This window comes from Vipera ursinii (genome assembly GCF_947247035.1).
Source record: "Vipera ursinii genome assembly, chromosome: 6".
NCBI classification, from domain to species: Eukaryota; Metazoa; Chordata; class Lepidosauria; order Squamata; family Viperidae; genus Vipera; species Vipera ursinii.
In genome coordinates this window covers 22,048,651-22,192,829 of record NC_139515.1, presented here as the reverse complement: position 1 = coordinate 22,192,829, position 144,179 = coordinate 22,048,651, and the positions used below count along the sequence as shown (strand labels likewise).

The following is a 144,179-nucleotide window of genomic DNA, read 5'->3' as shown; positions in this document are numbered from 1 at the left end:
GGCAATAAACAGCTGATTGAGTTGAAGCCTGCTGTCCTCTTTTCTATACCGGGAACCCTTCACAAACACAACACTTCCAGAGTTATTGAATTTCAGTTGCCATAATTCCCAGTATATAAAGTAATATCTAATCTGTGTTGAGATAGTATGAGAACACTAACATTGTTCTGCAGGGAAAGGCTTGAAGCTATGAAAATTGGGTTCACATCCCATTTGTTTCTTAACTTTTTTGAGCCCTCATGGGGTTGTTCTTGCCTTGACTACTCATCCATACCTCCAAAAAATACTTTTATTTAGGGGAGGTTAAGAGAATTTATACTGTATTCTAGGTAAGATTCACAGATTAAAAAAAAGTAGGAAATATTTCAGTGTTGGTCTATTCATTTAAAGTTTATTCACTTCTGGCCTTAATTTAAGTAAATTCAGTCAATGTGCACAATGTCAGTTTATTAAGGTGGTTTCCTCAACTTTCCAAGCTAGTTTCTTCTTATGAGTCAGACACACTTCACCTGGCAATCATACCTTGCAGAATCAGCTTTGTTTCAGACATCAAACTTTGGATCATCCCGCCAGTTAATCTAGATTGTTTTAATTGTGCTGTAAATGTGCAGCCTCACTGACCCTGATGCTGATTGCTCTTTGCCAACCATGTCAGCTGATGTAATTTCCTCTCATATTGATGAACTTATCATGTTCTCTATACTTGGGGAAGAAAAAGTACAGCAGTACATACCACAACGGGAAGGGGGGGAGTTAATTAATCCTATTAATTGCTATTTCAACCAGGGTAACTATTTGCTTGCACTGCAGTACTTTATAATGTTCAAGACAGGTCAAAGGTTGATAAAATTAATAGCTTAATCCGGTTAACTTTTAAGGATAAATCCAAGCATTGCATAATACACAAATAACTATCCACTTAGATGTCACTGAATCTTCATGTCAAGCTGTATTTTATTTTTCTGAATATCTTTTTGTTTGGAGTTACACTTTTACAGATAAGCAATCTCTGAAAGCTCATGAATCCTTTATAGAATCAACTTCTTTTGGTGATGGGATTAAAAGTTTATCCTCTTGGGGATCTGTCTGAATTTGGCAGCTTAGGCCTCCTAACCAAAGTATTTGGCTCATTCTACAGATTCTAGCCACATGATCACATATAACTTCTTGGCAATAGCATCTCAACTGTGGGATTTCTAGTCAGCTAATAATATGTTCTAAGATGGCGGTGCCTAGAATGGCTGCGGCTGCATTGGCTCTTGAAGGTGAATAGTTTTGGGAGGGATAGTAAGGGCTATAGGCCACATGATCAGGAAGATTTTAACGTGTTTGAGCAACATGGTGGAACTAAGCAGCAAGATCTGACTGCTGGCCCAGTGATGGATTCTACTGCAAATCAGGGCTGTTTCCAGAGGAGGCAGAGGAGGAGAGGACCTGGAGTTTATGGAGTGAAGGAACTGGATGAGGCTGTTGGCAGGCCCAGAGGAAGAGAGAGAGGCTTTTGGAGGAGTTGGTGGCGGCGGCAGCAGCGTGCTCCAGGGGCAAAAAGAAGCAAGGCCTCTTTAAGGAAAGGGTGGAAGAGTCAGGATCAGAAAAAGGAAAGAAGGCGAGTGTCAGGACCCATCTCAATCCACATCTTAGGAAATAAGAACTCTTGTATGCAAGTTTAGTCCAAAAAGAAAATGTTTACTAGGATGGAATCGATTGTGGCAATACAAGACGGAATCTAACAAAGTTACATTTCAATCCTATATAAAGCATTCCCATTTCAGCCCCTCCCCTCATCCATTTGGTCAGATGTCAGGCCCTTCCATGGGAAAGGGAACTCTCCTTGGTTTTATGGTTATTGCTTCCTTTTTTGTTCAAATGTTCCCTGTTGTTTGAAGATGCCTAAAGTCTGACCTCTCCCCCCCCCCCTTCGGAGAGATGGCAGAATCCCCAGAATAAGCACATTGTTCTACCTATACATTTATGAAATGTGATATAAATGGATTCTGACAGCGAGGTTGTCAGAATACAAGCGAATTTGAGGGCTAATCCACATGGAGCCCCATTTCCATCTGTCCTGTTTGCCATCGTTCACTCCCTAGAGACTAAAATGGACAATGTGAAATTTGAGCGGGCCCCGAACAAGGAGTATATATCGGAGGTGGTGACCCTTTGAGAGCTGTATGCAACGAAATTTCATTTTGATGTATGCCAATTGGTGTACATTCAAAGTGACAATAAAGTTATCATCATCAATATCCTGGTAAGATAAATTGCTCACTGAAACTCCCAGAAATAGCCAATAGCCATTGTTGGAAAGGGGTGCACCGATGTATTGCTATCACAAAGCAGTAGCAGCTTGGCTGCAAAGGCCCAGACAGGTACCATGACTCTTCATTTTAAGAGTTTGTCAGTTCTTTTGTTGGCTCATCATTCTTTTCCTGGCACTCACCCTCAAGGGTTCAATGGGTTCTTTGTTTTGTTATGTTGTCTTCTTGTGTTGTCTTCTAATTAATGCACGAGTTGCTTCAGGCTTTCATATCAAGACCTTATTATAGCCATTAGGTCAGAGAGCATCCTGCTATTACAGTGGAACTTTCCTACAATTTCATCCAGGATTCTGGATCCTGACTTAAAGAGAAAGCTCGGTTTGTTATTATGAGTATGATTTGTAGTAAGTTTTAAAAACCTGGATATTACCTTTCCTTTTCTCTCCTTCTATTCAGAGAGATGAGATGAAACTTGTCCTCTTGGGGATCTATCTGAATTTGGCAGTTTAGGGGTCCCAAGCAGGATCAAGTTGTGGTTTAGAATTCAGATGTACTGTAAAGGCAGTCTGGGACAATAGCTTGAACACAGCCAAACTTCAAAATAGTTTGTAAAAATTATCACAAGTATTTTTTTGGCTACTAGAAATAACACATAAACATTCACATTAAATAAACCCATTCCTTACAAGATTATGGGATGATTTCTAAAATTAGATTCCTGTTACTCTGATGATATGAAAAATCTAATACTCTGTCTCTATCAATTTAAGTTATTGCCAAAATAAATTGGCAATGAAAGAAAAAGATCTTCCTTATATCTTTTGAGACCTGAGATAAAGATATCCATGCTTTTTCTCCTCCCTTCTCAATAGAGTTATTTTAGTAGCTGTCTCAGTGAATGAACTCAGCAATTTATTACATAACAAGTCTCTCCACCTAATTTGGATTTAACAGTATTCATTTGGGCTGTCAAAATGTAAAGGAAAATGAATGGATTCCTTTTCATTATGTCTTCCTTCTCTGAGACACAGAGAGGACTCTTTGTTATAAGATTATAATTTGTGCTGATGGAATATAAAAATATAGCATATGGTGGGGAAATGTTAAGCAAGATTCTTAGCAATTGTTTCTTAAAATAAAGAAATATAGTAAAATTAGAATTTGTGACTAATTTCTAATCAACAATATATTGAGCACCAATTATATAATCTTGATAATTCCTCTGTCCACTTATAGATATTATATTTATATATCACTTATTTTTAGTCTCCTTTTTTGCCTCTTTGCCTCTTTTTCTAGAAAAAAGAATAATAAGTAGTTTTTAAAAATCAAAGGAAAAAACTATTCTGTCATCATGGAAAGGGTGACAACCTTTAGGGAAAACTAGAAGTACAGAAAGGAACCACTTATTCTTTGCAAATAAAAGTGCCTCTGTATATATGATAAGGATGCCTGGAGTTTGCTTGATGCAGTATAATAATTACACGGCTTGCATATAGATAATTCTCTGCCAACAAAGTAGATTAACACATCCAGAATGATGTAATTAAAAAAACTGTATATTAAATATTTTTCTACTAATTAACACCATCTATGCTCAACTTCAAACCATTTTGTGACTATTTGCCTCAGCAATAGTAGTAGCATTATTTCACACCTGACAAACCACTCTTCAAAAGTGCTCAGTTTTGCCCAAAAATTATATTTACTACATTTTCTCACAGTGAAATGTTACAGACTTGCTTGGTAAAATCACCACAGTTCATTTGCATCATGATAAGAATGAATAATAGCTACTAATAATGGAGCAGAGGTTAACCTTCAGCATAGGAGATGCTGTTTCAACATATTTGCTCATGATATTCACTCAGATAAAGCCTTTAATCATGGGGGAAAAAACCTGGGTGGCCACTACATTTAATAAACAAGCAAACAATGTATTAAATAAATAAATAAATAAATAAATAAATAAATAAATAAATAAATAAATAAATAAATAAATAAATATGTTTCAACCTATCAATAAATCTATTAATATGGGGTCCGTGGTGCTCTCTAAGCTTGATTGGTTTTTTGCAGATGTTTAATTACCTAACTAGATAACACCATCAGTGCTAGAAGGGAATGGGATTTGCTGTCTGTTTATATAGGGTAGCTTGCTCTGTCAGTATTGGAGTGTTCTTGCGGTTAATTAAGTCATTGTTAACCATTTGATTGTTTGAGATGGTGGTTCCTTGATACAGGTATTAATCTTGGTCTTGGTGTCATTTGGGCGATGGTTGATGGCAAGGAATGTTGTGGTCTTTTAGCTTTTTGACTGTCTCTTTTGAATGGTATGTAGATGTTGATAGCTGATTTGACTTGAGTGCTAGGCTTCCAGGAATTCTCTAGCATTTTTGGACTTGGCTTGGTCAGTGATGCTCACATGGTTAAATATGATTAAGTCTGTCCATGTGTTGTGGAATTAAAGAATTTTCATCATATATTCTGACTGCTAGTTGGTACTCATGAAACTGCTCTGCTAGTCTTCTGACTGTTTTTCCTACATAGTGGCTGTTACAGTCCTTACATTGTATGTTGTGTTTATACTGTATGCGATTTCTTTTGGAGTACCTGGACCACAAAACCTCCTTGCCAATAATCAACAGATAAGCAGAGATTTATAATTTCTCTGAATAAAGTACTCAACATTTTGATGACATCATTTTGCCAAACTTAAGCATACGATCTGACTGCCTTGCAAAGAGAAAACCTATTTTTTTTTTCCGAATGGATGGTTTTTGAAACCACACCATGGCATTGTTTATATGCATGAAAGCCAGGTGGGTAACTCTCAGCCCAACTTACTTCTCAGGGTTGTTGTGGAAAAAAGGAGCATTAGATATGTTTTCTGCCCTGAATTATTTATGAAAATAATAAAGGTGGGATTTTAAAAAAATGATTGGTTTATATTTCTTTGAGTTTTTGTTTTTGAGCTGCTGTTATTGTTCTCTCCATTTCTTTTTAAAATATTCCAGATTTCAGTTACAACCATGTCAGATTTTGATCTGCTATTCCTTCACTATCAAGCATATAGTATGCTGGCCATGGATTGGTTTGCTTTTCCAGCAAATCTTGAATTTTAATCAGTGCTTTTTTTGTTAAAAAAAAAAGGTGCCAGAACTCACACACATCATACAACGCGCCTTGCCTACCCTACAAGGTTCCATCCAAAAAAGGTGCCAGAACTCCGTTCTGGGTGTTCTATGACAAAAAAACCCTGATTTTAATTATGCCTTTCTTGAATTCTGATTGGTTTTTGCTTTCTTCAGGAGCCTTTTTTTAATCTATACTTCCATAAGTATAGCTTGCATATTTTTTGTGAAATAATCATTCAGTCTGTTCAGACAAATTTTATTTCCCATTGTTCTCTGTTGGTAGCATTTCCAAATATATATAATATGTGAAGGATGTGATGTATGATCATTCATTTTCTTGCTTTCTAATCAAGTTTTCCAAGTCTGCCTGGATCCAGCCAGTCATATTGTAGTAGATCTAATTACTGCCCAAGTATTTATTGACTTAACTATATTTCCAACATTTAGTTTAGATTTTAATTTTTAGGACAGCTTCATATACATTTATCTAGTAGCCATTATAACTTGATTGATCAATAATCAGAAACTTCCATTAATTCTAAGCTTTTGCATCGTACTTCAGATGCCAGGTGTCTCACAGCATTTCCATTCATTAGGTGTAGGTCATCTTCTTTTATACTCATGCCACTTTCAAATGCCAAACTAGGACATTTATCCAGTCTGAATTTCATTCCTATGTCTTCACTAAGTATATGGAGAATGTCGAACAGAGATTTCCCTGCCAGCTTTTGATTTACTGTGTAGTTTTAGGTAATCCATGTAAAGAAATAGTTCATTTTGGGACTGTGTTTTGTACCTTGGTATACACAATCATTGCCCATATGAGTTTCTTTGAGATATACATTGTTTTATTTTTATTTTTACTAAGTCTCCCTCCTTTACCATAATGTTTGTTTCCTATGAAGAAATTAACATTTCCAGGAATCTTCTAATATTCTGCTTATTCTAAAAATTTCCAGATGTTTTCAAAACCAAGGATCTAGAGACATACGGAGTGAGTCAAACACCTTTTTATAGACTATCCAAAATAAAGGGTTGACCAGCCATATGCTAAATAAATAAATAAAGGGTTGTTTTTCTTTCTTTTTAAGGATACTTTTGTGAATCAGTAGCTAGCCTTTCATGCCACATGAGTCTTTGCAAATCTCTTTTTGGTCCACTAAGAAAATTGTAAGGTAAAGGTAGGTAAAGGTTCCCCCACACATGGATGCTAGTCGTTTCCAACTCTAGGGGCCAGTGCTCATCTCCATTTCAAAGCCAAAGAGCCAGCTCTTGTCTGAGGATGACTCCATGGTCATGTGGCCAGCATGACTAGACACCAAAGGCGCACGGAACGCTGTTACCCTCCCACCATAGTGGTCCCTATTTTTCTACTTGCATTTTTACGTGCTTTCGAACTGCTAGGTTGGCAGAAGCTGGGACGAGTAACAGGCACTCTCTCTGTTACATGGCACTCGGGATTCGACCCGCCAAACTGCCGACCTTCTGATCAACAAGCTCAGCATCCTAACCCACTGAGCCACCGCGTCCTTTAAGAAAATTGAACTTGGGTTCAAAGAAGCAGACCATAGATTTGCTGTGATTCTAGTAAATAGTTTGAATGTTATAGCCAGGCAAGTTATAACCCTTTAGTTTTCAGGTATCAGTTCCTCTCCTGTGGTTTTCTCTACTACAACTCTTCTTCCAAATGCCATCTACTGTTCATTGTTGTTTGCAAAAGGCCATTCAAGTATGTTGATAGTCTGCAGTGTAGGCTTCTCAGATGTTTAACCCACAAGCCATGTAGATAATCTTTTTCTGAGTTATTTCTCAATCTTTCTGACCCGCATTTCTGTGTTTATCACATCTCCCATTTTCTTTCGTTATCCCCCCTCCCCTTTGTGAATGATTGTGCTTTTTTTCTTGTGTTTTCCCTTGAAATGCTCTAATATTTGTCTCGTTTTCCTTATCAGGATTTGAAGGTCCTTTGAATATTTTACGATCATCTCCTAAATATTAACAGAACAAATGTTGGTTAATTCCATGATGTTTTGCTTGATTTTTTTTCATATCATTGAATTTTCTGTGGTATTACCACAACTTATTAATTCACATATTCTGAGATTTCTACAATGGATTGGTAGCATAGATGGAATAGATAGTATATCATTTTATAAGGTTAAGCTCATGCTTTTCATTTTTGACAGAGGCTTGCTTTATATTCTTCAGATTGCTGAAATATGTCCTTTTTAAAAACTTTTGGTTTCAAATGAATTTTTCACTCTGACTTTCCCTTAATAAATGCCTTTGGCTTCCTTATATTCCTTATTCTGTTGTTTCATGAACAGTGGTGTATATTAATTGTTTTTTTTTCTTTAATAGATTCTTTTTGGAATTGCTTGGAGTGCCATATTGATATGCAGAAGTCAACCCAAGCCTTTTGTTTGTATGCATTTTAGTTGTAGTAATTGTATTCTTTCTGCTTCTTTCATTTGATTTTTTTTTGTTTTCTCACTCAGTTCTATTTGCTGATTAGTTAACTGTAAAGTTTCTATTTCCCAACCTGTCAGCTGTTCTTGTAGATCCAAATTACATTCTTCTACATTTCTGCAATGCCATTTAAAATTATCTATAATTTTTGCTTGTTCAGAGAGCAGAAATTATTAATTGCTTTCTGCTCAATTACTTCCAACTCAGTGTCAGAGAAAATCTTGCTTTCCAAAATCCGTTACGAATTCTAATTCATTAACATTTTATGGTAAAGGTTGAATCTGAGAATTTCTGTTTCCAAATTTATAACATTTACTTTTGAAATCCCCTGTTTTGGTAGTCAATATTGATAGTAACATTCAATGAACTATTATTATTTTTTTCAGTTTTGTCATTTTTTTTCATGTCTGTTTATCTTGCAGTTGTTTTGCAATTTGTTGTCCAGCACAGAGACAATGCAAGGACACAAATGTTCACTCTTGCCACTACTATAAATAAGCTTACAGCATGAATTTTCTTTCACTTCTGTTTTAGTCATGGCATATTTGTTAAATGTGATATCATTTACAGAAACTTACACCAATAATTTAAAAGAATCCATTAGTTTCTATATCAACTGTTCTTTTATAGTCTAATCCAGGATTCTCCAAAGTGGTGAGTATTAACCTCCAAGCATCAATGGGACTATCCTTTATTATTTTAATTTGTTATTCATAGTACTATTAGTTAAAGTGGTATTTATTATTTCTGTATAAAAAGGGAATTGATTACCAATCTGAAACTTCATAAAGGGATTAGTGAGTTGAAAAGTTTGGGGACCCCGGTCTAATTTAAGTTTATATCAGGTTCCAAAAACCAAAAAGGACATGGTATGATTCTTCCAGGTTGTTTATTTATTGTTACACACCTATAGACAGAATCTTGCCAAACGGAAGCAGATTATTCCCTACATTAAACATATATTCTGGAAACCATTAGGGAGGAGCTGTCTCCACCCTCTTTCTGTCTTACAAACTATGTGAACTGAGTTGCTTCTTACTGCTCTGGAAAACAGCTCCTTCCTCCTGGGAATAAAGACTGCATTCCATCATATCTTACTTTTGCACAGTGTTTGCAGAGTGAAAGATTTCTTACCCATTTTCATCAGAATTCCACTCTTTCTCTCGTCATTTGTGATCAAACAAATTTAAAAGGACAAACAACTCACATATTGGTCGATTCAGATGTAGAATGGGGCAAAAGGGGAGATAGACAGGAAAGAATGCAGTATATCTTTAATCAGGACCAGGTTCGGGAAACTGTACTTGCTTGAACGTGTATGTTTGATAGAATAGTTTCCAGTCCTTCATCCCACCTGAGGACAGGACAAGAAGCAACGGATGGAAACTAATCAAGGAGAGAAGCAACCTAGAACTGAGAAGAAATTTCCTGATGGTTAAAACAATTAACCAGTGGAACAGCCTGCCTCCGTAAGTTGTGAATGCTCCAACACTGGAAGTTTTTAAGAAGAGATTGGACAACCATTTGTCTGAAATGGTATAGGTCAGACATGTCAAACACAAGGCCCGGGGGCCGGATCCGGCCCGCAAAGTGGTTTCATGCGGCCCGCGAAACCATCCTGGAAACAGTGAGGGACCGGCCCCCACTGCCTTGGCCCTGGCCCAGAGACCCTCTTTCTGCCAGAGACCCTCAGATCTGTCCCACACCTGCCCAGGCCCCCATAGGCACCCTTGATGCGAACGATGTAGAGCTGGCCACGCCCACCCAGTAGGCCATACACACTCTAGCCACGCCCACTCAGTAGGCCACACCCACCCTGGCCATACCCACCTGGCCCCCTGAGGGCAACCGCAATGCTGATGCGGCCCTCAATGAAATTGAGTTTGACACCCCTGGTATAGGTTTTCTGCCTGAGCAGGGGGTTGGACTAGATGACCTCCAAGGTCCCTTCCAACTTTATGTTATGTTATGTTATGTTATGTTATGTTATGTTATGTTATGTTATGTTATGTTATGTTATGTTATGTTATGTTATGTTATGTATGTTATGTTATGTTATGTTATGTTATGTTATGTTATGTTATGTTATGTTATGTTATGTTATGTTATGTTATGTTATGTTATGTTATGTTATGTTATGTTATGTTATGTTATGTTATTGGTTTCACTCAGATACCAAGCTATATTCTCTTCAAGTACTAGACAATTGGGAAGGTAGCAGCCAACTTGGTGAGGAAGATCAATGATCTCCAGAGCTCAGTATTCTGTCCACTGACAATGATCAGGCAAATGTTAGTAGTAAATGAACACGCATGTCATGAGGGCAATATATAATCAGTATTTGGAAATACAAATGTATTAAGCTATTATCTTCAACCTTACAGATTGCATAACTGGTTACTTTGGCTAGATGCCCATGCTGGCTACTCCCTTCATGATTTCAGTAATCTTTCTTCAAAGAAGTTAATTATTGAAGTTAATTATTATCACATTATTCATTTGCAGTCAGGTTAATTATGAGTTTCAGAGAGCTAGAGTTTCTCCTGGGAGTAGGAGTAGCCATTCCAAAAGTAGATCTTATGGATGGAGAAGCATGGCTTTCCATGCTCCAAATCCCCTTATATTATTGAAATAAAAGCTCGGTGCACATTCCCCTAAATTAGGCCTTCCATTTCTGGTTTGCCAAAAAAGTAAAATAAAAATCAGATGGTCACTAACGGCAACAAAGAAGTACTTTTAACTACCTCTTGCTGCTATCTAGTGGTTATTTGGAATTTTGCAGCCCATGTCTATAGCCCTAATATGAATACACACAGGGTCTTCTGGTTGCAAATTTTATAGGAGGGCTTCCTTACCACTTGGTGGAAGACACATGCATTCAGCAAATACATTCAGGATTGTGCTAAACTAACAGGGGATATTTCTAAACTACTATAGTGACTTGAATAGAAGACTAGTTTTTATCCCCTTGGTTTACCTTTATAGTGGAAAGGTTGTCTTAGATTTGTTGAGAATATAATAATGTAGGCAGATGATTTTCACTGGAAGTTTTCAAGAGGGGACTGAACAGCTATTTGTTTGGAGTGGTACAGAGTGTCCTACCATGGGCAGGGTGATTCACTTTATTTAGTGATCCAATAAGTAGGAACTTAAATAACTTTATGTCTTTAGAGGGCAAACTAACTTTTTTTTTAAAAAATAAGTAGTATAAGTAGGATAGATGTCACCTCTAAACATGATATAACTTTGTTTTTGTTTGCTAAAGAGAAACTGGAAAATGGATTAGCATAAATCAGATAGAAGCACAGATTTATATTTACAGATCTACTTAAAATAAATATTTCTGTGTTCAGCATGGGGCTTGTTCTCATATAAGTGAATAAAGAACTGTAAAACTGTTTCTTACATTCATTTCTACATTAGTGAATACTGAGACTTGAAATGCCTGGTTAAACCAGATGCAAGTAGCAGAAGCTGGGTAAAATTCCATTTTCCTGCTTTTATAGATGTTATGTCATGAGTTTGCATAATAAGTTACCTACGTACCGGTCTTTAGGCCTATTTGGTTATCATGCTTTTTTCCCCCCAACAATTGGAGACATCAGTTTATTAACAGATGGCAAAGACTGAAGCAAAAGCAGTAATTTGTGGTAAGAAAGAAGAAAAGAAAGAAAGAAAGAAAGAAAGAAAGAAAGAAAGAAAGAAAGAAAGAAAGAAAGAAAGAAAGAGAAAAAGTGACTAAATAGTTGAAAGTAACTGTGATATAAAGGTTTCTATCAAGCCTCAGGCAAAAAATGATTGACTAACTCTAGGAAGGGTAATAGGTAGTCCTCACTTAATGACTGCCCAGTTTAATGTCTATTTGAAGTTATGATGACACTGAAAAAGTAATGTTACAATCTGTCCTTGCACTTACAATTGTTTCAGCATTCCCACCCCCATTAGACTACAGCACTTTGTAACCAGCAGGAATTTGCGACTGTCATATTGTCCTGTGATCATGCATTCGCCATTTGTATGTTTTACAGCCAGATTACAACAAACAGAGTTAATGGAGAAGCCAGCAATAAAATTGCAAGTCATAGTCACATGATGTCTCACTTAACAACCATGGCAGAAGTGAAGCTGTAAGCCTGTCACAATCATGTGATGTCCTGCTTAATGATCATGTTGCTTAGCAATGGACTTGCCTATCCCAATTGTGGTTGTTAAGTGCAGACTACCTACATTATGGGTTCTTTCAGTCAAGGGACCAGATTTAGTATTACAAGTTCTGTTCTAGAGGTCCCTTTCCAAATCAGTCACCCTCTGCTTGAGATAGGTTTCAACTATTCTAATTCCCAGCCCAATTGCAAATTGCCAATTGCCATGCTAGACTGTCAGGCACCATATGTCAGAAGAACAAACCTGTTTCATCTCCAAATTCTGCCATTTTTTGTCAATCAAAATAGAGGAAAAAATAATTCCTTCAGACAGAAAGCTTAGTGTTTCTTCTGAGACTTTTTTTATAGGAAAGATATGGTTCCAGAAAGCTGTTTGATTTAAAACAGACATGAATGCTGACAAAGAAGTAAATTATAAAAAATCACTTAAGATTTTTAAAAGCAGATACTTTTAGCAAGTAAATGTAAAATGTAATGAAGGCAGAAAGAAAGACTTAGGAGAATAATACAATTTAGAGAAATCGTAATTAAGCAGTTAACAATCTGAAATATCTTCAACAACCAATCATTTTAGATTAAAAAAAAAAAAGATCAGCCCATGGGCGCAATTATTTGTTTGTTTGTTTGCCACCCATCTTACCAAGGAATTTTTTTTACTTTGAGCAATACTTTTTCTTATAATCTTATTACTATTGCTGTAGTATTTTAAACAATATTTCACTTTACTTATCTGAACGTATATAATACATATCTACTTAAAAAAAATAGTTTCAACTTCTCACAAATTCAAAAAAGAAGCTGTTTTATTAGCAATGAGTGTCCTTAAGGCTTAAAGAAAAGGGCAAGTCAGATCATGTTCAAACATGTCATGGACAACTTAACAGCAAGCATGTCCTAATGACAATACTTTTTAGATTTTTGCCAGAATTACAGTGTACTAAACCATTCCTCAATACATGTAGAAACTAGGTGGAGATTTTTACTAATCTGGATCACATGCTAGGCTTAACTCATGGTTTGTTTAACTGAACAGATCACAATTGGGCAGCCAACCTTTCCTTAGTAAGAAGCTGAATTTATTAGGTTGGAGAGTAAGGGTTGAAAGCTGGACTAGATAGCAGTGCAGTGTGGACGTCTAGGGCCATTTCAAACATATGGATGGGGTTAGGGGTTGCTTATCTTGGGCTTGAGAGGGTATTTTTGGTGTTTTTGCCTGACCATAAGCCATGCTTTACAAACCACTGTGGTTTATAAAATACACCTATTAAAATAAAATCACACAAAACCCTCGGAAAACCCCGCAAAACTCCACACCTATTAAAATGAAATCAGTCCTTAATTTATAACCATAATTTGGACAAGAATCTCAGTCTTTGATTGAAGCGGTTGTTAAGTGAGACATCCCTATGACCGGTTTGTTCAACAACCACAATCCCAGCATTTTGGGTTGCAGTCATTCAACATCTCCCGGGTCATTAAGCAGATAGAGTGAAAGAACTGCTTGCTGAGTTCAATTCCCCTCTAAGGGAATTCCTCCAAAGGGCTGCAGGAATTGACCTCAGTTCTTCAGGATCCAACTTCTGTTTCTGCAGCCTGCCAGAGGTGTTCCCCTCCTTTTGGCAGGCAGTCTGTTTCCTCTCAAAGAGCCTCCTGAGGGAGGATTGACTCAGAGCTGAGGTTCCTTCCCAGCAACACCCATTTTGCTCTCAAAGAGCTGCCCTCCAGGAGGGAACGGTAGCTCTGTGGCATGTGGGAGCAGTTTCCAACTTTCTCTGCCAGCTTCCCCCATTGACTTTCTGGAGGGGGAGTGTTTCCTAGTGGGGAAATGATGTACAAACCCTTTATGCTCCTTGCTAAGGAATTAAGAAAATCATGTCTGGGCTAATCTTAACAAATACCTCAGTTTATTTGTAAACCTGTTCTAAACCAATCAGTTTCAGATTTTTTAGGAATATTTAAATTTAAAAAAATCCAGAAAGCTTTCATTGAAAATTGATTCCTTGATTTTGTCCCAGAAATAAAGTTATATTCAGGGCCTTTCTCCTCAGCAGTTTTCCCAGATTTGCTGTTCAATTACAGTCTTATTCAGTGGACTTTATTATTTTGCGTGTTTAGTCAGGCCTCTACACAATCTTACATATTTACCAAATTGTTCACTCCACTTGGAAATTATAACTGGATTTATTTTTATTTATTTTTATAACTCAGAACACTTTAAACCAGCGTTTCCCAACCTTTAGGAACTTGAAGATGCGTGGACTTCAACTCCCAGCTATGCTGGCTGGGGAATTCTGGGAGTTGAAGTCCACGCATCTTCAAGTTCCTAAAGGTTGGGAAACGCTGCTTTAAACTACAGATGATGAAATAATGGCCTCCATATTTAATAATGGCCTCTCATATTTACAGAAACCAAAGCTAGTGTGGTCACTGGTGAGGGGCCTTGTGAGTTAGGAAGCATGGGACTTGTCCTTCTGTAGCCCTCTGCAAGACCTCAGTTTTAATACAAAAGAAATTTTGAGATGAAAATAAAAGGAACCATTCACTAACCTCCACACTTTTGCAGAATGGAACAATTGAAAGCAATTAAGTATGTAGTATCTAGATTTTTCAAACATTAAGGATATTGCTACTTTCTGCTAGAAACTTTAGGAGAAAGATTATGCATTTTGTACACTGCTAAGAGGAGGGTTAAGTATGGATGAGTTTCTTTATAAATTATATATTGATTCCTCAGCCTTGCTTTTCATCAGATGTCCTCAGGCTATCTGTCCTTAAGTTCTCACAGTAATAGATTTGAGTTATTAGTGTTGAAAAAGGAGCAGCAAATGTATCAGAAGAATTGTTATCCAACTTGGAGGCATTTTTAAGGGTTAAGGCTTTAAGGTTTAATGAAACTTTCAGTTTGCACTCTTTATAAAAAAATCTAACATCAACAAAATAAGACTGCAATTAAATAATTAGTACAGACAAATGGAGTTTGAATCCATGTAATTTCTTGGATCTTGGCAGCAAAAAAAAAAGAATAGATGGCTTTCATTTTCTTGGTATTTCCTCATAATCCAAACAATAGCCACTAGCCAACTTTTGTGAGGTCAGCTTCCATGCACTGGATGCTATATTTAAATTGTGCTCTATTTAATTATCTAGAAATAGCTAGTGAACTCAATTATAATTCACTTTTGACTAACCTACACAGGACCAAACATCTGTTGTAGATTTCACCCATTTCATAGTTTTGAACTTCTAATTCAAATTTCATCATTTAAAAAGTAGTGCATTCTATATGTAATAATTATACATTTTTGTAACTTTTTGTTACAAAATTTGTCATATTTTGACTCCCGGCAACTGCCTGGACAGGTCTCTACACTTTTCTTGGCAAGATTTCATAAATGGTTCACCATTGCTTGCTTCGTAGGGCTGTGGGAAAATAACTGTCCCAAAGTCAGTCAGCTAACTTCACACCTAAGGTAGAACTAGAACTCACCATCTCCCATTTCTAACCAGATGTCTTAAGCACTATATCAAACTACATTAAACAGATTAATTCATACAAAATGCTAAATCCCAATGTAATTTTCATGGTTTCAGCTACACATTTGTATGAATCTGATCTCATATTTTTTATACATCATGATCCATGGCTTAGCATTAATTTATGAACAAACTACAGCTTGTTCAATAAAGCAGGTTAAAGTATAATTTAACCATTGGCACAATATATGAAACCAACCAAAGGCATATCTGTATTTCATCTTTAAGCTACTTCTGCCTTGGCTTGACTCTATAGCTGGTTCCATATCCTCCTATTGGACAGTTCCCTTGTTCTCTGCCCTCTCATTTTTCTCTTCCAGGAAAGCACCTGCCAATCACTTTCCTTCTTATGGGTAGTAGGTCTTCCTGGACACATAAAGTTGTGCATAAACATTTACATGCACACAAACACACACATTCTAAATTGAATTAATATGTAACAGGCTTAAGCATCAAAATGCAGATATGGTACATGAAGAAACAACAAACCAACTTTAAAATAAAAATTCCTTCCTTACTAACCTGTTGATTGCTACTGTTTTTCAGAGCTTTTTTTTTACCATGAATACACTAATATAATAATGGCTATGGAATTTGCTTCATAAATAAAAGATTGGTGATTCAAAATCTGGCAGAGACATTTTTCTAATATATTACTCTTTTTCTTTGCCTACTCTTTTTTCTGTGCTTTTCTTTTTTTCTTTTTTAAAAATAAGTCCAGTGGTATAACATTTCATCATTTTCCAGTTACTTGAGGCAGAAGTGACTCAGCTCCTAGATAGCCAGGATATTATTTTGCTTCAGCACAAGTGCTGTTCCAGAAACTTCCTGGGAGTAATTCCATCCATATTTTCACTGTTGATAAAGTTAAATTTTAATTTTTCCTGCCCTTCAGGCCATTATCATATGTCTTCCATTGTTATGGGGACATGAAGAGTTTAACTAAATAGAGATGGATAGTCTTTGGCTGATAAGTTTATGTTCCCCCTCATTTGATAAGAAAATATTAGGATGCAGTAAAACAGGGGTGTTCAACCTTGGCAACTTTAAGACTTGTGAACTTCAACTCCCAGAATTCCCCAGCCAGCCATCATTGTGAATAGGCCGTGATTGTGAACTTTTTTTTTCTGATGTTTTGTTTACCCATGAATATGAGGGGTTTCGTTTTTTCCTTTGCTTGCTTGTTTTTCTCAATTGAGTTAGGGCTTCTAAAAATCTCAACATTATTGTTTTTCCCAATATTGGCCTGTTTTGGATGATGGATTGCCTCAATTTACTGCTTACTAATAGATTTCTTAACAGAATTTAACAGAATAACAAACTTGGAAAGACCTTGGAGGTCTTCTAGTCCAACCCCCTGTTCAAACAGGAGACCCAGCCAGGGGTAGGCAACCTTGGCTCTTTTACGACTCGTGGACTTCAACTACCAGAATTCCTGAGCCAGCCATGCTGGCTCAGGAATTCTGCGAGTCGAAGTCCACGAGTCATAAAAGAGCCAAGGTTGCCTACCCATACCATTTCAGACAAATGACTGTCCAGTCTCTTTTTAAAAGCCTTTAGTGATGGAGCACCCACAGCTTCTGAAGATAAGCCATTCCACTGTTTTATTGTTCACACTAAATCCTTATTTTGGTTATCTGAAAAATTCAAAAATACAAATTTATTTCAAGTGAGGGTTCCTGTGTAGTCAGCTGCATTCTAGCCTCTGCACACTTTATTGTTTCCTGTTTTGTTTTGCAATTGGCAACTTTTCACTAAACTTTTAAACAGAAAGTGATAATTTGTCTTTCATACTCAGCCTATTTAGCTGATTCTTGCTGTCTACTAACCCTCAGAATCCTCCTATTTATAGATATAATGAAATACAGCAGTCTGAAGCTATGCAGACCAAACATATATTTTTGTTTGTTTCTCCCCAGATTCTAATTCTCAAGGCAGCAGCAGCAGAAGCTAACAATATTAGATCTGCTCTACGTAGATATGCCAATGCATATTTCATAGCTGTATTGCAGGATGTTTGGAATGCAGATGGAAGAATTTACTTAAAAAAACAAATCTTCTCAAACCTGGCTTGATTAAAGATTCCACAAGGCCCAAAATACTAGTTTATAATCACCATGATCTAGTCTACCCCGCCAGCATTACTATCAAAATAAAATATTTAAATCTATAATGATTAAGGGTGGAAGAAAGGAAGAGTCTTGTGTTGCAGGACCTGCAGAGATATTTGATTTCCTCCTCTTTGAGCAATGTCATTAAATCATTCTGATATTCAGTGGATTTCCCTCTATTCTCTAACCCAGCATTTCTCAACCTTGGCAAGTTTAAAATATGTGGACTTCAACTCCCAGAAGTCTCCAGGTAGTATGCTGGTTGGGGAAATCTGGGAGTTGAAGCCCACATATCTTAAAAATTTTCAAGGTTGAGAAACATTGCTCTAATGGAAAATCGATTTCACTGAAAAATAGAATAAGCTATTGCTATCTACAGGACTCTTGAATTTAAACATACCTGACTTTCCGACTTTCCAATAGCTCATTCTGAGATAGGAACTTAATCCATTTTGCTGAATCCTAAGAAAGCTCCTGGGCATGATGATATAATTTGCAGGAACTAAAAGTATGTGGGTTGCTATAGATATTTATTCTGGCAGCCTCAAACTTTAAATAAAAATTAATAGAACAAGCTATTTACCTATGACTTAGTTTCAAGCTGCTATTACCTATATCTAAGGTGAGGAAGTCAGCTCCGTCAATTATAGGTCTATTAGCTTGTTTTCAATAATTGCTAGCTAGTTGAGTAGGAATCTATAATTTGGAGAAGGGCTTACCAGATGCTAGATTATAGGTGACCTTTAGGGAGGATAGAGCCACACTAGAATACTGTACTGAGCCACCTAACTGAGCAATATCCTAGCATCTGGTAACAGCCTTTCTGCCTTTGATTCTGTTCCCAGGACAGGTTTGTGGGAGAAGTTGAACAATGTTCTATGGACAAGAGACAGTTGTATTAATTACTGATTGTTTGCAATAGTGGTGAATATCTGTAGCTCAGGTGTAGGATGAGGTTTGTTCTCCGGGTTGGTTTCCGAACATTTCGTTACTAGGCTAGGTAGCATCTTCAGTGGAATATAATAATACAGCTGATTATTGTATTCATTGTAGAGGTAATTTGAGCAATCCTTTATTTTCAAATCCATCCTTGCTCCAAGTCTATTTCAACTTTATCTTAATGACTGCAGTGTGGAAGTTTTGATTTTCAAACTATCTGGCATTGGTTCAATGAATGATTGACACATTTTTAAAATATATGTTTGGCAGTTTAGAAACTGAAAAAATGTCTTCTACTCTTCCTTTTCTTGGAGGAAGGGTAGATTTCATTTCAAAAGAATAATCCTCTTTGGTATAAATAGAAGGGGACAGTTTAATATTTGCAATCTTTTGTGTGTTCAAAGCTGAAGTTTTGCGGTAACTCATCAGTTTTGGTTTTTCTGAAGGGCTTCAGAGTTTTAGTTCTCCAATGGAAAAACTTGTTTCTTTTTTTTTTCAATACTCCACATCTGGAGCACATAATTGTATGTCATCAATTATTTTGCATTTCAATTTATTTTGCAATGTTTGTAGAATGTACAGCAGGGGTGTCAAACTGTCAGCCCCCGGTCTGGATACATCATAGCGAAAGCGCGCTCACCCCACCCCCTTGCCCACCCCATTGCAATGGCAAAAAAATTGCCATACGTCACAATACGTCACATGACGTTGCGAGTTTGACACCCCTGATGAAGAGCAACACCTTTTCCTTTTAATTATTAGTTAATGTAATCTACAACAGTTTGGTTTCTAGCTTTATATATTGTATTTGTCAGGATTGTTTTGTTAGCTCTTGATATATTTTTAGTGAAAAAACAACTATTAGTTAAAAACTTATCTTGGGCAAAGAAGAAAATAGTCAAATAATAAACACTGAATATTCACACTGAGTACAGTAATAAATATTCAATTACCCTGGCACTTATACTTTCCAGGTTCCCTTAGACTGTCATTAACTACAGGTAAGGAAGGGTATGCTAGAAAGACAGATTACTTGATTATTCTCAAACTTTTGTAAGGCTAGAATCAATGCCTTTCTATTGGTCTAACTAGGCAGACACGTCATTTAAGTATCCCTTAAAATAAGTATTTTCATGTGCAGAGAAGTTGCTGCTGAATCTTCGATTTGTGAATGCCATTTTAGAATTATATTTGATTTTTACCTTGGGCCTTGGTTATTGGCTCTATATTGTTAAATTTACCTGTCTTGATTAACTTGGGCCTGTGAACTCAAGTTACAGATCCTCTTATATTAGATTCATTGTCAGAATGCAAAAATCAGTTATGCAGATATTCTCAGATCCTCATTTACACACCTATCAGCGTGCCAGCACCAGAGAGAATGTCTTACTCTATTTTATCATTTTCTCTGCTTGTGTATTTATTTTTGCTTCACTCCAGTACACATTCTGTCTCAAGCCCAACTGAGAGAAATCCAGCTGAACAAGATAATATAACTAAAGCCAAAGAAAGTGTGGGAGAAGTCTTCTCCTGTCTGGACAATCCTGCCAAATAGGTTACATTTCTCTCAAATATTACATCTGTCATGACGTCCTCTGTGAAGAAATACAAGCACTCCAAAGGTACGGGTGACCAGGTTTATTGCTCACATAGATCAAACCGTGGTAAAGTCAGCGTTGAGGCTTCCAGCCTCAGCGCTCCATTACATCACGCTGCTCCACCCTAACCCTACCCCTTCAGTGCAAATCGGCATCCGCCCACCTCCCCATAAAGCCTCCACCCATCATCCTGCACGCCCGCCACCCACCACATGTGTTGCTGCGGCCCGCCGAGCCCATCCCTAGGTATGGCTTGCCCTTCTGTCTCCATGTGCCTCCCTGTTCGGCCTGCTGTTGCCACCTCCCTGTTCATGGCTGCCTGTGGCTGGTTGGTTTCCCTGGCCGCCCCCCCCCCAACGTCCATTGTTGGACCCGGCTCCGGCTGCTCTCGTGGCCCAGCAGGGCGCTGGCGTCGCTCCCAGGACCCGGGCGCGGGCGCAGCCTGTGGCTCTGGGCCCAGCCGCCGGGGCGCCGGGGGTCGGCCAGTGCAGGTGTGCCCACCAGCTGACCAATGGGTGTCCGGAGCCGTCTCTGTCGGTGGGGCGAGGGCGTGCCCGGCCAGCCGGGTGTGATTGTGCTGGCCAGCTGCAAGGCGGGAGACCAACGCCACGTCTCCAGGCCGGGCGGGGCTGTGCCTACCAGCTGGTCGGCGGGAGCCCGACGCCACGTCTCCAGGCCGGGCGAGTCTGCGCCTACCAGCTGGTCGGTAGGAGCTCGATGCCGCATCTCCGGGCAGTTGCGGCTGGCAGCTTCGGCCGGCGGCTTCGTCGTGTGGCCAACGGGACCCAACGCGGCCAGCATGGTCGGCTGGTGGCCGGTGGCAAAATGGTGAGGTCCGGGAGCGCAGGTAGGTGCTGGAGACGGCGGTCTTCCAGAGGAGGGAGGGGCCACTCCCCTGCGCCGGCGGGGATGGTGTTGCAGCTCGGCTGCTTGGCAAGCTGGCGGGGCTTGACAGTCGGCTTCCCCTACCACATGCCCACCTGCGAAGGAAGAACGACAAGATGGACATCTACGGACCCAGGCCACCGAGTCCCCGGTTCCACCCCCTGGTTTGGACGGGTGCGTGCGATGGAAGGCTGCGACCAGACGAGCTGCCCAAACGTACCCTTTCCCCACCCACGAGGCTTCCGCTAGTGGGTATCCTTTCCACAAAACAAGGTACTGCACCTACCCCCCCGTACCCGTGAGTCGAGGATTGCCTGTATTTCGTATTGGTCCCCATGCACAGGGCCCGGTCCACTCCCACCTGCTTTCCCCGTCGGGCCCCTGGCGGGCCTCAGTAGGCTGCTGTGGAAGACTGGATGTACCTTCCCTAAGAACCGTGGCAACCGTAAACGTACAGTCACGGGGTTGATCACTCCGACTACCTGAAAAGGGCCAAGGTACTTGGGGCCTACTTTTCTGCTTGGTACCCGCAACGGCAAGTACTTGGTCGACAGGTATACCCACTCCCCGACCTTGGGGGTCTCAAAAGGTTCCCGCTTCTTGTCTGCCTGCTCCTTCACCCGTGCTTGGGCTTTCGCCATCACCTCCCTAGTGGTCTTCCAAGCACCACCTAAATGGTGTATCCATTGCCCGGGCCCGGTGGGCGTTGTCAGTCCCTGTCCACACTCAGGGACAGGGATGAAGTCATACCGTGCCACCACCTGGAATGGTGTCAAACCCGTGCTGCTGTGCACGGTGTTGTTGTGGGCGACTTCAGCAAATACCAGGAGGTCTACCCAGTCTGTTTGCTGGTATGACACGTAACTCCTGAGAAGTCTTTCTACCGTGGCATTGGCCCTCTCAGCGGCTCCGTTAGTGCTCGGGTGGTAGCCGGAGCTGAGACCCTGGGTGGACCCGATGTGCCGCAGGAACTCCTGCCAGAACCGTGCTGTAAACTGGACCCCACGATCCGAAATAATCCGTCGGGGGACCCCGTGTAGCCGATAGATATGTGTCAGAAATAGCCGTGCCAACCGTTTGGCAGATGGCAGCCCCTTGCAGGGGATGAAGTGCGCCTGTCTGGAGAAGAGGTTGATGACCGTCCAGATCACTGTGTAGCCCTGTTGTGACTCAGGGCCAGCCTGTGGGTCCGACAGCCGGGTCCGATGTATCGGAGGACTCAGATGTGGGGGAGGAGGGAAACGAACCGGCTGATGATGATTTGGAGGCTTTGCAGAGTCCTCAGCCGGGGACCTCTTCTCAGCTGTGTGAGCCCGAGAGTGCGGAGGATGATGACCCACAGCTGGCCCTGTTCAAGGACGCCCGACGCAGAAGGCAGACGAGCAGGGACAAACAAAGAAAGGCTATGGGACTCCTCGGGAGGAGGCACAGGGAGACCACGCCCTGAGCTCTCTATAAAAGAAGTGTTTGGGGAGGGGCTGGTTGCTGAAAGCAACTTTTCCGCTTGAGAAGACAAGCTCTTGTGTTTTTGTTAACTGCGTAATTAAATCTTGGCAGAAGCCTTTTAGCCTTGGACGCTTTCCAGACTCTTCTTTTGATTAGGGGTGCGAGAAGAGGGCTGGTTCAGAACAGTTTGCTTTCAGCCACCCACCCCTTAATACTACGGTGGAGCAGCTTCTTGCCGAGAATGCCCAGCTCAACCAGCAACTCACCTTGCTGGCCACTCAGGTGGCACAACTGCAGGCTCAGGTACATGCTGCCCCCCCACCCAGGAGGAAATGTCAGATAGCTATGCCGGATAAATTTGCTGGTAAACCAGAACTGTTTCCTGCCTTCCTGGGACAATGCCAGCTTTATATCAGCGTGAGAGCAGCTGATTTCCCCACTGACCGAGATAAGGTGGGATTCGTGTTGAGCCTTCTGTCGGGAGATGCAGCTCGTTGGGGCACGCCTCTGTTGGCACAGCCTAGCCCTTTGTTGGATAACTTTGGGGGGTTTTGTGACCATATGCGCCTCATGTACGAGGACCCGATTAAGGCGCAGACTGCCACCCGACGCCTGAAAGCTTTGAGGCAGGGTCAGCGCCCTCTACAGGCCTATATCAGCGATTTCCGGCTGCTTAGCCAGGATTCCGCCTGGAATGAGGCTGCTCGTGGATGCCTTTCAGGATGGCTTGTCAGAGGAGATGTTGGATGAGCTGGCCCGCGTGGACATTCCCTCAGACCTGAATGGGCTGATCCATCTTTGTCTGCGGATCGATGCCCGGCTGCAGCAGCGTAAGAGTCGCCGTGCCACCCCACAGACCCCTGCCGCCCCTGTTGTGCGTGAGCCCCCAGTCCAGAGGGAGGAGCCAATGGAGCTGGGTGCCGCCAGGTCCCGTCTATCGGTGACGGAAATGGACAGACGACGATCGGAGGGGTTGTGTTTTTACTGTGGGGACCCTGGACATTTGGCTGCTTCTTGCCCGAAGAAGCGTCAGCGGGCGTCAGTGACCAAGCCTGCCCCGAGAAAGTCCCCTGCTTTGCTATCGGGAAACGGCCCGAGCCCGATCTAGACGGTGTGAAAGATCGGGCGACCCACAACGATCACGCCGAGCGACGCCGTTCCGACAGTGCCTGTGAACCTCCACGGCATTTGATTTTGGAGGCACGACTGATCCTCCCTGGCAAGCCAGAGGGGATTCCGGTCCATGCCTTAATTGACTCTGGGGCTACCACTAACTTTATGGATTCGGCCTTTGTGGCCAAATGGGCTGTTCCCCAGTGTCCAGTGGATCCGCCCATGCTTGTGGAGACCATCGATGGTCGAGTGCTCCTGTCCGGGCCTATCACGGCCGCCACGCAACCCGTGTGTATGGCCATCAGTACCCATGTGGAGGCCATTCAGTTCTACGTCACTTCGAATCTGCACTTCCCCGTGGTCTTGGGACTGGCGTGGCTCCGGGCGCATGATCCACAGATCTATTGGTCTCAGAACTTGGTCACCTTCCCAAGTTTGCAGTGCGTGGACCACACCCGCCATATCTGTGCCGGCCAGGTGGAGGGTTCCCCAGGGGTTTCCTTGCCTCCCGAACCGTCCGACTTTGCTGACGTGTTCAGCGAGTCAGAGGCGGACCAATTACCCCCGCACAGGCCCTACGACTGCTCCATTGACCTAGTCCCTGATGCGCCTCTCCCAGTGGGGCGTTTGTACTCCATGTCGGAGCCCGAGTTGGCTGCATTGCGGGACTTCCTGACAAAGAACTTGGCTCGTGGTTTCATCCGGCCCTCGTCCTCGCCAGTGTCTGCGCCCGTGCTCTTCGTCAAAAAGAAGTCGGGCGAGTTACGGCTTTGCTGTGACTACCGGAAACTCAACGCTATCACGGTGCGTAACCGCTACCCGCTGCCCCTCATCCCCGAGCTCTTGGACCGACTCCGGGAGGCTAAGATCTTCACGAAACTGGACCTGCGTGGAGCTTACAACCTCGTCAGGGTTCGGCCGGGTGATGAGTGGAAGACGGCGTTTGGTACTCGCTATGGACATTTCGAGTACACGGTGATGCCGTTTGGCCTGACCAACGCCCCCGCTGTGTTTCAGCATTTTATGAATGACATCTTTCGGGATCTGTTGGACCAGTTTGTTGTGATTTACATGGACGACATCCTGATTTACTCCCCGTCGCGTGAAGCGCATCATCAGCATCTCCGTCAGGTCCTGCAGCGCCTCCGGAAACATCGGCTGTTTGCCAAGTTGGAGAAGTGCCAGTTCTACCAGGTGACCATTGATTTCTTGGGTCACCGCATTTCTCCTGAGGGCATCGCCATGGAACCGAGTAAAGTTGAGTCGTTGCAGAGTTGGCAACCCCCGCGTCGCGTGAAGGATATTCAGCGACTTCTTGGATTTGCCAACTACTATCGGACATTCATCCCTGGCTTTGCTGCCTTGACAGCCCCCCTCACCCGGCTCCTGCAGAAGAAGACTCGGTTCCAGTGGAACGCCCCCGAACAACAGGCGTTCCAAGCTTTGAAGGACGCCTTCATGAAGGAGCCCATCTTGAAGCATCCTGACCCGCAACGGCCGTTTGTCGTGGAGGCGGACGCCTCCGACATTGCCATTGGGGCCGTGTTACTTCAGGCAGCGACGCCCAACGGTACCCTTTTCCCTTGCGCGTATCACTCACGGAAATTGAATCCCTCGGAGCGCAACTATACCATCTGGGAGAAGGAGCTGCTGGCCATCAAGGCGGCGTTCGAGGCTTGGAGGCATCATCTGGAGGGGGCGCGGCATCAAATCGAGGTCCGGACGGACCACAAGAATCTGGAAAGCCTGCAGACCGCTCGGAATTTGAACCAACGCCAGATCCGGTGGTCCCTCTTCTTTGCGAGGTTTGACTTCCGGGTGCGGTACATACCAAGCGGGCACAACCAGAGATCGGATGCTCTGTCCAGGAAGCCCGAGTACACCCGAGTGGAAGACAAGCTTCTGCCCAGGACCGTGATCCCCGTCGAGTCTTTTGCTGCGGTGCGGGAGCCGGTGGATATACGGGCTCGGATCCGGGAGGCGCAGCAGCAGGAGGCGTGGGTGGCTCAGCGGAAGGAAGAGGTGGGGCCAGATTCGCCTTGGTCGGTCACGGATGGACTCCTGTATTATCGTGACCGGCTCTATGTTCCAGGAGGGCCACTCAGGGGACTCGTCCTCAGCCAATGTCATGATAACCCGGCTGCGGGGCATTTTGGCCTGTTCAAGACTCTGAACCTGGTCTCCCGTACATTCTGGTGGCCCCGAGTCCGACACGATGTCCAGTCTTATGTCACCTCCTGCGTCCCATGCAGGCAGGCCAAGTCAGCGACAGGGGCCCCGCCTGGTTTACTGCAGCCTTTGCCTACGCCCAAGAGACCCTGGGGGGCTGTGTCCATGGACTTTCTGACGGATCTACCCCCATCCTCCGGCTTCACGACAGTGTTTGTGGTGGTGGACATGTTGACCAAGATGGCGCACTTCATCCCCTGTCGCGGCTTACCGTCAGCTCGCGCCACTAGTCGCATGTTCATCCAACAGGTGTTCCGGCTGCACGGCCTTCCCGATAGAGTTGTCTCCGATAGGGGGGCCCAGTTTACAGCCCGCTTCTGGCAGGAGTTGATGCGGGCGTTGGACATTAAGGTTTGCCTCTCGTCCGCGCATCATCCTCAGACCGACGGGGGTACCGAGAAGGTCATCGGCATCTTAGAGCAGTATCTGCGCTGCTACGTTAACCTGCAGCAGGACAATTGGGTGGACTATTTGGCCATAGCCGAGTTTGCCTTTAACAACTCGCAGCACACCTCCACGCAGATGACACCGTTCTTGGCCAATGTGGGTTATCACCCTCGGTTTTTCCCCCTTTCTCCCGTGGACTCACCGGAGCCGGCAGCGAACGAATTCATGGCGGAGTTACAGGCGATCCATCGGTTGGTGCGACGGCAGCTGGAGAAGGCCAAGGCCGACTACAAGAGGTTCGCCGATCGGTCGAGAAGGGATACGCCTCCATTATCGGTGGGGGATCGGGTCTGGCTGTCCACCAGGAACCTACCATCCACTCGGCCGGCGAGGAAGCTGGACCACCGTTACCTTGGACCGTTCCCAGTCGAGGCCGTCATCAACCCGGTCGCCTATCGTTTAACTCTGCCACGTTCCCTGTGCGTGCACCCCGTCTTCCATCGGTCCTTGTTGGTCCCCGAACAACCGGCTTGTCCACTTCGCCAAGCGGAACCTCCCCCATAAGGACCTCGTGATGGCGACAGCACCCCCGAGTACGAGGTCGCCAGCATCAGGGATTCCCGCTGGCTGAAAGGTCGCTTCCAGTACCTGATTGAGTGGAAAGGGTACGGGCCGGAGGACTTCACATGGGAAGACGCGACCGCCGTTCATGCCCCTGCGTTGGTGACTGCTTTTCACGAACAGTTCCCATCCCGACCGCATCCGGATCGGCAGACCCGGGGAAAGGGCCCTGCGGTGCGGGATAGTGTTGTGACTCAGGGCCAGCCTGTGGGTCCGACAGCCGGGTCCGATGTATCGGAGGACTCAGATGTGGGGGAGGAGGGAAACGAACCGGCTGATGATGATTTGGAGGCTTTGCAGAGTCCTCAGCCGGGGACCTCTTCTCAGCTGTGTGAGCCCGAGAGTGCGGAGGATGATGACCCACAGCTGGCCCTGTTCAAGGACGCCCGACGCAGGAGGCAGATGAGCAGGGACAAACAAAGAAAGGCTATGGGACTCCTCGGGAGGAGGCACAGGGAGACCACGCCCTGAGCTCTCTATAAAAGAAGTGTTTGGGGAGGGGCTGGTTGCTGAAAGCAACTTTTCCGCTTGAGAAGACAAGCTCTTGTGTTTTTGTTAACTGCGTAATTAAATCTTGGCAGAAGCCTTTTAGCCTTGGACGCTTTCCAGACTCTTCTTTTGATTAGGGGTGCGAGAAGAGGGCTGGTTCAGAACAAGCCCCTGCTTTCCGGCAACCCAACAATAAAGTCCATGGCAATGTCTTGCCATGGTCGTTCGGGGTCCGAAACTGTCTGTAGCAGTCCTAACGGCTTCCCGACACGGGGTTTTACTATGGCACACACGTGGCAGCCCCGGATGTGTTGTTCCACGTCCGCCTTCATGCATGGCCACCAGAATTGGCGACGTGCCAAGTGTAAAGTCTTAAGGAAGCCAAAGTGGCCGGCTTGTTTGGCGTCGTGACACCGGTGCAAGATGGCGGGGCACAGTGCCTGAGGCACATACAGCCTATCCCCGTGCCAGGCCAAGCCGTTGCGCATGGTGAGAAGGCTGGGGTGCTCCTTCAGCCAGGTGTCTGTAGCCAAGGCATCGCCCATGGCACAGGACAGATCATCTCCCACGCTACAGACCACCTGGTCCACGACCGGGGATGCGCCAGGCGGGAAGAGCTCTTGCACCACTGCTTCCCATTTAGTGTTGTATTGCGGCAGCCATGAGAGCGCGTCGGCAAGAAAGTTTCGTCCCCCCGGCACGTACTTCAGAACGAAGTTAAACCGTCGGAAAAAGAGAGCCCATCTGACATACTTGGGTGCCAGCTTTCTCGGTGACTGCAGGACCTCCAAGTTTTTGTGGTCCGTCCAGACCTCGAAGGGATGGGCAGCCCCCTCCAATAGATGACGCCATGTCTCCAAGGCTGTGCACACGGCGAACGCTTCCTTTTCCCAAATCGCCCATGCGCGCTCTGCGGATGACAGCTTTTTGGATGAGTAGGCACACGGTTGCAGCACGCCCTCCATGTTCCGTTGCAACAGCACAGCCCCTACCGCGACGTCGCTGGTGTCGACTTGGACCACGTATGGTCGGTCTGGATCGGGGTGTGCCAACACCGGCTCCTTAGCGAATAGGGCTTTCAGGGTCTCAAACGCCTGTTGGCATGTGGTGGTCCATGCCAACTTCAGCCCTGGATGTGGCTTCTCCCCAGACTGCCGCGTCCGCAGCAAGTCCGTCAGCGGCAGGGCTGTCGCCGCGAAGCCCGGGATGAACTGGCGATAAAAGTTCGCAAACCCCAGGAAACTCTGTAGCTGTCGTCGCATCTGCGGCGCTTGCCACTGCTGCACGGCTTCCACTTTACAAGGGTCCATCTCTATGCCACTTGCGGAAACTCGATACCCCAGGTAATCCAACCTCGTCTTGTGGAACTCGCACTTGGTGAGCTTCACGTAGAGATGGGCAGCCAGCAGCTTCCATAGTACCTGGCGCACAAGGGCGACGTGCTCCTCCATGGTCTTAGAATAAATCAGGATGTCATCCAGGTACACGAGCACTCCTCGATACAGGTGCTTGTGGAGCACCTGATTTATCAGCTGCATAAAAATGGCTGGGGCCCCCTGGAGTCCGAACGGCATAACCCGGAACTGGAAACTGCCCAATGGACAGTTGAATGCCGTCTTCCACTCATCCCCGGCTCTGATCCGCACCCGATAATATGCCTCCCGTAAATCCAACCTCGTAAAGATGCAACCCGTCGACAGGTGTGCCAGGAGGTCCTTCATGAGGGGCAGCGGATACAGGTGTTCGACGCAGACTGCGTTGACTCCACGAAAGTCGACACACAGTCGAAGCGTGCCATCCTTCTTTTCTCAGAATAGTATCGGCGCTGCTATCTTGGACCGGGCAGGTTGAATGAACCCCCTCGCGAGGTTTTTATCGATATAACGCCGCAGTTCCTGTGGTGTCAGGGCGTACATGCGCGGTTTTGGCAGCTTAACGCCCGGCTCGAGCTCAATGGCGCAGTCCGTTGCTCGGTGGGGAGGCAGAGCATCACACTCCCTCTCGTCAAATACCTCTGCCAGGTCAGCGTACGCCTGTGGAAAGCAGACTTCCCCCACCCCCTCTGCCCCTTGGGCTTGCTCGCTCCCTGGCTGACCGGAGGGACCCACATATGCGTGTGGTGGTGGTTGTGGCCCTGTCCCCAACCACAGATGTCGACAGCCCCCTTCCCACCATATCATGGGACCCCACTTGTCGAGCCATGTCAGCCCCAGGATCACTCCCTCCGTCATAGACGGAACGACAAGGAACCGCAGCGTCTCCCAATGGGTTCCCATCTCCAAACGGACAGGGCTCGTCACCCGGGTGACCGCCCCCCAGAAGGGACCCATCCACCTGCTGGAAACGGAAAGGAGTTGGCAGGCGCCGCACCTCCAGTCCCAGCCAGGCAACCACCATCTGGCTGAGCAGGCACCGGGTACTGCTTGAGTCAATCAGTGCCGGGTAGGCCTCCCTACAACCCGTTCGCTGGTTGATGAGCACGACTGGAACTGTGAAGGGTACCACCGGGTCACTCACCATGGGTTCCTCCTCCTCCTCCTGGCTCTCATAGGGTTCTTAGTCATTGGCCCCGGGTGTTTCCGCACCCGTTGCTGGTGTCATCATGAGGGTCACCAGCTGGTGAGCAGCTCTTGAACGCTCCACTGACTTCCGTGCTGTGGGCCCCTTGCCAGAGGGAGTGGCTGCGGCCGCACGGGGTGCCGGCAAAGGGCAATCAGCCACACGGTGTCCCGGCTGATCACACCGTAAACATTTTATGGTTGGCCTTGGGAGCAGCACAGGTGGGTTTGCCGCTGGTGCCACGGTCTTCCGGTCCTCCACCTTCGGCTTCTCAGGGGGTCTGCGGGGCCCGACCTCTGACTTTCCCCTACACTCACGCAGCCGAACGTCGAGTTCAACAGCGACCCGATACCACTCCAGCAGTCGCTTGGGCACACCACACACCATTCACGCCCTACGTAGCGCGCCATCCAACCCTGCCTGGAAGTGGTGCACCAGCAGGCGTTCCGGCCAGGAGAGGAGCTTGCGAGCCACCCGGCGAAACTCACCAACATACTCCGCCGCGGGCCTGCCTTGTTGTCGCAGCCCCACCACCTCCGCCTATGGGTGCGGGCCACGTCCTCGAACTGCATCCGCAGCGATTCCAGGAACAGTCCAACATCAGCCAGCTCCCGGGCATGCTCCCCATACAGGTCAGCCGCTCAGGCCACAGCCTCTCCCTGCAGGCTTGCAGTGATGGCCACCACCATGGCCCATTGGGAGGCATAGGCTGCACCGTACTGGTCCAGATGATGGATAGTGTGGCTCAGGAACATGGCGAGCCAGTCAGGGTGACCATCATACGTCACTGGCAGAGGCGGAGGGCCCTAGAAGAACCCTGGACCCCAGGACCCCCCCTGGGACCTGGGGCCCCTCATACCTGGCGCCTGGTGCCACCCGCTCCATGGCCTGGTGGACGCCCCGGCCGTCGTTGTCCACCTGGCGGGCTCTGCCTGGTCCGACGCCTTGGGGGGTGGTCGTTTGGCTCGAACAGTTCCTGCTACCATCGGCTGTGATGGCGGGCCCCGGAACCTTGGGCTCGCCAGGCAGAAACCGGGCTGGCCCAACTGGCCAGGCATCAGCCTCTGTAGCGACCATCGCCGTGTCTCCCGGCCCGGCCCTGAAGGCGACCAAGGCGTGGGGCCCTGATACCCAAACTCCCCAAAACGGTCCCGCAACACATCCATTGTGTAGGCCTTCCTCCTCCGTCAGCCTCCGCTCTCTCCAGGCCATCGCCGAGGCCCCTGAATGATCCTCCCCACGGTCCAGGTCCAGGTGTTCCAATGCAGGACTGTACCACCACTCCCCGCTACGAGCCAGAGGCCCTTCCTCCCTGCCTTCGCTGGCCGCGGCCTTGGCCATAACTCCCTTGGTCTTCGGCCGCACCACCGGCCCTTCTGCCACATCTGAGTCAAGTGGTGCTGCAGCTGCAGCCCCTACGGCCCCATCCTCATCGGCTGCCAGAGCAAGCCCCTGTGGATCCTCTGCCATGCCCAAAGCGTGGGTAACAGCAGAAGGAATCATGGAATAATGCTGACTTACTGTCACGACATCCTCTGCGAAGAAATACAAGCATTCCAAATGTACGGGTGACCAGGTTTATTGCTCACACAGATCAAACCGCGGTAAAGTCAGCGTTGAGGCTTCCAGCCTCAGCAGTCCTTTTCATCACGCTGCTCCACCCTAACCCCACCCCTTCAGTGCAAACCGGCATCTGCCCACCTCCCCATAAAGCCTCCACCCATCATCCTGCACGCCCGCCACCCACCACATGTGTTGCTGTGGCCCGCCGAGCCCGTCCCTAGGTATGGCTTGCCCTTCCGTCTCCATGTGCCTCCCTGTTCGGTCTGCTGTTGCCAACTCCCCGTTCATGGCTGCCTGTGGCTGGTTGGTTTCCCTGGCCGCCCCCCCAACGTCCATTGTTGGACCCGGCTCCGGCTGCTCTCGTGGCCCAGCAAGGCGCTGGCATCGCTCCCAGGACCTGGGCACGGGCGCAGCCTGTGGCTCTGGGCCCAGCCGCCGGGCCGCTGGGGATCGGCTGGTGCAGGTGTGCCCACCGGCTGACCGATGGGTGTCCGGAGCCGTCTCTTTCGGTGGGGCGAGGTCGTGCCCTGCCGGCCGGGTGTGATTGCACCGGCCAGCTGCAAGGCGGGAGCCTGATGCCGCGTCTCCAGGCCGGGCAGACTGCACCTACCAGCTGGTTGGTAGGAGCTCAACGGCGCGTCTCCGAGGCGGTTGCGGCTGGCAGCTTCGGCCGGCGGCTTCGTCATGTGGCTACCGGGACCCAACGCAGCCGACATGGTCGGCTGGTGGCCGGTGGCGAAGCGGTGAGGTCCGGGAGCGCGGGTAGGTGCTGGAGACGGCAGTCTTCCAGAGGAGGGAGGGGCCGCTCCCCTGCGCCGGCGGGGACGGTGTTGCAGCTCGGCTTCTTGGCAAGCCGGCGGGGCTTGACAACATTATTGTGTCTAAGCTCAATGGGTGTTACAAGGAAATTGTCAAAGGTATAATATATGTCTTTTCTTTTTCAGATTGTTATTTGCTAAGTACTCAAAAATCTCTTATGTGTGTTTTAATTGAGCCAAACAGTTTCTGCTCACACTTGAGAGGTTTTTTTTTAAGAAGAGCACTGTCAAAGACATTTTTCTGCAGGTTTTTTAATGAACACTATTTCTTTTAAAAAATCATTCACTAAGATAAACACTCTTTTAATAAATTGCACAATTTAAAACTGATAAAATTGTTGCAAAATGTCCTCATATTTAGTACAGTATCCACTTCATCAAGTAAACCATTAAGTATTTGTGCACTAATCCCTATCAAATATTACAGGTATATCAAATCTTTTTATGCCTTCCTATCCATAAGCAGGGGTTTAGCCAATCAATTTAGGCAGCTGAAGAGTATTCAGCATGAGCTTCCCTTTTATTTCCTTCTCAATTTATATTTAGTTAAGAGTTCACGTCTCATAATTAGGAGAGAGTTATAAACACACAACCAGTGAGTTCCAGATACCATAGTCCAGTGCTTTCTTTTGTAAAAAAAAAAAAAAAAAAAAAAGTGCCAGAACTCACACATGCCATACAACCCACCTTGCCTACCCTACAAGGTTCCATCCAAAAAAGGTGCCGGAACTCTGTTCTGGGCGTTCTATGGCAAAAGAAAATCCCTGCCATAGTCTGAGATAAAATAATAATTGTCACTTGCTTTTCTTCTTATTAGATGCTCAACCCCCCTTCTCTAATTTATTTTTTTCACTTCATTGGCCTTTGTGATCATTTTTTTTTGTGTGGACATTTTCTAGATTTAACACGCTAATATTCCAATCTAAATTAAATTGTGCAGTTGGTGCTTCCTTTGTCATGTGATAACTTTATAAATCCTCTGCCCTTTGTAGAAAATAAGGCATTAAATGTTTTAGTTTGCAAGTATGTTTCGACTAGTAAAATATGATTTTGAAAATAAATTTTTTTAGTAGAACATAGAATAACAGAGTTGGAAGGGACCTTGGAGGTTTTCCAATGCTAACCCCTGCTCAAGTAGGAGGCCTTATACCATTTCAGATAAATGTCCAGTCTCTTTTTGAAAGCCTTAAGTGATTTCTCATCTTGATTTTTGGTGCTCTGGAAAATAATTTGATCCCTTAAGAAAATTTGTGGAACCACAGGTAAGTTTGAAACCTTCTACAATCATCTCCTGTACACTAGTTACTTGTGCCTTGTGGACCTTGCTTCTGTGCATTCTCCTGCTGATCATACTCCTATCCCTGTCTTTTCTCTTCTCTTGAGGAATCCATCTAACTTGTTTCTGGCACCATCATGAGAAAAAGCAGTGACATCATAATTCAGTAGATCTGAATCAAGCCTGGGCCTTTGCTAATTAAGTGACAGAAAGAGGACTATTGGAGAAGTCTTGTGTTTCTATCAAAGGAAGATATGATGGAGGCAATAAAGTTTCCTCACACCAAGATAATTGACAGGGACCAGTTGGGTTTGAATTTCCATAATTTGCATTTATCATGACTGCTATGCTCCATGGGACTAATAAAAACTATAATCTACACATAGATTATAAATACTGTTAAAGCCTGAGATAAATCAGCTTACACCTCCTGAAATAATAATTTGTTTTGCATTGTACCTCTCTTTAGTCTTCTGGGATAGAAAGTCTCACTTAAGAAAAGTTTGTCATTAGATATGATTTAATGTGTCACTTAATATATAATATTTTCTGACATTTTCTTTAAATAATTAAATTCAGCTTAGGGCAAGATTCCTCTGCCTGGAATAATAATATAGCTTTAACTGATATGACTTTTCACATTATAGATTTGCTCTGATGCACGGGTGTCAAACTTGCCATGTCACATGACTTGTCGCGACATATCACAACTTTTTTTGCATTGCCAGAGCTGGGGTGGATGCAGCCTCCATATGATGCAACCAAAAGATTGACACCCCTGCTCTGATGGATTATTTCAAGCTCCTTTGGTGATATTTGTTGCTGAATATGACAGATCAACATCATCTCCACTTCTGCAATCTACTTATAGCAATAGTATTCATGTAACTGAAAACCAAATTATTTTTCTGAATCATCTATCATCTTAGGATGTTACAGACATCACCTGTGATTATAACTCACTTGGATTTTGACAGATAATCTTAACTTCAAGAAAACAGAACTAAGCACTGTTGTGGCCTTTTGATATTTTGCGATTGAGATTTTAATGAATATTTTCCATAATTGGACCCTTTCCCCCCTCTTTAAAGGAGCATGATAATTATTTACAAAGTGTCCCTGAAATCCCAAGAGGAGAATAAAGAAAATATGTAATATTTTTTAACAGCAGACAGCTTGATCTTTTTTTTAAAAAAATCATTTAATAGGGCATAAATTAACACTTTTTCCCCAAAAGCCCTCAAAACAGATTTTGGAAAGTGATGTAGGTAGTAATGTAAATTAAAAGGTTAATTTCTGTAGAATTTAGTTAGAAGAACAGCATTTAATTTTAATGCATTCAAGTGGCAACACCAGCAGCACCATGGTTTCAGGCTTGCATTGAAGCCTAAAAAAATTAAGCTCCTTTTATTAACAGAGGATCCATATTCATGTAAGACCTGAAGCACATCAGACAGGTCATTTTCACAACATATATTAAAAGAGGAGAAAATACTCTCCTCATTCTCCTTAGCAGAAAAAAACACACCTTCCTATGCTAAAGATGAGTTGCTTATTTATCAATGATTATTGACAAAGAGCTGTCCTTTCTGGTTTAAAGATCACAGGATCTTTTGATCCTCCTTGACATCTGCTGTCTTGAGTTATCCAAAAGAAAAGTATAGTGTAATTTAAGAGAAAAAAATGAATAAATGAATAAATGTCAATGGTATACCACGAGTGATCTTCTACAAATATACTTTTTCTGATTTAGAGCAATAAAAACTAGCTTAAAGGTAAAGTTTCCCCTTCACATGCGTGCTAGTCCGAGGACGTCTCCGTGGTTATCTGGGCGGCATGACTAGATGCCAAAGGCGCACGGAACGCTGTTATCTTCCCACTGTAGTGGTCCCTATTTTTCTACTTGCATTTTTACATGCTTTAGAACTGCTAGGTTGGCAGAAGCTGGGACAAGTAACAGGTGCTCACTCTGCTACGCGGCACTCGGGATTCAACCCGCCAAACTGCCGACCTTCTGATGGACAAGCTCAGCGTCCTAACCCACTGAGCCACCGCATCCCTAAAAAACTAGCTTATGTATGTCCTAGTTCAATCAGAAAACACTAAAAAAACCTAGTGAAAAGAAGTGGTGCCACCTCATACATCACCATCGAGGAAAATCTTTGTTGGTCTACTAGTAATCTTCCCCCAAGTATTGTTTTATGTGCCGTGTGCCAGATGTCAGATGGGGACAATTTTACAAAGCTAACTGTCTTGCACAGAGCGGACGAGAGATACTATTATGGTGAAGATAGCTTGGATGGATAGAAAAGCCACAATAGGAGAAGATGAGAAACTTTGGATATTTACAGATACTCATCTATACAAATGTTGATGTCATATAATGTCAACAAAACTTTAACCAATAGGCCATCAGAAAACTACTGTTAACTTCATTGACTCCTATATCTGTGTATATCTTCTTTTATATCATACCTCACATTTTTCTTTTAAAGGAGAATATGTTCCTGTATCTGCTGTTTCCATTAGATCAACACATTCTTATGAAACATTGTTTAGCACTAGTGCCTTCTCTTATAAAAAGAAGTGGCTGTTAAGAAACATATTTCTTGAGGAAAGGCTGTGCTCCCTTGAGCAGTTCAGCCTTCTAAAGAAAGTTGCAATATAACTGGTGGTCATCAGAATGTGGCAGCAGAGAATATAATTTTATGGTTTGCCAACACAACTGTTCCCCTGAAATTAATGAGATTATTCCAAAGTAAACTGCGCCATGATAATTTCATCAAACAAGAGGAACCACATGAGGAAAAATATAAATCGTGATGCCTCCATTTGAACTAACTTTGAACTTAGCCTAAAGAGATTGTAAGTTGCAATCTTCACTTGTCTATCAGATGCCATGGTATTTCTTTGATCCATGATTGAGAATATTCTGTGGGATTTCAAAAGCAATGCCAAAGAAGAAAATGCCCTTTGTAAATAGTATCCACCCAGCTTTCCAAATTAGAAATACCAAACATGAAATGCAGCCATTTCCTCTTTAGGAAGTATTAAGGATATAAGACAAAATTTCACTATCACTCACAAACCTACTTTGTTCTTACTCCACTCAGATTACTTTTCTCCAGAATTAGATGAAAATTTTTTAAAGAAATCAAGGGAAAGGTCATCCTTTCTCTAGAATAAGCATATTCTTCATGCTCAGGCTGAAAGGGTACTGATAAAAGTTTATACTTCCCAGAGAGATTTCACAGAAGATATTGAATACATTTATATTAAACAGATGCACTGTCCTTATATTAGCTGAAGCCAGCACTTTTCTTGCTTCCCATGTTGCCAATTACAATTATTTTGTAGAAAGTATATAAAGAAAACCCAACTATCTTATAAAACTAATAAAAGACTAAGACCAAGAAAGTTATTGAAAACCAGATTGTTAAAGCTACTTGGGAGAGAAAAAATGTTCAAGAACATACCAGCAACTGGAAAAGAGTAGGTCCAATTTACAATAGGTCAGAAAACAGTGTTCAATCAGATCTCCCAGCAAATGAGCAGGAAAACCCAGATGGGAGCCGAATTTATTATGGGAACAGCTTCAGCTAATAGTAGATCAAAGGACAGGTATTCCAGTTTCGTCAGTCTTTAAGGTAATGATCCATCACGTAGGAAGAGAAATTAAAGGAAGAGATACTCCTAGATGTGTATATTGAGAGGCGTGGCAATGACGAAAGAGGTAAGAGGAAACCACCCCTTATTAAGATCTCTCTTCTTTCCTGCTTCAGAATCCCCAGTTCTCCAAACAAGGAACTCTTCAACCCTTGCTTCAAATTTCATAACAAATACTTCTCAATGTAGTCTGGCCATTGTAAACCATATTGTTTGGTCTAGGTTTGAAAACAAATTTTAATGTTTTGTTAAGATCTTAAGGAGTAATTTGATCATAAAGGTCCCTCAGTGATAAAGTTACTTAGACACTCTGGTCTTTCTGAACAAAGCCTCAACAATTCCAACATGTCAGTGCAGGCCAGCATTAACCAAGACCCGTTGTCTAACATGGAGCTTTTTTTTTCCTCAGCTGGAGCCAGCACTTTCCATTGCACTGTTCAGCAACCAATTGCTGCCTTTATCTAGCTCTCTCACTTCCTGAACCATCTGAAATAGATTAAATGCTAGTAAGAGCTGTTGAAACTCCAACTCTATAATGGCCAGACTAAATTAGGTTCATTTCATTGGATTGTATAATCTCTATGATGGCTCCCATGTAGCTAAGTTATCTATGTAAAATATTGGCCATTTTTAGATGAATCTAAGTGAATGTTTTTTCTGAAATAAATCCCAATAAATCATTTCCTTTAACCTACATATGTCATCATATGTAGACATATGATCACTGTGTATCTCACGGGTGTCAAACTGCCAGTCCGTGGGATGGTTTCATCATACCAAAGCAGCACCCACCCCATTGTCAGCAATGCAAAAAGATTCACGATACATCACAACATGTCACATGACATGGCGAGTTTGACACCTGTGGTGTATCTAGTCACAAATAAATGTCACATATTCAGGAAATCAGGTTAAAGAAACTACTGTAGTACTTCACTATTACAATGAAAACTATTTGAAACCTTTCCCTCCGTTTCATCTTCTACCAATAATTCCTTCTTTTTTCTTATATCCTGTTGAACACTCATTGGTTCTTTGGTTACTGTTATTCAAGGCATTACATCTATTACTCTTTAGTATTTAAATGGTGACCCTTCTTCTACTTTAGTTTAATAGTACTTATCTCTTAAGTTACTTCAGCTGTTTTGAATCTTTCACAATCCTCTTAATGTCTAATACCTTCCACTCCTTATTTATTTACTTACTTACTTATTTATTTACTTATAAACTACTTTATGCGTTTATTTTTTTATAGGATAAGTATAAGATTTAAAACAATAATTGTTCAGACATTGGTTCTAGTAGTATTGACCAATTATGTAAGATATACGTAAATGTATTGCAATGTATTTTGTAAGTTGAGAAGAACCAGGCAAGAACAGGAAATGCTAGTGGCATTCTACATGGAATAGATAACATAGTCTCTGGAAAATCTAGTGTTCAATGGCAGAATTGCCCAGTTGTATCATCACTGTCTGAGCATTTTCCTTTCTTCCCATTCCCTATTATCTTATCATACCCAAGAAACACTGGACGTAACTGTGTCTTGACAAAAGGTGAATAGTGATAATAAGGGCTGAAGTACAAACTTTATTTCTTTACTTTTGATATCATAAATTTATTGACCTTTCCATTTCTGAGTTCAGTCTTAGTACAACATGTCCTAATCAAGATAACCTATAAAGCCCTAAATGGCTTGGGTCCGGGATATCTGAGGGAACACCTGCTGCCGGCATCAAGCTCCCTTTGTCCTGTGCGCTCCCACAGGGAGGGTCTTCTCAGGGTACCGCCGGTAAAAGATTGCCGGCGGACAATACCCAGGGGGAGGGCCTTCTCTGTGGGTGCGCCTGCCCTTTGGAATCAGCTGCCTGTAGAGCTTAGGACTGCCCCTAACCTTCGCTCATTCCGCCGGGACCTGAAGAACTGGCTCTTTGAGCTCTCTGGCCTGGTCTGAGCATATTAATTGGGATTTTAACTGTATTTTAACTGGGGTTTTATTGCAAGGTCTATATAATTTTTTTAATTGATTTTAAGTTTTGTAATTGTTGTATTGTTTTTAAAAAACCTTGTGAACCGCCCTGAGTCCTACGGGAGAAGGGCGGTATATAAATTAAATAAATAAATAAATAAATAAATAAATAAATAAATAAATAAATAAATATGCTTTGTAATAGACATCTGGGAGGCACAGCTGGAATCTACTGCATCATATAAAGTCCGTTGCTTTTATACCAAACTTTGTAAGATATAGAAACTAAACAATCTGTTTTTTAAAAAAATAAGTAAACCCTACCCACACCTTAAAGAGTACTGAGGCGGCAAGTAGCACACATTCACACAATAATTATTCCTCCTCCTCCTAGATTATGTTACATTATTTTACATTATGTTAAACATAATAAAAAATAATGCAAAAGTCTTCTTTAAGTGTTTGAGATAATAAACATTTTTTTTCTTTTTTGTTGCTAGTGTTGAATGTATACTTTTGTTTCATTTTGGTTGGTTGTTTTTTTCTGTTTTCTATTTTATTTTTATAATAAAACAATAAATAATATTAAAGAAAAACATCAGGTTCCAGGAGTTAAAGATTCAGCTCTGCTTAATCTATATTTCTCTGACTTTGTTTCCCATTGTATTAAAAACCTAGAGATTCAATTACATTTTAGGGTTTGTGTTTGTTTTTCTTAAGTAATGCAATGATTTTTCATAGAACGATGCTTTCAGTTTTCAACAATTTTAAGCTTTTTCTATGGTTGCAATTTTTCCCCTTATTTGTTTCCTGAAATTTATTTATCTCCTGGCATTCTTGAGTTCCTAAGATTTCTTTTTATTGTTCACAGTAGCTTTTCCATTTTATTTATACAGCTTGCATGTCCCAGGTTTTCTTGATCAAAAACATTTTTTCTGTATTTATGTTATACAACAGGTGATCACAGAATAAATTCATAGTGCTCTTTCATTCTTCTATAATATTAAACATTTACAATTTAAGAATGTTAGAAGAGGCATTGAGAGACATATCCAAACTCGGTACAGAAGGAGATACATGAAGCCACAGTGGATTTTTTGATGTTGTATATTACCAGTTGTGAGGACACACACAGACATAGAATTAAAAGTCACTTTGAAAAATTATATCTTTATATGTGCTTATTTGGGAATTAGCTCATTGAATGCAGTAAAAATAATGCTAAGTAAACTTTTTATATATCATTGATTGCGATGGGAGATTTAAAGTGTTCCATGGATTCTATTGATATTTATTCTAAAAGGGTCTGGATTCCGTCTCGTCCTAAAATCCAAGGATCAAAGAGTTTTATCCAACTGATTGCTCAGATTAGCTCAAATTGTGCATGGGGCTACTACCATATTTTGGGGTATCCAAGTGCAAGTTGAGTTCTGAATATTTAATCCTGCAAATAAGTAAAGGCATCTAACTCCATTTCTTGCATAGAAGATGAAAGAGGAAAATTTCATGGCTAAGTTATTTCAGCAATGGTATAACTGCCTCCCTATTCAGACTGGGGACGAAACCATATGCTTCGTTGAGATTATTCCTTAAAACAGACGGAGAGGTCAATACTTGTTCTTTAATTTTCCAGGTGCCCCTTTTTATTACAACTTTTCTTTGCTCAAAATGTATCTCAAAGGTCAGGGGAAGGAGATTCCAATGAATCAGTTAGACCAGAAGAATGTTATTTGAGTGCCACCTGCTGATGGAAAGGAAGAGGGTGCCTTTAAAAATCCCCATACCCGAAGAGTCTTTTCCTTCTCATTTACTGCTTGTCTGTCAAAAAAGTGTAGGTGAGGGATGATACTGTTTACAGTTGGCAAAGTCTTTTTGGGATAATCTGATAGATAGAACTCTGGAATAAAATGAAGGGACAAAGAGACGGTGAACAATGTTACAAAGAGAATATTTATGCTACATATTAACTAATAATGGAAATGGAATTAACATCGTAAATCTATTTATTCGTTAATGGGCTGCCCCAACTTTCAAATGTCATCTCACAATATGGATTCTCCATCCAATTCCCAGTCCAATCAGATCTAAAGGCCAAAAAAAAAATCCTTTAGACAAAGAGTGTGCCCAAGATGACATTGCAGCAGTTACATATGTTAAGACTTTGAAGTGGCTGGCTCAAGATTGGGCTCCCAGTCAGAAAAAAAAAATATTTTAACAATTTATATGGTTCAAAATCTCAAGAATTTTTTCTAGAGCTAATTTCAAACAACTAGACTCTATAGGAAGTTTCATGAAGTTCCATTTGAAAGGAGACAGTGTTATTTGTGGAGCACCAGACATTGAAGGCATTGAACTATTCTTTTTGACTGCAAACTGTACTCTGCAAAAAAAGAGCTGTTTATTTATATTCTTATTTAAAAACTAGGAAAGGGAGCACTGGAGAAAAACTCTTATCTTTTTCATGGAACAAACCTGCATATCACTAGGAAGACTGCACTTTTCAGAGGCCATTTCCAAAAGGATTTAGATCACTGGAGGAGTGACAACTTACTCTGAACATGTCATAATAATAATAATAATAATAATAATAATAATAATAATAATAATAATAATAATAATAATAATAATAATAATAATAATAATTATTATTATTATTATTATTATTATTATTATTATTATTATTATTATTATTATTATTATTATTATTATTTGGAAGGGACCTTGGAGGTCATCTAGTCCAACCCCCTGCTAAGGCAGGAAACCCTATACCATTTCAGGCAAATGGCTGTCCAGTCTCTTCTTAAAAACTTCCAGTGTTGGAGCATTCACCACTTCTTGGAGGCAGGTTGTTCCACTGGTTAGTTGTTCTAACTGTCAGGAAGTTTCTCCTTAGTTCTAGGTTGCTTCTCTCCTTGACTAGTTTCCATCCATTGCTTCTTGTCCTGCTTTCAGGTGCTTTGGAGAATAGCTTGGCTCCCTCTTCTTTGTGGCAGCCCCTGAGATATTGGAACACTGCTATCATGTCACCCCTCACCCTTCTCTTCATTAAACTACACATACCCAATTCCAGCAACCATTCCCTATATGTTTTAGCCTCCAGTCTCCCAATCATCTTTGTTGCTCTTCTCTGTACTCTTTCTAGAGTCTCGACATCTTTTTTACATTGTGGTGACCAAAACTGGATGCAGTATTCCAGGTGTGGCCTTACCAAGGCATTGTAAAGTGGTATTAGTACTTCACGTGATCTTGATTCTATCCCTCTGTTAATGCAGCCTAGCACTGTGTTGGCTTTTTTGGCAGCTGCAGCACACTGCTGGCTCATATTTAAGTGATTGTCCAGTAGGACTCCGAAATCTCTCTCACAGTTACTGCTATCGAGCAAGGTACCACCTATACTATACCTGTGCATTTGATTTTTCCTGCCTAAATGTAGAACCTTACTTTTTTCACAATTGAGTTTCATTTTGTTAGATAGTGCCCAGTGTTCGAGTCTGTCCAGATCCTCCTGTATCTTAAGCCTATCTTCTGGAGTATTGGCTATTCCTGCCAGCTTGGTGTCATCTGCAAATTTGATGAGTTCCCCATCTATCCCCTCATACAAATCGTTGATGAAGATGTTGAAGAGCACTGGGCCCAGAACAGAGCCCTGGGGCACCCCACTACACACTTCCTTCCATGTAGATGCAGTTCCATTGAGGACCACATGTTGAGTACGGCCTGTCAGCCAGCTACGAATCCATCTGGTGGTGATTCTATCTAACCCACATTTTTCTATCTTATCAAGTAGTAGGTTGTGATCTACTTTATCAAATGCCTTACTGAAGTCCAAGTAAATTATATCTACAGCATTCCTCTGGTCCACTAGTTTTGTCATTTGGTCAAAGAATGCAATAAGGTTTGTCTGGCATGATCTGTTTTTGACAAACCCATGTTGGCTTTTAGTGATAACTTTGTTCGCATCAAGGTGTTCGCTGATTTGTTGTTTGATTATCTTTTCCAGAATCTTCCCAGGTATTGAGGTCAGGCTGATAGGTCTGTAGTTTCCTGGATCTATTTTTTCCCCTTTTTTGAAAATGGGAACTACATCAGCTCTCTTCCAGTCCTCTGGTGGTTCCCCAGTGCTCCAGGATCTTTGAAAAATATAGTTCAGTGGTTCTGAAATCAAGTCTGCCAGTTCCTTGAGAACCTTGGGGTGTAATCCATCTGGTCCAGGTGATTTGAACTCGTCTAGGCTGGACAGGTGCTCACTTACCATTTTCTTGCCTATCTTAACTTGCGTTTCTGTTCTGTTTTTTATGGCACTGGTTTTGGTAGGTTGGACTGTTTTTTTCCCTTTGTGTAAAGACAGATGCAAAAAACGAGTTAAATAGTTCTGCTTTCTCCCTGTTGCTTGTCACCTTCTTGCCACTTTCCCCCACTAATGGACCAATCATTTCCTTAACTTTTTTCTTGTTTCTTATATGTTGAAAGAATCTTTTTTTGTTATTTTTGACTTTGGTCGTGAGCCTTAGTTCATTTTGAGCCTTAGCTTCCCTCACTTCATCTTTGCAGGCACGGACTGTTTGCTGATATTCTGCCTTAGTTATGTGCCCCTCTTTCCACTTCTTATACTTGTCCTTTTTATCTTTCAGTTTATCAGAGAGTTCTTTATGCAGCCATGCTGGTTTCTTTTGAAAGCTGTTATTTTTCTTCTTTGTTGGTATTGTGCTAGACTGGGCCTTTATTATCTCACTTTTCAAAATTTCCCAAGCTTCTTGAGTTGTTTTCCCCTTTAGGATTCTCATCCATGGAATTCTTCCCAAGGTCTCTCTAAGTTTATTAAAATTAGCTCTTTTAAAGTCCAAGACTCTAGTTTGGCTGTGTTCTATTGCTTGTGCTTCCATAATGTTGAATTCCAATATTGCATGATCACTTCCCCCCAAGGTTCCTGTGGCTTCGACACATTTCATCTCTGTTAGTGAGAATTAAATCCAATATGGCTAATCCCCTAGTTCCCTGCTCTACTTTTTGGGAGAGAAAGTTGTCTGCTAGGTTTGTCAGGAATCTGTTAGATCTTCCACTTGGTGCAGAATTTGTCTCCCAGTTGATATCAGGGTAATTAAAGTCCCCCATTACTATTGTGATGTGCTTCCTACATACCTTAGTTAGCTGACTAGCAAAAAGTTCATCTATTTCCTCTGCTTGGTTGGGCAGCCTATAGTATACACCTATGGCAATGTCATGTTTTCCCCTTTTATATTGACCCAAATACATTCAGGTTTACAGTTTTCATCATTGTTGTGCTCTATTTCTGTAGAGATTGTTTTCTTTAGATCTACTTGTATAGTTGTATTAGTTTTATACTTTTGATATGGTCAAATGACTAATTCAATGAAGTCTTTATTCTATTTTTTAATGATGTTACAGATGCATATTGTAACCAAAAAAGAGAGAGAAAGAAATGACAAATAATTTGTCCACAGCTCGTAAACTCTAGGAAGGTTACCTGGTTTCCTAGCTAGCCAAATCCCTTAATTGGCCATTTCTTATGTGCTTCCTTCGATGCTAGCTGAACATTTCCCTATTGATTTTTCTGTGGCTTCTGTCTGGGGAAGAGAAAATCTTGCGAAATGCTGGAATGCCTGCTTTTTGTTCAGACAGTTTCTTGTATTTTTTTAAAAAAAGTTGTATAAGTCTTAAGGCTCATTTGCTTCCCACTTTGAAACTTACAAAGAAATGAGCTAGATCTTTAATGAGTAGGCCATATTTTTCCATCTTCTTTTTATTTTGCCCTGTCCAAGTTGGTCTGGCAGGAAAGACTTACGTGGGAGAGACGTAATTAACAGGCCAGGTGAAATATGCAGAAGTGAACCTGCCCATCCCTGCTTAAACATAGTTTCACTCAGTCTGTTTCTGGAACTATGAGCCAGATATTTAGGGAAGGATAACCTACAGTATCTTCTTCACATTACCAAGCTCAACAGCTACAATTGTTTAAGCTATCATACCATAAACATTGTGCTTCAGCTATGTATGATCTCTGTATACAATGGCATAATCAGAAATAAAACAAATAAAACAAGACAAACTTTATTAAATTAGTATGCTAAGCCATTATATTACATGCACAAGTCAATGATGCCTATACATTTTCTCCAAACTAAAACATAATGACATGACATACAGTCCAGGATCCAATAACAAGATAAGATTGTCAATAATGCTTGTCTACTCCCTCAAACTCTTCAAGGATTCTTAGGGAATAGAAGATGAAAAACAGAGACAACATTGATTATATTTCTTGTGGCAGCATTTTTAATGAACTGGTAATTGGTCCTAAATACCCAAATCTCTTATTATTAAGCATTACTAGATTATACTATTATATAATAATCATACTACTTATTCAGTAACTTTCTGCTTACCTATGTTGGTGTCAGTACTTCCAAAATTCTAGTAAAATGCAACAATGCTTTACCCTTTGTCTCATTTACATTCAACTGTTAGTTATTCTGAATATCTTTTGTTATATATTACCTCCTGTAACAGCAAGTGTGCAATGTATGTTGATCAAAAGCTATTTTGACCCTGGTTGCTGAGTAAGGATTTTCTTTTTTCTCAGTATTTTTTTCAGATGTCTGTGGATTCTGCTTTGTAAGCAAACTTGTATTGTTTGACCCATATAATCCAGTAGTTTTACCTATCCCTGCTGCCCCTTGGAGTCCTCTCCAAGGCTGACATTATCCCATAGAAGGGGAGCTAGGGATAATAGACAAATTACAAGAAAATATTTATTGTTACTTCACCACAGAAGGAGTGAACTGAGTTTAAGCTTCAGGAAGAGGAAGCCAAGGGTAGACTTCACTTCATTCATTCACTTCATTCTGATATTGAAATTGCTTGTTTGCTTGCTTTCCTATAGGTTGAGATAGCTCTTGGTTTTGTGGGTTTCCACTGAAATATCTGACCTCTGCTTGGAGCCATCTTACCATTCCTTCTTCTGTTTGCTTATTCTCTATTTTAAAGATATTTTTAATGTAATTTTTATAAATAATTCAGAATGGTGACATAATTCCTTGCTCCTCCTATTTTTTCCACCAGAAAAAGTTGGGCTGAGAGTTAGTGACTGGCCTAAGGTCAGTTTTCATGCCTAAGGCAGGACTAGAACTCAGAGTTTCCTGGTTTCTAGCCTGGTACCTTAGGCACCAGACCAAATTTGCCCTACTTTTAGTTCATCCTCTAATACAATTACCTTAGAGAAAGTTTCACCTACAGTAGAATTCCTGTTTTAGGGAAACCTACAAATGACAACAAAGAAGGGTTTATCATAGATAAGTGGGATATTGACACCTGGGATCCTCTTTGAAAACCTGAGACACCAACATGTCCTAGTGTTGATTATGCATAGCCCAATGTGATTGTTTCTTCTCATAACTGTTGGAGGTTAAGCATTCTATGTGGGAGTTCCCAAAAATTGGAATTGTCCTGAACAATGATTTGTAAAGTAGGTTTTATAATAAGAGTTTAAGAACACTTATTTACAGTGAATGAATGATAGGTATATGTAAAGCTACTGTCTAGTAACTACATCTTGCTAGGAAGAACATCTAAGGGCATGTGCTCATGGTGTGTGGGAAGCAGTGCTTTTTTGTAAAAGAAAAAGGTGCTGGAACTCACACATGTCATACAACCCGCCTTGCCTATCCTACAAGGTTCCATCCAAAAAAGGTGCCGGAACTCCGTTTTGAGCATCCTATGACAAAAAAAGCCCTGGTGGGAAGAATGGCAAAAGGAATGTGACTTCGGGTAAGTATAAGATTGTAATGGAATGTGGAATGATCTTGGGAGTCAGAAAGAAGAGCCGCAGACTAGGCAACAATCACATAAAAGGTGTCTCAGCCCACAGAAGGAAAAGGGGTATGCAGTGTCTCAGAAAGGACCCTTTGTAGTTTTCTGGAAAATAAAAGTAAGATTTTTTTTCAGACTTGCAAGATTCTGTTGCTGTAACCTTACAATAGTGTTAGTACTCATAGTTTGTGCTTCTAACTAACAAAGACAAAAAGCAGGCAGAATGATAGACAGCTCCTTATGTTGACTTTATGTTGACTCTTGTGGTCAGATGGTCACAATAGTTATGTATTAGGTTATGTCATTGATTTGTACCATTAACACTCTGAGAGGATGGTCTCTTTATGACAACTTTCAATTTTGTTCTCTTATTGGGAAGAAATTGCCAGTGTCTTATTAGCAGAGCCAGAGGCTGCCACGTTAATTTCTGAGATATGCTATCTCCTGTGTCCCTTTCAGTTTACTCTGTAAAAATTACGAACATATTGCTCTGCTTCAAAACATTGCTTGAAGGGCTTCTACCCAGGAAGTAAATAGTTACCACAGTGTCAAAGTAGATTATAATTTTTCTGTAAAATAAAATAGGATGTTGGCTGCGAAAATGTGTCAGTATGCCTAACTAATAAAGTAATCCAATGGACCTTTAATTGTAAATTAATATATGGCATGGAATATTAATTGACAGTGGATAAGTAAAGAACAAAGGGACATGGTGGCTCAGTGGGTTAGGATGCTGAGCTTGTCGATCAGAAGGTTGGCAGTTTGGTGGGTCAAATCCCGAGTGCCGCATAACAGAGTGAGCTCCTGTTATTCATCCCAGCTTCTGCCAACCTAGCAGTTCGAAAGCACGTAAAAATGCAAGTAGAAAATTAGGGACCACTACGGTGGGAAGGTAACAGCATTCCGTGCGCCTTCGGTGTCTAGTCATGCCGGCCACATGACCACGGAGACGTCTCGGACAAGCGCTGGCTCTTCGGCTTTGAAACAGAGATGAGCACCAGCCCCTAGAGTTGGAAACGACTAGCATGCATGTGCGGGGGAACCTTTACCTTTACCTTTACCTTAAGTAAAGAACACAAGGCTATGTTGTGATTCAGGGTCAGCCTGTGGGTTCGGCAGTTGGGTCGGACGACTCAGAGGAGGAGGAGGGGGGGTGTTGAAGACCTTGCTGAGGGGGTTGAAGATCTTGCTGATGAGAGCCCTCAGCCAGGCCCCTCCCACTTGGTCACCATGGAGACCCAGCTGTGTGAGCCTGACAGCGTGGATGAAGATGACCCACAGCTGGCCCTGTTCAAGGACGCCCGACGCAGGAGGCAGTCAATTAGGAGTAAACAGAGGAAGGCAATGGGGCTTCTCGGAAGGAGGCAGAGAGAAGCCACGCCCTGAACTCTATATAAGGGGAATGTGTGGGGAGGGCTGGTTTGCTGAAGGCAACCGCTTGGATAGTTCGTGTTTCTTAAAGCTCCTGTTTCTTGGTTCGTGTCTTGTTTGTTTTTGTAGCTATAAATTTGGCAGGCGTAATTCCAGCCTCTTGCCGTTTGTAAAGGGGTTGTCCCTGCCTTTTCTGCAGGGCCGGTAGCAGGCTGGTACAGAACAGGCTATTCATGTATATCTTCATGTATATGAAGAAATTGTGTGAATTGTTCAGTGAAACTAGGACATGGCCTGGTATGTCTAAGCATCTTTCAAGCTGAAATTGCCTGCTTATTAGTAAGAGGTGCATAAAACAAGTGTTGGGAAGGACTTTAAATGTCATCTTGGTCAACTCATTGCTCACTGCTAAAACATTTTGGATAGATGGTCATCTAACCTCCAGTGAAGGGGAATGCATCATTTTATGAAGCAATCTACTCCATTGGTTGACTGCTCTTACTGCAGCTTTCATTCATTAAGCTTATTTTTTTAGATTTTTTTAAATCTCTTTTATTATTTTTATAAATAACTCATGGTAGTAAACATATTAACACTTTTCTTCCATTTTCCCCCACAAAAACAACCCTGTGAGATGAGTTAGGCTGACACAAGATAACTTACCAAAGTCATCCAACCAGCTTTCATGCCTAAAGTGGGACTAGAAGTCACTACTGTCCTTTATTAATGTCCTTATTCTGACCATTCATTAATGACGTTTTTCTGGAATCCTGAAAAAAATTCTGAAACAGTAACGTTTTGATTTTTTTTGCTTCCCACTCCAAATATCCTGCTCTTTTGAGTTTATCTTAACATTATAACATTCTTTTAAATTATTGTGACATTCTCTTTTGGCTATTTCTTGAAGGAATAAGAAAAAGAATGGATGAAAAATTAAAGTAAAATTGAAATGCAAGCCTAAAAGCTTGAGCATGTTGAAAAATATGATCCTGTACCTTTCTGAAAAGAACTAATATATCTGGGCTGCAAAATCTGGTCAATCAATAGACGGCAATAAGGGAAGTTTTCTTTCAACTGCCATCTAGTAGTCATCATTTTAAACCCCATTCATATTAGCCTTACATCTGAATAAAAAATAGGAAATGAAAAAAAATTGTTAAATGACAGTTGCTCAATTATCCTCATTTTTTCCCCAGCAATACTAAATGTGCAGTTTTGGTATGACTATGCCTCAAATTGATTCGATTATTTGGGCTGCAAAACACTCCAATAAGATGATTAGAAAAAATAACCCTAGAATCTGCAATTAGAAATACATTTGCATAACAGAAACCCAGTATTTTTTTAAAAAAAGAAATTAATAGCATTTCCTCTGATCACAACATTAGGCATGAATGTTATATTTAAGAAGATATAAGAAAGTATATTTTTAAATACATATCCTACTTTTCTGCTAAAATGTGTTTAGGATAAATTTTTAATCTCAATGTACATTTTCTTAATGATCTTACTTAAATAATTTCTTAAATACCTGCATAATAGGTTTTTAAGATTTCATTTATAAAGCTGAAACTAGAGATTGATTTCTTTAATAATTGGTAACAACTGTGAATAATGTCATATTTGCCTCAGAATTTTTATTTAGGTAATTATTAAGGGGAGAATAAAGGCTGGCAGAAGTATTACTGTACAGTCTCCTATATTAAAAACCCCACTTTTTCAAAGCAATTCATATTTTTAATTCTTTGCATAAAGCTGCAATCTTCCAAACTACAATTTCATAGTTACTCTGTTTGAGGGACTGAAAGAGCTGGACCTTTTGGATCATCAAATCTACTGTTGGTGGTAAGATTCATGATCATGTGGATTCCAGAAGTAAGGATCAATAATAAGATTAGGGAGGTGACCAGACCCATCCAAATTGCAGGTGTAAAAAATGATGTGCAGTCACTCGCATAGGAAAACATGTTGTTTTCAATATTGAAAGCTTGGATCTGCAAAAAGAAAAAGATAAAAAGAGCCATCCAAATATTGGGTTCAACATGTTGCACTTCTATTTAATGGAGATCTCAAAGCAACTGAAAAAAAAATACAAATTGAAATACAGAACTGGAAGTTTTTAAAAGTGAAAGATTAAAATGAATTAGTACTTAGAAGATGGTGTTTTTGCTGTCCTTCCAAATGCAACCTGAACAGCTTTCTTCCACATGTAAGAGTCTTTGATATTAGGAAATTATCAAAAGGGCCATTTCTACAAATCTTTATTTACAACTAGACTCATAGCAGGGGAGAGAACCCCTCTCTTGGACTCTAAGTTCTTTAGGCTTTTCAGGGATAGCACCAACACATTTAATTGTATTTAGTAAATATGTAACCAGCACAGCTCTGTCCTTCCTTGTATCTTGCACTGGTTAACAACCTACGATAACCCCATAATGATGGCATGCTGCCATTAAATGACTGGATCTCTGGTGCAAGAACATGTCATAGCAATTCCCAACATAAAACACTTTTCATTAGTCAAGATGTAATATAACTAATTGAAACATGTCCAGATAATCAGTATCGTGCAGATGCATCTGAAGTCAGTCATGTTTCCCAGAAATGGAATTTTTGAGATTGGGTTATAAATGCACATAGTTTCTAGCTCAAGGGAAGGTTGCTTTAGTACAGGTCATTTAGGCAGTGATTGTGTATGGGTGTGTACAGTATGTGTGAAGGAGGCTCTGATCACTTTTTTTTAACCATGAAGACATTTTAATGAGAACTGAGTAAATGAATGGTAGTCCTAATTTTGCTTGTCTACATCATGATATACAAGCTGAAAAGCATAATCATAATGCTTATTTGATAGAAATGGAATCAGTGACTGAATTCCAACTCTGGGAAAATAAATGAAGCAAAGAAGGCTTACTTTGACGTTTCTGTTGCATTCTCACAGCATAAGCCATTAATGCTTTTCTAGATTATGTGTATGCTCTCCTTGAAAGTGGTATGCAGAGAAAATGGGATATTCAAAGGCTCACTTTGGACAATTTACGTTGTTATTTGGAAAAAGACCGATCAAAATTGCCACAATGTGGATTTCAGATAGACAAGAAGGTGAACTTGGCAATTCCTCATTCAATTCATGTGGATTGTTTTTATCTTGTAGAACTTAAGGATGTGGACAGTTATGTAGAGAAATGAGAATTCCTTTGCTTAATCCTTACCACTCTTGCCTGATGAAGTCAGCAGGTGGGACTGTCCCCTTGATAATAATTGATAATTTTTGAGTGATTGTCCAACACTAGAACTAGATGGGGGGGAGTAATCCTAATAATTCTCTGGTCTCTTTGAGCTTTTGATATCACTGATATATTTTAGGATACCTGCTAGAGTTGGCCCTTGATGGCACAATTTTGTAGTAGCTTCAGCTCTTCCTACTGGGATGTGTCCAGAAATAAGTGCTAGAGAGGCTATTATTCAACATGCAGGTTATTGTTTTGTTGTGTCCCATAGGATTTTATTTTATCACCTGTGCTGCTTAGTATCTGTGTATATTTGAGGAAGGCAGTTTGGACCTTTGGATTGAAATGTTATTAATCGTTCCCATCACAATTCTTGATTCTGTTTTCATTCATACAGAAATAAGATAGGATTCTTATTTTGGCTCAACAATCTTATTGCCATGATGTGGCATGTTTTGTTCCTGCTGCTGCATCAGAACCAACCAGTTTTGGAGAAGGAGTCTATGTATGTATTTAGGCATGGAGGAAATGTAAGCTGGAAACCATTGCTTAGCTTCTGCTAACCAATCTCTCTCTCTCTCTCTCTCTCTCTCTCTCTCTCTCTCTCTCTCTCTCTCTCTCTCTCTCTCTCTCTCTCTCTCTCTCTCTCTCTCTCTCTCTCTCTCTTCTCACACACACACACACACACACACACACACACAAACACAGACACACACACAGACACAGACACAGCCCATAGGAAGAGGAAAACAATCTTTCTCTAGAGAAAGAATATGATTTCAATGAAAAAAAAGGAAAGCTCATCTGTATCCTTTTAGTTCACACAGACCAGTGAATGGGAATTAAATAAAACATACTAGATGCTGTGCTTGGAGTTAAAAGTGCATGGAACATATTAAAGGCTTTGATGTTAGTAAGCACTTTATCCAAAGAGGACTGAATTGGCTACATTTACAGATATTGCTGCACTATTAATCTTGCCAACAATTGCAACAATAACAACAACAACAACAACAACAAAAACTCTCTGGTTTGTTTTGAATCTTACTCTGTGGAAGCTTCATTACCTTAACATTTCTCTCTGACTTTAACAATACCTTATTTGATGTCTGTCCTCAGCTACCTTTTTTCTCAAGCTTTGCCATCACTTTGAGATAGATTCTAACAAGAAGGTAAAGATAAAACTCCCTGCAGTTTATTGATGGGCAAACTTGGGAAAAAAACCTACTTTCTTTTTTTTATATCTTTCAATCAAAATCTTTAGTCAGAGTTTCCAGGTCTAATATTCGTCATAGTCTGTCTCTATTATTCTGAAGCTAAATCATGATTTTTGAAATGCTTTCATGTAATTTGGTTGCTGAAACCTTATGAAATAGCTAAAATCTTTTGATGCATATGAGTTTAACAATCTCTACCTTGTTTTGGCTGCTCATGTTTCTTTTTTCCAAAATGGCTACTATAAGCAGGTGTCAAGGATCCTAAAGGGTTTTTAACACATTCCAATTTTTATTTGATAAAGATATTTGAAATTTGCCTCACATGTGACCATTAAGACTTAAGCACTTTCTCTTCAGTTGAATTCCCCTCCCCACCTGATCTTAATTTAATTCCTACATCAGGCTTGGCAAGGTCAAGACCAGGAATCCAATGAAAAAGGGACAAATCCAAAGGAAAAGGCAAGAGGCTAAGTGAAGTGGAATCCAGAGTTCATAGCAAGGTAAAGACAGAAAGTTGCTCTCAGCATTTTCTCTCAGGGACTGAGGACAATCAATAAGCCAACTTGAAATTCCACACAATACATAATTGTGGAAGTTCTTCAGCATTGAGTCTTCTGTTGGCTTACTTCTTGTCAAGTCTCTCCACTCTATGGAGTTCTGATCTGTGGTTTGGCTGGACCAAATCTGAGAGGATATCAATAGATGCAGGCAAGGATCCCTAGGAATTTGCTGGGACTATCTCAATCAAAGAGGACTAATTAGTTCCACCACTACTGGAAAAATCCCAACCAAGATTATTGTCTCCAGGTGCCTTTGCCTCTTCATCCTCCTTTTCAACCAGGCCATGACAATATATCTCCAAATATAGACGTTAATGCTGTGACAATGGATGTTCCTGCTCTGACAACTAAGAGAAATTGCAGCCATTTTTATTCTGCTTTCAGCATGCTTTTTCTGCTGTTTAGAAATCAGATGCAGAAGGGGGGATGGGGTGAATGCATGATAATGCAACTCTGTGGGAACTCAAGGATACAGACTGATAATGTTTTGATGGGCTGAGGAGCTGGAGAGGGAACCTGCACTTCAGGCTAATTGGAGAATTCCCAGGGGTGGGAATTGGACCCTGCCCAGTGGAGACTCCAAGCATCTTGAAGCAACCCTGCCAAAGAAGAGCTCTTCGAAGGCATCTGAGGCTGACTTACAGGCAGGAGCCTCTCAAGAATCATGCTCCCTGGACCCCCAGGGAACCTAGAGATTGGCAGCCACTGAGGATTCTGGGGAATGGAAGTACCTGTCTGCAGTCTGCAGCCAATTAGTAGGGACGTTAGTGGAGAGGTTCGAGGGGCTGGAAGTAGGGAACAACTCTCCCATTCCTTGCATGCAAGTGAACACAATGACCAGTGGGATCAATGCAAATTGGTGCCCAAGAGAAGCCCTAGCCCCACTGATGGAGCATGAGCCTGGTGAGAAAGGAGAGTCCCAACCACCTTTCAGCGTGCTTTTTTCTGCTGTTTAGGGATCAGGTGTTGAAGAGGGGATGGGTGAATGCTTGAGCTCAGCTAGCCACAATAATAATGCAACTCCATGGGAACTCAAGGACACAAACTGATAATGTTTTGGCAGACTGAGGAGCTGGAGAGGGAGCCCATGCTTCAGGCTAAGTGGAGAATGTGATTTATGACTGCTGCCAGAGGGTGGAAATTGCAACTTGATACTTTGCATCTGGGGGAAGGGAATTTAGTTTTGGATTCAACTATGTAGTGCTGATACTTTGTTTCCTGAATAAAATGTTCTTTAAGGAAGAATTCTTGCCTTGAAGTTCTTTAATGGGATTCATCTATCGGAACCATGACAATCCTCCTTCAAAATACTCAGCCCTGCATTCTTTGTGTCTCTTACTTCTCCAATTTCCTTGAGATTTGCAGCCTTGGATATGAAACAAATTCTCATCCTTGCCTTACTGTATAAGCCACCATAGACCAAACATGAGCAAGGTATTGAACATTATTTCGTTTTTTAAAACTTTCACTTAAGCCTGAAGAAAATATATAGATGGTATTAAGTTTCAGTCCTTCAAACCCCAAGTTAGAGCTCTTGGTATTGTACCTTAAATAATGATATGTACTCACTTGGAAATCAGAAATATCAACTTTCCATTTTTTAGCTTTATCATTGTCTGGAATTAGTGTTACATCGTAGTGGCTGTCCGTCCCCACCAAGGGGCAATGAAATGAGTACTCCGCTGGACCATAGATAGTAGAGACATTAAATTTAGCAGGTTCATCTTTAGCATCCCTGTCATCTTGCAGAATATGAACAAAATCTAAAGTGAACCAATTCTTTGAAGAGCTAGTATAGAAGATGTTGGTCATCAAGAATCTAGAGAGGAACAAAACATGACAAGGAATCATTCTGAGATCATCATAGAAGAAGAATCAAAGGCATCAGCAAAGTAAGATTAGATATGGATACACCTGAAACATTTAAAGATAGAAACATTCTGCTCTGGTGGACAAGGATAAAAGGTAGGGCCATATATTCAAAGAAGGTATCAAATAACACAAACATACACACAGAGAGAAAGTGGTATGTGATGAGAGAAATAACTAGATCAGCTTTTAGTCTTATTATTTAAACTGTATGTCCAACAGCCAGTTGATATTTCATTGTTTTGTTTTGTTTTACTTTTTAATGTTTGTCTAAGAAAAAGTGCTTACTCCCTAGAAAACCATGTGGATGAGAAAAGGAAGAAGCACTAGGTCTCAAAGTGTCTAATAGCACCACTGATTCTGTTTGACAGTGACAAACAGATTCTAAGGATTTTTTGTCTTTTAAAAATATACTCACATAAAAAATTATAGAAATTTGGATTTGGCTAATTTTCTGAATGAGGTGAGAGCAATCCCTAAAAGAGGTATGCTTATTTTCTTTTGGGGGGGGTAGGAAGAAGAGGCTTTTATTACCTAGAAAAAGGGACGTCTAGATAAACATTGCTACATTCCTTGAAAGACAAAAATATGTACATGTGAGTGTGGCAGCAGGATATCTCCAAATATGTTTCTTTACATCAAGAATTGGATCACAAAAACATGTGGGAAATTAGCTTCTCTCATAGACTTCAGGGTACCTTGGAGATTAATAAAGGACATTGCTAGGCTATTGTAATCTGTCCACTAATACCAAGATGTTAGCACTGATTTTAGTTTTCTCATTTTTTGATTTTTTGTTTTTGTCATCCTTGCTTATGTTCACTATAATAGCCAGTTCAACCTCAGCCTCAGCTTTTACCTTTGTTTTCATCAGTGATTGGGATAAGAGAAAAAGACAAGATTCAGGTGTTACTCCCCAGCATTTCCAGTTCAGAAATGAAGAAGACAGATGAAAGAAGTCTCCAGTTGAGTCTAAGGCTACCAAATTTAGTTGATTACTAGATGGCAGTTCTTCAGAGCATTGATTTTTTTTCCTGCTTAGATATAGCAAATCTATTTCCTAACCTGAAATCCTGAAAGTTATTGCTATTTAGAGAAATAGCATTAGAGTGAATGTCTAAAGTAGTGTGTGCTGCTTATATTTGTAGAAGTATGAATTACATTTTACAGCTCAACTGTTGCAACATTTACCTTCTTCTGAGCTTTAGGAATATTTGTCTGTTGGAGTTGGAAGCCCATATAATAATTTAAGAAATAATTTAAATATGGAAGAGATTGGCTTGTATAAGTGTGGCTAATCAGGAGGATTTCCGGAATAGCTGAAGGTAAACATGGAGTTACCATCAATATTAATGTTGTAGTGTGGACTGCTTGCAGCTCACAATTTTTATTATAACTTAACATTTCCATATGCTTTTTTTTTTAAAAAAAATCAGACTTCTTGAATTCTATATTTTTTTCAAGTGTTTCATTAGCTAGTCTGCCAGGGGCTGTTCTAGTGGAAAATTTCACTGCTGCATTTTAACATTGCCAAGTTTAATTTAATTTAATTTAATTTATTGAGATTTTTATACCGCCCTTCTCCCAAAGGGACTCAGGGCGGTTCACAGGGCATAAATATAAACACCAATACAAACATTAAAAAATAATTAAATTAATGCCCAAGTTAAAACCAGAATACTAAAACAAACCAATAAAAAACCCAAGTACCCCCATCAGGCCAGACCCGCTAGTTCAAATAAATGGGTCTTCAACCCGCGACGGAAGGATCGGAGGTCTGATGCCATCCGGAGCTCGACCGGCAGTTGATTCCATAACGCCGGAGCACCCACAGAGAAGGCCCTCCCCCTGGGGGCCACCAGTCGACATTCCTTGACAGGAGGCACCCTGAGGAGGCCCTCTCTGTGGGCGCGCACAGGGCGGAGGGGAGTCGACGCCGGCAGCAGGTGGTCCTCGAGGTATCGCGGACCCATGCCATGTAGGGACTTAAAGATCATAACCAAAACCTTGAACCTTACCCGGAAGACAACTGGCAACCAATGCAGCTCACGGAGCAAAGGTGTAACATGGGAGTACCGGGAAACTCCCAAGACAACTCTCGCGGCCGCATTCTGTACCAGTTGGAGCCTCCGAGTAGTCTTCAAGGGAAGTCCCATGTAGAGAGCGTTACAGTAGTCTAGGCGAGAGGTCACGAGCGCATGAGTGACCGTACACAAGGCCTCCCGATCCAGATAGGGCCGCAACTGGCGCACCAGGCGAACCTGGGCAAAAGCCCCCCTAGTCACGGCCACTATGTGATCCTCCAAAGTGAGTCGTGAATCTAGGAGGACTCCCAAGTTGCGAGCCCTATCCACAGGGGGTAAAAGCTCACCCCCCATAGAAAGAGGTGGAACATCCCAGGTGTCTCGGGAAGCCGGAATGTACAGCCACTCAGTCTTGTCAGGGTTGAGTTGAAGTCTGTTCCTCCCCATCCAGACCCGAACCGCCTCCAGGCAACGGGACATCACAGCGAGGGCATCACTGGGGTGGTTTGGGGTCGAAATAAAAAGTTGGGTATCATCAGCATATTGATGATACCCAACTCCAAAACCACGAATGATCTCACCCAGCGGCTTCATATAGATGTTGAACAGGAGAGGCGAGAGGACCGACCCCTGAGGAACTCCACAAGCGAGAGTCCTAGGGGTCGACCTCTGCCCCCCTGCCAACACCGACTGCGAGCGTCCCAGGAGATAGGAGGAGAACCACTGAAAAACCGTGCCTCCCACTCCCAATCCCCTGAGACGCTGCAGCAGGATACCATGGTCGATGGTATCAAAAGCCGCCGAGAGGTCTAATAGGACTAGGACAGAGGAATACCCCCTATCCCGAGCCCTCCAGAGATCATTCACCAGAGCGACCAATGCCGTCTCCGTGCTGTGCCCGGGCCTGAAACCCGATTGGTAAGGGTCCAGATAATCCGCTTCATCCAGGACCAGAGGGAGCTGATGCGCCACCACACTCTCAACAACCTTCGCAAGAAAGCGAAGGTTGGAGACTGGACGGAAGTTGTTCAATACAGCTGGGTCCAAGGCAGGCTTCTTGAGGAGAGGTCTCACCACCGCCTCCTTCAAGACGGTGGGGAAATAACCCTCACTCAAAGAAGCAGATATAACCGCCTGGAGCCAGCCTCGTGTCCTCTCCCTAGCTGCATAAACCAGCCAAGAAGGGCACGGGTCCAATAAGCATGTGGTGGAACTCAGCTTCCCCATAATCCTGTCCACTTCATCAGGGGTCACAGAATCGAACTCCTCCCAGATAACATTGACAAGACCGCCCGTGTCCTGATCGTCAGACTCTGCCCAGCTGGAGTCCAAACCGGTCCGAATCCGAGCGATTTTATCCAACAGATGTTGACCAAACTCCTCGGCACGACCCTGCAAGGGATCCTCCCTCACCTCCTGATTAAGAAGGGAGCGAGTCACCCTAAACAAGGCGGCCGGGCGATTGTCTGCGGACGCGATGAGGGTAGAGAAGTAATTACACCTCGCCTCCCTCATCGCAGCGAGATAAGACCTAATATAGGTTCTTAACCGCAATCGGTCGGGTTCAGATCGGCTGGACCTCCAGCAGCTCTCTAGGCCCCGTTTCCGCCGCTTCATCTCCCGGAGCTCCGCGGAGAACCATGGAGCTCGCTGGGATCTGCGCCGGGTCAGGGGCCGCAAGGGTACAACCCGGTCGAGTGCCTCAGTGGCTGCCCTTTCCCAGGCTTCCACTAAGGCATCCGCCGAGCTGTGAGCAATGGAGGCAGGTGGAGACCCCAGCGCCGCTTGGAATCTCTCAGGATCCATTAGGCGTCTGGGGCGGTACCATCTAGTTGGCTCCGTACCTCCACGGCGAGGGGTGGCAAAATGGAAGACCAGCCGCAGGAGGTGATGATCGGTCCATGACAGGGGCATAGTAAGTGGAAAGCCCCCACCAAGATCATCCAACCACCGTCCAGATAAGAAAATCAGGTCAAGGGTGTGGCCTCCCTCATGAGTTGGCTCAGAAATTACCTGCGTCAGGTCCATGGCCGTCATGGAAGCCATGAACTCCCGAGCAAGCTCAGATGAACCTCCCAGGGATGGTAGGTTGACGTCTCCCAAAACTATAAGTTTGGGGAACTCAACCACCAACCCTGAGAGGACATCGAGCAGCTCGGGCAGGGCTGCCGCTACGCGACTAGGCGAAATGTACACGAGCAGCAAGCCCAACTGCGCCCCAGAGCCAAATCTCATAAAGAGAGACTCACACCCGACTATCTGAGGAACGGTGGTCTCCCGCGGACATAAGGTCTCCCTAACGATCACCGCCACTCCCCCACCCCTACCCTGAGCTCGAGGCTGGTGTAGCACCCGGAAGCCTGGTGGGCAAAGATCAACCAAAGGGACCCCACCCTCTGGCCCCAACCAAGTCTCCGTGATGCAAGCCAGGTCCGCATGCTCACCCTCAACTAAATCCCTAATAAGGGGAGCTTTGTTGACCACGGACCTGGCATTCAGGTACACCAGCCGGAGCTCAGGAGGCTGCACATCCTCGCTCCCGGAACCTCGGGAAAGAAGCAGAGGGTCGGAGCGCCCCACCGCTTGCAAATAGCGGAGACGGCGCTCCCGGTAACGATATGGCCCCCTGTCTATCCGCCTGCTGCCATTCCCCGTCGTGGGAATTGGTAATCCCACGACCCGCTCATGAGCCCCGGAGACAACGACCCCTCGTTCTCCCCCCGCGCGGTCAGACCCAAGTCTGGCCTGAACTATGGTTGATTGGCCGCCCCCCAAAACCAAACAACCCCTATCACCCACCCCCCTCCCCAACCCCGTAAAAAATTTTGATAAAAACAAAATCAGGGGCCTCTTGTTACATTTATGTTGACGGCCCCTACCCCTACCCAGTGTTGTGGTCTCTTGGCTGTCCTGTTAATAATAGTACTCTGAACCATGTGGCAAAAGATTTACGTTTTTTAATTTAAATTCATTGTCTGTGTTATTCTAGTTATTCATTCCCAAATAGTCTTTATTATTTGTTACAAATTGCTTTCCAGTCATTCCAGTTTGACCTTAATAGAAAACTGTATTTTCCCTACAGTGCTGTACAATTGATTTGTTAAGCCATTAGTTTAGGCAGAATTGAAGATCCAGAATGTGCATGGCCAATTTCAGGTAAAGTAATTCATTCCTCAGAAGGATCATTTTTAAAAAATGAATAAATAAAATCTGGTCCTAGATCCTAGCTGCACTACTATTCTGCATATTCTCATTTAGTAGTTAAACTTTGTGTGTTCGTGTCACTTTGACTCTAAACTGTTGAGATATTGGTATTCAGTGAACTTGTTTTTCTTCTTGCAACTTCTACTTTACCAAACCAGGTAACTTCAGGAATTTTTCTGATACAAAGGAGAAGGATTTGTTGGGTTTTGTCTGGGTTTTGTCTGGGTTGCTGTGATTTGTACACTTGTTTCTGCTTGGCTATTTGACTTGGTTGACCAGCAATCAACAGGTAGATAAATGAGAACCTACATGATAGATGCCCTTCATGGATTACTGCCTTGTCGTGGCGAAGGGGCTTGCATAATTCAATGAAGCTATGAGCTATGCCGTGCAGGGCCACCCAAGACGGAAAGGTCATAGCAGAGAGTTCTGACAAAACGTGATCCACTGGAGATGAAAATGGCAACCCACTCCAGTATCTTTGCCATGAAAACCCTATGGACAGTACCAAAAGGCAAAACGATATGACACTGGAAGATGAGCCCCTTAGGTCGGAAGGTGTCCAATATGCTACTGGGGAAGAGCAGAGGGCTAGTACTAGTAGCACCAGAAAGAATGAAGCGACTGGGCCAAAGCCGAAAGGACGCTCAGCTGTGGATGTGTCTGGTGGTGAAAGGAAAGTCCAATGCTGTAAAGATTTTTTCTCCATAGGAACCTGGAATGTAAGATCCATGAATCAAGGAAAGCTGGATGTGGTCAAACAAGAGATGACAAGACTGAGCATCGACATCTTAGGTATCAGCAAATTAAAATGGACAGGAATGGGTGAATTTAATTCAGATGACCATCAGGTATACTACTGCGGGCCAGAATCCCTTAGAAGAAATGGAGTAGCCTTCATAGTCAATAAAAGAGTAGGAAAAGCAATACTGGGATACAATCCTCAAAATGACAGAATGATCTCAGTTCGAATCCAAGGCAAACCATTCACTATCACAGTAATCCAAGTCTATACCCCAACCACCGGTGCTGAAGAGGATGAAATTGACCAGTTCTATGAAGCCCTACAGCACCTTATAGAACTAACTCCAAAAAATGATGTCCTTATCATCATAGGGAATTGGAATGCTAAAGCAGGAAGCCAAAAGATAACTGGAATAACAGGCAAGTTTGGCCTTGGAGTACAAAATGAAGCAGGGCACAGGCTGATAGAATTTTGTCAAGAGAATACGATGGTCATAGCAAACACTCTTTTCCAACAACCCAAGAGATGGCTCTACACATGGACATCACCAGACGGTCAACACAGAAATCAGATTGACTATATGCTCTGCAGCCAAAGATGGAGAAGCTCTATACAGTCAGTAAAAACAAGACCAGGAGCTGACTGTGGCTCAGACAATGAGCTTCTCATTGCAAAGTTTAGGCTTAAACTGAAGAAAGTAGGGAAAAGCACTAGGCCACTCAGGTATGAATTAAATCATATCCCTGTTGAATATACAGTAGAGGTGACAAATAGATTTAAGGAATTAGATCTGATAGACAGTGCCTGAAGAACTCTGGACAGAGGTTCGCAACATTGTACAAGAGGTAGCAACTGAAACCATCCCAAAGAAAAAGAAATGCAGGAAAGCAAGTCTACAAGCTAGACTTCAGCAGTATGTGGATCGACAACTACCAGAAGTACAGGCAGGATTTCGAAGAGGCAGAGGAATTGCCAACATACGCTGGATCATGGAGAAAGCTAGAGAGTTCCAGAAAATCATCTACTTTTGCTTCATTGACTATGCTAAAGCCTTTGATTGTGTGGATCACAACAAACTGTGGCAAGTTCTTAAAGAGATGGGCGTACCAGACCATCTTATTTGTCTCTTGAGAAACCTATATGTGGGCCAAGAAGCAACAGTGAGAACTGGACACGGAACCACTGATTGGTTCAAAATTGGGAAAGGAGTCCGGCAAGGCTATATACTGTCGTCCTGCCTATTTAACTTATATGCAGAGCACATCATGAGAAAGGCAGGGCTAGATGAATCAAAAGTTGGAATTAAGATTGTCGGAAGAAATATCAACAACCTAAGATATGCAGATGATACCACTCTAATGGCAGAAAGTGAAGAAGAATTAAAGAGCCTCATGTTGCAGGTGAAGAAGGAGAGTGCAAAACTTGGGTTGAAACGTAACATTAAGAAAACCAAGATCACGGCATCTGGCCCTCTCAATTCCTGGCAAATAGATGGGGAAGAAATGGAGGTAGTGACAGATTTTATTTTCCTCTGCTCCAAGATGGGGACTGTAGCCAAGAAATTAAAAGACGCTTGCTCCTCAGGAGGAAAGCCATGGCAAATCTAGACAGCACACTAAAAAGCAGAGACATCACCCTGTCAACAAAAGTGTGTATAGTCAAGGCTATGGTCTTCCCAGTTGCAATGTATGGCAGTGAAAGTTGGACCATAAGAAAGGCTGAGTGCCAAAGAATTGAGGCCTTTGAACTATGGTGCTGGAGAAGACTCCTGCGAGTCCCTTGGACTGCAAGGCGATCAAACCAGTCAGTCCTAGAGGAGATCAACCCTGACTGCTCTTTAGAAGGCCAGATCCTGAAGCTAAAACTCAAATACTTTGGCCACCTAATGAAAAGGAAGGACTCACTGGAGAAGAGCCTAATGCTGGGAAAGATTGAGGGCAATAGAAGAAGGGGACGACAGAGAATGAGATGGCTGGATGGAGTCACTGAAGCAGTAGGCGTGAGCTTAAATGGACTCCAGAAGATGGTATAGGACAGGAAGGCCTGGAGGAACGTTGTCCATGGGGTCGCAATGGGTCAGACATGACTTCGCAGCTAACAACAACAACAACATTATAGATAGGAACAATCTAAGATGAAATAATGTAGCCGTACATATCAGTAAAGACACATCTAATAATACATCACTACATAATGAGAAATAATATGAAAAGAGTAAATGAGGCATGTAGAGCTGTAGGATGGAGAAGCAAGTCAGTAGATTTAAATGACAAAATCTGAAAGCAGATAGAAGCTAACGGCCTGGACTGAGAAACAAAATTGCTCGTCTTACAGGTGAAAGAAGCCTACTGCTGACCTAGCAAAACTTCAGGACTTTTTTTTCTTTTTGAACTGGTGACCTATCATTCCATGTTCCCTAAACATTCCAGAAAATCATTTTGCTTTCAAAAGTAGTCTGCTGTTACCTTCAGCGCACAGGGGGAAAAATCCTTATTGAACCCCAAACCCCAAACCCTGCAGGCTTAAGGAATACATTTCACAGTAATTTGGAGTCTACCTCGTATATGTATATGTATATGTGTATATATAGTATAGATAGATAGATAGATAGATAGATAGATAGATAGATAGATAGATAGATAGATAGATAGATAGATAGATAGATATAGAGATAGATAGATAGATAGATAGATAGATAGATAGATAGATCTATATAGATATATCTATATATCTACTGTATATCTCTATCTATCTATCTATCTATCTATCTATCTATCTATCTATCTATCTATCTATCTATCATCTATCTATGAAAAAAATAATGAACCTTATTTGCAATGTGATTCTCTTGTTTTACAACATCCTTCCAAACTACCTTATTTCCAGGAACTTGATTCCAATCTTTTCATTCTCAAAGTTGGTGTATTTTAATGACAACCTAATAGAAAAAAAAAGAAATGTTAACAGTTTATTTTCAAATACCGTATAATGAGCCAGTAAATATAGGGAAACACTACAGAGGGATGTATTTTAGTAATAGCATATATAGTGAATATATACCGTACTATATACTGATAGTAAATATAGGGAAATAATACATAGAAGCCTCCAAATAGGAGAATCTCTTCTTTGCTTGGCAAACAAAAGTGGAAAAGTTATCAATTGAACTAGATTCTACAATGATACTTAAGAATTCATTTGACTACAAGTATGCCAAAGGCTTCCTGGAATGAGCTCGTACAATTAAAGAATTGTCTCATAGAATGAGAATAAAGAATAAAAATTACAGCATGACAGAATGGAGTATACATGGAAAAGTATCATACATAACTGTTTTCGAAATGAAAGAAAGGAATATAAAAGAAGACCTAGTCATATGGTTTGTATTTAACTTGTATATAAGTAAAAAAAAAGTGTTTCCCACAGTTAGGCATTTTCTAGTCATCAGGCCTTCACTAACAGCAGATTAGCTGAGTTTGTAGTTCTATAAAAAAAGAGTGTTGGTCCATCAGCTTGTGCATGTCTGCTCAAAATTGTTTTCCAGATGTAATAGTTCAGCAGAAAACATGCATAGGTGCAGAAGCTTCCAGGGTTCACCAAAATGTTGAAAGAAGTACTGCCCAGCTTCTTCAAGCATGCATGTGTCATCATGATGCACGTGTAAAAAGAATTTTAGATTGGGTGTACAACTTTTGTCAACTGTTCCCTCTTGACTACAACTGTAGAGATGCTGCTGTAGAAAATGCCTTCAGTTAAATGTCTATAGGATTGTATCCCTAGTAATTTACAAAATAAAGTGAATGTAAAAATGATCAAAGCCTGGGATTGTAAGAAAATTTGTTTTAAAATGTAAAAAGCACAAAAAGGAACTGCACCATTTCATAATTACCTTGTTAATACAGTCAATCTTAATCTGAACTCTTATGGATTTTTGTATTTTAGCTATGCTATCTGTGATTAAAAGAGTGATAACCTGCTTGCTTAATTTACTATTAAAGAGGATTGGTGCTGAAATAATATTTTAATCCTGCTCACGTTGCATTGGTGTCTGAACAAAAAGATGAACTAGTGTTCACACCATGAAACAGAAATGTCGAATTCATTAGATTCATGTGAATGGTGGTGTTGACTGTAAGAGTGAAATTAGTTGCATAAAAAAGGATGCACGTGGTGTTGGTCCCATTGGTAACATTCAGGGGGGGATATAAGTCAATTTCTTCACTTTCAACAGACATTAATTGTCGCTTATTATGGTGCATTATATCATGTCTCACAAGTACCTGGAAGAGAAAACATATGAAACATATGGTTTATTTCAGCAGAAAACATAACCTGGAGATCAAATGCCATCGTTAGCCTCATTATTTATAACAACAATCCAGAAAGGTTAAGAATGGACAAGCACATTAGTGAATGTTGCTTGCTGAGGCTCCCTATTAATCAGAATGAGTTATGACATTATCATGGAAATAACACCAATTATGATGCATATGAAGTCATTTATTCCCCTGCCTCCTGGATGCCCAGATGTCAGGAGGGTCTCCCTGCACACTAGGCTAGGGGCACTCCTGAGAAGTCTTTCTCCTGCAATCGCAGCAAAAGTATGTGCCTGCATTTTGATTCTGAACATTAGCTTCTTTGGAAGACTTTTATCTTTGGCTTTTACAGAAAACAAAAGTTTGAGTTAATGGGCTGTCACAGATGTTGGGAAAAATCACCACAATTGGCATACCTTCCTCTAACCAAGCTAGAAACAGAAGAATGTGGCTTAGGTGAACTGACATCAACACTGCATCAAGCTGGATTAGTTTTTCTATTTCACAGTATTATTGAATGATCAGAATATTGCAAAGCATCACAAGGAAAGGGAAATAGAGAGAAAGGAAACAAACTGTAAATTGCTCAAGATCTTTGTATGGGAAATGAAAACTGTACTGGATAATAGTAACAGAGACCTAAAGAGAGCAATAGCCATAGCCATAGCACTTAGATTTATATATCATTTCATAGTGCTTTACAATCCTTTCTAAGTGTTTACAGAATCAGCGTATAAACCCCAACAATCTGGGTTCTCATTTTATCAACCTCAGAAGGATGGAAGGCTGAGCCAGTCAGAATCAAACTCCTGTCAGTGAACAGAGTTAGCCTGCAATATTGCAGTCTAACTACTGCACCACTGTGGCTTTTTATAAGAGAGAGCAGTATATTCACCATTACAGGCATCCAGTAGCGCAGCATCTTCAGTTATGTTATTGATCTATGTTGCTCTTAGAAAATTAATTCTTGTATGGATGCACCAAGAACTAAAAGACAATTGTTTAGCTCCCCTCACTCAGGAAGTTCTTTTCATCTTCATATAATTTAACAAAATATCATTAATTCTTTGCTGACACAATCCAATCAACCAACCAACCAATAATATGGCGTGGACATCACCACAAGACTTCATACAATTTTGGAAAGCTAATTCCAGCAAAACAGTGCTAGAATAGAAATTGAGTTCAGTCTTTGCAGCTTAAGGTTATAATACCTTGCTCTAGCACTCAAAGTTCTGCTTCATTTTTTCTCTGCTTCCTGTAGCCTAAAGCTACAGTTCCATGGCTGGCAGTATATATCATAATTAGCCACTATAGAAGATGGGTGTTCATTTAGAATGATAAGTAAGACCAGTGATTAACAGTGAATTATGAACTAGACCTTCGTGGGTCATTTAAAATATTTGGACACATCACTATATGTGAATACAGCCTGTATACCAGGAGTGTCAAACTCAATTTCATTGAGGGCCGCATCAGCATTGTGGTTGCCCTCAAGGAGCCGGGTGGGTATGGCCAGGGTGGGCGTGGCCTACTGGGTGGGCGTGGCTAGAGTGCATATGGCCTACTGGGTGGGCATGGCCAGCTCTACATCGTTTGCATCAAGAGTGCCTATGGGGGCCTGGGCAGGAGTGGGAGAGATCTGAGGGTCTCTGGCAGGAGGAGGGTCTCTGGGCCAGGACCAAGGCAGTGGGGGCCGTTCCCTCACTGTTTCCAGGATGGCTTCGCGGGCCGCATGAAACCACTTTGCGGGCTGGATCTGGCCCCCGGGCCTTGTGTTTGACATGTCTGCTGTATACTCTTGAATATTTAAGGTACTCCCTGAACCAGTCAAACCACATATAGCAGGTAATTCTGAAGTAATGCTCCCTTCCCTCTCTTTTTGGGAAAGCCTTTTTTTAAAAACAGGAGGAGTTCATTGCCTGATCAAAATTGCATGGCGGGGAAGCAAGGACATGTTTCTAGCCCTGTTCCACACACCCCCAGTATTACTTTTACTCCTTTGCTTGAAGATCTTTAGAAATTGCCATTCTTCTACTTCTAGTGGCAGTGACTATAGGTAGTTCTCAACCTAGAGCACTTTGTTTAGTGACCATTCAAAGTTACAATGGTGCTGGAAAAAGTGACTTATGAACGTTTTTCACACTTAAGACCATTGCAGCATAGACATGGTCATGTGATATCATATTTATGATGGTTGCAGTGCTCTGGGATACTATGATAGCCTTTTGCAACCCTCTGACCAGCAAAATCAATGGGGAAACCAAATCTTGTCACTGATTTCATAACTGTAATGATTCATTTAACAACTGTGGCAAGCAAGATCATAAAAAGGAGCAAAATTCACTTAATAAATTTCACACTTAACAAAAAAAAATCCTGGTTGTGAGTCGAAGAATACCTGTACTTTAGCTGATAACAAAGAGAGGAGAGGAGAGGAGAGGAGAGGAGAGGAGAGGAGAGGAAGTTGGACTGGATTTATCAATGCATGAGGAAATCCTAGAGCTGCAGGCTAGATGAGAAACTGAAAAATCTTCCAGGAATAAGGTTGTGGCACATACCATTTCCAGGTTGCCAAGAAAACCAAATGATGTACTTCTATGTCGTAACCAGGAACTGAATTTTCCTGTACTTGGGTTGGCTCTCTGATTCAGTTTTATTAGAATTGTTATTCAATATTTGACTTTCAACTACTTCAAGAAACATCCACTAATTGTCTCCAATGGGAACCTACTTCAAAATTACTGGAAGTTAGGAAACAAAGCCTGCTATGTTTCTCCTACAAGGTCATTAGCAGCTCTTTCCCAGGACATGTATGATAGGATGCTTTGACCATGATGGTATTGGTTCTCAAAGCCTGGAGGTTTCCTATATGGAGAACATTATTTCACAAAGTTAGACATTCCTAAATCAACACTTAAGTAGTACTGATTAGTTCTCATCATCTTTAATCCCGTGTTTATGAACAGCAATTTTCAGTTTACAAAAATGAAGCAAACAGTGAAGACCAAAGCATGGTGTAAAGTAATCAAACCTTAATCTTCTTTCTGTGCTGTTTGATTTCTCAGGGATAAACACAGCTTCTCAAGCAAACCTTTGATTAATGAGAAATGTTGATAGAAATCCTGAATAGAAAAGGCTCAAGCCCCATTGAAGTGAACTGAATGTGTGCATAATTGTGGGCTTTGGACTACAACTTTTATGTTTTCACCAATGAAAAGAGAAGCATGATTTGCATAAATTGGGTCATTGTTATGCTGGCTTTTGATGACAGCAGGATTATCAAAAAGTGTTATTGGGAGCCACTATAAATATGTGGAATTAATGGAATCAGATAGGACTGTGAGCAAATGCAGGGAGAAATATTGTGGGATGTGGGATATATCAACTGTGGGAATGATTTAAATCATATCTGGAAGAAGTTTAATTCATAATCTACGGTCCTGATTTTGATTAACCATGGAAGTCTTGAGGAAAGACAGGAAAACACCTTTTAAAAAAATAAGATTTATTTGCAGATCTGCCCAAAAACCAACATAGTCATATACACCTCCAGTATTACTTTTGAGAATTATTATTCTGCACGGGCATGAAAAAGATATTACATCCTGCAATCTTACGAAAGGATGGAAAATTTGTTTATGATTTTTTTTTCTGAATTAAAAATGTAGCTGTAATACAGTGACTACTTTTCCTATTTAGATAATATTATCAACAGCACAAAGGAAATTCTTTTAGCTTTTTAAATGCATGCAACACATTTACGTTCATTCATTTCTGATGCTTTACCCAACTTAAGTGCATTCTAGAACTAAAACTATGAGACAATTACTATGGTAACTGAGGAAGATGGATGTTTATGAAAACTCATCTGGAGTGCACTAGCTTAGGGAAGGTTGGTGTCAATGTGAGAGATGCTCAAATTGCAAAATGCAGTTATTGATACATCAGAAACGGCAAGAAGCAAATGGAATAAGGGCCAAAGTTACAACTTCTTTAATCCATCAAAGGATGTATCTTTTCAGGCTCAGGGACTATTTGGCCCACAAGCATTTAATAAATCCAGCCCCAGCACATAAAGAAAAGTTTCTCTTACTTGGATCCATAAAAAATTGATAACAATCCCAGTATACTCTGCATACAATTTCTGAGTATAGTTTAAAATTTCACAGGATTATAATGACACATACAACAATGGAATATCTGTATCATAGGACGAAAATGTGGAATTGTTTTGAACTTTCAGAAAAGTGCTCTGGACTAAAAAAATAGTATTAAATATTTTTACAATGATAACAAAGTATTTCTTTCAGGTCTGTTGGAGGGGTATTTCCATCAAGCAATTCATTAAAAAAGAGTTAAGCATTAGTTCTTAATACTTATTTAGTAAAAATTGAGAGGAAACAACTTGCAAAGATTGATGTGGAAATTAAGATGTCTGTGGTTGGAAGGTAACAAGTCTAATGCCATTGATTCTTCCATACCTCATTACCTACTGACCAGGAGGAAGCAGTAATGATTAAATAGAAAGTTAAGGACTTCAACTCTGTCCGTTTTTTTTATTGCTCTGCTGACTCTTCATTTAAGAGATGATAATCTGAGGTCAAGTCTTTCTACTTTTCTTACAGAATAGAATACAGAATGACTTGGAAGAGATCTTGGAGGTCTTCTAGTCAGTGCACAAATAGGAGACCTACAGGAGCACATATTCTTGGGGTTTTTTTAGCTGCTAGGCTTTGTTTATTCTTATATTATTTATAAATAAATATCTTTTCTGTTATAATTATACAACCTGCTTCACTAATCATTGCTCATGTTAGATTCTCACCCTCAAGAATGCTCATAGCACGCAAGGAACACTATAAATTCCAATTGCTTGAAAATTTAAATCAGTAAAATCATAGGCATTCTTCAGCTGCATGCCTATATAGTAAAATAAAGTCCAGCTGAATTCTTAAGGACTTGGTCAAGTTAGGCATAGAATAGCACTGAATGAACATGAAGTATGTCCTTCAATATTTATGTCTTGAACAAGGGATAGAAATGTTAATGCTTATCTATGCTTCCAGAAAAGTAGCCTTTTGTCCTCTTAAAATCAATACACCATCCTTTTATATCAAAAAGTCAACATATAGAAAATAAATAATTGAAGATCAATATCTAGCTTCAAAAACCCACCTGTGGTTAAAAATTCATTCTACAAGCAGATTCTGTAGAAGATTCAGTTGGAAGTAAATATACATATTTTTACAAAAAGGAATGCGAACAGTATCACAGTGTGTAGGGCCTGGCATTTAGGCATAAAGGAGAGGAACTTTAGTCCAAGGAAATGAAATCTCAGAAGTAAATGCAGATCAGGCAACCAGGTGGATGCTGCAGAGTGTCAGATTAGTTACTATTCACAAGAAGACTAGAGTAAATGGAGGTAACAGAGGCTGCATTTGCAGGCACACAGCAGGTGCTGTATTTTCAAAACAGGATTTACCTCAACATGTTGAAATTGGAATGGCTGCTTTGGCTTTTCACAGAGATGAAATGAAACTTTTAAGAAATGTAGCACTTCTTGAAAATGCACTCACTCACATTCATGAGTGACTTTGAGCACAGCAGGCTATAAGCCATTAGAAGGCTTTGCTGGCTGGAATTGTGACTTACACATACACTAAATGGGCACCATCTAAAGCTGCAAAACAAAAGCAGCCACCGAAAGATATGAATGAAAATTTGTTTTGGAAGATGATCACAGGAAGGTGTTGCCTATCCATTACAATGAATAAACTGCTCCTTGCGTTATTAAAAGTTGCATTAGAAGCTGATCCTGAAAAATGGGCAGGTTTGACTCCCTTCTTTTCAATGGCATGACAAAATAGCATGATTGTTAGGAAGTTCCAAGCTGGGATTACAGAGGAATAGGCCATTTCAAAGTCCTTTAAAATCCTTATTTTTCTTTAACTTGAATGCAATTCATCCCATTTCTGCATTAGTTTGCAAATTTTTGCTAAAGAAAGTCACCTTTCTTTTTGTGCAGCTGACTTGAACAATCATTTAGTCATTTTTGCCAAATGTCCAAACAAAAATTCTGGGAGAACTGTCACAATATGAATGGCATCAGCTCTGGAAATTTGGAGAGAAAAATGATACATTCCAGGTAATGAGCACAAACTAGGTTTTCCAAGTTGGCAGAGATGCACAAATTCAAATTATATGTAGCTTTTGAATCAGTCTTGATTCCTGGCAACAGTCTGGAGAATTCTATACAGTTATTTTTGTTGTTGTTGTTTTGCAACATTTTGGAGGTGGTTTGTCTTTCCTTCTCATTTTGGTTGAGAGAGAGTGATTGGCCAAATTGTAGAGATAGCTTCATGCCTAAGGTAGGACTAAAACTCATAGTCTCCTGCTTTCTAACCTGGTGCTTTTAACTACCATACTACACTGTTAACTCTTAGGTGATTACTAGATGACAACAGGGAGGTTTCTATTTTTTCCTGCTGCCATCTAAAGTCATCTAGAGTTTTTCAACCTAGCTCCAGAAGCCTTCATGTTTTCTATGAACTATCTGTTTACGCTAATTTATAAAAGTACAGGACAAATGTCACTTAAAGAAAATGAATTTATTCTAAAGTTAAAGAAATGACAACTTCTGTGTTGGGAAAAAAGTTTTAAGGCAGAAATAATTGTTTTAGATATCATACTTTATTAACCTATAGATAATAATAACAAGCTAGTAACTTCCACTCTTCCTTTCATCTTGTGTCTTGCCAAGACACTGTTAACCTTCTTAATAGTGACATATATTTAGCTTCAAGTACCTTGAAACAGTTCAGCTGTAATGATTCTAAAGTGTTCTTTGCATTATAAGGAGGAATCTAGCTGATCTAGCGAGCAAATAATTAAGTGTATTTTTACAGCTACATGCTACCATTTAGTGTTTTTTTTAAATGCAAATCAGTGCTCAGAGAAGGAAACAAAAAGGAAAGGTGTGACAGAACCAAAGACTTGCAGACAGGTAATTACATGAGTATCTTTGAGGGCTCCAGATGACCTTTTTGTTTTTGAGATTATAAGGTTGCACAGACCTAATGATTAACAAGGGAAATTTTGCTTGCATTGCCAATGTAAGCTAAAATATGCAGTGGAAATATGGAATGTTCTTGAATGGGGGAGGAAGAGCTTGTACCAAGACAAAGATCAGATAACAGGGGCCTGAGCCCAGGCCAAGGAAGTAACATGAGAAAACATCTCAGACAAGCCCCTCCCATGAAATGAAATGGAGGGAGGGGGGAAGCACATTCAGATTTACAAGACTCTATTATTGTAGCTGTTGCAGTAAATGTAGTCCTGACCTATTTATCATTGGTCTTATAGTCTGGTCTATATTGTAGGGCTGACAAATGTAACTTCCCTAAGTTGTATAAAATTGGCTTTGTAGATTTCAATACTTGTGGTGCTCCAGCTAAGATCCTGACCCTTGAACAAGATTGGAGAAATAATTGTCTCTGCATTGTGTTGTATTTTCTTAGGCCTTCTTAACTCTTTGTTTAAAGAAACAGATAAGTTTTTATCAATGGTGTCCACAGGACAGATGCCAAAAATGGATCATGTCATGTGTTCATGTGATCATTGTGAATCATGTGATGAAACCTCTACCTCTTTTAGGATGCGCCCCATGACACTGCATGCACTTGGAAAAGGCCTGTGCTTCCTTGCATCATTTTGACAAATGTGATGGACTGAGCAGGTGCCCTTGATTATTTCAGTTTATGAAAATATGTACCGGTATTTCCCAATTAATTAGGGTGTTATTTCAGAGTAGAGTAAAACACATCTTCCCTTCCTTGTTTTCTTGTGAAATCCAGCGGTTCTCTTAGAACAAGGGTAGGCAACCTTGGCTCTTTTATGACTCGTGGACTTCAACTCCCAGAATTTCTGGCTGGCTCAGGAATTCTGGGAGTTGGCTTCTGGTTTGCATGCGCAGCGCCAGCGGACATGTGAGAAGAACCTTCTCCCCACCATGCAATCTTTCTTCCTCGGAGGACCCTGAAAAGGGTCGAAAGTTGCCCTGGAGGGGCAATCACCATGAGGAGACCCTCCCTGTAATTGCGGAAGGGCGGAAGCCCTCTGTTTGATCCAGAGCAGCTCCTCTGGCCTGAAGAAGAAGAGATCGCCCATTAATATGGCCGATCATTAAGCCGTTCTCTGCCAAAAGCCAAAAGCACCATCAAGCACTACAAAGCAATCTGGAGGATTTGGGTGAGATATTACCTTTCTTACTCCCCCAACTATTTTCCTGTGGGACTTTCCTGAAACTTGTCTTCCCCCCCTCTTGAAAGAACGGCGACTACTTACTTAGGGAATTAAAATCTTAAAGCCTTAAAAGAAATGGAAATCATTAACTGAATAATTAAGCAATCTTATTTGTACTTTTGGAACTCTTGGGCTATTAAAAAAATCCTTATTTTTACGGGAACCTACTATCCTATCTACAATTAAAAAAACAACAGAAGCTGAAGAAAGCAACACTAAGATGGAGGATGCCAGAGGCTTTCAAATACAGTACATTGAGAATCTAGCCAACCAAACAATAACTAAAACACCAGACATGACCTCTTACCTGAGCCAGATGGAACTGGAAGAAGAAGAAGATCAGATTGAACTAATGACAACTATACTACACCAAACATTGAGAATTGATTTATTTAAGCAACAATTTAATGATTATAAAGGGGATAATTCTTTTGAAAAACTGACAATTAGTTGGTTTCCCTGGACTCAAACAATATGTGTAGGAAGAAAGGGAGACGCATTTGAGAATTTAAAGGCACTGATATGGAAGCCTGTTTGGCACAAAAAGAAGGCTAGAGTTAGATTTTTAAAAATGGGTTTTTTTTCCTACTTGCTGGGATTTCTAATGACAGAGCTTAACGTTTTCTTTAAATGGACCAAGGGAAGTCTTCAAAAGGTATAAATTGATTTTAGATTTAGATTTTAGATTTCTAAGGGAAAGGAAAAGTAGCTATTTGAACACAACCTTGAATTATATCATAGAATTTGGAATGATATAACAAAAGATTTTTTTCAATAATTGATGAACTATTAAGATGATGAATAGAATATATTTGTATAAAATACGAATGCACTGAAATGAACAATGTTTGTATTTTAGACATGATAATTATTATATAATCAAATAGGGGAAATGAGGGTTACCCGAAAATTAAGTTTTCTAGATACTTTAGGCTATTTTGGAACACTGTATTGCAATTAGGTAAAATTTAAAACACGACATGGATTTGTATAAGTGAAAATATATTGAAAATTGTTCTAATTGATTGTGTCATAATTAGAAATGTATGGATTTGATTATATTATCATAATTAAGGGAACTGGAGAGGGAACTCTTGTTGATGTAACCTGAGCTGATTACAAAAGATTTTGTTATTTGTTATTGTTAACTTTTGATCACCCAACCACCACATTGCTTCAAAAATATTTGGATGTAAAATTAGAAAATTAATAAAACTTGTTTTTTAAAAAAGGAATTCTGGGAGTTGAAGTCCATGAGTCATAAAAGAACCAAGGTTGCCTACCCCTGTCTTAGAAGTTCAAGTACTGCTATGAGTTTGCACTTTGCAGAAGGCTGCATACTATTTAATTTTTAATAATAATAACAACAACAATAACAATAACAATAAAGTTGGAAGGGACGTTGGAGGTCATCTAGTCCAACCCCCTGCTCAGGCAGGAAACCCTATACCATTTCAGACAAATGGCTCTCCAATCTCTTCTTAAAAACTTCTAGTGTTGGAACATTCACAGCTCCTGGGGGCAGGTTGTTCCACTGATTTGTTTTACTCAAATAATTTAAAAATAGTCTAGTGCAGGGATGTCAAACTCGCAACATCACGTGATGTGTCGCGACATATCATGACTTTTTTTCCATTGCCAGCAATGGGGTGGATGCGATTTCGGCATGACGCATCCAGCCCGCAGGCTGGCAGTTTGACACCCCTGGTCTAGTGAGACAGGAAGCTTTATATTTTGAAAAACAGTTCCACAACATAAAGACGTTCTCCAGCCACTGGTGGCAGGTGGTATAAGGGGTAGCAGGTGCAGATGACTATATTTAGGTCTTGACATACAATAATGCAACTTACATTTTTGGCATCAGACAGCAATCACATAATCACGTCATTTAATCAATGACATCATGATGCATTTGTAATCACTTTATAACCATGAATATCACAGATACTGTATCTATGCCTCCAGCCATTTAATGTAAGTCATATAATAACTTCAGGGAAATGAAGCTTCTCCTCAAGGGCACCAGAATAATTATTAAAAACCCCTCAAGCAACTGTAAATATGTATCATATTCCAAACTATGTAAACAATACTGTACTTACAGGAAGACTTAAGATCTGCCAAACAGAGAGGAGGATTAAGGGAACTACCAGTCTGCTTTTAAAAGTCTACACTAATTGTGAAATGACATAGCTCAAATTTCAATAACTATACCAAGCGGCTATTGATCACAGAAGCCTGAATCGCACAACAGAATCCATAGAGGAAAATCATCTTCCCTGCCTTTTCTTTAATATATCTGTTTAAAATCCTTCCTCTGTATACCAATCAGGCTGTCTGCTTCAGGCCAGGCTTTTTAATCACCTGGATCAATTGCGACAATTACTTTACAGGCCAGATCAATCTCAGCTATTTTGGTTCTACACCACTGAATGCAGGTCCCATATGAACTTCAATCCTTTTGAAATGTACACAATTATTATGCTCCAATGCAAAAGATATAGCTCAGTGACTTTGAAGATTTCATAATTCATCATGGTTTTCTTTTACTTCCTGCCTTCCAGATGCATTGTGAATGCATCTTACGAAAGCACAGGATTGGGAAAGGTTGCCCTAGTTAATTACTGTCAGCATTTGGAAAGGGCCATATTATACTTTTAGATAAATTAACAATCCTCTTCCCAGTATTTAAACAAATTAGATGCAGTCCATCTTCCGTACAGCTATTGAAGCACATTAAAACCTATCTATCTTGATTTGAAAGCAGCCAGGTAACCTGTCACTAAAAAGACCCCCTAGCTCATCTTATTGCTTTTCTCCTGTCAGTTTCTATATCTTGTTAAAGCAAATTGTGAAGATTAGTCCATTTTACAAAACTTCATTAAAAATGTTAATTCTCTTTTTTCTTCTATCTTAAGCCATTTCACTATCTCAGGATTGAACTAACAATATTCAGTAGTGATTCTTAAAAATCAACAATAAATGATCTACTAGTTTAAGACCAGAGTTAATTCAATGTTATGTTGGCTTACATTTCACAAAGACAGAAGATTAACGTTTTAATAGATAGACCCCACCCCCATCTCTTGTCATCCTGTCAGTTGTGTTGGCTGCTATCTTTACTTCTGGCCATCTCCATTTGTCCTAGATATTTCCAACCATAATACAGATGAGGAAGATGGAGTACTTTTGGCAAAAAAGATGTTTAATTTCTACTTCTCCACTGTCTTTTGGAAATCCTAAAATTAGCTACACTATTAGAAGGAATCTTCTTGTTGAGTTGGTTGCTAAGTCATTGGTAGGATGGATTAAACAAGATAGTGAAGGGTATCAAAAATGCCTGTTTTGGTAACTTCACTATTTTTTTGTTGATCAGCAGATCAGCTTTTTGAATAGCAATACAATTGTAAAAGTACAAAGTTTTTTTATCAGTCACATTAGCCAAAATCACATATGGTTGAAAATGTCTAGATGATGGCTAGAATGGTGATTGAATTCCCCCCCCCATTTTTAAAATGTTTATTATATGTAAGATGCACATAAAAATTAGGCAGAGCTTCATCCACACCATTGTGTCTACCATTTTAACTTTTTTTAAACCATACCTGTGGACAACTCCTATAGAACACACTTAGACAGTTTATTGGCATATCCAATAGGAACCTGGAAACATTTCAACATTGGAAGAAAGGCTGTTTTCCCATGCCTTATACTGAAAGTTAGTTATTGGGAGTGGCCCCCTCCATCCTATCTTTTGCCCTTGGAAAATATGGTTAACCTGAAGTTCTTTCTCAGACTCAGAGCTAGAACTTACAAGCTGATGCAGAAATGAGATTAGTCCAGATGTTCCATTTTTGTTTTTTCCTGCTGTCCTGTGGTTTTGTGCAATGTGTGTGTGAAACAAGGACAGAAAAATTTCTGATGGAAGGACAAAAATTAAGTGTAAGTAATAATAACAGAGAATATTGGTCTGCCAGCTTCCACAAAGATTTGGGATGTTCCCCACTGGCTGTTCCTCTGTATTTTCAGTGAACTGGCAGTGGTTCTTTTACCCATAATTCATGCCTGATCAGGCATGCTGATTTTCAGCACAATGAACAGGATAAAAGTATTCCATCAGCAATATACTGAGAAAGTAAGAGTATGAGTCTTTCAAAAGGTTCCAAACCTAGCTAAGCTTTGCAAGGGGAAAATATAGATGTTAATGTTTAAAGGAAGGGATGATTAGCAATTAAAGTGGGAAATTGAATTGATGAGCAAAGACAACAGTGAACTTTCTGGTACTGCTGCAAAATGAACAGGTACAAATTTGCTTCTCTCAGCCTTCAGGTAGATACAATATCTCAGGGGCTACCACAAAGAAGAGGGAGTCAAGCTATTCTCCAAAGCACCTGAAAGCAGGACAAGAAGCAACGGATGGAAACTAGTCAAGGAGAGAAGCAACCTAGATCTAAGGAGAAACTTCCTGACAGTTAGAACAATTAACCAGTGGAACAACCTGCCTCCAGAGGTGGTGAATGCTCCAACACTGGAGGTTTTTAAGAAGAGACTGGACAGCCATTTGCCTGAAATGGTATAGGGTTTCCTGCCTGAGCAGGGGGTTGGACTAGATGACCTCCAAGGTCCCTTCCAACTTTATATTATTATTATTATTATTATTATTATTATTATTATTATTATTATTATTATTATTATTATTATTATTACTAGGTAGTTGTATCTTGAGCAAGTGTGGTTCATTTTGGGCAAAAAACAAAGACAAACGTATCAGAAAATCCTAAAGAGTGGTTGATGTGATAGGAAATGAGAAACATCACCATTTGATTGACCCTGTGAACAAAGGCAATGTGGTACCTGCTCTAGTGTAAGTCAGTTTCTTCTCGTTTCTTTACAGTTTGATGATCTTCTAATAGAAGGTAGCCTGTATGTAAGTGAGTCAGGTATACTGCTACATAGCTGTATGGGCATTTAATAAAATGCCACTTCCATTTAAATTATATGGTTCAAAATAATCAATAGGAATCAATGGCAACAAATAGGTGGCATCAAAGAAATACAGTTGTTTATCTCTGTATCCAACATATAATGATTACCTAGCTTTTTTCAGCCCCTATATGATATATTTAAGGGATAATTCCACAACAGAAATCAAAATGAACTTCCTATATTAAACAACAAGCATTCATTTGAGCAATTGACCCATAAATGAAGAAGGATAAAGTGGTTAAGGCATCAAGCTAGAAACTGGGAAACTGGAAGTTCTAGTTTCATCTTAGGAACAAAGCCAGCTGGGTGACCTTGGACTAGCACTCTTCCTCAGTCCTAGGAAGAAAACAATGGCAAACCACTTCTGAACAGTATTTCCAAGAAAACTGCAAGGCAATTTCCAGGAGTCAAAAATTGACTTGAGAGCACGCACACACACACACACACACACACACACACACACACGAAAAAATGTTTCTATGTTTTCTTTCTATCATTTTTTGTTTTATTTTGTTTTTTAATCTCTACAACTGGGGAATAACTAACAGACAAATTTCTGTCTGAAATTGAGAGAAAAGAGAGATGTAAACTCTGGGCCCCAAGTCTAACCATTTAGCTCAAAACCAATCCTTTCATCCCAGCATTAATAATCAATTAAAGAGACAAAATAGACAGTATTCCTATGTTTGAAAGAGCAGACTTGTTCTGGTGCCCAAAGCTTTGTCCGCACAAGTTGTTCTTAGGCAGGAATCATCTACTAACATCCACTTGGGGTTCTGTGATCCACAAGGCAAACAACCTCCCCTTAGGCATCTCTTCCTACATATGTTGATGCCAAAATGTGCATTATTATATTGCAATGGAATCACTGGATTTTTCTACTTGTATAAGTAGCATTTAAACATATAAATGATATAGGTTTGTGTCACAATGTCACAATGGATATTTCATCACTTGTCTTTGCCTCACCCCCTCTGTGCACATTTGATTCATTACCAATATTGTTCTGCTTTTCACTACAAATGGTGGTGAACTAAAAAGAAGAGGCACAACTGCACATGTTATCACAAACTAACATTCATTTATGCTATCATTAACATAGTATTCATTAGGACACATTCCTAAACTGTAACAGAAGATTTTATGCATAAAGGCCTCTTGATAGCACCTTTGGAGAACAATATTTTACTCTTAGAATAAAATTGCTGCAAGCTTTAATCAGGGAGAAATAATAACTTCAGAAGCACAATTCAGGATTTCATTAACAGTAACCCCTAATAAAACACTTTAATAGTTTTTATTGGACAGAAGTATATTATATGCTCTAATTGGAACTTGCTGTACCTCTTGCCATTTTAATCAGATTTATTTGAAATCTGGCACATTTATAGAGTTCATCAAGTTTCAGGTTGTTAACAACAGGGGCAATAGTTTTAAGCAATAAAATGCTGAAGCTTTAAACCTTTGTTTTAAATCAATACCATTTTAATCACAGTTCTCTTGTGGAATGTGAAAAACAAATACATTACAGCAAAAAGTAATTTGCAGAAACATGTCCCCATTAGTGATATATAGTGACTTCATTGTGTCACCCAGTTTTCATAATTTTAAAGTAATCAGAAATTTCTTCAGGATTTGAGGTCTCTGTCCCTTTTTTACATTTGTCACACAATTGACAATGTATAAAAGGGGAGCACTTTTGATCACACGATCATGACTGCCATCTTGGGTTTTTAAATTCCCCTTCCACAGGAATCAGTGGGCTAAATTGCAGCTACTTTGGCACAATTGTGATTGGATATCTATCACCAGTTCATTTTGTACATCACTGGTAGGCAAAGGAATTAAATTGCAGCATGACATTTTATATTTCAGGTTTTGGGGAAGTACTGACCTGTGATGGTTGTTTTGCTGTATAAATGGCTAAAAATGGAATTCCTTGTTGCTGCAAAGATCTGATAAACCTTCCAATTATTTCATCTGTAAAACAGAATAATGTTATAATAGTTTATAATAGTTTATTAATGCTATTAAATTCATAGTTTGGAATATAGTGAAATATGTACCCCCTATTATTAATCTCTGGAAGTTCATTTTTACATAGTTAAATTGAAATTTAGCAATACAGGAGAGGAACATTGAGTTGCCCTAAAGCTTTTTGCATATCATCAGATGCAAGAAATTCAAAAGATTTAGAGATTTAAGTATTATGGAAATGATTCAAGAGCTTCAAAGAAAATTGTTGGAAATTACAGGTAGTCCTCAAGTTAAGGTTGTAATGGAGCCTGCCCATCATTGTTGTAAGTCATGATGATCATAACTCTGGTCACCCCCATGACCGACTCAATTTTACAATGTTTTTATGTGATGGTCATAAAGAAATCACCACAGTTGTTAAGGAAACACTGCAGTAGTTAAGTCAACCAATGGATCACTAGGGGCAAGTTTTGCCAAAAAAAAGGAAGCACTGATATTTGGCAAAACCACCATAAAACGTGGTCAAATGACCATGGAACACTGCAAATAGCCATCAATGCAAATCAGTTACTAAGCAGCTGAAATGCAGTCACATGTCCACGAAGCAGTGGTAGTTGTGTCCATTGGAACTCGAACTTCAGGAACGTCCATCATAATTTCCAATAATTGCGGATAGTCAAGGACTATCTGTATATACATGCCAGGCTCAGGCCCCCATATGAGACAGCGAGATCCAATCAAGTCCAATACTTTATCTGCTTACATCTAATAGAATCTTGCCACATTAAAGCTATAACTAAGCTACTATATATATCCTGAGAGATTCTAGGGAATGGTTACTCTGAGCCTCTTCCTCCCCTCAAGTTCTCCAGCTCAGGACTGTGCAGACTCTTGACCCAGGTCTTCCTCTGGGAACATTCTGAGTTGGCAAAATTCTCCTCCTTTGCTGCTGCAGGTGCACATTCCATCACAATACCACAGATGTATGCCTTATACACATAAAACTGTATTGTAGACAAGTCTATGAAACCTACCGTTACATCTTTCTAATTCCAGAGTTCACTGTGATCAAAACAACTGAAAATTAGCAGTCATTTTCTGCCATTTTGAGTTAGGTAATACATTGTTGAACATTGTTGAATATGCCCCAAATAGGCTTAAAATATCTTCCAAAATCTAAAATCCAGGAAAACAGAAACAAAAACTTTTCCCTGATTGTTAGAGTCTTCAGGATCTTCTTAAATGTCAACCGTATCTATTACAGGTAGTCCTTGACTTACAACCATTTTTGGGATCAGAATTTGTGTTACTAAGCAAAAAAGTTTTTACATGCCCTATTTTGCAACCTTTTTTGCAATGGTAGTTAAGCGAATCATTGCAGTTACATGAATCATGCAATGGTTAAGCAAATCTGACTTTCCCCATTGATTTTACTTGTTGGAAGTCAGCTGAGAAGGCTGCAAATGGCAATCCCATGACACTGGGATGCTGCAAGTATCGTAAATACATGCTGGTTGCCAAGCACCAGCATTTTGGTCATGTGACTGTGGAGGTATTGTGATGGTTGTAACTGCAAGAATAAATTGTAAGTCATGCTTTTCAATGCCACTGTAACTTCAAGCTCCCTCTAGTCACTATAAGGTTGCCCACTCCACTAAACTAGTGTTCTTCACACTTGTTCTTGGAAAGAAGGGCTATCAACTTTAGTAAGCCTGATGATTTATTTCATGCCCAAAGGATTGGGCAAAGCTCTCAAATAAAGCAGTGTAACTTGTAGGGATATTAGTTTATATGCAAGCCGAAGTCCCATAATGGATACCTTTGGAGTATACATTGTTGGTTTTGATTTGTAATTCTACCTTTTATATTCTGCTATTGTTCCTACATTTTATTAGTTATCTTGAGTCTTCCATAGAGCAGTTATGCTGGTATAATTCAAATATGTAAATGAACAAAAATGAACAAAAATATCCTTATCTAGCGTAACAACAGCACTTTTTCCTTTTATATTTACTGATCATCTCATCCCTTGGCAAAGGTTTTCCCCATTGTAGGTAAGTTCATTTAATCACCTACCATTTTCCATGAGCTTGTTTTGAGTGGGAAGTTCATATTTTCTGCATGAAAAATATTGAAAGGAAAACTAAAATATTGCAAAAGTAACTATTTAATAGGTAAATATTTTGCATTTAAAAACATTTCACTTAAAAATTATTTAATATACTTTCAAGAGGAAACATAAAACATATGGTTTCATACTCAAATATTGTAGCAAAGATATCGTATTGTAATCATCATTATCAGTGAATGTTTTGACAAATTATATAATCCTGAAATAAATAGGGGATCCACTAAAGGAACATTATTTTGGATAAAAAAGTGCTGACAGTTATGGATATTAAAAACAATCACAATGTTTAATATGTCTCAGAAGCTGGGCCTGCTTTCTGCAATATTAAAACAACTTTAGTATCATTTAAAATCATATAGTGGCTTATGTATCCCAATGACTTGCATTGAATCTGCAAAATGGAGAATAATCAGCATAACATAACAGCATGAGTCCTTCGGGAGAAGGGCGGTATACAAATTTAATAAATAATAATAATAATAAGGACAAGGGTAAGTTAAGCCTTCACTTGGGAGACAATATTTCAAAATGAGATGATGATGATGATGATGATGACGACAATGACTACAACAACAGCAAAAACAACAATTAAGGTTGAAATGCACCCAGGTAAACATGCCATGTCTAGTTTGTGTTTTTTATTTACAATTATTTCCTCCCTAAGAAATTGAATGCTTGGGCAGTAATTTGCTCTCTCAGAAAGAAAAGGAAAAACTGCTTAAAAATAAACTGACAGCAGAACAGTTTTTATTGAGTAAGACAGATAATCAGGTTTTTGCCAGTCTTAATAACTTAGGATTCAGTTGAATGATTTTTACTTAATAAGATTGTTGACAGCACCTATAGAACAGCCTAAAATGAGAGATCATGGCAAAAAAAAGAAACCAAATGAGAGAGAAATTTCTATTTGAGATAAATAAATCCATTCAATGTGTCCAATATATCCTACATAAACCATTTCAGGATTTTCTAGACTAAGCATAAAATCTGGAGCTGTTTTTCTCAAGTTGGTTCTTTCCAGATATGTTAGGATTTTATATACAAGTGGTCCTCAACCTATACCCACAATTGAGCCCAAAATTTATGTTGCTAAGTGAGAAACTTGTTAAGTGACTTTTGCCCCATTTTATGACTTTTCTTGCCATGTATGTTAAGCGAATCACTGCAGTTGTTAAATTAGTAAAACAGTTGTTAAGTGAATCTGGTTTCCCCATTAACTTTGCTTATCAGAAGATTGCAAAAGGTGTTCACATAACCCCAGAACACTGCAGCCTTCATAAATGTGAATCAGTTGTCAAGCATCTGAATGTAAATCATATGACCATGGGGATGCTGCAATGGTCATAAGTCTGAAAAATGATCGTCACTTTTTTCAATGCCATTGTAACTTTGAATGGTCATTAAGTGAACTGTTTTAAGTTGGGGACTACCTCTACCAAAGAAACCTACTTTCACCATGATTATATTCCTCACTATTGGGAAGCAGAATACTTTCTTCTGATACTTTATAAGTTTTCTTCCATGACTCCATCTACGTATTCTTTTAAAATTTGGAAGGACTTGTGTGCATCCCAAAATAATATAGGAGAATCTTTGGCTGTTGGATCTTCCTGTATCTAAGGAAAATACATTACTTATTGTAACTCATAACTGCTTTTCAATTGACGTTATTCTTACACAAGACCCACTATTTAAGAAAATTCTCAGCTGCTTTATGGAAGCATGCAAGATGTCTAGTCCTTATAAGAGTTCATACCTTCTGATTGGTGGTAGGTTTATCTCAAATAAGTTGGGTTTGGAGATATTCATTCTTAGTTTTGATATGTCAGGGCTGTCTACGTTTACCAAGTTCCAGTTCAGAGTCTTCTGGAGGTGGCCTGAAAAATGACTGACAGCATGACAATCAACTGCTGGCAAAACCAATGAAGATGATGAAGTCTCAAGAAGCTCCTGCAGTAAATAGAAAATAACAGTTAATTATGAAGTAGATAATTAAAGACCTTAAGAGGGTGATTGCTTTTTATACTCTGATCAGCTTTGATTACAGTCTTTTATGGTTTCCATTATGCAAAATAAATTCTATTATCTTCAATAAGAATTTGACAAGCAATTACACAAACAATGCAGTAATGAAAACACCTTGCTGAAAACAACAAGGAAAAAATTCAATATTGAGAACATCCTACATGTTTTGGAAATAAGCAAGTATGAAACTGGCTGTTTTGCAACCAATCTACCAAGAGGTAAAAAGCACTGACGTGTAATATGTAACAGATGAGATCAGGTAACTAACAATCTGACCTGGTCACTTCATACATTATCTTTAGTGAAGCATGCAAACCAGCGTTTGCATTCCTGCGTCAGATGAGAAGAGCACATCTTTCTCCTTCTGTCCTGGCCACTTTTTACAGAGGCACGATTGAGAGCATTTTAACAAACAGCATCACTGTCTGGTTTGGTGGTAGCAGTGTCTCAGATAGAAGGTCCATACAGAGAATGGCAAGGACAGCTGAGAATATCATAGGAAGCTCACTTCCTGTTATTCAGGATATGGCTTCGAAGCATTGTTAGAGATCCCACACATCCACTTCATGGTCTCTTCCTCTTGCTTTCCTCTGGAAAGAGGTTTCAAAGTATTTATAGCAGAACTACTACATTCTGTAACAGCTTTGTTACTTATGCCATCCATCTTGTAAATTCACAGGATACTTTTTTCCCCACCAAGTATATGTATACATTCAAACTAGACTGTGATGTTTCTCTCTGTCATATATGTGGGGGTGGGGGGGTATATACATAATGGCATTTTTTTAGAGCTGAATGTAATGGAATTTCATTTTAATGTATGATGATTAGTGTAGATTTAAGTGAAATAAAGTTTCTATTCTATTCTACTCTATTCTATTCTATTCCATTATTATTGTTGTTGTTGTTGTTAGATAGTGGGTTCGTGGCTTCACTAACCGGACAAGGCGAGTGAGTTCAGCAAAGATCATTGTTTATTGCTTGCAGGAACTGAACTGAGAAACAGGGCTGCGAATGCAGCAATTTATACCCTGGCCTCTAGGTGGCAGCCAATAGGTTTAAAGTAACCTATTGCTGCCCTTCACTTTCTAATGGCAGAAAGTGAAGAGGAACTGAAGACTCTCTTGTTGCGAGTGAAGAAGGAGAGTGCAAAAGTTGGGTTGAAACTAAACATTAAGAAAACCAAGATCATGGCATACAGCCCTCTCAATTCCTGGCAAATAGATGGGGAAGAAATGGAGGTAGTGACAGATTTTATTTTCCTGGGCTCCAAGATCACTGCAGATGGGGACTGTAGTCAAGAAATTAAAAGACGCTTGCTCCTCGGGAGGAAAGACATGGCAAATCTAGACAGCACACTAAAAAGCAGAGACATCACCCTGTCAACAAAAGTGCGTATAGTCAAGGCTATGGTCTTCCCAGTTGCAATGTATGGCAGCGAAAGTTGGACCATAAGAAAGGCTGAGCGCAAAAGAATTGAGGCCTTTGAACTCTGGTGCTGGAGAAGACTCCTGCGAGTCCCTTGGACTGCAAGGCGATCAAACCAGTCAGTCCTAGAGGAGATCAACCCTGACTGCTCTTTAGAAGGCCAGATGCTGAAGCTAAAACTCAAATACTTTGGCCACCTAATGAGGAGGAAGGACTCACTGGAGAAGAGTCTAATGCTGGGAAAGATTGAGAGCAATAGAAGAAGGGGACGACAGAGAATGAGGTGGCTGGATGGAGTTACTGAAGCAGTAGGCGTGAGCTTAAATGGACTCCAGAAGATGGTAGAGGACAGGAAAGCCTGGAGGAACATTGTTCATAGGGTTGCGATGGGTTGGACACGACTTCGCAACTAACAACAACAACATTGCCGCCCTAGAGGCAGCCAATGGCGGCACTGGAGATGGGTTGTCTGAGGAGCTGGGAGCCGTTAGCCAGCTTCCCTGCTTAAACAACCTACCAGCAATTAACCCACGTGATGTTCCCTTAACAAGCCTAATACATTCCTATTATTATTATTATTATTATTATTATTATTATTATTATTATTATTATCCATTCCATTCCATTCCATTCTTCTTATTCTATTCTATTCTATTCTATTCTATTCTATTCTATTCTATTCTATTCTATTCTATTCTATTCTATTCTATTCTATTCTATTCTATTCTATTCTATTCTATTCTATTCTTATTTTTAGACTCTTTTGAGAGCTTCCAATGCCCTGCCAGCAAATTCAAGGCCACCTCATAATTGATGACCAAACTGTAACAAACTGTAACACTGAGTGAACGGCTCACATGTTCCCTCCCAGATGGCATACTGAGCGTTGGTGGGGATTTGCTTCTCCTGCCGATGAACAGCTGGTTTTCCTGCCAAAGTGGTTCCTTCACAGCCACCTCATTCAATCAAATGGGAGCATCTAGGAATGATCCAAGATGACTCTTGGACAACTGTGGATATTCCTAGGAAGAAGAATCTTGGAGGTTTCCATTCCTGGTGGCGCAGTTGGAGAGTCCCAGTCTCCACCTTTCTTCTTAGATGTTTCTTTTTAAAGTAAATCTTGGCTTTTAACTGCACTTTTCAAAGTTTTTCCCCCTTGAATTTGATTCTTATGTTTAAAAGTGAATTGACTGGTTGAATGCTGATTTATTCTAACCCCCTGCTGGATTTTAATGTTAACTTTCATTTGTTGCTTTACTGTATTGTTTTGTTTTTCAGCTCTGACAAGCCACTCCAGGTTTTTTGCTCCTACCATTTGGAAAACAAGAACTGTGTTATATCTCTTGTTGAAATTCAGCAGAGAAAATATGAATTAACCTGCTTATCTATGTCATAATGGTCATACGGGTTTCATCAAATTTAACAAACAAATGTTTTGATGCTAATAAGAACATTTATTCATTCTTGAGCCAACTTATACATCCAGTGCCACATTAGTGACTCTCACTTCTACCCAAAGGGAAGCCAATTAAAGCATCTGAGATACATTTTCTAGAACACACAGTCATTAACATTATTTGTTAAAATTAAATAAAAACCATCTGTTCCCTCTTAGGCAATAGCTGTTGGAGCATCCTCATGACAAACCAGTTAATAATTAGTGTTGCTACTGTTCTCAAATATTTAATATATTTAATTTCATCTGTTTGCTATCTGATTCTTAAACTGTAATGTATTTTTATACAAATCTCTTTATTCAAGTTCAGGGAAAACTATGTAACTGAATAGATTAATAAAATGTTACCCAAATATATATTTTCTTCTGAGCGGAATCAATTACTGTATAAGGCACAGAGTCAGGACATTACATCTTTTGCATTAGCAAAATGCAAGAACTGGCCTATACAGACAGATATATGTTTTAATGGCTTACCGCTTGTCGCTTATTTTTAATGACTCATTTCACCCATTTAACTCACCATGCAGCTGGAACACAGGCAAGAGAAAAACTAGCAAAATCTACTCTTTATTATCATTATTGCTTCTAGGTAAAAATAGCAAACAAATGAGTAACATGTCCATAGTGACTTTGTCCTCTCCTTTCGTAAAGTGAGTAGAAACAGCTCATATTGGTATATCTGACAAAAGAGCAAAGGACCCTAAATTTCTGCAGCCAACAGACGTGAGTAATGATTGCCACAACTTTTCTTTAGGGGTAGTGCTTTGACAGTACAGTGGTACTTCGGTACTTGTCCATAATTCTAAAACCAATGAGAAAACCCTGTGACCTTCTATTTCATCTGAAAGAAATAATGAGACATGAGGCAGCCAACGTCAGTAAGTTCTTCTTTGCTGGGACAAGATTTCTGCTTCAAAATGCATTGAATACCAAATTTGATGAGTTTTCAAGCAGTTTAGTACCGAGATATGATTGTACATAGGTAACAGTGGGCCCTCCTTAAGGCTGATTTAGAGTTACCCACAACTGCCCATAGATGTTGCCACATACCTACACTGTGGAGGAGTTGAAAGATAGGCAGAGGTTGCATGTGGTTGCAGACAGGCTGATGCAAACATCTCCCAAATCCCAACTCCAAGTTGCGTGAAGGTGTGCACCCTGCCTGCTGATTGACTCTGACTTTCTGCTGGAAGGTGGGGGAAGGCAAGGCATATTCAAGTGGGAAATGTTAAAATTCACTTATGTATAAAAGGAACACTTATGCAACCATCCCCAAACAACAGATGCATATGTTCTCTCATGTTCCCTTATAAGTTGTGGTGGCACAGTGATTAGAATGCAGTATTGCAGCTAATTCAGCTCAATGCTAGGCATTGACTCAAGAATGACTTAGCCTTCCATCCATCTGAGGTCAGATATATCTCCTTATTTAAAAAAAGAACATTCAAAGGGGCAAAATATTGCTGACTGATTTATGGAGCACAATATTGAAGATAGACAGTATTCAATTTTAATATCCATTTTTTTGGGGGGGGAAACAAAGTCAGTGAAAGAATAGTGCATAAACAGCTACTGAGCCTCAGCTACTTATGTTCCTACACAAATCTAATGTATGAAAACACTAGTGATGTTTTTAAAGCCACTGTTTAATTATTGCAAAAAACCTGCATTCTTTCCTTTGTAAAATGTAGGCTGCCCCATACTCCTGACATAAGAACTGTGAAACCTCAGTTTACAGGATTTCAATGGTTTGAATAGAATAGAGCTGGAAGGGACCTTGGAAGTCTTCTAGTCCAGCCCCCCACTCAAGCAGGAGAACCTATGCCATCTCAGACAAGTGACTGTCTAGTCTCTTCTTAAAAACCTCCAGTGATGGAGCGCCCACAATTTCTGAGGGCAAGCTGTTCCACTGGTTAATTGTCCTCACTGTTAGGAACTTTCTCCTTAATTTCAGGTTGCTTCTCTCTTTGATCAGTTTCCAACCATTGTTTCTTGTCCTGCTTTCTGGTGCTTTGGAGAATAATTTGACCCCCTCTTCTTTGTGGCAGCCTCTCAAATACTTGAATTGATCCTTTTTTCCTGTTTTGATTAACTTCATTTGCACAATGAAAGTATTATGTAAATAATTCTGCTTACCTCATTGGCATAAGAATGTAATTATGTAAGTGACATCAATCAATGTGGGCAGGTACTCTGCAGCTTAATGGACATTAATAAATAATGCATAACTCTTTCTCCTAATTAGCCATTAAAATAAGCTATCACTTAATAAGGCTAATGTCAATGAATACTGCAAATTAATAAAGTAAAAATTGTGTATCAGAGGACTTAATATACACCTACTTAATCAGACAAGGCATTCCTAACTTCCATGAGTATCCATATAATAGCTTACCGAGCACTTACAAATTTTGTGCAAACAGTAAACAAAATGGGGATTTTGAAAAGATAAATTCAATATATGTATTCTTAGGAACTTTATCTGGCCCTCCATGTTATAATAGGAAAGATTAAGATTTATGAGTAATTAATATAAATCAAGAGTTCTCAAATGCAGACTTCCTTTTTAAAGAATCAAAATGGAAAATCCTTTCTGAAATTTCAATATATATGTATAAGAACTTGGAGGAATAAATTTACCAGGAAAAAGGACTTTTTACATTTGAAAGAACCATCTTCAGAAAATAGCTTCTGAAAGCATTGTAAGGTCATATTTTGATTTGTATTCTTAAGTGGACTTTGAGAAAATCACCAGGGAACTGAGAATGGGTTGACCCCTAATTTCCATTCCTGGGACCAACAGGCAGAATGAACTGTAAACTCTGAATAATTTCAAATGTTCTTCCATACACTACAAAACAAATTGCAGAAATCTATCCTTATCAAGTTTGAAAGAGCCTTCAGCCTGTTTCTGGAATTAAAAAGAGCCTTCTGCCATTTCTTTTAAGTATGCCTTTTGGGTTTTATTTCTTAAAACTGCTGGGAAATGCCAGATGGAATAGTTATGCTTGCCTGAACATTGTGAAATAGTGACTCATTTCCAGAGAAGTTGGTGTATCGTGTGAAGTATTCCACACTAAGCTGAAAAACAGAGAGGTGATAGAGATTATTAGAGAGATGCCATGTTGTTGTATTCTATACAAGCTCATCTAACATACATAAGCAGAGCCATACTCACTGCATCTTGAAGAAACAAGACAATGTTTGTGGCCTCTGGACCCAGGACTCTATGTTTCAGTAACACATATAACTTGTCCCTTGAAATAATATGTCCTTCATGTAAAGTCTTTGCCAAGCCATGGAGAGAGCTAAAAAAGAAATTTAAGTTATGAAAAAAAGTTATAGGAACAAATGATTGCATCATAGCCACTTTCTAGGGAAAAGGCTATCTTTAAGCCACCCTGAGATGTTATGTTAAAACCCATCATATGTCCATCATTTATGTCTGCTGCTCAGACATAAATCCTTTATTGTTACTTTTCATATTTTAGGACTCAGCTAATTAATTAATAATTCTTATATTGCGCTGCCTTTATTCCAATGATTCAAGGTGGCATATATGAAGCCCACATTCATTTTTATGCTCAGAGCAATGTCACTGTAAAATAACCTGAGCTGCATAAGGTGCTTCGAAGTCATCAGTTACAAACTGTGATGTCAAAATGACAACCTGGGAATAATGATGCCAACCCAATAGTCAACTTGCTTTGGTGACATTATGATATTAGGTTAAGTATACCCAGTTTGTGTCTTTTGCAGGAAGACATTGCAATATCCATGTCAACATTTGATACTCTTGTCCACCCCAGCCCTCACTATGGATGATAATGTCTGAATGCTGTTCTTTTTCCTTTTTAAAGGAATTTAAATGTAATTTGCTGATTGTTGTTGAGCTAAAATTGTTTGAATGACATGTTAAGTTGATTTTTGTTTTTTAAAAGTAGTTTGGCACTCAAGCAAACTAGCGTAACTAGGAGAGAGAGAGAGAGAGAGAGTGACTACAAATGCAATAGTTTTGGAACAATTCTTGTAGTCATATTAAATGCTAGCTTGGATACATCATAGTTACCATTTTGTTCTGTTGCCAATTAAATGTGGTGGATCTTTGTCTCTTAGGATTTACAAGGATTATGGGACATTATGGCCTGAGGGATCCAGAAATGCTCCTACCTAAGCATGGGCTACTCTTCAGTTGGACCACTTTCAGGACAGTTAGAACAAATCGTGATGAGATTGGAATGTTCCATGATTTTGACATATCTCTATTAAAAATCCATCAAGAGCAAAAACATGTATTGAGCAATTTTCTAAAATTTTCAATTCAAAAATCTGGGATTCTAAAATGTGTTCAAGTCAGTCTTGGACTTTTCATGATTGCCTGAACAAGTCCCTGCAGTTTTCTTGGAAAGGTTTTTCAGAAGTGGTTTGCCACTGCCTCCTTCCTAGGCTGAGAAAGAGGAACTGGCCAAGGACATCCAGCAGACTTTATGTCCAAGACATGAGTAGAACCCATAGTCTCCCCTTTTCTAGCCTGATGCTTTAACCTCCCCAACAAACTGGCTCTCTTTTCCAATTTCCAATCATTTCCAATTCTAAAATTCTATGATTCTGATATAGGATTTTAGCCACTTTTAATGAGAAGATAAATGGATTGGAACATAGAGAATGCATAATCACTTCTTCCATTGCTGAAGCAGCTCCAAAGCTTTTCCATGTAGGCTGCACATAAAGTTATCTTTACACTCATAAATTTTAAAAATATCTCCAATGTTTTCTTTTATTGTAAACAAATTCATAGGTATTTTGCAGGGTGGAGGAGGGGGGCCAGTACCGTGGTAGGACAACATATCCCTTGGGAGCTCCCGAATGACTGTCGCTTTTCGGCTGTTTGGGGGGGGGGGTTGTCTGAGTTCCAGACAGATCAGAGCCATCCTGTAGGGACGGTGAAGAGGGGAAGCACAGTTTGGCAGCACAGGAGGGATCACAACCTCCTGGAGAGCCGACGGAAGCTTCCTGGACCAGCAGCTGTCAGACGGCCTTTGCAAGCCATCACAAGCTGGGGCGGCCACTTGGAAGATCTGGAAAGTAAGTTTGGAGGATTGCCTGGGTGAGATGATTGAGAGACCTTAAATGCTGGAAATTGTGGGTGGCAAAATAAGAAGATTTTGAAGCCGTGGAGAAGTGGGGGGGGCGGACTTTCAAGCTGCTCCTCTTCCGGAATTGTAGCGGCGGAAAACAACGGAAGGCAAAAGAAGGCAATGAATCAAGTATCTCAGCTGAGAATACTCTTGAAGCTATTATAAAAAATAACGGAGAGTAAGTGACCTTGAATGTCATCTGCTGGACTCACTGATAAGAAGCTTACTGAGTCTGTCTTTTGGTTTGCTGAATGGTGGATTGTTTTTCTACTTTGGAGACAATATTTTTGGATTTTCTCTTCTTTTGGATTAAGGCACGGAGAACTTGAAACGAATAAAGCGTGTAACCTGTATGGATTTTTTTTAAAAAAAATCCCTCTTTTTTTTCTCAGATATAAGGACATTTGGCTTTTTCCTTCTCTTTTTTTTCCCTTTTTCCTTTGCTCTCCCCTTTTCTTGTCATTGAAATCCTTCGCACTTTTTTTTCTTTTTCCTTTTTTTTTTTGGAGCACATTCGGATTATAATACTCCATCGACATTTGGATTACAAATTACTGGAGGAAATGAAGAAGACTACAATTCACCCAGCAACAGATGCCCCAATATCACAGAGTCCGGTGGCACAGAAAACACTGGACACTATAATGCAGCAAGATAGATCTAACATGGAATTGAAAAATATGATATTGGCTCTACACATAGACTTCAAGGAAGGGATTGGCAAACTAGAAGAGGACTTAAAAGAGGTCAAAGATCTGATGGAGAAAAATGAACAAAGACTGCAACAAGCTGAAGAAAGAATTGAACAGATAAGAGACTAGAGGAGATTGAGAACCGACTTACATCAACAGACAGGAATCAGGAAAAAATGATTATCTCCTTAGAGATGGATAGAGCTGATTATTATTTAAGATTCCAAAATGCTGAAGAAGAAAAGGGAGAGAACCTAGCAGATGTAATGGTGGGAATATCAGCAGAAGCATTGGAGGAAAGCAAGGAAAAGGTAATTAATGATATAGATGAGATATTTAGAATACATACTAGATATGCAACAAGAAATACTCTCCCCAGAGAGGTAGATATAAGATTTACTAAAAAAGCATTAAGGGCAGATATATTACAGAAGCTAAGAAATGCTACAATAAAATACAAAGGAAGAGAGACAGTGATATTAAAACAGATCCCAAGAAGAGTGAGAGACCTGAGAAAGGAATATGAATTTTTGATGAAATGCTTAATTAAAAAAGGGATAAATTTTAGATGGTTAATACCAGAAGGAGTAATGATAAATTGGCAAGAACAGAGACATAGACTGGACACATTAGAGAAAGCAGAACTTTTCTATGATCGATACTTTGGGCAGCAAGAAGAAGAAAAGCGGAGAGGGGAAGGAGTAATCAGACATCAGGGAGACGAGACAGAGAAGCAACGGAGTAAGTATAGCATAGAACAGGAGGAAAGGGTGTTGAGAGAAGGGACAAGAGCAAAAGAGGCAAAAGAGCAAAGAGAGATGAGAATAACGTGAGTAACTAAAACTTTGAATAAATAATCATGGAAAAAGAAATAAAAGCAATTTCAATAAACGTAAATGGACTAATTCGGCTATAAAAAGAAAAAGCACTAAATAAATTGGGGAAATTAAAAATGGAAATAATTTGTTTACAAGAAGTTCATATTAAGAAACAACATAAAAATCTACTAGAATATCCAAAATTGGGAGAATTATATACCTCACTTGCAGATCAGAGTTAAAGAGGTGTGGTATTATATATTCAAAAAGCAATACAAACTACATTGTTATATTCAGATGAAGAAGGGCAAATTTTAATGGTGGAAGTAAATATGAATTGTAAAAAAAACTTTATCGGTAGCAATTTACGCCCCAAATGAAAACCAAGAAAATTTCTATTAAAAATTACACCAGAAAATAATAGAATTGGAATTTGAAAGCATATGTATGATTGGAGATTTCAATGCTATTGTAAAGGCCGAACTGGATTATAATACAACAAAACAACCCCAAGACTCTAAGGAGAACACTTCCAAAATCTTTTCATAATATGGTGGATGAATTAAATATATTAGATGTTTGGAGAGAAAAATATCCGGAAAAAAAGCAATATACATTCTACTCTAACAGACACCTGTCCTGGTCAAGAATAGATATGATATGGACGTCAATAAACTTATTCATAAATATACAAAATATCCCCTTCATGGATTACTGCCTTGTCGTGGCGAAGGGGCTTGTGTAATTCAATGAAGCTATGAGCTATGCCGTGCAGGGCCACCCAAGACGGACAGATCATAGCCAAGAGTTCTTACAAAACGTGATCCACTGGAGAAGGAAATGGCAACCATAGAAACAAACACATGGGCGGACCACAACCCAGTCACAATTATATGGAAAGGACAAAAAAAGAGAACAAGATGGACATTAAACCAAACCGTATTGAATGAAAAAGACTTTTAGCAATATATGGAAAAATAAATGACTTTCTTCTTCAAGGAAAACAAAAAAGAAGATACCTCACTTCAAAATGTCTGGGACATGGCAAAAGCGTACGTGAGAGGACTTGCTATAACTTATTCGGGGTAAAAGAATAAACAGAAAAGACAAAATAGGGAAAAACTGGAGGAAGAATATAAGACACTTGAGAAAGAATTACAGAAGGATACACAAAACAAAAAGATCAAAAAATTAATGGAGTTGAACAAACATAAAATGAACTTAATAGAAAATGAAGAAGTGGCAATAATAATAAAGGCAGGTAAACAAACCTTTTTTGAACACGCAAACAAACCAGGGAGATGGTTGACATACAAAATTAAAAAGGAAAAAGAGAAGAGATGGATTAAACAACTGGAAGATGCTGAGGGGACTTTACAACACCGGAATGAAGAAAAGAAAAAAAATAGCTTGGGAATATTATGAGAATTTATATAAGTAACAAACAGTTTCAGATGATAGGATAAAACAATTCTTGGAAAAAACAGAGATACCTAAAGTACCGGAGAAATTTAAAAAGCTGCTAGAAGGGAAAATAACAATGATGGAATTAACAGAAGCAATTAAAAAAACAAAAGAATGGCAAAACACCAGGACCAGATGGGCTACCAGAAGAACTATATAGAACATTGCAGGAACCATTAGGCAGTGTAATGCTGGAACTCTATAATGAACTTCTCTCTGAAGCTAAGATACCAGATTCGTGGTCGGAAGCACTCATTACCCTGATACCAAAGGAAGAAAGGGAAATACAGAAAATAAAGACCTATAGACCGATTTCCTTGCTGAATGTGGACTACAAAATATTCACATCAATCATGGCTGAAAGACTTAAAAAGTTCTTAAACAAATTTATTCATTTGGATCAAAATGGGTTTCTACCGAAAAGACAGATTAGAGACAATATGCAAATTATATTAAACACATTAGAATACTATGAAACACATCCCAAAAAACAGATGGCATTGATGTTTTTGGATGCGCATAAAGCATTTGATAATGTGAATTGGCAATTCATGATAAGACAACTACAGATTATGGATTTTGGGGAGAAATTTACAAATGTAATTAAAGTAATTTACAATAAGCAAGTAGCCAAAGTAATGATTAATGGAGATATGACTGAAAATGTTAATATTATGAAGGGAACAAGGCAGGGATGTCCTCTATCTCCATTATTGTTTGTATTGACACTAGAGATACTAAATAGAACTATAAGACAGAATAAGGATGTAAAAGGTATGAAAGTTAAGAGGGAAGAATATAAGCTACAAGCTTTCACAGATGATCTAGTGTTTAGATAATGGAAAAAGGTACACTTATCATTAATGGGTAGGATTGAAATAATCAAAATCAATATACTACCACGATTATTGTTTTTGTTTTCAACAATACCAATAAGATTGGAAAAGAAATATTTTGAGGGACTAAATAAAATAAATTTTGAAATATATTTGGCAGGGGAAAAAACAAGGATTAATTTAAAAATGTTACAGGATGCAAGACTCAGAGGTGGATTTGGTTTACTTAATTGGGAATTATATTATCAGGCTGCAGTATTATCATGGATGAGAGAATGGATCTTACTGAGGAATTCTAGATTATTGACATTAGAGGGACATGACTTACAGTTGGGATGGCATGCTTTCATATGGTTTGGGGGAAATAGTATACATAGCTATTTCCAGAAACATTATATTAGGAATTCTTTATTGATGGTTTGGGAGAAAATAAAGAGAAAGCATTACTCGAAGATTCCAGATTGGCTCTCAACTATGGAAGTGTTAATACACCCCAACATGTTTAACATGGGAAATATTATAAGATATAAAGACCTACTAACAGACACGGGGAAGCTGAAAACCAAAAAACAAAGGAACAAGGAATAAAGATGGATTGGCACATGAGAACGCAAATGCAATCTAGATATGAAAAAGATGCTAAAATAGATGGTTTTAATTTGGAGAGAACAGAGTTAGATGAAATACTTATGGGAACTGAAGAAAAAAGTATTTTAAAAATGTATAGCTACTTACTATATTGGGAATTAGAAAAGGAACAAGTTAAGGAGTCAATGATAAAATGGACAAGAAACTTTGGATATACGATTGAATTAGACAGATGGCAGCAATTATGGGAAAGAAATTATAAATTGACAATGGCGACAGCGTATAAAGAAAATATGTACAAGATGTTCTACAGATGGCATATGTCCCCAGAAAGACTAGCTAAAATGTTTAAGGACAGATCTATGAAATGTTGGAAATGTCATCAAATACCAGGCTCTTTCTATCATATGTGGTAGACGTGTGTAGAAGCTAAAACCTATTGGAATATAATTAGAACATGGATAGAAAAGATGATAAAACAACATATAGAACTAAGACCAGAAATATTCCTGTTGTGTATTTTACAAGAGAAATATAGTAAAGAGAACACATATTTGATTATTCATATAACCAATGCAGCTAGGGTTGTGTTTGCACAAAATTGGAAGGCACTGAAAGCTCCTGCAGAAGAAGAGGTGATCAGGAAAATAATGGAATGTGCGGAAATGAACAGATTAACAATGATAATTAAAGATAAGATAGAGTCAGAGTATTATGAAATCTGGGGAAAATTTTATGAGTGGGTGAAAAAGAGAACATGCCTAAAAGATCGCTAATACTAATTTAGATGGAAGAAAAAGGAGGAGATAAGGAGAGAGACCCAGGCAGCACTGTATTGCATAACTGGAGGTAATATAAAAATTTATAGAAGTATATACCGAGAAAGCCAGATTTCTAGAAATATTGATGTAATAGAAAATTAATGTTATCTTACCTAATATAGATATTGAAAATCTAAGGAGAGGAGCTGCTCGGACATCTCCCCTGAATTGTATTGAAAGAGGAATGGGAGGAAAGAAAGGAGAGGAGTGAGGGAAGAGATAGAGGAGGGGGAAGGAAGTAGAAAGGTTAGAGGAAAAGAGGACAAGAAGTGGGGAGAAATGGGAGGGGAGTGGTAAAGGAAAGAGGAGAGGAGAGGAAGAAGAAGAAGAGGGAAGTAGGGAAGAAACGAGTAAGGGAAAAAGAAAGAGGAAAGAAAGAGGAGAGAAGGAGGGTGGATACAGTGAAAGGGGAAATGGGCGAGCAGCACCCAAACTTACAAGTATGTATTTATGTATTACGGTATATGTGGGGAGGGACGCGGTGGCTCAGTGGGTTAGGACGCTGAGCTTGTTGATCCAAAGGTTGGCAGTTTGGCGGGTCGAATCCCGAGTGCCGCGTAACAGAGTGAACGCCTGTTACCCGTCCCAGCTTCTGCCAACCTAGCAGTTCGAAAGCACGTAAAAATGCAAGTAGAAAAATAGGGACCACTACGGTGGGAAGGTAACAGCGTTCCGTGCGCCTTTGGCGTCTAGTCATGCCGGCCACATGACCATGGAGACGTCCTCGGACAAGCGCTGGCTCCTCGGCTTTGAAACGGAGATGAGCACCGGCCCCTAGAGTTGGAAACGACTAGCATGCATGTGCGGGGGAACCTTTACCTTTACCTATATGTGGGGGGGGGAATAAAAAATAAAGGTATTTTGCAAGGTACATTAAACAGCACACACAAAGCCCCGAGTGTAGTTGTTATTTAGTTGGAAGATGGAAAAAGGAATTGTCTATAAAGTCACAATGGAAAGCCATAACAATTTAGAATGGCCTGCTACTTGTTCCTAATTCTAGATTTATGTTTCAGGTGAGGTTGCTATGGGGGAAAACATGAAGATAAAAACAAGTGCAGGGAGAATTAGAGAGGATGAAGGATCTCCCAAGATTCTTCTCCTCTTCGGGAAAGCTCAGCATCCAATGGAACAGAAAAAAATCCAATAACTGGAGGTAGGATTGTGGATGGGAATGACCTTGGGAGACAGGAGGAAGATCCGTAGCCTAGGTGACAATTTTGCATGTGGGGGTAAAGTATGGGAAGCAGGGCTTTTTTTCTCATAGAACGCTCAGAACGGTGTTCCGGAACCTTTTTTTTTTTGCAAAAACAAACAAACAAACAAACAACCCAGCTCCCTTGTTGGTTTTCCTAAGCCTAAGACTGCAGGGCTAGCAATCCTGGCTCTTTTTTATGACTCGTGGACTTCAACTCCCAGAAATCCTGAGCCAGCCATGCTGAGGGGAAAGGGAGAGGTTTCCAATCTGAGCCATGCTGCCTCAGGAATTCTGGGAGTTGAAGTCCTTGAGTCATAAAAGAGCCTGGACTAGAGGAGGACATTAAAATTATTTACAGGATTACTTCTTTAGGAACTAAACTTTTAGAATCTAAAACAGCTAATTCAGAAAAGACAACAGGAAAGAACCTCACATTTTTCATCTGCTTCTGTCTTTTGGAAGGTAAAATTAGATAACAAAATAATCTATTTCTTAAGTTAACGTCTCTGCAATGAAATCAAAGGTAACAGGAAAGAAATGAGAAACATTTTTCTCAATGTAATATGTCTAATTTAGCTGATTCTAGAAAAAAATAGTATCTTTTGTACACTCTTGAAAACTATTTTGAATCTAAACAATTCTTAAGAATGAAATTTTCTTAATTTGGACTTTACTTTTACTGTTTGGACTGTTGTGTGTTTTGAAAAAATAGATTATTTAGAATCTAGTTATGTTGCACTTCAGTCTTTAAATAATTAACCTAGTATATACATAGCAATATATGATGTTTTCCCTGGTGAGCTTAACATCAATAACAACATTTATTAAAAAGGCTAAAATAATTTCTGGGGGTATTATCTGTATAGTAAAATTTTGGACAAGCAGTGATCATGTTACATATGTGCATAAGCGTAGTCAGTAGCATATGCCTTTTTAAAAATATCAAACATGCAAAGAAACAAAAATAAGTCCAAAATATCTGTATTACATCCAGAAATGCCAACTTTGCAACCAATATTTCTCACCCATAACTATGGCACCCTAAGGATACCTGCATACATGCAAATGTTTCTCTGGGATCAGTAACGCAACAGGGATTGCTTTTTCCTTCCAGTAACATATTTATTTATTTATTTATTTAGTTGCATTTGTATACCGCCCTTTCCCTGAGGACTCAGGGCGGTTTACAGGGAATTAAAAAATCCAACATACAAAAGTTAAAACCATATTAAAAAATATTAAATTGACCCGGTACACAATTAAAACCCCAATTAAAAAATTTCTCCTCAGCCTGGGCCCGAGAGCTCAAAGAGCCAGGTCTTCAGGCCCTGGCGGAATGATCGGAGGTCGGGGGCAGTTCTCAGCTCCACCGGCAGCTGGTTCCAGAGGGCAGGCGCTCCCACTGAGAAGGCCCTATCCCTGGGTGTCACCCGCCGGCAATCTCTCACCGGCGGAACCCTGAGCAGACCCTCCCTGTGGGAGCGCACTGGGCGAAGGGCGTTTGATGCCGGCAGCAGGTGTTCCCTCAAATAACCCGGACCCAGGCCATGTAGGGCTTTATAGGTAATAACCAGCACCTTGAATTTCACCCGGAGGGCAACCGGAAGCCAATGCAGCTCGCGGAGTAGAGGTGTTACATGGGAGTATCGGGAAACCCCAATTACAACTCGCGCGGCCGCATTCTGCACCAGTTGAAGCCTCCGAGTGGTCTTCAAGGGCAGCCCCATGTAGAGAGCGTTACAGTAGTCCAAACGGGAGGTCACAAGCGCATGAGTGACTGTGCGTAGGGCGTCTCGGTCCAGATAGGGATGCAACTGGCGCACCAGGCGAACCTGTGCAAAAGCCCCCCTGGTCACGGCTCCTATGTGATCTTCAAAATTGAGCCGTGAATCCAGGAGGACGCCCAAGTTGCGAGCCCTATCAACGGGGGGTAACACCTCACCCCCCATCATTAGAGGTGGAATAACTTGGTTAACCCGAGACGCCGATATGCACAGCCACTCAGTCTTGGCGGGATTGAGACGAAGCCTGTTTCTCCCCATCCAGACCTGAACCGCCTCCAGGCACCGGGACATCACGGAGAGGGCATCACTGGGTTGGTTCGGGGTGGAAAGAAAAAATTGGGTATCATCAGCGTACTGGTGATACCCCACCCCAAAACCACGAATGATCTCGCCCAGCGGCTTCATATAGATGTTGAACAGGAGAGGCGAGAGAACCGACCCCTGAGGGACTCCACAAATGAGAGACCTCGAGGCGGATCTCTGCCCTCCTGTCAACACCGACTGCGAGCGGCCCTGGAGGTAGGAGGAGAACCACCGTAGCACGGTGCCTCCCACTCCCAACCCCCTGAGACGCCGCAGCAGGATACCATGGTCGATGGTATCGAAAGCCGCTGAGAGATCTAATAGGACCAGGACAGAGGAGCAACCCCTGTCCCTAGCCCTCCAGAGATCATTCACCAGCGCGACCAATGCCGTCTCCGTGCTGTGTCCGGACCTGAAGCCCGATTGGTACGGGTCCAGATAATCAGTTTCCTCCAGGAACAGAGGGAGCTGATGCGCCACCACACTCTCAACAACCTTCGCCAGAAAGCGAAGGTTGGAGACTGGACGATAGTTGTTTAAAACAGCCGGGTCCAAAGCAGGCTTCTTGAGGAGGGGTCTCACCACCGCCTCCTTCAAGGCGGCAGGGAAGACACCCTCCTTCAAAGAAGCAGTTATTACTGCATGGAACCAGCCTCGTGTTCCCTCCCGAGCCGCATAAGCTAGCCAGGAGGGGCACGGATCCAACAAACAGGTGGTGGAGCTCAGTCTCCCCATGATCCTGTCCACATCATCAGGGGAAACAGGGTCGAACTCAGTCCAGATAACATGCTCAAAACCGCCTGATTCCTCCACATCAGACTCTGCCCAGTCAGAGTCCAAGCCGGTCCGGATCCGAGCGATTTTGTCCGTCAGATGATGACTGAACTCCTCGGCTCGTCCCTGCAAGGGATCCTCCCTCACCTCCTGGTTAAGGAGGGAGCGAGTCACCCTAAACAGGGCGGCCGGGCGATTATCTGCGGACGCGACAAGGGCGGCAAAGTAGTTAGACTTTGCCGCCCTTATCGCCGCAAGATAAGACCTTATAAAGGTTCTTAACTGCAATCGGTCGGATTCGGATCGGCTGGACCTCCAACCGCTCTCTAGACCTCGTCTCCGACGCTTCATCTCCCGGAGCTCCACCGAGAACCATGGAGCCCAACGGGATCTGCGCCGAGTCAGAGGTCGCATGGGTACAACACAGTCGAGTGCCCTGGTGGCAGCCGTTTCCCAGGCCTCCACCAGAGCCTCGACTGGGCTGTGGGTAAGGGTGATAGGTATCGGCCCAAGCGCCCTCTGGAACCGGTCCGGGTCCATTAGGCGCCTGGGGCGGAACCACCTGGTCGGTTCCGCCGCCCAGCGGCGGGGGATGGCATGACGGAAAACCAGCCTCAGGAGGTAATGATCTGACCATGACAGAGGGGTGATGGACGGAGAACCCCCCCCCAGATCATCCAACCACTGTCCAGACAGGAACACCAGGTCGAGAGTATGATCCCCCTCGTGAGTAGGGCCCTCAATAACCTGGGTCAGGCCCATGGCTGTCATGGAAGCCATGAACTCCCGAGCTAACTCCGACGACCCCCCCAGTGATGGCAGGTTGAAGTCACCCAGAACTATAAGCCTGGGGAACTCCACCGCCAACCCTGAGAGGGTGTCGAGCAGCTCAGGCAGGGCTGTTGCCACACAGCTGGGCGCCAGGTATGTGAGCAGCAAGCCCAACTGAACCCGAGGACCACATCTCAAGAGGAGGGATTCACTCCCGGCCATCTGGACAATGGTGGCCTCCCGGGGACACAAAGTCTCCCGAATAACCACTGCCACCCCACCACCCCTGCCCTGAGCCCGTGGCTGGTGCAGCACCCGGAAACCTGGCGGGCATAACTCGGTGAGAGGCACCCCTCCCTCCGAACCCAACCAAGTTTCCGTGATGCACGCCAGATCCGCACATTCCTCCTCGATCAGATCACGGATGAGGGGAGCTTTGTTAACTACGGATCTAGCGTTAAAATAGACCAACCTGAGCTCAGGGGCCTGATCACCCTCATCCCCGGGTAGGAGGGTGCTAACCGGAGGGTCGGAGCGCGCCACCGCTCGGAGATAGCGGGGGCGCGATCCCAGATGTTGATATGGCCCTCCGCGCAAACACCTGCTGCCATTCCCTATCGCCGTGGGGATTTGAAGCCCCACCCCCACATTCCCAGAACCAGCAGCCACCTCCCCCAACCCCGTCCCGTCAGGACCTCTAATAGGACCAGACTGAGTGCCGGTTAAAGATTCCCTCCCTACCCCCCCTCCCTCCCCCTCCCTAACCTCTTAAAATAACCGGCTAAAAATTTTATCAGGGGCCTCTTAGCATGTCTTGACTCGAGGCCCCTATCTAAGCCCAGCCACCTCTCGGAATCCCAAAGCTTGGGATCGTCATTAAGGGGAGTATGGAAACAGGCGACAGGTCGCGCCCATGAGGCAGGAACTGCCCTAAGGGCATACAAGTCCGCTTCGGAGTAATAATAAGTCATACTGCGCTGAGATAGTCTTTTAGGGCAGATGTTGTGTCCAAAGGATCGCTCAATGATGGTGTATAGATGGTAAAAAGTCCAGTAGGCACCTCTCCTAGTCTGCAAAGCCATCTCAGCTCTCACCTGAGATGGAAATCCAAGGGACAACCTCAGTCGTCCTCTCACTCCGGCTGAGGAGTCCAATCAGGAGCAGAGAGAGAAAAGGGGATCCTGAGCCAGGGCCACCCCAACTGGTCTCTCACACCAGTGAGGTGGTTACTGGCCAGTCCAAAACCGTCCTCCCACCACGGTCCGGTCCCAGCCACACTGGACTATCAATAGGAGGGATCTTAGTTCCCATCAGGCATGGAGCTAGCCATAATGCCTGCCTGTCAGCCGGAAAAATAAAAACAGGCAGGCCAGGCCTCTGTCAATCCTCGGATCTCCGGCCAGCGCCACCAGTCCGGGGGGGGGGGGAAGAACAGGAACATTCTTTCCCAAGCACCCATCCGCCAGTCCAGACAATCTTCTAACGGCGGAGAGAGGCAATCCCAGCAGATGTATTAAGTCCGGGAATTCGCCAACATGTCCGCCGGGGCCGATGACCAGGCCCACCATCTGCAGCCACCATCCGGGAGGAGAAAAAGGCTCCGCGCCGCCAAAAACGGCGCCAGCCAGCTGGTGATCGTAAGAAGATCTCTGACCAGTGGGGATCGTCGCCGCTGCCCCTCCGACAAGCAGAGGGTATTCACGGCGAACAGGCAGAAAGAAGGAAGGCAGGGCAAGGCGTCCCGGACTTCTCGGCGCCATAGCGGAGAACAGCAGGTCGGCAGGCAGGCAAAGTCTCAAACGCCGCAGTTCAAATCAGAAGCCGCTAGCTGGGGGGGGCTGAGCACCACAAAAAGCAGCGCCCAGCAGCTGTTTTAAAATCCCCCCAATCCCCAGAGACGCCTCGGCAAGCCGGCAGAAGAGGGAAGCAAGGAAGGCATCCCGGACTTCACATCGCTGTCGCAGTGCTCAACGCCATAGCGAAGCTCGGCAGATCGGCAGGCAGGCAGTTCTCAAGAGCCGACAGTTCAGAGCAGCAAGCTGACAGTTCGGAGGGGGGGGGCTCAGCGCCACGAGGAGCAGCGCCCAGCAGCTGTTCCAGAGTCCTCCCAATCCCCAGAGTCACCTCGGCAAGCCGGCAGAAAAGAAAAATCAGGCAAGGCGTCCCGGGCTTCACGGCGCTGCAACAGCGTTCGGCGCCATAATAGAGCTCGACAGGTCGGCTAGTTTGGAGGGGGGGGCTCAGCGCCGCAAAGAATAGCGCCCAGCAGCTGTTTGTTAACTCCCCCACCCCCAGAGTCGCCTGTCCATACCGTGGGCCTCCCTAAGCGAATTCCTTGGAGCCCTCGAAAAGCGCCCAAGCTTAGGTTGTGTCCGTCGCCATCTTGGGCAAAGAAAAAAAAAATACCTAAAACCAGTTTATTGCATTTGGCAATTGTACTAAAAAAATCTCATTCGACTTCTGGTGGCGGCACGGCGCCGAAGACAGCCTCTCCGGGCTGCCCGCGGCTCAGCTGAGTTATTTTTGCCCGAAACAGCGCCGATCAGCTGTTCGGGCGAATTTGAAGCCCCCTCCTCAGGAGAAGAGGAGGGGGTGAGCTCCCAGGTAGGGGTAGAGTTCTCCAGGGCCGCCTGAGCTTATGGCTTGGGCGGCTGAAGGATTGAACTCCCCCGTAGCCTGGGCTGCTCCCAGCTGGCCAGCGCCTCTGCTCCTGATTTCTTGGAGCAGAGCCAGGCGTCTGCGACCACCCCTGCCTGAAGGAATGACTATGGATTAAAGGAGCAGGCAGAGCGATACAAGAGGAAAAGGTGAAGAGGATTATTATATTTTACTCTCCAGCTTGATGGACTTTTTTGGATTATAAATCTGAAGTGAAAGTGCGTCACAATTGGTAAAAGATGGCGGCTAAACCACCCCCTAAAACTCTTCGGAGTGCTGGAACTTCGCCGGTGCAACAATCATTACTGCAGGCGCTGCATCCTCCTGATGTATTGACATCAAAGGACTTACAAGATGCTCTTGAAAAACACACCCAGGTAATTTTGGAATCAATAAATGATAGATTTGCACAGATGGAGGAGAAATTGGAGAAATTGGAGGAGAGAATGGAGGAGAGGATGGAACAGAAGTTTAGAGTGATGAAGGTAGACATCTTGTCTTCAGTGTGTAAAGTGGCTCGTTGTGTGGAAGAATTGGAGGAAAAGCTAGAAGATTTGACTCAAAAGAATGCTATATTAGAAGCAAAAGTATTGGTGAATGAAGATAAAATGGAAAAGGAACTGAGTCTTGCTCAATATTACCAGATGCAGTTTGCCATTAGAATTAGAGGCTTAAAGGAGAATATTAAGGAAGATCTAAAGCAGCTGGTTTCTGAGGCTTTCGAAGTAGTATTGAAACAGCCAGCATCTGAAATAAAAGGAGGCATGGATAAAGTGTTTCATGTGAATTCATGGATTGCTGGACAGAGAAAGTTGCCTAGAGATGTGGTGGTATATTTTGCAAAAAGGGAAACTAGAGATGAAGTTATACGAGCTGCTTATGATACTAAAGTTGTGATTGCTAATCAAGAAGTTTTGGTCTTAAAAGAAATTCCTCCAAAGATTTTAAGGAGAAGGAAGGATTTTACATTTCTTGTGCAAGAGCTCAAGCAAAGAGATATAAGGTTCAGATGGGAGATCCCAGTTGGGTTGATGGTGACACACGAAGGTAAAAGGTACCGTCTGGTTACTGTGATGCAAGCGCGTGATTTCTACAATAATGTTTTAAATGCAACGCCATTAACACTTCTGGAAGCTGAAAAGGGATCTGGAGAAGGAGTGCATCAAGAGGCTGAAGATGGTCAGATAGAAGACAACGGTGTTGGAGGAGATCAAGATATAACCTCGTTGGATGATCCTATAGAACAGAGGGTGACGCGTGCTGCTGCAAAACGATCTAAGAAGAGAAAATAGCAGAATTTGCAGAAGTCTATGGAATTTCTATGACGTATTTATAGTCAAGTATGGGAGGTGGGAAAAGGTTTGGGTGTAGACGCAATATATTTTTATATGTGGTGGTTTTGTGGAAAGGGTGAGGTTTTTTGGATTAAAGTTTGGTGGAATATACAGAAGATTCTCAAATGGAGGTTAAAGTTTTGTTCGCAATTTTTTTTTTTTTTTTGAATAATTATAGATGTGGCACTGGAAGAGGAACGGCCGATTATAGAAGAGTTGACTTTAAAGTTTTCTGATTTGGTTGAGGTGGTGAAGATTTTGGTTAATTTGAAAGATTATCTGTAAGAACGTTATATCATGGAATGGACAAAATGGATGGAGTCTATTTAGGATAAGTATAGGGTTGGGAAGTATTATGTAGTATTTGAATAACTCTTTTTTCCTTTTTTTCTTTTTCTTTTTCTCTTTCTATCTTGGGTTTTTTTTTCCTTTTTTTGTTTTTAATATATATTTAATACTATTAAGGTTTGTTTTATCCTATATAAGCTAGAGAGTGTTTCTTTTTTTATTTTAGTTTTTTATATATATTTAATATTGCTAAGGTTTGTTTTATCCTATATAAGGTAGAGAGTGATGGATTTTAGAATTTATAGTTGTTAGTATATGGTTGTTTATGTTTGCTTTTTTTTATATATACCTTGTATTTAGCTCTGGGAAGTCGGGGGGGAGGGGGGGAGGGGGGGAGGGAGGGGGGGAGGAGGGAGGGGGAAGGGGGGTTTTTTAAAGGAAAATTGTATCTTAAAACTTTTCAATAAAAAAAATCTCATTCATTTAATTTGAAATCAAGTGAAAAATTGTTTTAAATTATTTTATTAAAACAAATTAATGGCAATTCTTTTCTAAGAAGTTGCCTCAAACAAAATGAGTTTGACATGCCTGCTCTAGATAGTTGAATGCTCCAAAATAAATTCTAGACCAGGCCTGTACATGCAGCCTACCAAGCACCCTTGGACAGAGCACAGACTTTTTTTTTAAAGTAATAAAATCACCACCACTGCCCTGAAAGACATGTTGCCTAGTGCCTCCATGGCTTACCATGACCACAAGCTCTAACACTGTAGAGTGTAGATGCTCCTCTAGTCACCAAATCATTGATTAGCCCACCAGCATTCCTTTGCAGACCACAAAGATTTTTAATTTATCAGTGTGGGCCTTTCCTTTCTACAAGTTAATAATAATAATAATAATAATAATAATAATAATAATAATAATAATAATAATAATCATAATCATAATCATAATAATAATAATGAAGAAGAAGAAGAAGAAGAAGAAGAAGAAGAAGAAGAAGAAGAAGAAGAAGAAGAAGAAGAAGAAGAAGAAGAAGAAGAAGAAGAAGAAGTAGTAGTAGTAGTAGTTGGAAGGGACCTTGGAGGTCATCTAGTCCAACCCCCTGCTCAGGCAGGAAACCCTATACCATTTCAGACAAATGGCTGGCCAGTCTCTTCTTAAAAACTTCCAGTGTTGGAGCATTCACCGCTTCTGGAGGCAGGTTGTTCCACTGGTTAGTTGTTCTAACTGTCAGGAAGTTTCTCCTTAGTTCTAGGTTGCTTCTCTCCTTTGCTAGTTTCCATCCATTGCTTCTTGTCCTGCTTTCAGGTGCTTTGGAGAATGGCTTGGCTCCCTCTTCTTTGTGGCAGCCCCTGAGATATTGGAACACTGCTATCATGTCACCACTCACCCTTCTCTTCATTAAACTACACATACCCAATGCCAGCAACCGTTCCCTATATGTTTTAGCTTCCAGTCCCCCAATCATCTTTGTTGCTCTTCTCTGTACTCTTTCTAGAGTCTTGACATCTTTTTTACATCGTGGTGACCAAAACTGGATGCAGTATTCCAGGTGTGGCCTTACCAAGGCATTGTAGAGTGGTATTAGTACTTCACGTGATCTTGATTGTATCCCTCTGTTAATGCAGCCTAGCACTGTGTTGGCTTTTTTGGCAGCTGCAGCACACTGCTGGCTCATATTTAAGTGATTGTCCACTAGGACTCCGAGATCTCTCTCACAGTTACTACTAGTGAGCAAGGTACCACCTATACTATACCTGTGGATTTGATTTTTCCTGCCTAAATGTAGAACCTTACTTTTTTCACAATTGAATTTCATTTTGTTAGATAGTTTCCAGTGTTCGAGTCTGTCCAGATTCTCCTGTATCTTAAGCCTATCTTCTGGAGTATTGGCTATTCCTGCCAGCTTGATGTTGTCTGCAAATTTGATGAGTTCCCCATCTATCCCCTCATCCAAATCGTTGATGAAGATGTTGAAGAGCTGCACAGAACTCTTCTAGATTTTCCTCTTGCCTTTCCGAGTTAACTCCTTGGTCTGTCATTGAGCAAGAATTGACTTTGTAGGGAAGCATATTATCATTTGATGTGTATTTAACATATGTTCTACCTTTATTTACCAATTATATAATATTTGTATGTAATCCACATGGCGAGGTTTGGGGAAACTTACAATAGAAAAAGTATATTTTTAAAATGATAAGATTAAAACATCGCCTGGCCCGCACCGCCTCCGCTGCCCACATTGCACAGCCCCGCCATATAGAGGTGGTTCTGTTGCTCCCACAGCACCAGCCGCGCCAGCTCCGGCCCCAGGGAGGGAAGCCCGCCGCCAACACCCTTCACACCTGTGACTGCAGCAGCACCGCCCCTCACGCAGCCCGCCTCCTGTGCCTGCCAAGATGAGAGTTCCAGCACCTTTTTTTTAGAAAAAAAGCACTGATGGGAAGTATTTCAAAAAAGATATGCCCTAGTTTTCTAGAGAATGGAAAGAGAGAAGGGGAGAAATACTTCAGTCTTGCAAGATTCTGTTTAATGTAGCCCTATAATATAGATAGTTCTGATGCTCTTGCTTGTGCTTCTTGTTGGACTACCTTGAAAAGCTAACAAAAGGCTACTGTTGTAGGAACAGCAAACTTTGGGAATATTTTCTTGAAGATTGCTGTTCCTACTTAAGCCTAAAAGTAACAAAGCAAACTTTGGTTGCCAAGGAGTTTCTGATCTCTCTGGCAACCAAAGCAGAAATGGTCCCAGAAGTATAAAACCCCATGGCTGAATGGGAGGAGACAATCCTACACTGGCTCAGCTGGAACCATGATGGTTTTGATCTTCCTTTGGCACTTCTGTGCAAATCAGAATGTTTGCACAGGAGAATGTGCTGTGTTTTCTTATTTAAAAAAAATCCCTTTTTCATCACATCACTAGTTTCAGCTTACCTGAGCTACAGGTTAGCAGGAGTTGAAGATTCTGTTGTGGGATATATCTTCAACACACTATTAAGAGGGTCTCTTGGTGCTGGGGCAAGGAGAGTGTCTAGATCGCATTCCTTAGAACAGTGATGGCAAACCTTTTAGAGATCGAGTGTCCAAACCGCAACCCAAAACCCACTTATGTGTCACAAAGTGCCAGGGCTGCATCAGCATTGTGGTGCCCTCAGGGGGGGGCAGGGAGACACCTCTGAGTGCCGCCTCTGGCATGCAAAAACTGGGGGCAGAAAAATGGGCCACCATACTGTAAGGTGAAAAATGGCCACCATTGCACCGCAGGGTGCAGATATAAGGCACTACACCATGCAAGAACAGGGCTTGCATGTATCATGCATGCACTAGCCCCACCCCATTTGCAGAATGCCCCATTTACAGCCCCATGCGCTTATGCACGCATGTAAAATGCTTCCCCCTCCCTTTTCTTCTAATCCACCAATCGACAATGGTTGGTGACCTCTGCTCTACCACCTCTACTTGAGCTTGCTAATTGCCTGCTTTGCCTCCTTTGTGCTGAGCGGGGCTCCTGCTCCAGGTGGCAGTGGCAGCCTGATGGACCTGCTGCTGGCAGCAGTAGCATGCATGCCAACAGAGAGGGCTCTGAGTGCCGCCTCTGGCACGTGTGCCATAGGTTCACCACCACTGCCTTAAAAACTCTGCACAGCTGGGGCATATCATACTTCAGGAAGATGTTGATCTATGAAATGGGCTCCTGGCACCCAGTCTCTCTTGAAATATATTATTTCTTGCCTCATTCAATAAAAGTTCAAATGACTCTCATGAATTCTTCAAGAAATCTGGGACTGAAATAAGCTGAAGGATTGATACTATACATGAAAAATTATTTAATTATATAATACAAGTTAAATTTCAACATCGTTTCAATGGAGTTATCTCTTCAAATGCAGACAGCTGCTTGGAAATGGATTTAAATTTTTCTTGAACTATTTGGCAGATATGAAAGGACTCATCTCTCCCTCTCCATATGTCTAGGGACATCCAGATTGCCTATGTTATGTTTTTTTTAAAAAAGAATATTAATTGCATTCCCCCACTTAACATCATGTCTAATTTGGTCCATTCCCTTCCGTGTGCCAAGCTGGTGAAATCCCAGATTCCTTTCCCAAGTAATCATTAACATGTTAGTTCTAAAGAACCCTTGGACTCCTCAGGCATTCAACTTTTACAACTGTGTTTACTAATTTGGTGCTTACTGTATTTGGGTTTTAATAGGTTACAAAATCTGCCAGCTAAACTATAGAACTAAAATGAATATCCAACAAAGATTGAGCAATATCAGAAGGAGGAATGAGTTCAATGGTTCGCTCAAAATCAGAAATATGATATTCACCCTTGGTTATATTGCAGGTTACCCTTTGAGTGTTTAAGTTGACAGATGTACTTAGGAAATAGAGTGGGTAACGATTTGAAATATCCCTTGAATATAAGGAATATAAGGATGAGGTGGAAACATATGCAAAATATCATTTCTGCAGTCCTATTCAAACGGAGTAAATGAAATGGGGCTCCTTTGTTATCTGGGTTTTTTTTTAATGACCCTGCAAATCTTTGCATCAGGGTAGAGTTGGGTGTGACTGAACGGAGCTTGAGAATTTGCTGGATGGATGCTCTTCCTACACAGAGTTTGCAGCAGACAATTACTCATTGCACCCAATGAGACAAATATCCACTGCTATCTGAGATCAAACTCACAGCCTCCCGATTGTGATAACAGCTTTGTTATCTGGGATAAGCCCCACTAAATTTAAAATCCTTAGAAAAGCCATGTGTGGCCCATGTTTATCCAGTCCTTCTCTAACAACTTACTTTGGGGAAATTAAGTTGTAGATTTCACTTTAATTGTGCTGCCTATAATTACGGCATTTCAGTATGCATGTAATTGATTATTTATTTGGCAGAATTATATTAGGTTATTAGAAATTTTCACATTCTACAATTAGATTATGAGAAAGAGTTTATATTAACTTGTTTTGGTTTTGTTTAAAGAAATAAATGGGATGTAACAGAACAGGGTAATAAATAAAGGCATAACAATCTAAAATGACTCTACATTAAAATAAGTAACCATCTAAAATAACTCTAAAAATGTTGTGTGAAAAAGCAGACATTTTGTGAAATAAATACTCCCTGATGCATCTTTAAGAATGTTTAAAATATTCTGCTATTATTTTAAAATAATATGTGAAACATGAATCAGAATTAATTAGGTGCCCGGAAAAGAAAATAACAACATTACATTTAAAGTTTTGTCTTTGTTGGGACGGATCGCAGCAGTGAAAATGAATGTCCTGCCTAAATTTTTATTTTTATTTCAAATGATACCGATTCTTAAGAAAGATTCTAATTTGGATGAATGGCAGCGAGGTATCAATAAATTTGTTTGGGCAGGGAAAAGGCCACGAGTTAAACTTAAGATTATACAGGATACTCGTGAGAGAGGTGGTCTTAAAATGCCTAATCTTAAACTATATTATGAAGCTGCTGCATTAGTAGGAATAAGTGATTGGATTAATTTGACACAAGAGAGATTATTAAATCTTGAGGGCCACGATTTGTTGTTTGGCTGGCATGCATATTTGCTGTATGACAAGAAGGTAGACAATGTGTTTAGAGTGCATATTTTAAGACAGGCATTGTTGAGAGTTTGGAAGAAGTATAGACATAAGCTAGATTGCAAGATACCACTGTGGGCAATTCCAAAGCACGCAATAGAAAATATACATGCTGGTTTCAAACATGATGTGACTACGTACAAGGAAATTTTAAGCTTGGAAAGGAACGTTTGGTGTTTGAAATCATATAGCCTCTTGCGAGAAGAGAAGGTTGTTCAAACTTGGTTTCAATATATTCAATTACAGGCCAGGTGGAAAGAAGACCAGAAAAATGGATTTACAATGACTGAAGAAAATTTGACAAAGCAGATTAGAAATCAGGGACCAGCACATATTAAACGGATATATCTTGCATTGATAGAGATTGACTCGGAAACAGAGCTTGTTAAGGATTGTATGATTAAATGGGCCCAAAACATCCAGGAAGTTATTACAATGGATACGTGGGAAAAGATTTGGGTGAGAAACGTAAAATTTACTCAAGCTCAAAATCTAAGAGAGAACTTTTACAAAATGTTTTATAGATGGCATCTAGATCCTAAAAAGCTTGCAAGTATGTATCCAAATTATCAGCCTAAATGTTGGAGGTGTGGTGATGAGGATGCAACATATTTTCACATATGGTGGACATGTAAGAAGGTTAAGGCTTTTTGGATAAAAATCTGGTGGAATATGCAGAAGATTTTTAAACAGAGGATAAAGTTTTGTCCGCAACTTTTTTTGCTGGGAATAATTGCAGACGCTACAGTTGTGGACACCAAGCTGATGTTGAACTTAATTACGGCGGCAAGACTTTTGATAGGCCAATATTGGAAGAAAGAGGAGTTGCCGACCATAGAAGAGTGGACTTTAAAGGTTTCGACCTGGCAGAGATGGCGAAGATTTCGGCCTATTTGAAAGATCATTCGCAAGAACGTTATATTATGGAATGGAGAAAATGGATTGAGTTTATCCAGAACAAGTATAGGGTTAAGAAGTTTTATGTAGCATTCGAATAAGTCTTCTTTCGTTTCTCTTTCTTTTTTTATTCTAGTTTTTTATATATATTTAATATTGTTAAGGTGTGTTTTTTCCTATATAAGCTAGAGAGTGATGGATTTTAGAACTTATAGTTGTTAGTATATGGTTGTTTATGATTGCCTTTTTATATACATATACCTTGTATTTAGCTCTGGGAAGTCGGGGGGGAGGGGGGGGAGGGAGGGGGGGGAGGGAGGGAGGTTGGGGGGAGGTAGGGGGGGTATAGGGAGGGGGAAGGGGGGTTTTTTAAAGGAAAACTGTATTTTAAAACTTTTCAATAAAAAAAATGGGGCTCCTTTGTTATCTGGGTTTTTTTTAATGACCCTGCAAATCTTTGCATCAGGGTAGAGTTGGGTGTGACTGAACGGAGCTTGAGAATTTGCTGGATGGATGCTCTTCCTACACAGAGTTTGCAGCAGACAATTACTCATTGCACCCAATGAGACAAATATCCACTGCTATCTGAGATCAAACTCACAGCCTCCCGATTGTGATAACAGCTTTGTTATCTGGGATAAGCCCCACTAAATTTAAAATCCTTAGAAAAGCCATGTGTGGTCCATGTTTATCCAGTCCTTCTCTAACAACTTACTTTGGGGAAATTAAGTTGTAGATTTCACTTTAATTGTGCTGCCTATAATTACGGCATTTCAGTATGCATGTAATTGATTATTTATTTGGCAGAATTATATTAGGTTATTAGAAATTTTCACATTCTACAATTAGATTATGAGAAAGAGTTTATATTAACTTGTTTTGGTTTTGTTTAAAGAAATAAATGGGATGTAACAGAACAGGGTAATAAATAAAGGCATAACAATCTAAAATGACTCTACATTAAAATAAGTAACCATCTAAAATAACTCTAAAAATGTTGTGTGAAAAAGCAGACATTTTGTGAAATAAATACTCCCTGATGCATCTTTAAGAATGTTTAAAATATTCTGCTATTATTTTAAAATAATATGTGAAACATGAATCAGAATTAATTAGGTGCCCGGAAAAGAAAATAACAACATTACATTTAAAGTTTTCGATGATAACAAACAGATCACATTTTAAAATGTATCCCTTTTTAATTTTTATGTTTTACTTTTATGATAGGTTCAGAACTTGATTTAAAACTCGTTTCCAAGAGCAACTGATTATGATTTGTCACACAGCCAGATGTTCAGACTGGCTTTGGCATTTGTTCCACTTATTAAGTTCTTCCAAGGATAGGCAGATGTTGATGTTTGATGATGTTAGAGATATCATTGTGGGATGTGAACTGTTCTGAGTAAAGCTGCCTTTTGCAATTGACTGATGGAGATTTTGTCAATGCCGATGGTGTTCAAATGGTGCTCCAACTGTTTTGGGATTATACCCAAAATTATAGCGCTTATTAGTTTTAGCACTATCTTTGCTTTCTTTTATCACAGTCATTCTATTTCTATTTGCAGATATTTATATTTTGTTACCCTCTCCTCTCTCTTCTCTTCTGCTGTCTCCAGGTACCACCAGGGCTTTTTTTCTCATAGAACGCTCAGAACGGCATTCCGGCACCTTTTTTTTTGCAAAAAAAAAAGACTCCCTCTGAAAGCCTATTGCAGGGCTAGGCAATCTTGGCCCTTTTTTATGACTCAAGGACTTCAAATCCCAGAAATCCTGAGCCAGCCATGCTGAGGGGAAAGGGAGAGGTTTCCAAGCTGAGCCATGCTGACTCAGGAATTCTGGGAGTTGAAGTCCTTGAGTCATAAAAGAGCCTGAACTAGAGGAGGACATTAAAATTATTTACAGGGTTACTTCTTTAGGAACTAAACTTTTAGAATCTAAAACAGCTAATTCAAAAAAGCCAACAGGAAAGAACCTCACATTTTTCATCTGCTTCTGTCTTTGGGAAGGTAAAATTAGATAACAAAATAATCTATTTCCTATGTTAACATCTCTGCAATGAAATCAATAAAGGTAACAGGAAAGAAATGAGAAACATTTTTCTCAATGTAGTATGTCTAATTTAGCTGATACTAAAAAAATAGTATCTTTTGTACATACTCTTGAAAACTATTTTGAATCTAACCATCTATTACAACTAAACCACTTTAAATTAAACAATTCTTAAGAAAGAAATATTCTTAATTTGGACTTTACTTTTACTGTTTGGACTGTTGTGTGTTTTGAAAAATAGATTATTTAGAATCTAGTTATGTTACACTTCAGTCTTTAAATAATGAACCTAGTATATACATAACAATATATGATGTTTTCCATGGTGAGCTTAACATTAATAACAACATTTATTAAAAAGGCTAAAATAATTTCTGGTGGTAAATTTTGTTTAGTCACAATCTTTCACTTTTCACATTCTGAAAAAGCAGTGGTCATGTATCCTAGCAAAAAATGTTACATACATGCATAAGCGTAGTCAGTAGCATATGCCGTTTTAAAAATATCAAACATGCAAAGAAATAAAAATAAATCCAAAATATCTGTATTACATCCAGAAATGCCAACTTTGCAACCAATATTTCTCATCCATAACAATGGCACCCTAAGGATACCTGCATACATGCAAATTCTTCTCTGGGATCAGTAACGCAGCAGAGATTGCTTTTTCCTTCTAGTAACAGATTGCTAGGAAATACCAAACATGGCCTTAAGAATTCCAATGTTTGTTACAATTTTTTCTGGATGTGGTTGGAAAGAGACCTAGAAATGCCAGCACAAATACATCACACTTGCTGAACGTGCACATGCAACTAATTACAATCTTCAATTATATTTGATATATCCAGGGCTTTTTTTCCCCTTAGAACGCTCAGAACGGCGTTCCAGCACCTTTCTTTGCACACACACACACACACACACACACACACACACAAAAAGCTGAAGGAAACTGTTCCAGAGAGCCAAATTATCCTCAGGCAGCCAGGTTACAGAGCAGCAGAATGCATCACAGCGACAGGCCTTCAGATAGCTCAAATCGAAGGAAATGAGATCCGTACAGGCTAATTTAATAGTGGGAGGGTAAGAAGCGCCAAGTGTGAACAGGTTGCTTAGCAACCTGCTTAAACAGTCTCTGTAACTTTCAACTCCCAGTGCCTTGCCTTTTTTAAGCTGGAAAGTTGAAACAAAGGCTAAAAAGAAGGCAATAGAGCAGACGTGTCAAACACAAGGCCCGGGGGCCGGATCTGGCCTGTGAAGTGGTTTCATGTGGCCCGCAAAGCCATCCTGGAAACAGTGAGGGAACAGCCCCCACTGCCTTGGCCCTGGCCCAGAGACCCTCCTTCTGCCAGAGACCCTCAGATCTGTCCCACTCCTGACCAGGCCCCCATAGGCACCCTTGATGCGAACAATGTAGAGCTGGCCATGCCCACGCAGTAGGCCATACACACTCTAGCCACGCCCACCCAGTAGGCCACACCCACCCTGGCCATACCACCCGGCCCCCTGGGGGCAACCACAATGCTGATGCGGCCCTCAATGAAATTGAGTTTGACACCCCTGCAATAGAGTGTTATCAAGGAAAATGTATAGATATATCCAGCAGACGTTTAGGGAACCTTTATTTTTCATACACTGTTCAAATTTTGTTTTAATGCCATGGTGATACACAATCAAATGTAGTCAGTCTTTTTTTTTAATCCCAAAGCATCTGTTCATTAAATACAGTATAACAAAGTTTTGGATGATTGAATTATTTTTTATCTAAGGATAACTAATGATAACAGCTCTTAAATCTGTTATTTTGTTTTATTTTTGCACAAAAATTGTATAATTTGCATTTGCATTCATGTACAAATAGAATATGTTGTTAAAATGTATTGGTGTTGAAACAATTAGTGCACACATATAGCTAAAACCAGTTTATTGCATTAGGCAATTGTACTAAAAAAATCTCATTGTCAACCAATATAATTAATTTAATTTGAAATCAAGTGAAAAATTATTTTAAATTATTTTATTAAAACAAATTAATGGCAATTCTTTTCTAAGAAGTTGCCTCAAACAAAATGAGTTTGACATGCCTGCTCTAGATAGTTGAATGCTCCAAAATAAATTCTAGACCAGGCTGTACATGCAGCCTACCAAGCACCCTTGGACAGAGCACAGACTTTTATTTAAATAATAATAATAATAAAATCACCCCCACTGCCCTGAAAGTCATGTTGCCTAGTGCCTCCATGGCTTACCATGACCACGAGCGCCAACACTGTAGATGCTCCTCTACTCACCAAATCATTGATTAGCCCACCAGCATTCCTTTGCAGACCACAAAGATTTTTATTTTATCAGTGTGGGCCTTTCCCTTCTACAAGTTGCACAGACCTCTTCTAGGTTTTCCTCTTGCCTTTCCGAGTTAACTCCTTGGTCTGTCATTGAGCAAGAATTGACTTTGTAGGGAAGCATATCATCATTTGATTTATATTTAACATATGTTCTACCTTTATTTACCAATTATATAATATTTGTATGCAATCCACGTGGTGAGGTTTGGAGCGACTTACAATATTTTTAAAATCATAAGATTAAAACATAAAAGCAAGGCTTTTTTTCTCATAGAACGCTCAGAATGGTGTTCCGGCACCCTTTTTTGCACACACACAAAAATCCTTTTGCACAAGCTATGCTACTCCCTCTATTGGCTTTCAAAAGCCTGTTGGCTTTCTGAACATGCCTAAAGCCAAAAGCCTATTGCTGAGCATGCCTAAAGACCCAGCCGGCAAACGTTGCACCAGCAAGTTGTCTGTAGCGAAGGTGAGTTGGCAGGAACTTTGCATCCCTCCCTGCTGCCCAACTACACCATCTCAACTAGGTAAGTAAGAGAGGACAAGGAGTGGGAGGTGGGTTCTGTGGAGTCCATGTGCACTCCTTCCTTGTGCTCACCTGTGTCAGCCAGGCTGGTGGCCTACCTGGTGCTGGATCTGTGCCACCGTCACCTCGCCCTGCGTGCCTAAGTGGCCGCCCTGCATCGCCTGGCCTGCACTACCTCCGCCACGCACCCCGTGCAACCCCGCCATATAGAGCGGGCCCTGCTGCTCCCACAGCACCAGCCGTGCCGGCTCCAGCCCCACGGGGCAATCCGGCACCAACACCCCTCGCACCCATGACTGCAGCAGCGCTGCCCCCCCACCTCCTGCGCCCACCAAGATGAGAGTTCCAGCACTTTTTTTTAGAAAAAAAGCACTGGGTACCACCATGTCCACTATCCAGACTTTTTTGTCTTTCTTATCGAAAATTGTTATGTCTGGATGTTATGTTGCAGGTGCTTGTCTATTTGAATTCTAAAGTTGAATTCTAAATGATCACATTGGTAAAATGTCAAAACATTGCTGAAGCACCTTGCTTGGTGTGACAGCTCAATTCACCACTAGAACATGGAATTTGGATGGGGGAGTGACAACTTAAGGCTGATATGAACTATCATCTTATGATTTCACTCTTTTTTTCATGCAATTTGTTTTTGTAAATGAGGCAATTGCTCAATTAGTTTGTGTTCATTAGGTTGCTTCTATATGCCAAAAAGGCAGCCTTGCTTTCTCCTTAAATATCTCATATGCATGAGGCATGTATTAAGTAGAAAAGCACTGTCAAAGGGGAGAATAAATTCTTTTTGAAAATAATTTATTTTTTCACCTTCAGTCTTACTCAAAAGTAGACATCACTATAAACTGACAGATGGGCAGCACTGAATATTATAAACATGTTGTTTTCCTTCTTAAAATTGTTCCCATATCATGTAGAGGTTATATTTTATTATTGTTGTATAATGATATAATATTATTGTACAACCAAGTGAAATCACAGTTGCTGGTTATTTTTAGTAGTATTGGTCTTCATACACACCAGGTTCTTTCAAAGAACCCAGGTTATTGTAATGTTTCAGCTTAGTATAAGTGCAGATCCAAACAATGTGGCCTTAAATGATAGATGGAACTTTTGTCAATGCACAGATTTTCTAAGTGCTGTCCAGGATTCTTTAGTATGACATGCATGGCCAGCTTAGGCCCTAATCTTTCAGCCTTGATTTTCAATATTACTACTTTGTGATCTTCTTCAATTGTTTGTCTTCTATTCTACAATCCCCTAGTATCATCACAACAATTACCACTTTCTTCTTTTTAACCATAGTTCAGTCTTATGTGTTATGAGCCAAGGCTTTATCAGTTTGTATTCAGAAATCCCACATTATTTTAACCTATTCATTCTCGGCTATTTTTTTCAATTATACATTCCCACCATTTTTTTCATTACTGGCACATGAGAATTTTTACAGATGTTCTAGTGAATCATTTTGGTGACAGTTGTTATTGCTTACAGTCAGTTTGTGCAATCTTCCACGTGCTAAGTATGTGATCTACTGTTTCTTTTGCTTCTTTGCTCAATCTGCACTTTGAATCATTCATGATTTTTTCAATTCTGGCCTTGAATGCATTGGTTCAAATACCTTGCTCTTGTACAGACAAAATCAAACCTTCAAGGCTTTATTTTTAATGTTCCAGTTGAATGCCATTGCCAGATTTTATCTATTGTGTAGTGGGTCTGACGCAAGGAAGAGACGCCAGCCGGAGTACGTGTTCAGCTCTTTATTGGAAGGGGGTAGCTTACTGAGGGATGAGGGTTACCTGGCCTCCTTAAATACCTGGCCAGGTAAGCGGACAGCCAATGGGGTTGGCCCTAGGTTTCCCGCCGAAACTGGGTTTCCCGCCGAAACCGTTCAGGCCAACGCCCCCTGGTGGCTGTTGCTATGCAGGTGCCTGCATACATAACACCCCTCCCCCCTTAGAGAAGAACCACATAACAACAATAACAACTTGCAACTAGCTACATAACTATATACACAGTGTGTCAACAAAAAAACAATGCAACTGTGTGGTGGTCACTAGCACACATAGTCCGCCAGGTAGGCAGGTGTCCTGTGGGGCCGGGTGGACCATCTGGGTGTGGCTTGGCCCTGGGCTTGGCCAGCTGGTTCTTGAGGCCTCTGTGCTGGGTTGAGCAGAGCTGGGTTCAGGAGGCCCTCCTCCTCTGGTTCCTGTTCAGTGTTGTTTCTGGTTGGGCTGCCTTCTCCTGGGGTGTGGCTTTCCTGTTGGGTGTGTGTGGTGCGCTCAGGGACCCTTCCTCTGAGCTGGTCGATGTGTCGCCTTATGTGTCTGTCCCCCTCCACCCCCACGATGTAAGAGAGGGGTCCTGTTTTCTCAACCACTGTCCCCGGAACCCATGGATGCCCTGCCCCGTAGTTCCTTGCCCAGGGATGAGGGTTACCTGGCCTCCTTAAATACCCTGGCCAGGTAACAGCCAATGGGGTTGGCCCTAGGTTTCCCACCGAAACTGGGTTTCCCACCAAAACCATTCAGGCCAACGCCCCCTGGTGGCTGTTGCTATGCAGGTGCCTGCATACATAACATTATCTTTTTCTACTTTTCCCTTGATCTTTTGTAGAAACTGATCATGTAACACTTTTACTTGCCAGCATTCTATTTGTGTTATTATTACAGTGTTTCTTTTTTTTTGTTTCCGGTACATTTAGCGAGTTCCAATTTTTACTTGTGTTAAGCTTCTTCTTGGCTGTCTTTTATATAATTAGCCAAGTCATGCTTTTCTTCTTTGATTGACCTGAAGTCAACCTCTGCCTCTGTTTCTGCAGGGCAGGTATAGACCATCAATATCACTAAGGGGATGTAATGTAGACTGAATAGTCATCAGTTTTTTTTTGTTTTTCAGTCCAAACTGTCCAGTTCAGCTTGTGTCCAGTTAATAATTGCAGCAGTGTATCGTATCACAGGCATGGTTCAGATATTGATGGCTTTGATACTATTTCCACCATTCCATTTTGCCTTTAGGAAATTTCTCATGTTTCTTTATTAATCGCATTTTAACTTCTCCAGGATTGAAGTTTTCTAACTGTAAAATTCCCAAATATTTATAAGCATTATCTTCATGGCTGCTGACGGTTTGGCATGTGGTCTTTCAATTCAGTTACTGTTGGCTATTTTACCTTGCTTTTTTGCTACCGTAGCAAATTCCTCTAGGCCAAATTCCATTGTTATATCTGTACTAAAAAGTCCTTACACTGATTTTACCAACTCATCATCAGTGCGAACAAGAAGATGGCGAAGGTCAGCTGGAGTGGTGGAGTGCAGGGGGGCAGAGCTCCCAGAGTGCAAGGCAGCAAAGACAGGGCAGCTTGGATTAGGGTGGTCCTCAGCTAAAGACCAATGGAGTTGCTTAACAATATCAAGGGGGTTGCTGGGATTGCATTGCTATGTGATGTGGTTATGTGATGGAAATTACAGTCCCAGCTGTGTTCATAAGGCAGGACTACCTGTCTGATAGATCTATTTTTAGAGAGCACAGACATGTCTTAAACATCAGATCCGGTCCTGGCAGTTAATCACAAGTTTCCTTATGTTTGTTTTTGGCTGGCCTTGGCAAATGTATGCCAGGCAGAGGTTAGTAAGTTAGTTTTTATTGGAAACAGGAAGAAGGCTTTAAATACAGTTGTTGATTGCCCACTGCAGTGCAAAGAAGTCAGAATCTTTATCTGTAGTGTAACTATGCCCCTGAGTTTAAGCTTTTGCATCTGGCTCTTTTAAAAATTAATTGGTCTCTTAATGGCCTTGGGAGGCAACTAAATATATTCTTTCTAGTCTGGGAACTGCTGGTTCTGCATCAATAGTGTCACCTTTACATTGTGTGCCATAGCATGCATTGTAATTTTTTTTTATTACACAAAGAGAAAAAGGGCCGTTAGATCTGCTGAATTGTTAATAGATTTAAAAATTTCATAGTGCAGAGTAGTATAGCCTGTGATATTCCAATTATTATGGGACTATAATTCCCATCTACTTCCTCAGGGAAAGTTCTAGAAAAAGCATATTGTACTTTCTGGTTTATTTTGTATGAATATTAGTGAAAGAAAAACTCTTCTCCTTCCCTTCTCCTTCCTTGTTTTTTCCCCCCTTTCTCCTTCCTCTGATTTCACTAAGTTACATAGGTTTTTGGGAAGGATCTCAAATCCCTGTTCTTTCTGTTTCTCAGATGAACAGCAAAGGAAAATAATTTGATGGCAAGAGAGGGGTTCTGGTACTGGTGTGGCAGGTGTGGACAGGTGCTGAGATGAGACTTTTCCTCAGAAGGAATGAAGAAGAAAGAAAATCTTAAGTGAAGCAAGGAGCAGTTGGGTCATGATGAGGCCAAGAAAGAACACAGAAGAGGTAGCTTTGCACAACATGGTTAAGAGAAAACGAATAAGCAGTTTCTTGACAGAGCTGAAGTTCGCCACCAAGTGAGTCCTTCAGCCGATACAGACACAAAACAAATCTGTAGTGCAGAAATGGATTAATGGTGCATGTTGACAGGAGAAGAGGCTGTAGGAGAAAAAAAGAGGCTGAGAGCTCTATAAGAGCAGCTACTGTGAATTCAGCAGCATTTAAGTGTCCATCATCAATTTTGCTTTAAATAGCTTGCTTTGTTGGCCTTTTTTGTGTGTGTTCCCAGCCTGAAATATGGGGGAAAGAGGAGATAATAGCAATAGCAATTGCACTTAGAGTTATATATTGCTTCATAGTGCTTTACAGACCTCTGAAAGTGGTTTTACAGAGTCACCGTATTGCCCCCAACAATCTGGGTCCCCATTTTATCAACCTTGGAGGATAAGTAAGAGACATTGTTCAAACATTGCATTTTAAGAAAAAGATTGGATAGCCATTTGTCAGGGATGGTATAAGGTCTCTTGTCTTAAGCATAGGGTTGTATTAGAAGACTCCCAAGATTCCTTCCAACCCTGTGATTCTGCAATTCTGAAATCTGCAACAAATGTAATTAAGCAGCATACTGCAAAGGTGAATAAGATATTAGAAATAATCAGGGGATTAAGAAGTAGAGAAAATCGTAGGTTAGACTTAGGAGGAAGACTTATTTTCCTAACATTAAAACTTTAATATTGTAGTAATAGTATATTGTAACAGTGTAATCATAACCAGACGCCTGGAGGCTGTGAGGGTCTGGATGGGCAGAACAGGTTTCAGCTGAAGCCTGGCAAGACTCAGAAGCTTTGGGCTTGGAGGCCTAACAGTTGTAGGACAATAACAACTTTTGTGCTGGGTGGCATTGCCCCAGACAGACCCAGGACACAATATGGGGGGTTCTGGCTTCAACAAATCCTGTTTGAAGAGCAGGTGGCAGTTGTGGCTAGGAGCTTCAGATAGTGTGTCATTTATGCCCATTCTTAGATTGGGGGAGGGGCACTCTGCTCATGGTCACTCGTGCCATAGTCACACACTGCACATGGGGCTGCCTTTAGAGAGTATCTGGGAGCTTCAGCTGGCACAAAATGAGGTGGCACAGAGAGTTAAACATACCACTAGAACAACACATGACATATCCTCTTCTCCTCAAACTGCATTAATTCTAAATCTGCTTCTGGTTCCAATTCAAGGTGCTGAATTTAAAGCCCTATATGGCATGGTGCTAGGTTATTTGAGAGACTACCTTTCCCTGTCTTCCCACTGGATCTGGGAGAAAAGTTATGCTATGGGTCTCATCTGCTAGGGAGCTATACAGTGCTGGGATTCAAATAATTTAACAACCGGTTCTCTGCTGTATATGCCCCCCTGCATGAAGTGCTTCACCACCACTGCTTCCCCCAGCCCACCCCGATGGAGCACTCTGCTCTGCTGCTGCTTTCCCCCCCCCCAGGACAAAGCGCTCCGCCACTGCTGCTTTTCCCTCAGTGGTGAAGGTGGAGTTTGGAGGCAGTGGCAGAGCATGGCCCAGGTGTGGCCCAGCAACAGCAGCAGCAGCAGCAAGGCTCATCCTCTCCACTCAAGTGACTGCCAGCAGCTTGGGTGCTTCAGCTGAGTTGAAGAAAGCGGAGGCGCAGCAGTGGGATTGCTCTCAATAAGGTGGGTGCACATGAGTGAGCAGCGCACCCAGGTCTTATTCTTTGAGAGCAATCCTGCTGCTGTGCCTCTGCTTTCTTCAACTCAGATGGAGCTGAGGCACCCAAGACGCTGGCGGCTGCTTGAATGGGAAGGACAAGGAGGAGAAGAGCAGTGAGGCTTTGTGCCAGCCATCTGGCTAGGCGAGGTATAGATTGGGTGATGGTGGCTGGCTGGGGAAGGGGATCATGGCTGCTTGGGGAGGATCTGCCAAGCCTCATGGCAGCAGCATTGGCAGACATGACGCAGTTTGGCCAAAAGCAGCTGCAAAACAAGTGGGGCAGTGTGGGACAGATCCCCCCTCACTTGTCCACCCAACCTCTTCCCTTTCACTCCCCTTCTGAGCCCTCTTCGCAGCTCTCCCCACACAGCCACCAAAGTGGCAAGTGGAGCACCCTCCATCACATTTTTCTGTTGCTGGGGAGCTGGAGAGCTTGTCCCACCCACCACCGCCCAGATGCCATCGCTTCACAAACCATTTCTTTTCTCAACTTCTTTCCAGCTCTGACACAGTCCTCTGTCGCCGTGTGCAGTCCCACAAACAAAAGAACTAAAAAAAAAGGACTAAAAAAAGTTCAATCAATCAATTCAAACTTCTCTTGAAAAAAAAGATCTCACAAAGTTGGAATTGATTGATGGAAATTTTTGTTTGTCCCAAAAACTTCTTTTATTTGTGGGACTGCCCACGGTGGTGGAGGAGCACGTCAGAGCTGGAGAGCTTGCCCCACCCACCACCACCCAGATGGCCTCCCTTCCCAAAGCATTTCTATGCTAACCTTGTCACACAAAGAAAAGAAGTTTGCCAAAGTGGATCCCGGGCTGCAATATGTGCTACAATGGAGAGACCAGAAGTGGAACAGCCAGCACGAGAGGAGGAGGAGTGGGGAGAAGAAGGAGGAAAAGCGGCTGAGAAGAGGTGCTGAAAACAGAGTCCTTGTGCCTGCCTGCCACATGCTCGCCCTGCATTTGCCATGCTCTCCATGGCTAACATGGGGAGGGAAGCTGCAGTGGCACAGTTTGGGGGATGGCGAATCCCCATTTGTGACATGTCTGCTGACCAATTATTATGCCGCCTCTCGGGAGGGCACCAAAAAAAAAAAGCAGAGTCCGTGTATTCACCTGCCTCGCACTCGCCCCACATCCTCCATGCTCTCCATGGCATGCTGCAGCTGACCCGAGGCAACTGGCCAGGAACCAAAGCGCCGCTGAAAACAGCAGTGTGCGCCTGCTACACACCCATCAGCTGTGCTCTCCAGACCTCAAATCAACTGCAGCATGCTGTGGAGAACATGGCAGATGCGGGACGAGTGCGAGGCAGGTGCGCACACAAAGTCCTCTTTTTTCCAGTGCCATTTTAACAACCGGTTCGCCGAACTCAAGAGAAAGTAGGTAACGGTTCTACAGAACCAGTGTGAACTGGCTGAATCCCACTTCTGGAGCTATGTCTGTCACTGGCTCCTGCCTTATAGAACATCCTTCTCCCTACCCGCTGGTGAGGCTGGCTGTATTTCTGCTGATTTTCCTGAAGACCTTCAAAACCTGGTTAGGTCATCAGTCCTGGAGGCCCCAAGGGGCCAGCAAGATACTGAAGCAACTCCATTGTTATTAACATCTGCTATTCTTTTTAGCTTTTGTAATTTTTAAAGTTGTTTTTAATTTTTTAATAATCATTGTTTTTATAAACTGCTATTAACAGTTATTAACCGTTTTAATAGTTCTGTTGTACACCACCCAGAGTCACTTTTACGTGAGATGGATGGCCATATAAATTTAATACATACAGTAAATAAATAATTGTTCTTCTGTAGTAAAGTGGTGAGCAAAATGCAATTCTGTGTTTTTTTCCTGAATACCATCCAGAAATGAACCTGTGACCTCCCATCACCTTTGATAATCCACTATGCTTAACAGGAATGTTGGGGGGAACAGATTTTCAAAAGTGAGATCATTCATGCTAATTCAGAAATATGTTGTATAATGTTAAAACCTGAGACAAAGAGCAGCTTTTGTATTTACAGTCTTTTATCCTTTTGGTATCTTGTTTATTCTCCCTGTATGCTTTGTTCTTTTTTAAAAATAAATAAATAAAAGGATGCTATTTCCCAACATAGTTAATTTAAAGATTGGTAGCATTTGGCTAGACTAGTGCACTAGAGAACAACTAGTTTCCTGCTCCAGTTTTAAATGATCAGAACATTTTGCAATGATTAACTAATGAGCTGACTAAACAATGCCCCTCCAATGTTTATACCGTAAATACTAGCAGCATTTTACAGCAAGGCAAACAAATGACTGAAATTCTTCATTCTGTTTCCTCTGAGTTTCCGATCAGCAGTTTGATCCCTTGCTGTGCCCTTCATAAAACATTTATCACTCTCCTTTGGCTTCTTGCCTATTGCAGACAGTTTTTTAAAAAGCCTTCATTCGCCCTATTGTTGATCTGTTTCCCCAACTGCCTCCACCACCACCCCAAAGCCAGAAAAAAACAATAAGAACACTGGCTAGTCTGTGATGTTAATTCACACGTATGTTGTAAAATGTTAAAGCCTGAGACAAAGATCAGGTTTTTCTATTTATAGTTTATCCTTCCTGTAAGTTTAAGAGAGAAAGAGAGAGAGAGAGAGAGAGAGAGAGAGAGAGAGAGAGAGAGAGAGAGAGAGAGAGAGAGAGAGAGAGAGAGAGAGAGAGAGAGAGAGAGGACATTTTCCTACTTAGAATAATTTGGTAGCATTTGGCTTCACAATTAAATCTTTAATAAGAGATGTATTCCAGTGAATCATATTGTATGACAGAACCATACTTTTAAAAAAATATTTACATTTCTATATGTTAATATATATTGCTATGTATGTATTATATGCCATATGCTAAATAAATAATAAATTTCTGTATGAGGATAAAAAAAATATGTAGATTAATGTTTCTCAACAGGTAACACTAGGTAATCAGAAATGTGAACTTCAACTCCCAGAATTCCCTAGCCAGCATGATGATGGGAATTCTGGGAGTTGAAGTCCATACAGCTTCTAGTTGCCAAGGTTGAGAAACAGTGATGAAGATAAACAAAATATTGAAACTGAATCTAGCGAGATAGAATTTTGTGGAGTCTTCTCAGTTTAGAAAGAAAGTAGAAGGAATAAACCCAGGAGTTTTTGATTCATATAGATCAGCGGTTCCCAACCTTTTCTATACCCAGCACCCCCTAGAAAGCTTCTGATATATTCTCGCACCCCTTACAAAAGTTCAAAATAACAACAATCAATTATGCATATACACTACAATTTTGAATCTTCTAAACCCAAGTTTTCATTCCCCCTAGAATATCATCTTGCACCCCCGGTTGGGAACCCCTGATATAGATGAACTAGCATATTGCCTAGAGTGCAGGCTTCTGCACTGAAGATTTAAAAAAAATCAGTTTGGCACCTGTAATCAGCTGATTGAAGCCCTGCATCATTTAAAGTGTGGCATGCACAGCACACATTTTAAAAGGGCAGGTTTTTGATCATGTAATCACAGTTGCCATACTAACTAACATACTAACTTTTTTCCTCTCTATGGACAATTCCATTGGAATAACAATTTTTTTTATTACCGTATTTTCCGGCGTATAAGATGACTTTTTAACCCATGAAAATCTTCTCAAAGGTCAGGGGTCGTCTTATACGCCCAGTCGTCTTATACGCCGGAAAATACGGTAATGGAATTTGGTTCACCTAGAATAGCAACTCAATATCAACATCAATCTCCTCACCTGATACATTCAGATACATTCTGTGTGTGCTTCAGATCCCTTCAATTAAATTCTGCCCTCTTGTGGGGCTGAAGAAACGTGCCTTCTCTCTGGGGGTCCCTGACCTCTGGATTAACTATACTCCAGAGATACAGATGGCAGTCTCTGTCCTTTAAGACTTTTTGGAAGGTGGCTCCAATTCCAGGCAAGGGGTTAATATGACTGAGATTTACTTATTTCTTCAATTTTTTATCTCATAGTTATTAGTTTTTTTTAAATAATTCAAGGCAGCAAACATATCTAATACTCTTTCCTCCTTTAGTTTACCCCACAAAGACATCCCTTTGAAGTAGATTGGGCTGAGAGAGAGAGTGACTGGCCCATTGCCACCCAGCCACAGTCTCTTTAACCTTAGTCTTAACCACTACACCAAACTGACTTTTTTATTTTATTGGTTGGACCCCTTTTTTATTTTTTTCTATTTGCTGCTCTAGTCATTTAATCCTGCTAGTTTTGGTTTTTACTGATTTTTTTAAGACACCCAAAACCATAATAAATCTAATGCATTCAATTCAATTAAATTATTCTGGTTCATCTCATTTTTCCTTGTGTTAATTTTCAAGTGAATTCTGTTCCATTTCTGCACAAATTTGTAATATTTTTTTTATAAATTCATAGAACATTTTTGAGTTTTCATACTTAGTTTAGACACATATGTTTGAATGGGCAAGCTCTCACAATATGCATTCAAGTAGAATAGAATAGATCTGGAAGGGACCTTGGAGGTCTTCTAGTCCAGCCTCCTGCTCAAGTAGGAGAACCTGTAGCATTTCAGACAAGTGACTGTCCAGTCTCTTCTTAAAAACCTCCAGTGATGGAGTGCCCATAATTTCTGAAGGCAAACTATTCCACTGGTTAATTGTCCTCACTGTTAGGAGGTTTCTCCTTAATTCCAGGTTGCTTCTCTCTTTGGTCAGTTTCCAACCATATTTTCTTGTCTTGCCCTCTGGTGCTTTGGAGAATAATTTGACACCTTCTTCTTTGTGGCAGCCCCTCAAATACTGGAATACTGCTGTCACATCACTCCTGTTTCTTCTTTTCTTTAGACTAGCCCACGGGTCGGCAACCCGCGGCTCCGGAGCCGCATGCAGCTCTTTGAGCCATCTCCTGCGGCTCCCAGCCGCCCAGTGCGCGCGCACCTCTTCGAACGGGCAGTGGTGCGCGTGCACCTCTCCAAATGGAGAGTGGCACCGCCCGTTTGGAGAGGTGCGCGCGCACCTCCCTGAATGGGCGGAGGTGTGCGCGCACCTCCCCAAACCTTTGGAGAGGTGCGCGCGTACCTCCGCGCGAAGGGGCAGCGGCGCCACTCTTTGAGGAAGCTGCCGCAGCCCGTCTGCAAAGCTGCCGAAAGCGGCAGCTTTGCAGACGGACCGTCGCCGTCGGGCAACCGGGAACCGGTTCCATCTCACTTTTAAAAAAATGGCAACCACGTGCGTCCGCACATGTGCAAAAAACCATTTTGCTCATGCGCAAAACATTGTTTGCGCATGAGCATGCATGGACACACGCACGCGGCTCCCACTTTTTTAAATTTGTGATGGAACCGGTTCCCAGTGGCTCTTTTCCTTTTTTAGGTTGCCGACCCCTGGACTAGCCAAACCCAAGTCCTGCAGCCATTCTTCATGTTTTAGTCTCCAGGCCTTTGATCATTTTAGTTGCTCTTCTCTGAAATTTTTCCAAAGTCTCAACATCTTTTTATAGTATGGTGACCAAAATAGGTTCCAGTATTCCATTCTTTAATATTCTTTTTGATCATACAGTACTACATGCTTCCAGGCATTTACAGTATCATTCTATCCTAAAATATGCATCTCAACATACTTTGGCAGAACTTCTCTTTTTTTTAGCTGAAAACTGCACATAAAATGCAAAGTCTGAAATCCTAAAAATAATTGATAGATCAACATCAAATCCCATTAAATCTAACTTCTACTTGATACCCTAGTGGTCCCAAATGGGGACCCAGTCTCCAGTCTGTTGAGCTCAAAATTTGATGAGTTTCATTTGGCTTTAAAAAACATGTGCTATAGAAACTTGTGTTATGGGCAGCTGGTAACCTTGCCTTACACAATTGCACAATTGTGTTATGGGAGCTGGCAATCTTGCCTTACACAATTGTACCATGAACCCTATCATATTTTATTGAGTAGTTCTCAACAAAGCTAAATGCAGAAGATACTTTACAGGTACCTGTTTCTTCCTCCCTATTCAATCTATCCATTTCATGTGTTTTTCAAAAGTCTACTAGTATTAGCTGTTGGGTTTTCAAAATTCCAGCTGTTAGGTTATAAATAAGTATCTGATATTCCAAATATAAACTGGTTTGAAGATGCAATGTACCTAATTGAGGAAAAACAGTACAGAGTAAATTTCTGGCCTGTTTTAGAACGACCTATGTAATTTGTGATTTATTCTCAAGGTCACTCTGTATGACAAAAGTTATTGTTCCACTTGTTTATGTTGATATTCAGGTTAGCAGTTGTCATATAAGAACAGAAGACAGAGAAGACTTGAAATAATTCCTACTTTAAAGTATTTAATAATGATGTCTTTTAGAAAAGATTTTAATTGCAGACTTTATTTATAATGGGGAAAATGCATTATAAATAAAACATATTAATTTCCTACTCTTACTCTGCAATAAAAATAATTTCAGGACTGAGTTTACAGAACAGCACATCAGGATTTGCTCAGAAGTATAGTTGAGTATAGTTTAATCGCTGAGCCTTTGGGGAGTGATGGCTCAGCGGTTAAAGATGCTGAGTTTATGAGCTGGATGGATGACAGCCCAGGTTTGAGATCCATACAACAGTGTAAGTTCCCATTACTGCCCCAACTCCTGCCCACCTCACAGTTTGAAAGTATACAAATGCAAGTAGATTAATAAGTACCACTTTGGTAGGAAGATAACAGTATTCCATGCACATTAGACGTATAGCCATGCTGGCCATATTACCATGGAAAATATCCTTGGACAACACTGACTCCCTTGGCCAAGAAAAAGAGATGAGCACCGTGCCTTAGAGTCAAGGAAACTTTTAGGTTTATAGTTGAGAAGGTCCACTGAAGTAACAGTGCAAAGATTTCCATTATGTTCTGAGCATCAAGAAGAACAAGTTTAAAAGAATACCTAATTGCTATTGTCTTCCATTTCCAGATAACCCTTACATACACTGCCACTGCCACTACTAGTGCCAGTAGATAAAACACTGAACAAGGATATTTAGAATTAAAACTTGCAAAGACTATTAAATACAGTTGTCTCAGCTGGATGCTAAATAGGAACAAATGGATCCCTCAGAGCAAGAAATGTCAATCTGTTACGACTTGAGAATCACTCATCACTCAGATTTCTAAAACTAGTGGTCTACAAAGCAGATGCTGTCTCCAGGTGGACAAGCTTCATACCAAATATATTATTGTAAGTATACCATCTCTAAAGTGCTTAGGTTTGTCTTCCAGATGACAGGTAAGGAGTAAAACTGAACTTGAAAGCCCGGCTGCACAAAATATATCTCTAAAAAAATAGCTGTATCTTTAAAAAGTAGAGAATTTCTTACCTATCTGTTGACCACATCAGCATCGGAACATGATCCAAGGATAGGGTCTCTTTGCACAGGAAAAGAAATACATAGAGTAGCTGTCCCCATGAAACAGCAGTGCATCTTGCCATGATCTTTTCAGTGCTTGTGTGGTAAGGAAACCAAAGTTGATTCAGAAGGAAAATAAGTGATGGGAACTGGTTATTCTGCTATCTGTTATGAAGCTTCTGGCTTTGGCCAGTTTTTATTTATGATAGCTGGAGTAGGTCTGTTTTATGAAAACAGGAAAAAGAATCTATACCCAAACACAGTGCAAACTTTGACATAGCTTTGAAAATAAGACTCTCTCTAGTAGCAGCTCTAGTTTAGGACCAGATAAATAGTGTTCACCTAGCAAGAGAATTATCTGATGCCCATATACTACAAGATGTCCTTCTTTTTGTTCTTGTGGTGCAATTATATCGGTATATATTACAGTGCAATTGCTGTTCCTGGAGATACCCATCAATGAATGGAACCAGTATACTGTGTTTATAGGCAATTTGTATATCATTACAACATATTATAATAACAGAAGAGATGGAGCATTGGATATATAACTGTTAGAACAACAGTGGTGGTAGTGATGGTAGTATCAGATTATGGTGCCAAATTAGGTTATTCTTTAAAAAGTCCAATAATTGTGCCTATAATGCCACAAATAAGTAATATTTTGATTTTAAGAAGAAAGAAGGAGATTCACAGCATCATAGATATTCAGTAGAAAGTAGTTTTTAAAATTTCAAACATGTTCCCGCATTTTCCTGTATAAAAATCCACTTTCCATTTAAAATAATAATAATAAAATAATAATAATAATAATAATATAATAATAATAATAATAATAATAATAATAATAATAATAATAATAAGAAGAAGAAGAAGAAGAAGAAGAAGAAGTAGTAGTAGTAGTAGTAGTAGTAGTAGTTGGGAGGGACCTCAGAGGTCATCTAGTCCAACCCCCTGCTCAGGCAGGAAACCCTATACCAGGGGTCAGCAACCTGAAACAGTGAAAGAGCCACTCGGAACCGGTTCCCTCACAAAAAGAAAAACTGGGAGCCGCAAAAAATGTGTGCACATGCGTGTACATGTGCGCATGCGCAAAACAGGGTTTGACTGAAGAGTGGAGCCAAGGCGAGATATGCACCTACCCTGCATATTTGAATTGATTGGCTGAACTTTTTTAGTCCCACTTTTGTTTTGGACTGCACATGGCAGAGGACTGGGAGCCACAGGAGATGGCTGAAAGAGCCACATGCGGCTCCGGAGCTGTGAGTTGCAGACCTGTGCCCTATACCATTTCAGACAAAGGGCTGTCCAGTCTCTTCTTAAAACCTTCCAGTGTTGGAGCGTTCACAGCTTCTGGAGGCAGGTTGTTCCACTTGTCAATTGTTCTAACTGTCAGGAAATTTCTCCTCAGTTCTTGGTTGCTTCTCTCGTTGATTAGTTTCCATCCATTGCTTCTTGTCCTGCCTTTGGGCGCTTTGGAGAATAGCTTGAGTCCCTCCTCTTTGTGGCAGCCCCTGAGATATTGGAACACTGCTATCATGTCCCCCCTCGTCCTTCTCTTCATTAAACTAGACATACACAATTCCAGCAGCCGTTCCTTATATGTTTTAGTCTCCAGTCCCCTAATCATCTTTGTTGCTGTTCTCTGTACTCTTTCTAGAGTTTCAACATCTTTTTTACATCTTGGTGACCTTACCAAGCCATTGTAAAGAGTGTTGGCTTTTTTGGCAACTGCAGCACACTGCTGGCTCATAGTTAAGTGATTGTCCACTAGGACTCCGAGATCCCTCTCACAGTTACTACTATTGAGCAAGGTACCCCCTATATTATACCTGTACATTTGGTTTTTCTTGCCTAAATGTAGAACCTTACTTTTTTCAGCATTGAATTTCATTTTATTAGATAGGGCCCAGTGTTCAAGTCTGTCCAGATCCTCCTGTATCTTAAGCCTGTCTTCTGGAGTGTTGGCTATTCCTGCCAGCTTGGTGTCGTCTGCAAATTTGATGAGTTCCCCATCTATCCCCTTGTCCAAATCATTGATGATGATGTTGAAGAGCACTGGGCCCAGAAAAGAGCCCTGGGGCACCCCACTACATACTTCCCTCCATGTAGCTGCAGTTCCATTGAGGACCACATGCTGAGTACAGCCTGTCAGCCAGCTACGAATCCATCTGATGGTGATTCTGTCTAACCCACATTTTTCTATCTTATCAAATAGAAGGTTGTGATCTACTTTATCAAATGCCTTACTGAAGTCCAAGTAAATTATATCCACAGCTTTCCTCTGATCCACTAATTTTGTCACTTGGTTAAAGAATGCAATAAGATTTGTCTGGCATGATCTGTTTTTGACAAACCCATGTTGACTTTTAGTAATGACTTTGTTTGCCTCTGGGTGCTTGCTGATTCGTTGTTTGATTATCTTTTCCAGAATCTTCCCAGGTATTAAGGTCAGGCTGATAGGTCAGTAATTTCCTGGATCCATTTTTTTCCCTTTTTTGAAGATAGGAACTATATCAGCTCTCTTCCAGTCCTCTGGTGGTTCCCCAGTGCTCCAGGATCTTTGAAAAATATAGTTCAGTGGTTTTGAGATCACATCTGCCAGTTCCTTGAGAACCTTGGGGTGTAATCCATCTGGTCCTGGTGATTTGAACTCATCTAGACTGGACAGGTGCTCACTTATCATTTTCTTGCCTATCTTAACTTGTGTTTCTGTTCTGTTTTTATGGCACTATTTTTGATAGGCTGGTCTGTTTTTTCCCTTTGTGTAAAGACAGATGCAAAAACTGAGTTAAATAGTTCTGCTTTCTCCCTGTTGCTTGTCACCTTCTTTCCACTTTCACCCACTAATGGACCAATCATTTCCTTCACTTTTATCTTGTTTTTTACATGTTGAAAGAAGCTTTTTTTGTTATTGTTGACTTTGGTCGCAAGCCTTAGTTCATTTTGAGCCTTAGCTTTCCTCACTTCATCTTTGCAGGCTCAGGCTATTTGCTGATATTCTGACTTAGTTATGTGCCTGTCTTTCCACTTTCTATACTTGTCCTTTTTATCTTTCAATTTGTCAGAAAAATACTGAATTTCCTATCCTTTTCAGAAATGAATCTTTAAGTAGTTCCAATCTTTTGGGGCAAAATAATTTTATATCTAGACTTTCCCTTCTACTTTCCCAAATAGCATCAAAACCCTGCTTGGAAGCATTGGAAGAGTATTATAGTAGCTATAAATCCATTCACAGGCCCTGTCTTCAATATGAGTCAAAACTTCTGAGAAAGGCACCCAAACCAAAAAAGGAGAAATAGAAAAAGTGGTTCCAGAAAGTAATACAAGGGGAATTATACTCCATATATTAATATTTCCATATGGAAAAATATAGGGAAGCAAAACTGTCTGTGGAATTCTGGAATGAAGAGAACAACTTGGAACTAAAAGTGTTAGGGCAAACAGTGGCATAAATGTTGATATAGTTGAGAGAAGGATTAGTTAGTGGATTCTTAATTGTTTCTTGGTTAATTTCCCATAAATTAATTGCTTAAATAGTCTTTCCCAATTATGATCTTCTCTATTCATGTTAATTTTCGGCTATCATAATCCCCAGCTATGGGGATTTTTATTTAAAAGGATGATTTACAGCCAATGTAGCATAATAAAAATAAGCAAAAATGCTTGTGGCAACTTCGCAACTGATGAGCATTGTGTTCACAGGAGCATCATGGGGAGCAGAAGGGGTTAAAATGGTAGCACATATAAAACGTTATGGGGCTTAAACCATGAACTTGTGGCTATCATCTTAACTTTTTCACACACTCCATTGATGCTCCTTGTTTATCAAATACACAAAACATTTTCCAGAAATATACACCTGTTTTTATGTGTGCAGATATACTGTGAACAGTAAAATCGGAGAAATAAAATGCAGAAAAATCGATAGTAAATGCTGCATTAACATTTACAAGCCTGATGGATTAGATAAAACAGACTTAGTGCCATATAACATCTCTAGGCTGCTAAAAATACCCCTATTATCCCAATAAAATCTGTCCTCATAGTTCTTCTATTCCACTTCATACGACAGAAGATCCTGGCAGGTTACCTCTTCTACTGTAATTCTCTCTTGCTAAATCACCCAAAGTACTATTTACTGGCCATAAAGAGAGTATAGTTCAGAAATGTAGCAGACAAAACTCCATGTGTTCTTCTCAATTCAGAAGAGATTGTCAAGCATATGAGGTTATCCTCTGTAAACCGAAATCACCACAAGCTCTATCCACTTTTATTGTTGTAAAGGTGATTAGATATTTTCTATCCCAACCAAAATCAATTAATTTTTAAAAAAATTACATTTGCCTTATTTTTACTGTTATTGAATTACTTCTGAATTCTTCTCTTTGGTTCTCCTTCATACATTGCATTGGCTTCCAGATGCCTTCCGGGTGAGATACAAGGTGCTGGTAATGACCTACAAAGCCCTACATGGCATGGGTCCGGAGTACCTTAGGGAGCACCTGCTGCCGGCGTCAACCTCCCTCCGTCCAGTGCACTCCCACAGAGAGGGCCTCCTCAGGGTGCCACTGGTCAGAGAATGCCGACTGGTGGCCCCCAGGGGGAGGGCATTCTAAGTGGGTGCGCCTGACCTGTGGAACCGTTTACAGGTTGAGCTCCGGATGGCCCCCAACCTCCGCTCCTTCCGACATGATCTAAAAACCTATTTGTTTGAACAAGCCGGCCTGGTCTGATGGGTTTGGGTTTTAATTATTGTTTTTAAGTAATTTATTTATTGTATTTGGGCACTATGGTTTAATCTGTTCTTAATTTTTGTATTTTGGTATTTTTGGTATTTATTGCCCTGTTCACCGCCCTGAGTCCTTCGGGAGAAGGGCGGTATACAAATTAAATAAATAAATAAATAAATAAATTTCCCATATATGATTAAACATTTATTGTGGTTGTAGAGTTGCAACTATAGAGCTTCTATGGAAATGGAGGAGGAAAAAGGAATCAAACAGACTTGCTAGATGCCTGCCCAAATCTTATGAATCAAAGCCCTCTAGGTCCCTACTTCCTGCAGAGTTATTCTGTGTGAATGTGGCATCTACTTCTGTTCAGGTGACGTTTTGATATTTAAAAAAGAGAGGGACAGAATCTATGTATGGGTCAACATGGGGGGGGGGTTGGTTCAGAGCAGTGTGGTGGCCTAGAGATGAAGACACTCATCTCACACTCGGGAAGTTGAGAGCTCAATCCTAGGCAGTGATATATGTTTCTCTATCAGGGCACAAAGGGAAAATATCTGCTGTAAACTTGTGGTGGCATCAGGAAGGGCATCTGGCTAGTAAACGGTCAGCTTAATTCAGTCACCCAGACTACATCCCAATAAAAGGGAGTACAGGGTGGAAAAAAGAAAAAAAAAAGAACAATGGGTGGTTGGTTCATTTCTTTGAGGGATTACTTTTGTGATCTACCTTTTCTATCATGGGTTCATTATTCTTTAACTTCTGTATTTCCCAGTCATTTCCTTTTAACTACAGAATTCCTTCACTGCATATGTACTTATGATTATTGGTACCTAGGCTCGGCTCAGCTATTTAACTCAGGAAGCTTGAATTTGACTTCTAGCTTGAATTCGATACAGTGAATTGCAGTGATGTACATATGGCTATCGTGAGAATATAATCTGTTGTATTTATGCAGGGAACAAATTGGTAAAATAATGTTTGGAATGAATGTATTGTTTAGTGGGAAATGAATTACAATCACATGCAATCCATCTTTAAGTGGGCCATCCCATTTTCACTTGGGCTTTCACCTGGGAATGACACTAAAAGTTAAAGACACCTTTGAGTTTATTATTTTATTTTATTTTATTTTATTATTATTTTATTTTATTTTATTTTATTTTATTTTATTTTATTTTATTATTTTATTTTATTTTATTTTATTTTATTTTATTATCTTATTTTATTTTATTATTTTATTTTATTTTATTTTATTTTATTTTATTTTATTTTATTTTATTTTATTTTATTTTATTTTATTTTATTTATTTATTTGATTTTTATACCGCCCTTCTCCCAAAGGACTCAGGGCAGTGTATAGGGCAATAAATATAAAAAATACAAGATACAAAAGTTTAAAAAAAATTAAATAATTGTGCCCGATGCAATAAATTAGTTAAAATCAATGTTAAAACCCCAAACCCATCAGACCAGGCCACCTTGTTCAAATAAATAAGTTTTTAGATCACATCGGAAGGAGCGAAGGTCGGGAGCCATCCGGAGCTCAACCGGTAAGCAGTTCCAAAGGTCTGGCGTGCCCACAGAGAACGCCCTCCCCCTGAGGGTCACCAGTCGACATTCTCTGACCGGTGGCACCCTGAGGAGGCCCTCTCTGTGGGAACGCACTGGACAGAGGGACGTTGACGCCGGCAGCAGGTGCTCCCGTAGGTAATCTGGACCCATGCCATGTAGGGCTTTATAGGTCATCACCAGCACCTTGAATCTCACCCAGAGGGCAACTGGAAGCCAATGCAGCTCACGGAGCAGAGGTGTAACATGGGAGTATCGGGAGACCCCCAACACAGCTCGCGCGGCTGCATTCTGCACCAGCTGAAGCCTCCAAGTGGTCCTCAAGGGCAGCCCCATGTAGAGAGCATTGCAGTAGTCTAAATGAGAGGTCACGAGCGCATGAGTGACTGTATGCAAGGCATCCCGGTCCAGATAAGGCCGCAACTGGTGCACTAGGTGAACCTGGGCGAAGGCCCCCCTAGTCACAGCTCCTATATGATCTTCTAAGGAGAGCTGTGAATCTAGGAGGACACCCAAGTTGCGAGCCCTATCTACGGGGAGTAATAACTCACCCCCCATAGTAAGAGGTAGAATAATCTGAATTTCCCAAGATGCTGGCACGCACAGCCACTCAATCTTGTCAGGGTTGAGCCGAAGCCTGTTCCTCCCCATCCAGACCCGAACCGCCTCCAGGCAACTGGACATCACATCGAGGGCATCACTGGGGTGGTTTGGGGTCAAAATGAACAGCTGGGTATCATCAGCATACTGATGATACCCAACTCCAAAACCATGAATGATCTCACCCAGAGGCTTCATATAGATGTTGAACAGGAGAGGCGAGAGGACTGACCCCTGAGGAACTCCACAAATGAGAGGCCTCGAGGTTGACCTCTGCCCCCTGCCAACACTGTGAACGTCCCAGAAGGTAGGAGAACCACTGAAAAACAGTGCCTCCCACTCCCAACCCCCTGAGATGCCGCAGCAAGATACCATGGTCGATGGTATCAAAAGCCGCTGAGAGGTCTAATAGGACTAGGACAGAGGAACAACCCGTCCCGAGCCCGCCAGAGATCATTCACCCGATTGTTATGGGTCCAGATAATCAGCTTCCTCCAGGAACAAAGGGAGCTGATGCGCCACCATGCTCTCAACAACATTCGCAAGAAAGCGAAGGTTGGAGACCGGACAAAAGTTATTTAATACAGCTGGGTCCAGGGCAGGCTTCTTGATGAGGGGTCTCACCACCGCCTCCTTCAAGGTGGCAGGAAAACTACCCTTACTCAAAGAAGCAGTTATCACTGCCTGGAGCCAGCCTCGTGTCCCATCCTGAGCCGCATAAACCAGCCAGGAGGGGCACGGGTCCAATAAACACGTGGTGGAGCTCAGCTTCCCCATGATCCTGTCCACGTCGTCCAGAGTCACAGGATCGAACTCCTCCCAGATAACATCAACAAGACTGCCCATGTCCTCATCGTCAGACTCTGCCCAGTCGGACTCCAAACCGGTCTGAATCTGAGTGATTTTGTCCGACAGATGTTGGCTAAACTCCTCGGCACGACCCTGCAAGGGCTCCTCCCTCACCTCCTGATTAAGGAGGGAGTGGGTCACCCTAAACAGGGCGGCCGGGCGATTATCTGCGGACGCGATGAGGGTAGCAAAGTAATTAGACCTTGCCATCCTCATTGCCACAAGATAAGACCTCATAAAAGACCTTAGTCGTGATCGGTCGGATTCAGACTGGCTGGATCTCCAACAGCTCTCTAGGCCCCGTCTCTGATGCTTCATCTCCCGGAGCTCTGCAGAAAACCATGGAGCCCACTGGGATCTGCACCGGGTCAGGGGCCGCATGGGTACAACTCGGTTGAGTGCCTCCGTGGCTGCCTTTTCCCAGGCTTCCACTAGGGCATCGGCCGAGCTGTGAGCAAAGGAGGCAGGTGGGGACCCAAGCGCTGCCTGGAACTGCTCAGGGTCCATTAAGCGCCTATGGTGGAACCATCTCATTGGTTCAACAACCCCACGACGGGGAGTGGCAAAACAGAAGACCAACCACAGGAGATGATGATCGGTCAATGACAGGGGCATAACAATTAGAGAACCCCCACCCAGATCATCTAACCACCGTCCAGATAGAAAAACCAAATCGATCGTGTGACCCCCCCCCATGAGTCGGGCCCTGAATTACTTGCATCAGGTCCATGGCCGTCATGGAAGCCATGAACTCCCGAGCTAACTCAGATGATCCCCCCAGGGATGGTAGATTGAAGTCACTCAAGAATATAATTTTGGGGAATTCAATCACCAGCCCCGAGAGGATGTCAAGAAGCTCAGGCAGGGCTGCTGCTACGCGACTAGGTGAAAGGTACACCAGCAGCAAGCCCAACTGAGCCCTAGGGCCACATCTCAGGAAGACAGACTCACACCCGGCTATTTGGACCACGGTGGCCTCCCGCGGACATAGGGTCTCCCTCACAACTATCGCCACTCCCCCGCCCCTACCCTGAGCCCGAGGCCGGTGCAGCATCCGGAAACCTGGTGGGCAGCTCACTTCCTGGTATCTACAAGAATATAGGAGAATATTTGTAGCTCAGGGTTGAAATGAGGGGTCCTTGGTGCTTTCCTAGTTGTTTTTATGCAGACATTTTATTATCCAAACTAGGTAACATCATCAATGCTAGTAAGGACTAGCAAATCTCACTCTTTACTGGCACTGATGTTGTTACCCAGTTTGGATAATGAAACCTCTGCATAAAAAACAACTAGGAGAATAACAATAACAGAGTTGGAAGGGACCTTGGAGGTCATCTAATCCAACCTCCTGCTCACACAGAGCACAAGTCTGACCATGTACCTAATATATATAATTGGTTTACCATTCTTGTTACACTTCTCCTTCCCCTTACTCAGCTCCTCAGTTGGCAAATTACTTGGTATTATGCTCTGCAAGTATTAATCAGGTCTGACTCGGTTTAGCTTTTTGAGGTTTAGGTGGGGCAGTCTGCTGTGATGGAGTGTCAGAATTAAGATTTCCAGAATTGTTTTTCCAGAGTTTGCAACTTTAATCACAACTTTCAGAATTAAAGTGCATTAGATGAAAAAGAAAATCATTTTCCAGATACTTTTTTGGGTACTGACATATATCCTCCAGCTGTGTTTACATTCCTAATGTAAATTATTTTGACTGCAAATGCTTGTTGACATCAAATTCAAGAGATACAATAACAAAATTATTCTAAATTGGGATAACAAAGGTGTTGCTGTAAAAAAATGATGATTTATGGATATTTTTACTTTTAAAAAGATGCATAATATAAAATACAGCTGGCATATTAAGAAACCAGATTTTATGGCAAGATTAGATTTTTAAATATACTTTTGTCATTAAATCTGCTTTTAGATTCCAATTTTCATAGTTCTAAAATGAAAGGCTAAATAATGTACTTAACCAATTATTTCCTTTATAGGCATATTTGATAAATGAAAATCCTGATTAACCAGATGCTACACTGTATTTTATGCTAAGAAGTGAATGCAAAAACAGAATTAGCACTTGTTTTAAGGTCTTTGTGCTTAAGAATCCAGGTCTGTACTGAATATTTGACAATTAAAATGCTGCCAAATTGTTTCTCTACATTTTTTTCAGTCACAAGAGTCTTAAACACCATGCTAAATCCAATACATTGGATTAAATGATGCATCCAAATGGTGATATTAGAACATCTCCATTTATATAGTACACCTGGCAAGTCCCATAAAAAGAGTTATTAGCTTTTGAGAAAGGTATGTGTGTAGTATACAAAACACTTTCATTCATATTCCTATTGAAAACATTGTTGGTTTGACATTGCAAATACACAGCAGTTTTTCCAAGTCCCTTCTCATTCTGAATGAGAGTGAGAACTTGCTATTGTGTATGACTGTTCATTTAACTGTAAATGGATTATAATACCCATTTTTACTTACCTTGAAAGAAATGAAAGGGGAAAAAATGATAAAAGACAAAACTGATAACATCCCCAAGAGAATCTAGTAAATCATGTAAAGAATATTTTGGCAATATGTACTTCATATATTTCCAAAATATACTTCTCCTTTCACTCTGGTCAATATATAAGTTGTATTTCAAAACTTTACATTGTTGATATGTAAATATTTTATTTAAAGTGCTCTTTATAGTGATGTTCTCTTAAATCTTACAAACAACAAAAAGATGCTTCTTAAATATTCCAGGCTAAACATAATAATTCCTTTTCTTAGGAAAATCTTTAAAAGTTTAGTTAATTCAAGATGTGCTTAGAAAAAGATAAATGCAACATGCAATTATAGCAAACTTATCAATCCAATATGATGACTAATTTGTGGTATTTTTTATTAATTTTCTATGGAAAACATTTTTGTTTTGCTTTCTTATACAAAAGGTCTTATAAAATGGTTAGTGGACTTACCATGGCAAATGTTTAGGTCTGTTGGATGAAGATGTCATTAAAAAGTAATACAGTCTCTTGTGTATAACCCGAATAGCAGCAGAAGACTACATACACAAAAAGACTTTTTCACTGTGTATTTTGTAAGTCAAGAATTTTATTCCTCTTAATTTATCACACAAGAATTGTTCCCAAGTAACAGATAAATATAGATAGTGTGCAAAGGCAGCCACCAACATTTGTTAAAAGTTCTTGTTCTACAATTTAAAGTTTTGATATATATTAAGTAGATATCACAGAACAGTAGAAGACAATTAAGTTGCCCTGATGTTTGGTTGTGGTTGTAACTTGCCTTATGTATATTTCCCAAATGGATGTAAAAGAAAGGAATGCAAGATAAAGCTTATGACATCAATGTGTTTGGATGCATCACTTAGCAGCCACCAGGGTGCCTACCTCCTCTGATTATAATTGTTTACAAGTTCTTTTAATTAAACAGAAAGCTGGCACACTGCAAAACAAAGTACTTGCCTCTACCTTAATATGATGTACAAGAATGAGTCTGGATTCACATAGACCAGATATGTTTAGGAGAGGGGAATGGATTATTTGAGCCAGTGCTTTGTTTGCAAGTCTGTCTGACTGTCCAGAAAAAAAAAGAGAAGGTAAAAAGAGTTTTGAGGAAAGAGTGTGGGAAGAAATTTTACCACATTCCCTCTGATGACAGAGTGTTTTATTGTTCACCTGCCATCAAGAGTCATTATGTGAGAACATTGATCAACATGCTCTCATTATTTGAAACAATGGTCTATCCCTGCCTAAATTGTTGACACTGATGAATCTTTATTGGTATCATTAATATAAACACCTCAGAGAAATTTTAAAGACAGTTTGTATCTGACAAAACCTTAGCTTTTAAGGGAAAACACTATCAGCTGGTTTGCTAAATATAGGCAATGTCTCTGCACTCTTCTAAAATAGCAGTGATCTTTTCCTGTAATGAGTTTGAAAAATATTTTCCAAACAAACAATAGTCTGATGTCTGAACACAATTTTATGATGCTTTATGCAGTTGCTGGTAATATTTACGATGCTTATACAACTAAATAGATTTAATACCTCCTTGCAATTGTCCATATTCTACTCGGATGCTTCCAGC

General features: G+C 41.1%; 1 protein-coding gene across 1 annotated transcript; it reads right to left on the bottom strand.

Moving 5' to 3' along the window:
• Nucleotides 1-50,053: 50,053 nt before the first annotated feature.
• On the bottom strand, nucleotides 50,054-132,395 carry LOC310642657 (V-type proton ATPase subunit S1-like; the record flags this gene model as incomplete). Its single annotated transcript, XM_083366543.1, has 10 exons — nucleotides 50,054-50,422; nucleotides 55,005-55,254; nucleotides 64,153-64,215; nucleotides 65,313-65,557; nucleotides 80,778-80,863; nucleotides 82,937-82,977; nucleotides 84,748-84,941; nucleotides 90,916-90,984; nucleotides 91,082-91,211; nucleotides 132,283-132,395. The coding sequence occupies 10 exons, from the start codon at nucleotides 132,393-132,395 to the stop codon at nucleotides 50,213-50,215; spliced, it is 1,401 nt and encodes a 466-aa protein (XP_083222669.1). The 3' UTR covers nucleotides 50,054-50,212.
• Nucleotides 132,396-144,179: the final 11,784 nt, after the last annotated feature.